Source organism: Thunnus maccoyii, chromosome 17 (assembly GCF_910596095.1).
Source record: "Thunnus maccoyii chromosome 17, fThuMac1.1, whole genome shotgun sequence".
NCBI lineage: Eukaryota > Metazoa > Chordata > Actinopteri > Scombriformes > Scombridae > Thunnus > Thunnus maccoyii.
Window position 1 is genome coordinate 8396500 of NC_056549.1, and position 122003 is coordinate 8518502.

At 40.0% G+C, this 122003-nt stretch overlaps 2 protein-coding genes across 12 annotated transcripts; one reads left to right on the forward strand and one right to left on the reverse strand.

Moving 5' to 3' along the window:
* Positions 1 to 20162: 20162 nt before the first annotated feature.
* LOC121882592 lies at positions 20163 to 83766 on the reverse strand. Of its 7 annotated transcripts, XR_006092124.1 has the most exons (9): positions 83601 to 83766; positions 81338 to 81384; positions 77910 to 81049; positions 76821 to 76970; positions 76005 to 76085; positions 75137 to 75275; positions 26716 to 26982; positions 24264 to 24342; positions 20163 to 20626 (listed from the first exon to the last, which is right to left on the reverse strand). XR_006092124.1 is itself a non-coding variant. In XM_042390938.1 (7 exons), exons 3-6 carry the CDS (start codon positions 81028 to 81030, stop codon positions 75157 to 75159), a joined length of 3471 nt encoding a protein of 1156 aa, XP_042246872.1. In that variant the 5' UTR covers positions 81031 to 81049; positions 81338 to 81384; positions 83601 to 83766; the 3' UTR covers positions 24831 to 26982; positions 75137 to 75156. The 7 variants fall into 7 exon arrangements, 6 of the variants coding, with proteins under 6 accessions (XP_042246872.1, XP_042246875.1, XP_042246873.1 ...); XM_042390938.1 differs by lacking the exons at positions 20163 to 20626; positions 24264 to 24342 and having other exon boundaries at positions 24831 to 26982; XM_042390941.1 differs by lacking the exons at positions 20163 to 20626; positions 24264 to 24342; positions 26716 to 26982 and adding an exon at positions 29092 to 29248.
* On the forward strand, positions 80548 to 121220 carry vsnl1a (visinin-like 1a). Of its 5 annotated transcripts, none has more exons than XM_042390944.1 (4): positions 80548 to 80628; positions 93291 to 93457; positions 118594 to 118809; positions 120726 to 121220. In XM_042390944.1, exons 2-4 carry the CDS (start codon positions 93296 to 93298, stop codon positions 120921 to 120923), a joined length of 576 nt encoding a protein of 191 aa, XP_042246878.1. In that variant the 5' UTR covers positions 80548 to 80628; positions 93291 to 93295; the 3' UTR covers positions 120924 to 121220. The 5 variants fall into 5 exon arrangements, with proteins under 5 accessions (XP_042246878.1, XP_042246879.1, XP_042246882.1 ...); XM_042390945.1 differs by lacking the exon at positions 80548 to 80628 and adding an exon at positions 84848 to 84926; XM_042390948.1 differs by lacking the exon at positions 80548 to 80628 and adding an exon at positions 85621 to 85641.
* The last annotated feature ends 783 nt before the right edge of the window (positions 121221 to 122003 follow it).

Consider the following 122003-nt stretch of genomic DNA (forward strand, 5'->3'; position numbering starts at 1 on the left):
TACATTGAATCAATCCAACAGCAGCCAATCGCCTTGCAATTTATTCCCTACTATAATGTATTTGCTATACAGTGCACAACATTCGCTGTCCGCCATTTTATTTGAGTGTCCAGAATCTAAAATAAACGTATTCGATTCATGTTACTTTCTGCTAACAATTAGCATTTTATAGATCCTAAAATGACCGTTGTGCGACTCTACATCCGTCAATGATGATAATTCATAAGTGTCCAAAATCTCAATTTACTGCTCACTGTAGAGTGAACTAGTGAGTCTTTATTATATAGAGAATAGTGAATGAGGGAATGAGGGGGGATTTTTCATGCAGCCAATGACTTTGTTTTACTTCTGCATGTAACCATAGCAACGATACTCATTCTTCATGCCAACCAAACTAGCGCAAAGCAAACTTTAAAAAATGGATGACAATCTTCTTTTTTCCTTTGTGGCCATGGACCAAGTACAATAATTCATTCCACAATCTAAAAGCAGGTTATCCTGACTGATAAATAATAACGCACTCTAAATGTGCTGATATACAAAAATAATAGACAAGAACAGCATTAATTTCTGAGCTTGGTTTGGAGAACACGCCAGCCTAAGCCCGTGAACAAAAATTACATGAAGTTTCATATTCATCCTGTCAGGTTAAAGATTTTGACAGCAGTGGTCAAAACAGGCCTTTAGCTAAGCATGATGGATGTATATCCGCCTTCTCTGTTTTTTTTAGAAACAGATGAAGGAATATCTGCTACAGTCCACACTGCAGTTTACCCTTGACTGATTATTGTTCTAGATTTTCCAAGCATGAATAACTGCTGGCTATCAAATGTCAACATCCATCTCTTTCTGCCCGTAAAATCTCATGTTGGTTCAAGTTATATTTTCACCTCTTCTGTGCTGCAGTTCTCTTGAAAGAATAAAGCTGCAGGTATTTGGGGCCACCCAGGTTTAAATATTATTCTCACAATGCCAAAGGAAATGAATTAAGCAAATTATTATTCTAGCCCCGCGCTGAACCTATGCTTTGCGTTCTGAGACCCAGTCCCCAGCCCCTCACATCAGACACACTCAGCTTCAATCAATGCGTCTTCCATTTTTAGAAGCAGTCAATACCGTTATCAAGACAAAGCAGAGAGCCTGTGCTGCACCACCTGACTGCCAGGCGTCTGCAGCTACCTGCCTCCCCCCCCCCCCCCCCCCCCCCCCTTTCCCCCTCCCTCTGCAGGGAAAGCCTGGGAAGGAGAATCCCTTTGTATGAACTGCAGAGCTGTAACCTGCTCGGCTGGGTGGGATGACAAGCTGACTGCAGAGGAGAAAACGAGAGGAGGCGAAGAGAGAGAGGGGGAGAGGCTCTTCTCTTTTTTCATCTCTCGCTCTTTCTCTCCCCGTGTTACAGCATCTCTCTCTCTCTCTCTCTCCGATTCTCACTGTCTGTCTCCTTCTCTCGCTCAGTCATGGTCTCTCTCTCTCTCTCTTTCTCTCTCTCTCTGACTGATTGGTATGCAGTGCCAGGCCCGCTCTGTTCTGCAGTGTGGGTTTGTGAACGCTGCTGCATGTCAGGGGAGAGAGGGGAATCGCACTGCAGTGGCGGGTGGGGTGGGCACACATACAAGAAACCCCTCCTGTGCTGCACCAGGAAACCCTTTTTCAAACCTGACTCTGTCATGCTTCTGTTGTCATTCAAATTAAAGATCTGCATCTCTATTTTTCGCACATATGGAAACAGAGCGTTTATCGATCACTGTATTTTTATGGTAAATGCTCTGCTATGCAATCTCTTTTCCAATACAATAGTATAGAATGTCACAAAGGAAAATGTCTCCTTTTACATTACTGCATACTATTTAGAGGAGGCCATTGTGTAGCCTAGCTGGCTGCTGTGGAGAGATATTGCTGTACAGTAATTGCATGAACTGTAGATATATTGCAATATACTGGGAAACCGAATAAGAAATTTTAAACAATAAGCCTCGACAATGGAGCTTATATTACAGCCCATAATCCAGAATCCACTCAAGTGGCATCAAACCACCATCAGAGACAAAGAGTAAATTGAGTAGGACGGTGAACTGAGCTGCTAAGTATCTAAAATTATGGGGTGTCTTTAAACCCCCCCCCCCTTCCCCTCCCCCTCTCCCTCTCCCCCTCTCCTCCCGCTATTATGCTATTTAGGTGTGTTCATTTCAGGTTGAGATGATTGGATGGCTTCATCTGTGCAGTAATGCCTCGCCCTGAGCCGGTGCTCTCTGCAGCAGCAGCAGCAGCAGCAGTAGCAGGGATGTGGGAGTCACAGCGGATCAACAACCTGCTCTCCACTGCACCGGAGAGGAGACTTCAATGGATTCTCTCTCCTGGCGCTGGTTGAACCCAATTACACTTGAAGCAATAAATCCTTAGCAATGCAATTTCCCCTCTAGACAAGATCTGCCGGGCTTCCCCCCTCGCGCTCTCTATTCCTCTCCAACACACACACACACACACACACACAAACGCAGTCTCTCTCCTCCTCCTCGGTCTCTCCCTTATTCACTCTACTGATTTCTCTATTTCTTTCTTTCCCTCTTTGTCTTTTTCTTCCCTCTCTCTTCTTTTATCTTTTTTATTCCAGCCATTTCACTCCCGTGTCTCACTCTTTCTTCTGTCTTTTTATTTTCTCCCTCTCTTGCTCTTTTGTTACCGCACTCTCCCCGTGACCTTCATCTCCCCCGCCTCTCTTTAACCCTGCATCTTTCCTTCTTCTCCTCCTATCACCTATCGAGACCTTTCTCCAACCATCATCTCATCATAGCCCGCTTGTTTTCTTCTGCGTCTCATAACACCCCTTTTCCTCTATTATACCTCATCATCTGTCTTTGTCTATCTCTCTCTCTCTCTCTCTCTCGCTCTCCTCCAGGCATGCATCTCTCTTCACTCGTGCTTCCCTCATCTCTCGCTCTCTCCCTCCCTCCTCTTAGTGCTAAAGCGTTTTTTTTTTTCTAGTTGATCAGAAAATGACAGAGAACACGTAGGACATTTTTACCTGCTGTGATGTTTTGTGGTGAGTCCATCAAACATCAAGGGCATGTCATGTTCCTGTGGCTGATGCAAGGACAGGCCCTATAATGAGATAATTCACTTATTCAAATACAATTTGTCCTACAGATGAATGCATTTGTTTCCAGTGCTATTTATTGAAGACTTATGACTGGTTGATTTATATTTTATGAGTTATTTTCTGTAATAATATACTGTAATTAGACTTGTGGTGATAGGAATAATAGTAATTGTTGCAGTAATAGAGGTATTAGTGTAAATAAGCCTCGTTTTTCTCTGCCACATTACAAGTACAGTACGAGGGAGTAACCAGTGAGTCACTGCATGTCATTAATGCAGGAAAAAAGAACTGTACATGAGTTTGTGGCGGTCCGCAATGGCTGAACGAAGTGGTCAGCCAAACTTAAAGGATCTTAAATCTTTAAAATCCACATTTTAGAGAAGCACCATGATGTTATATTTACACACCGTACATGGAGAAGTACAGAGGTTTTTATCCTGCAGCGTAATTCTGTCCAGCAGATTCAGCCTTGTTGTTACAGTTTCTATGTGACATGTCAGTGAAGCTGTAGGTGTTCTTACTTCAAAGACTATTTATTACTTTACAGGAGTTGTATTTGTGGTCTGGCTGCTTGTTTTTTATCTTGCTGGTTATTCTCTTCAAATACAAACAGATAATTGGATTTATTTTCTTCATACTGTGGCAAAATAAAAAACAGCACTGAGAGGCGGATACCCTCAAATGGAGCCATTATGAATTTGGTTGTTGAGACTCAATTGAGTGGTTAATGGTAAAAATGCCTCTTTCTGTGGCTACTGTGCTACTATGCACCTAATTACTGATCTGATCAGTAATGTCCATCCTGAGTTTGTGTTTACTGAGCCCCATATTAGTGTTTTTAAGACCCTATTAAAAGCACAATAAAGACTCCCACTATGGTTGGCTGCAGATCACAGCCATTTTCACCAGATGGTCTGATACTTCTGCAGAAGGGTATTGTATCCTATAAAAAAATAGCTCTCAGCAGTAATTCAGGCAAAAAAATCTGCATCCTTTATTTGAATTTAGCCTCAGAAAACGATAATGCTAGATTATAGCAGGCTTGCTTTCTGCGTGTTGGCAAGACAGATGCCACCGGCACTTTTCCCCCCACATTTTCTTTAGGGTCAGATCTGTCAACTGTAGGTCAGGTCCCAGTGTGAGGTTTCTAAAGGGACTAGACATTGATATAATTGATCTGACATTCCAAGACATCAGTCATTTTGTTCACGCTGATGTCATGCAAAGCAGGTAAAGTCATTATGGTTGATTGTTTAAATAAATAATTTGGTGAACGTCTCTGGTATTTAATAAATATCATGGATTATGAAGATGCTAGATTTGCTTTATACACAATCTTCTCATACGGTTGGAGTAAATCGTGGTTTCGGGCTACGTTACTCTATGTGTGAAACCTACTGTATGCAGTCTTAAGCCATTGCTACATAATCAGGTCAGATTTAAACCCTCCAGCAATGTGAACAACCCCGACTTCAGCTTGTGTTCAAGTAGAAAAGACAATATATTGACTTTGAACACATACTGTGCAGGATACACTGGATGAGCAGAGAACACAGCACCATCATTTACTCCTGGCTTTCAAGCACAACATAGTTTATAGTGATAAACATGTGTTAAACCCCAGGACTACAGATCCATCTAAAAGTTCTAAAATCTCAGAGAAAAGAAAATTGTTGCAGTTTTGACAAACTGCAGTCTGGTTTCCGTAAGAGACACCTCACAGAGACGGCTTGGTCCTCTGTTATTCATCTCAGTTATTTTCAACAGCTTGAACAAATCATATATTGTTTTATGTTGTTTTATCTCCTCATGTCTTGACTCTTGTTTAAGCCAAGAAGCTGCAGCAACATTTACAAGTAATGCAAAATTTTGCTACATGATTACTAAGTGTCCACAGCGTCCCCATGTTAACCCAACTTTCTGTCGACTTTAGTGTTGAATTCAAAATCGGATCCTTCTGCTGATTCTATATACAGTAAACCTGTTTGCTTGTCTTTGATTTAAATGTGTATTCAATTGCTTTTTATTGTCTTTTGTGTAACTGCGAAGATCTTTGTAAACTTGATTTGAAAACATGGCCGTACACAGAATTTGAGAAATTTCCAAAAAATTAAGCTGTCAGGTGGGTTTAGGGGTATGACCCCCTGAAAATATGTTGATTTTCCTGACATTTTGACATTTTTAGACATTAATAACATAAATTATTACCTTGTCCTTGGCTTGTGTAACAGATGCAGCATCTTGAGAGGACAAAAACTGTGATGGTTTATGCAGCGAATGCAGATAGACAGTTGTTCTGCCCCACTCATCTGCAAGGACTGTAAAAATAAAACTGTCTTATGTCCTTAACTATGTCCTCCTCAATCTCAGCTTCATTTTGAATCCTTTGCTGTCTCAAGATGATGTTTCCGTGTGGCATTGAATGAACTTTCTCCTGTCCAGTTACCACGCAGTGCAATGTTCCTCTCTGACAGATTAATTATAACATCTAAGGTCGGAGAGGAGAGCTGTGCGATTCTCACTAACTTTCTCAGCATATGCATCGCTTAGAACAGAGTTAATGCATTTCTGTTGCCGTTGTGCAATTTTCAGCAAGCTCAGAGGCCTTTAGGTGTCCTGGACTGCAGTTGTGGTTTGAAATGATTCCCAGATTCTCCCCAATGGCATTTTTCCCCATCTCAAAATCCTTTGTTTATGAAAATGGTGTTTGTTGTTTGCTAAATGACATACAAATAGCACAGTAGTTGCAATCTGAGCCAAGGATATTTCTCCTCCCACTTTACATTATAGTGTAATTGCTTTTCCCCAAACTTTGTTTTGGGGGTAATTATTATGTTTATCCCACGTATTCTTGAGAAAGCAGCACTTTTCCTCATCTGTCAGTGGTTTAGTTTTCAACTCAGGTGGATCCAGTTCACGTAGAAATGTGTCTGTTTGACTGACATCAGCTCTCTCACCTTTCATCTCTCTCTCCTCGCCTCTTGTCACCTTGTTTCCAACCTCGTCTCCCCCAGTATTGCTCTGCTTCTCTGGTGTGTCTCTCTTGTTTTCCTAACTGTCTCCTGTGGTCTTTTGGTCATCCTCCTTTTCTGTGTTTTTTGTTCTCTCCATAACCTGCTCTCCCTCCCTCATATCCTCTTGTCTGTTTGCATTCAACATGATATGCTCTGTGTACATTTCTCTGTCCATCGTCATCACTTTGTCCTTTCTTCTCTCCTCCTCTCTCACCCCGTGCTCACTACCTGTCCCTTTCTTTGTGACTCCTAACTTTTGTCTCCTGCCAGTGTGATAAAAATAATTTAGTAAAATTAGATACATGCTCTTCATTTCATTGTTTTGCTTGAGATTGCATTGTGTGCTGCATTTCCTGTCATCTCCATCACCTCCTCTCTTTCTCTTTCTCTCATTCACCTCTCGTCCCACGTCTCCTCCTGTCCCAAAGCTTTGTCTGTCTTAATTTTGTCTCAGTGAAGAAAGTAAACACAGGGTCAAATGCTGGTCTCAAAGAAAAACATTTTGCTTTAAGTTTATCCATCTGTCATCACAAGACTGGCTACATTAGCTAGCTAAATCACTCAGGTGAAACTAGCCGGCATAAAACGTAATGGATGGCCACTGTCTGTTTCACGACCGCACAGAAGCTAATTGTTAAATGATGTCTGGGGATGAAAGACACTGAACAGTCTACTAGTAAAATTAAGTAAAAAATCAGTAGTTTGTCTGGTTACCCAAAGTATGCTTCCATTCAGCGACTGCCTGTCAACACGTGTAATCAAAGAGCCGCCGTGTTGAGCAAAAATACTGTAGTAACGGCAACTATGACCCCCTTTACACCTTGCATTAAAATGCATTTTGAGTGGTACACAGGAGTAGACACACTGATGATGGATTGTGATCTGATGGGCCAAACCACCTCCGGAGGTGGTCAGAGACGCATTATGACCACATTGAGCACAAGTGTAAATGCAATTGCGTCCACATACAACAACAATGTGGGCAGAAATACGTGAATATGTGCAACTGTTCAAAACTAGCGAGGTAGCAACCATCAGCCAGTTAGCGAGCTAAGCTACTAGCAAGAAAGACACTCACGGATGGAGTCAAGACAAGACAAAGTGTGGGCTTCTTCCCCCACTTTTAAAAGCAAGCAAAAGTCAGTAAAATAGTGCAAATTCACGGATGTCTTCCATCTTTTATTTTGTGGTTGTTTTGGAGCCAAATGAGAGGAGGATGTTACATTTGGTTGTTTTAGCTGAACTGAGCGATTGGATCTCGATCGGATCTCAATGTGGAAACTGGAGACACATATTAATACCAGGTGTAAATCAGGTTAAATCATATCTATCATACAATCTGGATACGAGATGCATTCTAATACAAGGTGTAAAGAGAATGAATATCCACTTGCCCCGCACACACACAAGCATTCAGGCGAGGAAGTGAGTGATCTGTGTGTCTATATTTACCACTACAGAGCATGAAATTACATAATCTAGTACGTCTAAATAGAAATAATGTGATCTGTAAAAGTTTTAGTGCAAAGTACAATTTATCAGACAATAAATATGTATACCTCTAGAAAAACAAAACTTTTCTAACTCATATTCGTGTAGATGTACAGCAAATGTTACTGCAGAGAGTGTTGACATCAAAGCAAAAAAACATAATCAGAACCAACCAGGGGTTTTCTTTATTCATTTACATTTTTCATTTCATGCAGCCAACTTAAAACTTTTTGGTCAGTGGTGTGTAAGAGTATCCCATTTTAAGCAAAAACATTAACAAACATAATTTGTAATTCAAATCATATTCCTCCCGGGGGCGTTTCTCATTCAAGCCTCACAGCTCTGAAATCAGCGAGCAGAACGAAGCATTGACACAGCTCTCCACTATCAGCCATGGATTGCTTAAGATACGGCTCTGAATATTTAATCGGGCCTCTTTTGAACGCCTATTTTTATCAGCTTGGCTCAATAATTCAAAGCACACTTCTCCTGTTCCCATCTGTAGCACCGTGTGTGTGTGTGTGTGTGTGTGTGTGTGTGTGTGTGTGTTAGTATGTGTGTCATTGTACTCTACATGTATGTTTGCCTTGGCGTGTGCATGTTTGTACGTGTGACAGTGTGCCTTTGCCTTTGATGCACACGAACGCAGCGTGCATCCATAAAACAGAGAGACAGCAAGTTCGAGTGGCACGGAGAGGCAGATAGAGAGAGAGAGAAGAGGAACAGCTGAAAGGAAACGCTTTGTTTTGGTCCGTGTCAGTCACAGATTGAATGCGTCTGTCCCCACACTGAGCTATCAGAGACTCCCAGCTGAGGAAATAATTTCAAGTTTGCGTGGTCCTGACCGGTTTGTCATCCTATCAAACTCTGTGGGGAGAAAATCTGCTTTCTTCTTCGGATCTGTAATCTTCAGAATGTTTCCAAAAACAACCCGAGATGAGAGGAAGACATAGTTAAACTGCCAAATTCTCACCATAGCTTGTTAGTCCGACCCCGATTTCACACAAACTCAGTTCCCCCTTGAGCCTTAAATCTGTTCATTAAAAGGTCTGTTTTTAAATAATAAAACCCTAATCAAGCTCAGACACAGTCAGATGCCCAACACTTGATCTACAATCATACAGCCAAGCAAGCAATCAAAGAGTTTAGTCTTTTCAGTTTAAAAAAAAAAAAATCTGCGACCCAATCAAGACAAACAACAGGACAACTGGACAGGAGGTATAGTCTGAAAACACCTACTTCCCAATGTTGCCACAGAACAGATTTGATTTGATTTAATAAGCTGTATTTGTGCCAGCCCTGAGTCCACTAAAGAGAAATGATGTGAGGATGTTAGACATCCTAACTTGGCCTGTGGGCTTTGTCGTTTGGCATGATAACAACTTCAGTTATGAAAAATTGGAAGTATCCCTGCTTTTCTTGTTCCTCTGATTATTAAAGTCAGCATACAGTGGGAACTGGAAATGGGAACAGACTGGATTTAGGTCAAAAGAATCAGGTTATAAGTAAGCACATATGAACATAACATTAGATCAGGCTGGGCGCTGAAGTCATATTTCCATTAAAGGATAAGGCTGATGTTGGTGATCCCCTGACTTTTCCTCACTGCCACCGTGAAGTTGAAATTTGTGGTTTTTAGTGAAATATCTGAACAGCTATTGGATGGATCGCCATGGCAATGATCTTTTCCTCTAATGTCACCAACAGGTCAAACTTTCACTTATAATGTGAAATATTTCAACATTTACAACATGGATTGCTATGAAATTTGGTGCAGACATGCATCGAGCAGCATCAGCAGGTCTAATTTTGAATTTGTCCAATACTTTGGTTTATGACTAAATACTTGCAAAACTAATGATATTCCCATCAGCTTCAGTTGTACTTCGTTTATTGCTAATTACCAAATGTTAGCATGTTACCACATTAAACTAACATTATACCCTCTTAACATCAGCATGTTAGCATTAGCATGCTGATGTTAACATAAATTTAGCTTAAAGCAGTGCTCACAGAGCTGCTAGCATAGCAGACTCTTAGTTGGACAACAATGGAGGTGTTTGGTACACATGAATGCTAGTTAGTAGAATCAATTAATTGTTGCTTTTCATCTTTTAACGGGAAAAAATATAAACTTAACACTGACTGGCCTCTGACTTACTTCGTCTCCATAGCAACAGCAGCTGCGGCTCATGGGTAATGCAGTATTTAGAGCTGTCCTCCATGCCAAACTGACATACAACATGATTTCTCAAAAAACTAAGTTGAAATAATTAAAACTGGTGTTCAAAACATATAATGGTTAGTCCTATGTTTCTCTGTAATATTGAAGGTACTGTTTAAAGATCACTTTCAAACAGGAATACAGAATAAGGAATAACACTTATGGAACCAGTGGCCCTTCCTACTTTGCAGCTCTATTACACGCTCATGCCAACACTGCTGCCGAAGCTCACTCAACCACTCCAACCTCCTCCTAATGTGATGTATTTTTGGCATTGTTGATCCAACTAAAGATTTAATGTTAATGTAGGTGTATTAAGGGATTATTAAGGAAGTATTAGTTCCCCCTCAAAGAGCAGAGCCTTTTCCACCAAATCTAACTGCATAACCATTTTGTAGTAAATGGCCAGATCCTTGACAAGTGTTTGACTGAAGTGCATGCTTCTGCATGTGAGATGCACTATTGATGTGTACTACTAAAGCAATACATTATTGCATTTATAGTTCAGCATTTTATATGCTTTTGTGTTTTCGTGCATATATGCCTGCATTATTTTCATTGCACACACACAGTATATAGGTATATGTGCATTATTTGTTTCATGCATGAATCTGCATATATATGGACTCCTGCAATTGCATTAAACTGTATATGCGTGCACACAAATGTGTGTCTATGTAAAAGTGTGTGTTTGTGTGTGCAAGCAGGCATACTTTCAAACAGCCATGGAGACAGATGGCTCAGGTGCCCTCCACACCCATGTTTGAGCACTGCTCATGCCGGCGTATTGCGTCGCTCTCTGCGTGTGTGTTCTGTTACGGGTGTGTTCCTCCCTGCGTGTGTGTGCTGTGGCAGTGTGTTATTCTCCGCAGAGACCGGAATTGGTGCTGCGGCCCCTGATGGTATCAGAGAGAGGAGTGCCAGCAGACAGAGAGCCTCGACTCATGTGGGAACACCCCAGACAAAACACAAGAGAGGAGAGCACATTTTGTGTTTTATGGTATTTAGGTTTCTGCTGAACTCAAATTGATTCAGCGTGTGACTCACTACTGTTTTTACTGCCTGATCAAAGACACTTACATCTTCCTGAAGATAAACTACATTAAACCCTGTATATATGTTTTTTGCAAGGACAAGCCTGTGAATGTTACCCAATAAAAAATATACCTTTTGTTCACCTAATGATGTACATCTTTCTTCAGTTTATTTTTCTGTGTTTAAAGTGAAAGTGTTGCTTTCTCTTGTGACTTGTTCTATAGTCTGTAAAATCTGAGATACTCATAAGAAAGCAGAATGGGTTCATTGCCTGTGATTCATTTTACCGACTCACCGTGTACTCAGCAATCTTTGTGGTAATCTTCTCTTCACTCAGTTCTTCAGTGCACGTCAAGGATACTTACTTTTGGGTTTGTCTTCTTATGAAAGGCAAGTATTGGGTTCTTGTGATGAAATGAGATAAGTTCATTTTTTTTGTCTTGACCGCAGTCACTTGACAGCTAAAGTAATGTTAACATCACTCATGCTGTTTGCGTAACAACTAATGACTTTTTTAAAGCAGCCGTTTGACATTTTGGGAAATATGCATATTCGCGTCTTTGCAGAGAGTCATATGAGAAGATCGATACTGCTCTCTCTCTCTCGAGTGGTATTGATCTTCTCACCTAACTGGTGTCAATAAAATAAAGCAAATAAGCATATCTTCCAAAATTCATTTAAAGTAGTGTTTGAGTTAATTTAAGGATAGGTTGTTGGTCACCAGAGGCTACCTGCTCCCATATTTTTCTGGTAAAAGAGGAAAGGTTTGTTAGAGGATGCAGCAGAGAGAGGGAGAGTGGGTTTTGTTGACTAAAGTGCATAATTTATGTGATATTGTTTAAATTTAGAATCTGATTTTGTCATCATTTTCCATAAAGTGCCCGAGGCAGGTTTTAATGAAAGGGACAAGTGTGCTTGTTGTCATCCCATTGTTTAATAGATCCCTGTTTAAATAATAACCTGATTTCCAGGGAATCTTTTGTTTATGTCAGAGCTCCTGTATGTATAAATACAATCAGCACTGTAGCACATGGAAAGCTGGTTACATAACAACAGATTGGGGGGTTGGCAGAGCGAAGCAGACAGAGCATCTTATCAATGGGGGATGACAGTGAGGTTTTCAACTTTGGACACAGTAAACAACTCACTGAACAGACATGGGCTGAGCACAGCTTACTCATGTTGTCTCACTGGTATCTTTCTGTTATGCTCATAAAGCTTCATCTGTCTGTCAAAAAAGCAAAAAGAGACCGATAGACGTCGGTTGTGACTGCTGCTGCATCATCAGTGTGATTTTGATTGAAGTTATGGTGCATCTCAAGCATTTAAAGCCCCCACACACCCACAGTACACCCACAAAGGTGTTTTCAGTTGTTTTTACTTGATTATAGATCTTCTCTGGATTGTGTGGGTGTGAAAAAAACTGTGCTTGATTGACATTTCCTCCACTCTTATTTAGTTTTGTTGCACTTGTTAGGGCCCGATTTCACACTGAGCAGACGTCTAATTAGCCAGAATAACTGAAAACACCTGTGTGGGCATGCAGGGTCATTAAAAGTGATACTGACAAGCCTTTTTATGGCACAGATTCGGACGTGACAGAAAGAGAAGCACATGTGTCTCAAATAACATTGAAAATGACTGCATTGACTAGAGTGCCAGTTCCAGGGCCCTGATTTTACATGGCTTACTGGGTCTATTTAATGCAATGCTAGCCAGCATAAATTAGTTAAAACTCTGCTTTTAGTGTTAAGACAAGTCAAAATGTCTGCCGTGAAAAATGTCAATTGCCCTAATGGGGACTGAAGAAGGCTGAAATATTCTAAAGCCTTTAAGTGCCATCACCTGTCTATATTAGACATATTCGGGGAAGATGCATCTTGTCAGTAATTACCCAAAAAGTAGGAAAGAACATGTTTAAGTCTGGTCACACCAGCATTCAAAAGGGCAAAGTTTTGAGGCAACATTAATTGATTTCAATGCTTGTGGGGGTGATGCTTAAATCTTTCATACTGAGTTCAACTTTGGAGAACTTTGACAAACTAATTTGGGCCGTTGAACAAGAGCAAACAGGCAAACACTTACCTACGGTAGCTTGTTTACAGTGTTGCACTGTCCTCTTCTATGTAATAGACCTACTCTTGTGTCTTAATCGCACTGCTCCACAAAAGAGGGATGGTTTGCAAAGAGTTGTGAGAAAAGAGGTGCATGTATCAATAAACTGTGTGAACTCACTGTATGGTTAGCAACCAAGCTTGCCAACTGAGAGTAGGAAAGCTTGCTAGCTCAGAGCACTACTGTGACTGATAGTTATGAATGATATGAATAAAAGATGGCTTACTCGCCTTGTTGGCCAGATTGTTAATATCTCTACATAGTAGCCATTGTGGTATTGCCGTGCTTGTCTGTTGCAGTGTAACCTTGCCTTCTCTCTTCGATGAGTGGACTCAAAAACTTTTCTACTCTGCCTGAGTGTCTACATTTCTCTCTTGACTTCTGTTGCCAGCGTTACTGCACCGTGACAGATTGAATACCACTTTAAGAGGGTTTTCTGTAACAAACAGAATGCAAGTCCTGGTGTCTGGTTCAAACTTGTTTCAGCTTTGACAAGCTCTGTTTATCAAGTGGATGTCTGAATACTCCACTTGACTAGTCAGTAATTGACTATATGATTCACAGTGTGGAGGGCCTTCCTTGTGTGTCTGATGAAATAGGGTTCAGTTTGGCATGTTGTGCTTTATTCCCACTGCTGAGATCCTTGTGTGTTGGCAATGTATAAGTGTTAATGTGCATTCCAATAATGTGCATTGCTGTTTTAATGAGATATTGAGCCTCATACTGTCTAAAAATGGTATTTTAAAAAGGTTTGCAAGTTGTGTTGCATAACTGTTGTATCCCCAAACAGATTGCAGATGCAATTTTCTAGAAAACACTGAGTATTATCTAGAATTTATTTCTCCATTGTTGCTATGGAGAAGAAGCCATGGGTGTGAATCAGAGCGTAATGAATTCAAAATGCTCGGTTGCTCAAGTTGTAATCAATAGCCATAACCCTTGATTGTAAAATCAGTTTTCTCAACACTGTAATCTTTAGCTTCCACCCACCAACACCAACAACACCAAACAGCAGAGAGACAAAGTTTGCAAGTAGCTGGTGAACAAAGTGGAGCACTTAACTACTAAAGAGCCAGATATTGTTCTCAAGAGTTTGTGGAGACCAAAACAGAGCTAAAAGCAGAGTAAATATTGAAGAGTTGATGGGAGCAAGCTAACATTGCTCCGTGTCTGCTGGGTGTAATAAGCAATAATTTGCTAAACACATTAGCCATAAAAACTTTATCTTAACTTAATTTTGGGTAATAATATGTCAATGTTGTATTTGCAGCTTGTTTCTGAACTGTAACCAAAAAACAAACAAAATAGTTTATTGCAGCATTATGTGAACTTGAGTTTGGCAGTGTTGTTCTGCTAACAAGCTGGACACAGACTGTCCCCGACAAATCCCCGGGTACAGCCTGATATATGCAACATTTAAAGGACCAGTGTGTAAGATTTAGTGCCATCTAGCGGTGAGGTTGCAGATTGCAGCCAACTGAATACCCCTCCCCCTCCCCTTCCTAGCATGTAGGAGAACCTACAGTGGCAGTGAAACTCGAGAAAAATGTGAAAGGCCCTCTCTAGAGACAGTGTTTGGTTTGTCCGTTCTGGGCTACTGTAGAAACATGGCGGTGCAACATAGCAGGCTTCATGGAAGAAAATCCACTCCGTACGTAGATATAAAGGGCTCCTTCTAAGCTAATGAAAACACAACAATTCTTATTTTCAGGTGATTATCCACTAATTAAATCATGCTTTTGAATATTAAATTCGATTTCTGCCAAGTCCGTTCCGTTAGATGCCACTAAATTCTACATACTGCACCTTTAAATGGACATGGACATACATAGAGATGAACACTGTAAAAGATCTAAATGCTAATGCTGGAGTAGCCTGGGGAGATGGAAGGAATTAAATTAAAAAACAGCGTTTGCAACATGGGACTGTAAAATGAGTTCTGTACCTATAAACAATCTTCAAGCTCCATGCACACAAGCACATACAGTCACATACTCTCACATACAGCACGTTCCCACATTTTTTTCAGTCTTTCTTAATTATCCAGCAGTATAGATAGATATTTTTGTGCCTGTATGTACATGTGTGGGCATTTCTGTGAGCAATGAGCACAATAAAGTGCACACACATGTATTTCTGTTGCTGGTTGGAATGGATGGATCTGTAATGGTTCACTGAACGATTCCTCCTCCATCCTCCCTTTTCTTGCCATCCATCCATCCATTCATCATTCATCACTCCTCCTTTCATCCCTCCCTCCCTCTGTAAAAGCCGCATTTATGTAAGAGATACTGTAGTGCCCGAACACTAAAAGCCAAATGCAGTGAAGTGGATCTACATTATGGCCTCTGTTATGAGAGGACTCCAAATGGCAACACTGCTCACTTGGAATTAATGGAGTTTGTTACAAAGACAAGAGGGAGGATTTATGGTCAATGGAAAGACTGCAGTGTACTCACAGCCCTCATTTCCATCACCGGGCATCACCAATTTCTGGATGCATAATGTGCATTGCATTTAATTGCTTTATACATAATAGTTGGAAACTAGTCACAATGCTTTGAATTGTCTAAAGCAGAAATTGAGCAGACACCTAGCTGGTTTTAAGCACATGAAGGTGACATTTTCCTACTGAACCGGTGTGACTGTCACCCAGTGTTTTACAGTTACTCTGTGTGAGTTGGGTATGTTTAAATCTGCCGGCTCACTGAGCTGAAACTCAATACAGTGCGAATGTACTATCAACATGAAATTGAATGCAGCTCTGTGGATGATAATGTCGGTCCAGACTGAAATATCTCGTCTCTTCGATGGACTGCCATGAAACTTGGTGCCAGACGATCATGGTTCACAGACGATGAATCTTAATGACTTTGGTGATCCCTTGACTTTTCCTCTAGTGACCATTTTGTTGTTTAGTGAAATATCTCAACAACTATTGGATGGATAACAATAAAATTTTCATGTTCCCCTTAATTGTAATCACTCTGGATTTCATCTATCATCATCATCACAGCAAAATTGTAATATGGCCTCAGCTGTAATTTGTGTTTAGTGCTAATAAGCAAATGTTAGCATGCTAACACACAAAACTAGGATGGTAAACATTTATGGTATACATTAGCAAGTTAATGTTGTCATTGTGAACATGTTAGCAGGCTAATGTTAGCAATTAGCCCAAAACACCACTCTGAAGTGTGACCAGAACCATTATCTACACATTAATATTCCTAATACAATGTGCTGAGGGAGCCTGAGCACCTGCCCTTTGCCCCTTGATGTCCAAAGTGCCCTTTTGTCAAGGCATATTTTACGTTTGTTTTTTTGTGAAGGCCTGCCCTTGGCCCTTATTAAGAAGAACAGTCAACAATATTAATAATTAATAATTATTTAGCTATAAATAAAATGAAATGCCGCTGGTGAAATGATGACCTTTCACATACGGCAGGTGAACAGACGCTCAGCGGCAACATTTAGATGGTGAGTTTCATTTGTTGTTTTCTATTATTGCTTAGGGTGGGTTTATTATTGATTAGGTGCAAGAGTTGTTAATTATAGTTAATAAAAGAATATTTAATGCTGCAATAGTAAATGGTGCCTTGTACCCAGATGGAGAGCCAGTGGAAAGTGATGGGTCAGATGAAAAGATGGAGACACAGCAAGGAGAGAAAGAGGAAGACATTGAGTCACAACCAACAGAAAGTGTGCAGGCAACAGAAGCTCAGGAGAAGGAGACTGAAGCCAGAGAGGGGTCATTCTCGAACCTACTTGGACTACACCACCCAACTGATCCTGTGGATGCCCTACAATTCAACATAAAGTATGATGAGGTCTTCATCCAAATGTGTAATAATGTTGGACCCTACCAACCAGTACTGTCATTTCCAAAGAATGTAAAGGGACGGTCATTTCAGAAGAAGTGGTATCAGAATAACCCATGGCTAGAGTATTCTCCTAGTACTCATGCCATGTTTTGTTTCAGCTGCCGTCTTTTTTTAAATGATGAAAAATACATGAGTCACAGCACCTGGAAAACAGTTGGGTTAAATCAATGGAGAAGAAAATTAAAGAGCACAGTGCCTCAGAGTCTCATATGTGAGGTGAAACACATTTAAGAAAAGATCATTGGAGGCAGGGTTTTGAAGTGGTTGACCTTGAGTTACAAGCCACAAAAGAAAGAGAGAAGGAGAAGAACAGAGAAATTTTATTTTTTAATATCGTTTGATAGCCATTACTCTTTACCTGGCAAGACAGGGTATGTGTTTTAGGTTAGACGAAGAGACCTCGTCAAGCCAAAATCAAGGGAATTTCTTAGAGTTGGTGGAGTTGTTCAGCAAGTATGACAGTGTAATTAAATTACATCTTTAATATGGCATATAAAAGAGAAGCAGTGAGCTCAAAAAAGACCCCTTGTCTCGCTACCCTCGAACAGAACCCAGAACGATTTCAACAAAGCTTTGGCCTTATCAGTAAGACGTGTCATCCAAACAGAAATTGAAGAGAGCAAAATCTTTTCCATACTAATGGATGAAACCACAGATGTTTTATACACTGAACAGATTTCCATTGTTGTCAGATATGTACACAACATGAATATCAAGGAGCGCTTCATTCAGGTGCATAATGTGGCTTTACTGAAAGAAAATGGTCTCAGAATAGACGACATCTGTGGTCAAGGTTATGATGGGGCTGCAAACATGAATGGGTGCTATAAGAGACTTCAGTCAAGTCTTCTAAAACAAAATCCAAAAGCCTTGTATGTGCACTGTCAGGCACATTGCCTTAATCTGGTGTTGGTAGAAAGTGCACTGTTTTGTCAGTTTTTTCAATTGAGTTCAAATACTTTGCACTGTTATGACCAACCCATCAAAACAACAGTCTGAAGAAAATGCATCCTGATCAGCGTCCACAGGAGCAGCAGAAGCTGCCGGACACTCAGTGGGCCTGCAGAGAAACTGCCCTTAAGACTCTGAGGGAAGTCCTCCCAGCTGTCATGCAGCTCTTTGAGGAAATGACACAGCAAGATCCCCCAGACTCTTCAGCGGGTGATGCAATGATCCTTCTCAAGAGCTTCAACTGTGAATTCGTCTTGCGTCTGGAGACCACCTATCCAATCTTCCAGTTGACTGCAATTGCCTCGGATGCATTGCAGTAGAAAGACATGAACCTGGCTGCAGCATACAAAATTGTAATTTTTGAGGAGGCTGGCCCACAACAGAACAGAGAAAGAGAGTTTGAGGAATTTTATAAACAGGCTACAGAGAAGGCTGCATTAGTGGGCCTGGAGCCCCCATCTGAGGTCCCTGGAGGAGGAAAATACCAGCGAGGTTCAAGTCACAAGAGCTTCAGAGACACTTTAAAGGAGGCGATAATTCCACATGGGAAATCTTAAATGTCTTCCATTGCCTGACAGTCCCGGAGAACTGGAAAACAGCAAGAAATCCAACAGAAGCATTTCAAGCTGTGAAGAAGCTCTGCCGATTCTATAACATTGAAGGGGAAGACAATTGCAGACAGAACTTAAGGTCTTTCATACCTCATACTCCCCCCACCAGTCAATGAGACATCTATACCTTCAGTGGTCAAAGAAAACAATGCACATCTGGTTTTCCATAACATTTGGCACTCCTCCGATGTCCACAGCAACTGTGGTGAAAACCAAACTTTGCAAAGAGGAGATTTTGTCAGAACTTCTTTTATCGGGAATTGAGGAGGATGTTCCAATCAACCACAGTGACGTCATAGATATTTTTCGGGACATGGCCAACAGAAAGTTGCTGTTACGAACCAAGAGTAACCAAGAGTTCTACAACAACTCAATCCAATCCTGTCCACTTGTTAATAAGATTAATGCTACTCTGTGATGTTTAATAGATGCCCACAGCACAAACACACACACATGTACACACACACACACTCTGTTTCTGCACGGCCCTGATTCTGATCCACAGAACATCTAAATGCAATCAGTAGATAATAAATTGAATGAATCCAGCTGTGATAGACTAGTGTAGTATTAAAGGGGAACCACTATGAGAATCAGCAGCAGTAATTAAGTGAACCGGAGGAATAAGTGTCATTAAGTTAGAGTATTCCCTACTATGTTTCCAAAGGGTTGTAGCTCATTAAAATGCAATTTGACCTTATCAATAGTAGCTATTTAAAAACACACCACATACTTTTTCTTGTCTAGATATCCCAGGAGTCACTGATTATTAGATTTTTTGTTTAATATTAGCCAATAACCAAACAGTTTTCTTATTCACAGTGAGACCAAGCACCAAAATATCATAATAAAGTATATAGATCTAGGACAAAGACATGGCTACATTATATGCACGTATGTTCTTCATACATAAAGTGCAATGTAAGATAAAGTTGACAGTGCTTATGTGGTGTCAAGTAATATCTATGTACATTTAAAATGGATGTGTGATGATGCTGGAACATTGTCTCTTGTTCTTTTTCCAGTTACTATGATATACTGTACGTCCATATGTGTTTGATTTGATTGCTGTCACGAAAGACGGCTCTCCCTGCTCATGCCTTTTCACTGCATCCTCTGAAATTAACTGTTCCCTTTTTTCTCACCACAGTGGAGGCTTTTCTAGCTTTTCCATACGCTGCTTCATGTACAAAGACTAATAATCACATCCGGCATACAAAGAAAAAGATCTTATGTCTTATTTTGTATAGATTTTTTCATGCTGCAAAGTTAATTGCCTGCTCTGGGACGCAGAGACATGAGCCATTTCTTCCTTTTGGACAACTGCAGGATACTGTGAGGATAATTCGCAATCATCTCCTTTGTTTTATAGTCTCTTGACCGATAAATCAAAATTTCATTATGCAAATTAAATTAAGTGCAGTGTGTTATCATCCTCATCTGTCATAGCGGGAAGAATGCAGCACAAATGAAAGCTGTGACTTTAATATAGCCTTTGCAGAAACATTTTTCCCTGTTTTCTGCAGTTGTTTCATTAAAAATAGGCAAAATACATCCTTTTTGAAATACATTGTTCTGGACCCTTCAGTTACGCAACTATGCACGCGTAGCATTGACATTGGCTGGTCATGAATGATATATTTCCCTCTGTGATTGATCAAACCTTTTAAGTTAATTTGCCAATGCAGGAAAAAGGGTCTCAATCGTCATGAGTCAGGCAACCACAGCAGCAAATATCAATTTCAGTTGCTTTAATCTGCATTCAAAGTAATAACTCACTCTTGACAGGACAGGAAGTTACAGTGTTAAACTCATGTGAATGATGTGTAAGAGTGTGCGCACTGTATACTGATATTGTCACGGTGTAAATGTGTGTGGGGGAAACCGGCCGCCATGCGAGACAGCACAAGCCTGTAGCAGTAAGTAGATATTCTCCATTTACGCTATCACCCACACACACACACACACACACACATACACAGCATAATCCTCCAGGACAACCTGTTCCGGTGAATTTGCAGCTCTATTTGTTTCAGTGCAGCTGGCTGAGAGCCCGGCTTCCAAGGCCATCAGGGCCCGCATTTGGCCGCGAGAACCCCAGGGACTGGTGATGCCGGCTGGGCCGCAGAAAGAGACAAGAGCAGGTTGGTACGTCCATGCCAGCGCCCGACTTAGATCAAACACAGGCGCAGACACGCACATCCCTAAATAAAGACGTAAAATAAAAACAATAAAACACGTTAGAAATTACATAAAATCTGGTAAAATGATTTGCTGAAAGACTGAAATGAACCGTTTGTGTCATACATACAAGACTCATCCACTGTGACTATAGAGGAAGATTACTGAGTGTTTTGGTAGAAAACACTTGCACTGGGTCAGTGAGTAACATTTTTCTTGACTTGATTGAGTGGAGAGGCCTAGTATCAAAATTTAAAAGGTTTTTATTCCGCTTCATATTGATTTTTTTTTTTCTGGTAAATTCAGACCATCAGCGAGTCAACACCACAACACACTGATTTACACTCATTGTCCTGGTTCTTCAGCTGCTGATTGACTGCAGGTTGACAATAGAGTTGTGTCAGTGCAAAAATAGATAGAGTATTGATTTTACTGTTGGATCTTATTACACATGTCCTGTTTATCCCTGCTAATATCTTAGCATTTGCTTGGCAGTGTATTGGTCGTACTACTGTATCCTGGGTAAACAAATATCAAATATGTGTGCGTACATAAGAGAGAAAGAGGTTGAACAAGGCTCTTGGTGGCTGTGAGTGAATTATTTTTTCAATCAAGCAAGCCTTAACTTTTCAGCTACATTAGATGGAAAACAGAGAATTTGTGACATGCTCCAAACTGTAATTGCAGTTTGGCAGTGTGAGGGAACCTATCACAGTGGCATCGTCTCATTAGCGTTACACTGTGTTATGTTGCTGCTGTTTCATGTGTTGGACTTAAGAAGTAAATTGAAGCGGATTTACTTCTTAATTAGCTCTCTTTGAGGTTTTGGCAATGAAAACATTTCATCAGTTAATAGCAGTGGTGAGAAAACTTTATCTTGTAAAACAGCAATCAATAACAACACGGACTTTCTTTCATCTCAACTTATTAGAGCATTGAAGTTGAACTCTGCACACAGTGCGCAGCGATGTTAATGCATTATGGATCGAGTGTGATGGCAGAGGAAAAGCATAGAGGAGCTTATTGCAATAAGTGAGTGGGTGAGCAAGTGAGTGAGTGAGTGAGTAGGTGAGTGAGTGAGTGAGTGAGTAGGTGAGTGAGTGAGTGAGTGAGTGAGTGAGTGAGTAGGTGAGTGAGTGAGTGAGTGAGTAGGTGAGTGAGTGAGTGAGTGAGTAGGTGAGTGAATGAGTGAGTGAGTGGGTGAGTGAATGATAAAATGTTGACAAATGAAATGACTGAGTGATGCAATTAACGAATGAGTGCATGAGTGAATAAGAGAGGGATCATGAGGGAATGAGTGAAGTAATGAATGCAGTTAGGCCGCATTTACACTGCATGTCTTGACGCCCAGATGCCTATATCCTACATCTACTTCTACAATATCCGATACCTTTGTTCACACTTGCTTAAAACTTGAAACAACCTGCATGCGTAAACGAGGGTTTGGTTACCGAAATGGAGGTAAACAATTTGTTTTTGTTTTTTTCAGCGGACAAAAGTTGTGCCAGCTGTGCACATGATAATTAACCTTAAACGTCATTGAAATGCGAAAAAGTATAAGATGGTCGCATTTTCAATGCAAGTGTGAATTTCACTGACAGGGAATATCTGATCTGTCTGTTTAAATGACAGTCGCATCAGCAGATATCCGATTACTATCAGATTTATTTCCACATATGATTGAGGCCCGAAACAGATCTGAGAATATCTGATTTCCTGTTTACATGTTCATAATACATATATGATCTGTGCCACATGTGAGCAAAAATCAGCATTGGGTCACTTGTACCAAGCAGTGTAAATGCGGCTTTAGTGAGTGAGTGAGTGAGTGAGTGATAAAATGTTGACAGATGAAATGACTGAGTGGTGCAATTTGTGAGTGAGTGAGAGATAAAGTAATTAAGAGTGATTAAATTAGTGAGTTAGTGAAATTAGTAAGTGAGTGATGCAGTTAGTGAGTGAGTGAATGAGTGAGGAAGTAAGGAATGCAATTAGTGAGTGAGTGAATGTGATGGAATAAGTGAGTGAGAGTGAGTCAGTAAGTGATAAAATGTTGACAACCAGAAATAAGTGATTGAGAAAGTGATGCAATTAGCGAGTGAGTGAATGAGTGAATGGAAGTAAGGGTTGCAATTAGAGAGTGTGTGTGAGTGAGTGAAGTGAAGTGAAGGGAAATTACTGAAATTAAAATAAAAGCAGGTTTGAATAAATAAAGGCCAGTTGGAAATAAAGGTCGCTATAATTATTCACATGGTTGATTCAGCATAATGAACATTTCCACAGTTCTGATTCAGTACAACAACAGGTTCATGTCATCACACCATTTGATGGCTTTTTTTTCTTGATCAGTATGAATGGTACAAAAACTTTGTGGGGGTGGAATTACCAATTATTAAGTGCTGAAATGGTAAAACCCTTCGCTTATACTCTTACTCACTATGCTTACTAACTAATTACTTCCACTCTCTTAACTTGCAGTTGTTTGGATCTGTGTTAAGCCGCTGTCAGCGAAACCGAACACCCCTTGCAGATGCTTCACATTAAAAGCCCTCCAAGAAAGGGAGGAATTATGCCTTTTAAACCACTAAAAGGCTTTTAATGTGCAGCATATGTCAACTAAGTGTTGAGTTTATTTGATAGTAGCGAGTAAGAACATTTCTAGTATAATGAGAAATTCAGAGGAATGCAATAGTGAGTATGAAATTAGTCTATTGTTGTAGTGATTGAATTAGAGCTTTGGAAATGTGAATTATTCTCAAAGACAATGAGTGAGAGAGGAAATCAAGGGTGGCAACAACAGAGAAAGCACAGAGAGCGAGTGGGTGAGCGAGTGGGTGAGCGAGCAAGCGGCAGAGTAAATAAGTGAGCAAAGCAGCGAGTGAATCACGGGAGACCAACAAGCCATGGAAGTTGAACTCTAATGTCGACCTGTGCAGAATCTGTAAGTCATCACCTACTGAGTTCACTGTGGGCACATCCAGCTGTGTCATCCGAGCGCCAACCTCCGGGGCTGAAAAACGAAGCCAATGCGAAATTGCCAAAAACTGCATTTCCTTGACTGGCCCCTTGAGGCTCCAAAAGCGAGTCAATCCCCATAGACCACCATGTTAAAATGTCCAACTTTACAGCAGAAATAAACATGTTTGCAGCCTGGTACAAAAAATGGTTTTGGTCTCTATAGCTAATTTCATGACAACTGTATGGGGGTGAATTTTATATAACTCACCCGTTTGAATCTTAAGGCTTAAAGTTTTGCATAATTAAAGGCGTGGACGCTTTGAGTGACAGGTGGGTGCCGTCACAGGCAAGTTGCTACCACAGCAACAATGATGGTTAGGTTGCCTAAAAAAAGTCTTGTTCAATGTTTGGTTGTACTAAAAGACCCTCTAAGGAGTCCTATGTTTTTTTCCAGCAGATACATTTTGTTTTAATGGTTTTAAGCCTGTTTTCCGCTAGCAAAATTAGCATTAGCATTATCACAGTTAACCACAGACTGTAAATGCACCACAATAACCAAGCTAGCAGGGTCAGCGCCACCCTCTCGTCCAAATATGGTCGCTTCTGGCTCCAAAAATCCAAGATGGTGACAGTCAAAATACAAACCGGGAGTCCACAAACCAATGGGTGACGTCATGGTGGCTACATCCATTATTTTTTTACCGTCTATGGTGTCATCCAGCTGTCAACACAGCCCGCTTTGGTGAAGTTCCATGTTTGGATGGAAAAACCTGTCGTTTTCCTGCAGGTACACAGAAGGCATGAGATATCAACACACAGTGGCACTGATAGTGTTAAATATTTATCATTTTCTCCACAGGCACAAAAATATAATAAAAGTGTGTGTACAATTTGTGTACATGTGTGCATTTGTGTGTCTCTCTCCATTGAGTGAAATACGTCACTAACCTGTCTTGTCAAGGGCAATCTACCCTGTCTGTTTCCTCAACTGATGCAGAAAGAAAACCAGAAAGAAATAGAGAACGAAGGAAGGTAAAAGAGGAGAATAAAATGTAAAATAAAGAGATGATGAGGGAGAGTAATTGATAGATAGGAAATAGAGAATGAGATAGAGAGAGGGTAAGACAGAATAAAAGAAAGTCCATTAAAATTATTGAAAAAGATACAGACTGAGACTATAGATAGGCTACTTTTGATGTTTTTTAGGAGGAGAGCAGAGGTGGCTCTAGTTGACTGCACAGCAGAGAATAATACAGCACTAAAGTAGTTACAGCATCAGTGCAGGGTTATGTAAGACTCTGTCATAGATCTTTCTACTCTTCCATTCAGGCCAAAGCTTCAGAAAAAGCACATTCATATTTTTTTTTGCTGCCATTGAACAGTGAATTTAATTTAACTTTGTAATAGATGATCAAAAAGAAAGTTTCAGTTTAGAGCAGTGTTTTCACATTAATCATCTATAAGTAATATGACCGTAAGAAACAGGCAATGAAAAGAAACTGAACACAGGGACACAGTTTTGACTTTAACACATTTGACTGTCATTGCAACCTGTCCCAGCAGAGTAAAACTATCAATGAATGCACACTAATTTGTAATATATTTCCTGATCTCTCTAATTTTTTAGCTTGCTAAACATTTCTGTACAAGATCTGCTGTTTGTAGTTTTAATTGATCTATTATTGCATTCAGTGTTAGTAAAACTCTCGATAAATGTTCAGGAAAAACAAACAAACACCCAAACCACTTTAAAGCTGCATTAATTAATTTTTTAGTAACCAGCTGACAAAGTTGATATGGTGAATGTGTTAGCAAACTCTTACCTATTTACACATCGAACACACAAGCTGCAACATTAGCATTCCTTTGAAACTCCATCACTTATCTTCACCTTTAGCTCTGTTTTGGTCTCCACCAACCCATGAAAACAAATGAGTCATTTGGTGCTAGATGTTTGACTTTCATTTGCTTTTCACTAACTTTGCTTGTTGTTTGGTACCTGACAGGTAGCTTACAGTTGGTTTCTTCACTGCCTGCTGCTGCTTTAAAGCAGAGATACACTTGTTTTTGCCCACTGGGGACAATGGAGCAACCTGCATATTGAAATATTATCACCATCTAAAGATGTTATGGAGAATGTGTGGCAGAAGCCCAATACTTTCCCTTTAGCTCTAATTACTATTTCCTGAGGCAAATATCTGGCTCTCCAGCTGCTAAATGTTCCACTGTGTTCACCAGTTAGATGCTAACTTTGTCAATCTGCCATTTGGTTCTGGGCAGGTAGCGTGCAGTTAAAACACTAAAAAACTGCTGCCTGCTGGTGTTACAAATGACGTTAATGAGAGCATAAATTTTTTTTATTGCTTTGGAAAACCAGAGCAATGGATGAAACAAGGCTAAAAGGCTTGTGTCGGTTGATGATTATCTGTGGATTTGTCACTACAAGTGACACCTTTCACATTACTGTAGCCATTTGATCTATTTTAATATTTCAAAAAATATAGATTAGTGCAGTTTTAACTTTAGCTGAACAACTCTTTACACTAGAATAGGCGGAAAAAGACATGACTAAATGTATTTAAAGTAAGACAGGTCTTAAAGATGTTTTTGCTTTCTCTTCCTACAGTGCTCTTCCACCTATGAAACCTCCAGTAGTGTTGAACAACCCTCTGTGCACTACTGATACTGCATATGCTAAGCCAACAGAGCCCAAAAGGAGAAATATATTCTCTATATTTAGGTTTGTTTTTTTGTAAGGACACCAGAGGATTCTTCTAACTTGTAAATGAGCAACCTGCACCCAACATGCTCAGTGAAGCTGGAACTTTCAGCGGTAGCAGCTTTGCAGTCAGCCAGAGCACAGGAGGTCTATTGTGCTGTTGGCCCTCCCACACACACACACAGCTAAATGCTACAACATTAACATAATCAGGAAAAAAAAAAACCTGGCATATAGCAGCTGCAGAATGGATAATGGACACAGAGTCATTTCAAATTCCATTTCTGCAGAGCAGAAATACCAATTTCGCATTGTGGTGGGTATTATGCTAAACGTGCTTTGTATAGCATTAAGAAGAATGAGTGGATGTTGACATACAAGGTTAACAAAGGAATATGCACGGTTGTGAGGTGAACACTCAGGGTGGGAAATTACCAAGAAGAGTCACCACAGCCTGTTATGTGGGGTGGAACAGGTGAACCCAAGCGCAGACACTCAGGCTCAGAGGCAGATGACGTTTAACAGATTTATTGTAATGCGCTTCAGAAGGGGACGAGATGACCGGGGATGGCTGGAGACGGCAGGAGGAATGGAGATGTCAAGGCGGCGTTGTTGATGGAGTTTGTGAGGGAGAATGAATAAGCAGGCAGATGAGCAGACAGGCAGGCAGGCAAGCAGGCAGTCAGACAGGCTGGCAGGGATCTTGAAGCACATGGGACAAACAGGCGTTAATCAGTTGCAAACACGAGGAAACTAACTTGGAGAATATCAAAAAGAAAATAGCAAAGCGAGCCAGAGTATAGCACACTAACAGAAGCAACAATCTGGCGATGAGTGGGAGAAACGCCAGAGTATATTTAGCAGAGAGGTGATGAGACAGGTGTGTTGGCTGAGGAGGTGATGCACTGATTTCAGGCAGGTGTGTAGGATCCAGGTAAGCGGCAGGAACACACACACACACACACACACACACACAAACACACAAACTGGGGACACGGAGCACAGGAGGAATGGGGAACACATGAAAACATAAGCAGAGACAGGGACGCAGCCCAATTCTGTGCCTCCTACTACTGCCCTCTACCTTGACAAGGATTTCCAACTGAAACCCAGACCCGAGTAAAGCTTAGTAGCCTGAAACTCAAGTATCACAACCACCCTGAGTTTTAAAATGGACACAATGAGGGAACAACAAGGGAAACTGTAGAATAATCGTGCCACTTTCAGAATAACTTCAGCGTTATTTTCACAATGTTTGGGGAAGTACAGAAAAGAAAAGATTGATAACACCATGTATGTACGTTAAATACAAAACTAAAGCCAGGAGATGATTAGCTTAGCTAGCTAGCTTGAAGCAGAGGAAAACTGGCTGGCCAGGCAATTTTTTTTCTTTTCCCCAGAACATAAACCCCCGCAAATCTTAACTTTATACTTCTTAATTTTGTTACTGTTGGACAGAGCTAGGCTACTAATCTTTTTGCTAAACTAGCTATCTTTAACGGACATATATGAAGAGTGGCATCAATCTTCTCATCTAAATCTCACAAGAAAACACATATAATATAGCATATTTTACAAAAAAAAAAAACTCTTCCTTTATGCAAAATGTCACAGGAATTGTACTGCATTGGTTTCATTTTAGTTATCCAGGAATTAAAGTAGTGCTGCAGTCAGTGTTACACTGCATAGTTGTTGGAAAAATCCACCTAAACAACACTTTTAATCTGATAATATATTGTATTTTTATACCTTTTTGCTCTCTGCTGGTTGCTAACTTGCTAAACATAATCATATGCTTATAATCATATAATCAGTTTTCTTCTGGTAGCAGCAATTCACTTTGACAATATTTCAATATTTGTTCAGCATCTAAACCATCAATATGTCCCTCAGAATCCAAGAACAAAGGTTTCTTTCTACACCTGCAGTTTTCCTTTTAGCAGCAAGCATTCTGACATTCACATGCAGGGGAATCAGAGCTCCCCATTTCTTCACTGACAGAGGTTGAAACAGATATAAATGCAATGCAGCCACAGCGTTTGTTGCACATTTCAGCAAGGGCACGATTTGCTTTCTCAACGTGAGAAACTCACGCTCCGTTGCTGTTACTATGCTACTGCTATTGCTCCCTCCGCCTACACTTACAGCCAACAGCTATAATACTAAATAAGTCCTGCAATGAACATGAGCATCACAGACACAGAAACATAGCAGTTTTATTTTTCATTGAATATGTCACCGAAGAGGTGAAGCACCTGCTTTAAGGAGGCAGGGCATATGTGGAAACGTGTTGTCAAGGCCAGTTACGTCTACAGCATCACGTTGTTTCATCAGCTAGAACACGCTTGTCAAGTTTCATCCCATGAAAACACATTGTGTACTTTATCCCTTGAGTTTTTGTGTAGGCAGCCGTCATGTCCCTCCACTTTACCGCGACTGGAGTGACAAAGCTTTCCCTCTCTGGCATTTTACTTTGACGTTCAGCACCAAACAGGCTGCTGAGTGGAAGAACATGCTGGGTTTTTTTTTTGTTTTTTTGTTTTACTTTCATTGAGTGTGTGTGTGTGTGTGTGTGTGTGTGTGCGTGCCCTTCTGCTCCTGTGCTGAAAATAAACCATCACACAGCGAGGCACGCTCATGATTTTAATATGAGCAGCAAAGAGAAAGAAAGGAGGGAGGGAACAGAGAGGAAGATGCAAAACACTCAAGTTTGTTGCAGGATGTTAACACAACAGGACACATTCCTATTCAACTCTGTTCTATACATTATATATACGATCCTCCTGTACATAGAAAAAGGGAAAGGGTGAGTGTATTTGTACTGTGTCTTTATTGTGTGATGTAATGGAGGGAGGTCATGGACGCGAGCACCGCTGGAGCGATGGAGGTCAGGCAATCAAAATGTAGCGCTGGTGGGGGAAACTCTCTGCTGCTCTGCACTGTGCTCACTTGAGCCTGTCTTCCTTTACTGCATACACACACACACACACACACACACACACACACACACATACACATTCATAGGAGTAACAGATGCATGTGTACACACAAACACACACTCAGTGGCTGCGATGAAAATGAATGCTGCGCTGGCCTGAGGGGCTGAATTGTTACTGGAGAGCCTGAATAAGAGGGTAGGCTGTATTCTAGCATTATAATGTTGATCTATTAGAGCCATTAAAAAACACAATACAGCATTTGGCTCTCTATTGAGGGAGTTCAACATTTGCAAATTCTCATTTTCTAATGATAATAATAATAATAATTTCTTCTTCATGAGGCAGAGTGAAGGCAAAACAACTATATCAGCAAACATTTAGTTATGAGAGCAGATTTGCACTGTCGAATCTTTACAGCTGCAAATTTCAAAACCATATTCATGTCAACAAACTCTCAAACAAATTTTACTTTACAGTAAAAACAATCACAGCACGACAAGGCAATGATGTCATCTTCGGTTTAGCTGATTGGTATCAGCTGTTTCATACAGGCTTCACAATGACTGGCTCATTCACAGCTGCATGACAATCAGCTGACTAATAACATCCAATCATATTCATGCCGGTGTTACTGCTACTCTGCCAAAGACGTTTGCAGCAGAAGCTCCTTCCACCACCCCGAACTCTTTTGTATGCATTAATTAAATCAATAATGTCAAAAAAGTAAGATTGATGATTGCTTTCGATTATGTTTAGAGCTGCATCGGAAAATTCATTATAAATTCATTATAAAATGCTGTTTGACCTGCTGCTCCCTACATAACCGACTGCTCATGCTGTCAGTTTTGAAAACGGTTGTGCTGATTTTACTAAATATAAAATTTCTCTATGAATTTGATATACAAAGTGGAGATATCCACAAACAAAGCTGCAACTGAAGTCTGCAGCATGTTAATAGTATACTGGGATAGAAACATCTTATTGTACAACCACCATCAAAAAAGTGAATCAATACAAGATTTAATTTTTCCGTTTGAACTCGAGAAAGTAATTCAGACCGGTGTAAGACTTAGATTTAATGATATGAAGTTGATCAATTGTACAAATAAACCAAAGTACCTCTTTAATCCGAGAAAAGACTTTGTACAAGTGTGTTGTGTGGAAAGATATTCAAGCAAAAGTTTGCATACAAACTCCACTAAGGAAAGCTGGTCATGCATATGTAGAGCTGATTATGTTAATTCACCATGAAAACTTTTAAAACTTTGTTCTTGACGGGTCAGCTCCATTAAAAACCAGTGAGGCTCAACAGCAGACAGCTTGATAGATCAATAGTGAAATTTTAGAGAAGTTTTAAAGTTCAAAAGAACTTTCTACGCTCAGACTGTGAGGGGTTTATTAAGGTAGGAAATTAAGTGAAATGCAAAGTGGATACAGCAAAGTTTCTCTATTACTTAAGCATAAAAGATCATCAAAACTAATTAAAACCTGTGAACTTTTATGGGTTTCTGGATCCAGCTACATAAATTCATGTTTGGCTTTTGTTGTCGTGTCTTTCACTGAGTTGATGGTACTAAAAAAAAACCCTAAGCACGTTTTGTCTGATTCAAGTGATGGAGTGATAACGATGAACAGGTGGCTGCTCTGAAGGTCCCTGACGGATTTGTAAAGGACGGTGTGGGCTCATCTTTTGTTCATTTGTCCTATTGATTTCCCAGGTGTTTTAATAACTCCATCCATGAAATATTGCTGTTCAAGGCAAAAATGAATTTTTTATTTAAAGTTGATATAAATGTTAAACTAGTTTAATTCAATATGGAATGGCATTGATTCACTTGACATGCAGGGACTAAAAAACCTTGCAGATGACGTTGGTGACATGGGTCAACATTTGAGCTTGTCTAATAGTTGAGTTTATGAGCAGCTATTTGCAAAACTAATAACATTCCCAAAAGCTACTTTGTGTTAAGTACTAATTAGCAAATGTTAGAATGCTATCATACTAAATTAATATAGTTAACATGGCAAAGCATTCCAAATATCAGCATGTTGTGTATGGACACAAACTCATGTTGTTTTCTGCACTGACAGGTGCTGTAAGCTAAAAAAAAAAAAAAAAAAGGTTTTTTCAAAAAGTCTGTAATTAATTGTGAGCATGCTGAGATTAGCATTTAGCTCAAAGCACTGCTGTGCCTGAGTACAGCCTGACAGACCTGCTAATGCAACTCTTAGTGGGGCGTGTTGGTTAGATACATGTGAGACAATAAAATATGATCCAGTCAGACAGATTGAGTGTTTAAAGGCTTATCAGATGTGGTTTGTTATACTCATTGACAGGATTTTACATCTCTGCAAAGTTATCACAGCAGCAACTATGTTATCTTTCGTCACAATCACTGAAGTATAAATACAGTATTCATGTTACAAAGTAATCTACCAGGAATGTGCACACGCATGTATGTGGTTGGCCAAAGCAGTCACCATGCATTGCAACAAAAGTTGAGTCTTTTTCAACTTTTTTTGCTGCAGCCCTCCGTTTTAGCGCCCCTGCTGCATCGACGGGCTCCATTCAAATGACTGAGGGGGCTGCATTTTTTCCACGCAGAGCTAATGTCAGTCTGAATGCCGCCTTACAGCCAAAATGCACCAGGCACTAACACGGCGCGACACATCTGCCGTGGCATGGCTGCAGCACAGCACATCCATTATAATTAAGTGAAGCTACTACATTGACCACGCGTGCTTGTCCTGCTGCTCATCTCTATTTTTACCCTCCAACAGGCAAAAACTACATCGAACTGTGTAAAAATGATTACAATCTGTTACAAAATGATTAAAACAAATACTTCGTTGTAACAGAGGCAATGCAACACAGCAGTGCAAACTTTTTATTTTGTCATTGCACATTAAAATAAATCATGTGACCCATGATCCTGTAGTTAAAATGATCTAGTTAATAAATTCAGTACCAGTTAATATAGCCTACACTCCCAAACCCTGCATAACCAACTGCATTATCATCTGGCAACACAATGGCTGGCACAAACCCGGCTCCGCTCTGCCTACATGACTCGTCACGTCCTTGCCTGGTGTATTTCAGTCTTGTTATATATTTGATGCCATATGTGCTAGCTGAAGTAAATTTTAAACTTGTTTATTACAGCTATCATTGAAAAATTAATATAAGTGCTTACTTGAGCACAGCTGTTGGTATCAACAGAATTTGAAATATTTCAGATAGTTTAGTTTTTAATTTTATTTCTGTGTCATGCCAAACATTTGGCTCATTCGACATGAGATTACAAGACACCACTATTTAAAAAAAACACGCATCATTGGGTAGTGCATATACAAAGAATATACAGAAGCATGATGACAAAATATAGAGCAAAAATCCCTGAACTGTTCACAGAAAAGAAATTCAACATATCTACAGATCATCTCGATAAAGTTCTTTTTTCCTCTTCTCTCAGGCTTTCCACAGATAACTGGTTAATTTATATGTTTCATATGTGAACAACCAACTCAGTCTTTGCGCATCATTCATATTTACAAAATCACCATTTTCCTAAAAAAGCACTGCACAGTTCCTGATAAAAAGGACATTAGAAAACAAAATGGAAATCATTTTCTATATAATTTAGACGGCACATTAGACAAATCCGCTTTCCCTCCTTTAGATTAACACAACAGTCAGAGGTAAAATACCAGGCGGGCACACAGAGATCTTTGCTTTTTAGACAAATTATATACAAAATAATTCTCAGTACCACTTTTTATCATCGTAAAGATACGCAGTTTTAGTCTAGTCCATTTATCATCGGCCCACTGATCTTTGTTCTGAGCAAACACAGATTCTCTGAACAAATGTTGAGCTTTTCATTATTGGAAAAAAAAGCCTCAACAAACCCAGAGTTGCAGAACAATGCACACACATCTTTTAATCATCTGTTTATCCCAGATGAATATCTGTCTTGTCAACCTACTATCTTCCATATTAAGTAACCGATTCCATAACTGAGCTGTACATATCTTCCAATGCGCCTCACATGGTTCCCATCATGTGTCCCCACACTATAGCCAACTTTGGTGCATATTTGTGCAAAAACAGAAAAAATCTTATAGCTCTATTTTGCACTGATTCAACCCCAGCAGTATAATCAAGCACAGGGTACTTTTGAGAACTCATATCCTTCAGCTTTTTACTTTTACCAATGAAACTTGACACCTTTTTATGAGATTCTTGTGTTCATTAATATAGAAACAGAGATATGTCTATGAATCTGCATAATTCAGCTTATGTGATCCAACTTTAAACAGACAGTATTAAAAAAAGGTTATGTAGTGAACTGCTCTGAATCAAAAATTAAAATAAAATACATTTGTTCAACTGGAGATAATCTTTGTCAGGAGAGGCAGTTGCTCCAGGATTTGGATTGTCTTTGAGAACTTCAATAACCATCTACTTTCTCGAGTGAGCGGGATGGTAGTATAATGATGTGTACTAAAAGAGATTAATTAAAATTATGTTTTACAGATGTCTCTGGTGACTTTACAGAATTTTAGATTATTCTCAAATTTGTACCTAGTTTAAAAAATTTTAAATGGTTTGGCCCCTCCTGCACTACGTGACTTTGTGTACACTCGCTAAGTTCTGTTAGATCCTCCAGAATATCGTCTATACAAGATTTCACCAGACCATTTCATCGCACTACATTTGGACAGTCAGCTTTCTCTGTGAAAGCCACAACTCAGTGAAACGTCCTACCTGATGATATGAAGAGCTGCAGTTACATCAGTACGTTCAAAACCAAATTAAAAAAATCTGCTAAAAACCACTCAGCTCTGTGACTTCTGACTCTTAATTTACATCTCATGGTCTTCTCATGAACACAAATAATCTTGCTTTAATTTGAAAAGGCTTACGATATTAATTTCTAGTTGACATTGTGAGTGCATGTGATGTGCTATTGTGTGTAGCTTTGTATTATGTGTCCTGTGTGTTTTTTAGCTTTGTACTGTTTGTTATTGAGCAAAGATGAAAATTAGCTATAAGTTAACTCTGGTTCAGTACATTAAATGGTAACATGGTCCCAGTAAATACAATACAACAACAACAACAGTACAATTTCTGTTAACTTCCTTAAACATTAGACTATGATCCATAAACATCAAGACTTGTTTTAGCTTTACAACCAGTCTCCTGGTTTTGTTGTCAAGAAATAACCGCAAACCCTGCAAACCACACTTAAAATATCTCGCATGGATTTGACCACTTTAACAATATACACTGTTTATTCTGCAAAAGCCTACAGTAACAGACATTAAGGAAGCTGGCACCAGTGACAAACGAGCTCACCAGTGGGTGGCACCTTTATAGCTGATTTAACTTACTTAAATAGATGAGTCAGTGAGGAACACATTGTTATTGGTGGTTTGGGGTTTGTTTTTTAGATCCAAAGCTGCAGCACCCAAGGAGAAATACTGGATGTTGACATTTAACTGAAAAATCTATAAAGAGATGACTCAATTCTGCTGGGTTGTAGAAGTAGTTTTGTGTGTGATATGTAGTAGAATTTTTAGGCAGACCACAATTAGCTGTAATTTTTTTTCCAGTCTGCTGCAGCACTGTAAATAACAGCAAATAGGAGCTCACTACAACAAAGGCAATATTTTACTCAGTCATTCCTACTGTGCCACTTACTGTTTTGTTTATTGAGTATGTTTGTATTGTCTTTCCTCTAATTTCCCCGCTGATCCATTGTCCTGTTAGGTTGCTCATAAGTTACTGAAAGCCCTTTACTGAAGCAGTTTTTAAATTGTAATGGGAACAGGCTATGATATAAAAACGATACCTGCAAGGGCATTCATTACTGTGATTATGGGCACAACTGTGAGGCTGTCAGCAGCTCACAGTAAAGAGCGTCTGTGTGTGTCCTGATACGTTTCAGCCATGTTTCATAACCATGTGGAAACAGCCAGGGGCAGCTGTGCGCCACCGCCGCCGCCACCTCCACCCCCAACTTTCCTGCCAGTCTCCCTCCCTTTGTGTCTTTATTTCTCCGTTTGCCAGAGTACTTTTTCAAAATGTCACCGTCTCATTCTGATGAACCAAGGAAGGACTAAAGTACACAGCTCATTATGATGGAGGATGTGAAAAAATACAGATGATGGCTGGAAACAGCAACAATACCGTTGCTGTCTTCTGTTTTTTTACTCACTACATTACACAGTGCTTTACTTTTTCATCATTTGAGTTAATAATCCACGAACTGAAGCTGTGGCTCGGTCTACTGAAGTATGTGCAATGCAACTACAGCATCCTAAGTCATATCAGCCTTGGTGGCGTGTTCACACTGGCTGTTTTGCATGCTCAGATCAAGTCATGCTTAATTACATGAAGTCCACTGACAGCAATAATGTGGTACAATCAGCTGTATTGCAATATGCTGCTATGCAATGTTTTTGCTTTGTCAGTAATTGTCTCCCCGTAGAGCTGCAACGTGAGAGGATGTTTCCGAGGTCTGGGGTAACGGAGGAAGAAGCCCTGTTAGTTTCCTGCACAGACATGTTGAAGGAAAGGAAGAGTTTTCACATGGTAGATGACTGATGGAACATTTCCAAGACAGGAAATTCTCCACATTGAATAATTAGTGCATAAGATGAGCAAGGACACATACTTATGTAGATAACGACATTAGGGGGAGATACTAACTATGCCTTCCAAGGTGCATTTCTGTAACATCTTGTCACCAAGCTCAAAACTGTAGTGCGTGTGCTGCTAATGGAAACAGAAACTAAAGATTACTCTTCTTTAATCAGCAGCTAAAATATGTTCATTTTTCGAGTCTGTGTCACTTTTGGATGAATTCAGTTATTACAGCCGGTGTTGAAAAATGTAATAAGTGACCCTTATTTTTTTTTTACTTCTTCAAAAAGTAACCACATTACTAATTACTCACCAGTAAGAGTAAATACTTACATTACTTGTTATTTTACTTTAGTTACTCAACCAGGCTCCATCAAATGTGCCTTTTAAACAACTTCAAAACCTCCACATCTTATATCTTCTGTGTTCTTTTTGTGTAGAAAACAAAAATGAGACGTTGTGGTTTAAAGAGCAGTCAGCCTACAGTTTGGAGGTAGTTACTGACCATCAACAGCTAACGTGACGTTAGCCCCAGTGACTGCATATCCCATGAATCCTGAATGTAGCCTTATCAGTGGCTAACGTTAGCAAGTCAGCTAAGAAGACACAACATACAAATGCCACAACTTTGGAGTTACCCAGATTTATGTTTATCCTGTTTTTGTGGCGGCTAATTGTGTCCCCACACCCCCCGCCCCCGCACCAAGCTAACATTAACGCACAGAGACCAAACTGATATCAACCCTCCATCAAACTACTGGTAAGATGGTAAACTGTCCGTGTAACAGAGTGTTACCCGTTTTATTATCATTATATCTTTATATAAGAAGTATTCACATCACTGTAATGTGTTACATTATAATGAGTTATTGTGCAACACTGTTTATGGCACAGTTTGTTCCCAATTTCAAAGACTTATGTTGACTGAAAGCTTAATTTCTATTATCTAAAAAAACAGGAAGTTGTGTCAAATTCACAGCAATCGCATGCACAGTGAGAGTAGTGCGGACAGCAGTCAATGCTGGTTACCTTTAATCATGACGGCAATCTTTCCACAACCTTAACCACATCTCAACAGTGTTTTAAAAATACTTCCATAACCACTCATTCAGCCCACTTCACTACTCTAGTGCAGGTACTGATGCAAATGCTGAAGCATATCAATCTTTAGGACTTCTAAAAACACACGATTAATAATAGGTCTAAAATCAGCACGGTTATCTGTATCCAAGTTACACTTCAATGCCAGATGTAAACAGTGTTTTTGGTTGTCATCCTTCATTCTCTCTCTAAATATTTCCTGATTCTCCACTGTGAATAATTAAGAAAAAGGCCAAAACACATCTCCAAAAATAAATGTCCATTTTCATACTATGTTACTGATTAATGCTAAATAAACATGATTCATCCTAGTGTATCTTGGGTTCATTAAAGCTCTAACATTTGCTATTCTAAGCACCGAGATTCATAATCCTCCACAGTTTGTTTTGTGGCTGCAGCCGCTGGAGTTTCTCCAGAATACAATGAAGAAAACTGTGTTCCCAACATGAATGGGAATATTTGCTGTGTGACAAAGAGCGCCATTGGCAGAACCTCAAATTGATAATCAATGCAAAATGATGTGACAAATACCTTTGCAGACTCTGTATTACTGTAAATGTGCCCTCTATAAAAGTGCTGTTTCTCGCTCTAGCTTGCTGTTAACTGCTTTTTGTGAAACCTGCTAAATGCACCGTAAACTACTCAGATTTTTTAGTAATCTCTCACTCTCTTCATACAATACTCGTGCCAAATGTACATTGCAAGAGTTATTGGTCGCTGTAATCATTCTTCTTCTCCACATTCGCCATGAAATAATCCCTCCAGCATGTATGGAATAGGGGACAAAAGCCACAGTAGAGGTCTACTACTGGACCCAGGACATTCAGTTGCATAAAGCTTCGGTCTCAAATGTGATTTAGTAAGACATGTCTTCAGCTGAAGCTAATATGAGGCTCCAGCAGTCTGAGTCTGAGCCAAATCAAGTGATTTTTTTTGTGTCCTGACAGTAGCATGTAGGTTTATTGCCAGTGTTGTGTTCCAGCAACAAACCTACATCCAACTATCCCTGCACCACAGCTCAGCAAGGAAGCTCATCAGAGGAATTTAACACAAAAAATAATTTTAGAAGATGCCCATTGATTTGATTAACTCAGGGCATTTTCAGACCTATAGTTTGTTTGCTCTGATTTGAATCAGTGGATGAGTTGGCTAACTTGTTTAATTTTCCCCTTGATTTGATTTCTTTTCACACAAGCAAACCAAAAGGCATCACTACAAACTCACTCTGCTTCTTGGTTAGATGTTTTCTGGGGCGGGAACAAGAACGTAAACACAAGAAGAGGGTCCTATCTGCCAAATATCAAAAATGCTGTTTAATTCAAACAGAGTTTGCATTGTAGTTTGTTTGGATCGAGGTCGGATCACGTTCCCACTGCAAATGAACTGCTCTACAATTGGTTTGGGACGAGACCATGTCCACAAAGGGTCTTGGTACAGTTGTTTTGGTCCGTTACTGAGTACAATTGCTGTGTTCAGACTAACCTAAATGAATCACACCAATGGGGAAAATGAACCAGAGTCTGATTCAACCAGATTAAACAGAACAGGTCTGAAAACGCCCTTTTACTGCACCAGAAATGTGTTGCTTCTGGGCTAAAGGAGAGAATTACTACAGTGAACAAAAACTTTTTAAACTTACATTTGGCATGTGTCTGTTGTATTAAGATGGACTAAAAATCTGCGCCTATCTTTTAATAAAAGATGCGGCTCAATCAATATCCATAAATCTAGTCAAGACATAATCGTTTGAGTAAAAACTGAAGGATTTCCCGAGGTACTCGGCAGCACTGAGGCAGATTGTGTGGCCCTATTTTCTTTAAACATTATTATGATACATTACAGCTGTCAAGAGTTTGAACTTGGCCCCTTTACACATACTTTCTCAGATTATTAAAAGCCAAATATATATTCCCCCTGCAGCAACATCTAATAGACCTTTAGTCAAGGCAGGTAAAGACAACTCTATGATATTTATTTCCTCGATAAAAACACTGTAGGGGAAGGTCCTAACAGGTTTTTTAAATGCAGACAATACAACCCTAAAACAACAGAACCAGATCTTTCTTCAAACTCCAGAAATGCTGGTCAACAAGACGTCAGTGACATTTACAGCATCCTGCAAACAGCCCCGATCAAGATAAGAGGATCCCTTTTCTCCTGCATGGCCACTAAACCAGACCAGTGACCCAAACCACCTTTGACCCTTCTAGATCTCCAAGAGCCAGCAACATGGAAAGATCAATTCACCCCCTGCCCCCCCAATCTTCTGGGCAGGCAGACTAAACCTTTAAAATAATCTCTTACATGAGAAAGCGGGCGTTTTTTACCCTCTTGCTTTTATCTTTGTCTTTTTGCCATGCCGGTGGTATACTTGCTCAAAATGTAGAGTCATGAGTTAAGAATCACAACTAGAAGAGCTGAAACGAGAGGCTCTCTTCCGATGGGAACTTTTCAAATCCAGATTGGCTGATTTACTCATCATTACAAGATCCACATCGAACTCCACAAGAGGCCACCCCAAGGAGCAAGCAAGTATTTCTACAAAATCTTCATCAACTTGTTTAAACCCTAGTGCTTTCATAATTTGAAACCTCAATTGGCAATTCAGAACTAAGCTGTTCTACTATTGATTTGACTCGCTGCTTCTCAGGTAACAGTCATCTCATCTGTTTATCAGGTCTCTCATACCAGCTACACAATAGATAACTCTGCATCATTCTATTTGTATATGTGTATATGCTTAGTTATCCCATATTCATCCCTATCCCTCGATAGTTCAATAAACATTGTTGTTGTAAGTTATTGTATTTGTGTATTCCTATAAAAAAGAGATGAAGATCCCTGTATTCAGAATTCATGACTTTCAGATATAAGACTGATTAACTTAGTTTAATTATTTCTCCTGAAATTGAAGAGTGGTGCCCCCAATAATTTTAAGAGTGCAAAAGATTTAATTCCTACAAGTTTTTCTTGCATTTTTGATGGTCCGTCTTACAGGAGGTGGGCGATGCAATGCGCATTTTTGAAGAGGTGCACTGGCTCTGCAAAACATTGTTTGTTTATGTATCACCCCTCTGTTTTCTCCAAGATGCCCTTGTATGTAATTGGCAGGGCGCTCAGGTTTTTATTACTTGTAGGGCTGTAATGGGGGTGTGGGTGGGCAGTGGCGGAGAGGTGCCTGCGAGGGCTGCTGATGTTAGCAATGGGATGGAAATTACCTTTCATAACAGCAACAATCGCACCGAGATCTCCAGGAGATCATTAATATTCATGGAATGCAACACATCACGTACAAAACACAACACTGACTGGAGTGGTAAAAAAAAAAAAAAAAAAAATCATAAATTTACATGGAGAACATCAACATAGGTGGTGGGTGCAGATCCATACTGAGGTAACAGGCCGCTGTGTTTTTATTCTGGGAGAATTGCAGCTCACGAGTCGCAGCGAGGGCCAGGAGCAAGAGAGGACAACAGAGTACATGTTACTCTTCAGTGCTTAGATTTATATGTGAGTGTATCTAGCCGAGGGCCTTGTATCATGATTTCAGTGGCAGCGGTGCTCAGTACAACCTGATATGCTGGTCTGTCTGTAGGGTGAAGAAACGTGGGGAGAATTCAATAAGGCAAATACATAAAAAAATACATCATCTACTTGATATCATGTTGAACATTTTACATGTGGAGATTCCTGTCTCTCACTCACAGTTTTTTCTATCTCAGTCTTTCTGTCATTTTCTTCTTTGTTACTCTTTTTTTCTCTACTGTTTTGCAATTCTTGTCTTTCTAACCGTCCGTCTATCTCCGCAGAGGAAGACTCACTAGAGGCCTTTCTCAATCTCCATTCTTGTCTGTACTCATGTTCTTGTGGACTTGTGAAACATCATCAGTCATGGACAAAGTACTGTTCAGATTTCCCCCGACCACCCGTTTTTATTGAGGACGCTGTGGGAGCTGACTTCTGTAAAGTTCCAGCATTTATTTAGCATCATCATGATTCACAACTCACAACTGTTTTTATTTTTTTGTTCTGCATTGTGTCACCAAATTAGGTTTTGAGATTTCTATTAATGAAACTTTGCTCAGACATGTGTAGACCTGCTAGCTGGACAAGAACCCTTGTCATCTCGGGATCTAGCTGGTAAACTTTTGGTTAATTTAACGGTGGCATTGATGTCTCCATTTTGTTTTAAACACAAGATATGATTTATTTTGGAAGATATACAATAGATTTACAATAGCACTGCTTCTGTGTACTTTTGACTCTTTATATTCACAGATCTTGCCACAGTTCAATAAAAAGTTATAAATGAAATAAGAATAAACAGAGGCAGCATGGTGTGTGATATACATTTTGTTTTATATTGAATATACAGTTTATTACAGTGAAGATTACAGATATATCTGTTGACTGTATCTCTCTGAAAAAGCTAGTTAAAGGGTTGAGATTATTTTGTCACACAGCAGGTGTACAGTTATGATGAAGTATAATCACAGAGCCCAGCTGCTTGTGATATCAGCAGGAGCGCTGTTTTTGTTGTCGTTGCTGCAAATTTAGCTTATTGTGTCCTCCAGTTCCTGGTGTTCACTTCACTTAGGTGTCCCCTCATGAAGTGAAGTCTCTGTTTTGCTTTTTGACACAAAGAGATATAGCTTTATGGTGACAAAGAAGAAGAGCTCATAAGATAATTTTCAGCTAATGAAAATGGAACTAATAGGTTTTCACATGCTTGTGTATTTATCTGCAGTATGTGTGCTGATGTATGCAATGATGATAATGTGTAAACATAATTATTAATGCATTTTGAAGCCAAAATCAAATCTGTAATCTCTACTACTCTACTCTCTACCCTACTTACATGGCCACCATGGTCATCTGTGGCTCATTAAAAAAACAATTTGTAGCAATAGTTTATATCTTCAGACTATCTGCATTTCATATGACATCCCGTGACCTTTGTGCTCCGTCTAGCTAAGCCCTTCTTCGGTATTTTAATTGGAAATCCAAAGTCAATGTGTCAGGACCGCAACTCCCCCAACTCCAGCAATTAAAACTTCTAATGACAAATGATGTCCCATTGTACCTGAGAATCTCTCGTTTCAGAAGGTGTCGAGTCGTGATAATGTTATTTCACCTCACAGATCTCCAGAGTCATTTCACATGCGGATGTGAGGGCTTGAAGTTCTCTTTCATTACTTTTCAGTACACACTGCACTTAACTCAGCAAAACTCTTCACACCCAGCCTCATATTAGCATTTTGACCAGAGACAAAAGAGCAAGAATCACTGCTAGGTAATCATAACCAGTGTTGTGCAAGTTACTGAAAATTAGTAATTAGTTACAGTTACTAGTCTAAAAAGTAATTGAATTACTTTACCAATTACTGCATATAAAAGTATTTAGTTACTAGGAAGAGTAAGTTTTGCATTACTTTTAAATGTGTGCTTCAATTCTCCTATATTATTTTAGTGTTGCTGTGGCACAGTGTGGGACAAAACAACTGTCAAATTTTATTTATCGTTGTAGCCATTGTAACTATGATGGAAAGTGAGTAGTGGAACAATAAAACACAATAGATATGATTTGATAGGTCTATTTATTGTAGCCTTGACAGGCCTACAAACCATGCACTAGTATACAAGTCAGTTTTAATACTCTTTTAGCAGCGTAAAATGAAATAACAACTGTTCCTCAGACATTTGACAGTAATTTCTTATTGCAATAGGCCTGATAGGCCACCTGCACATAGACTAAAACTCACCAGTATATTTTTGTCCTTGATCTTGAGGAGGGAAAAATAATGTCCATATTTTCAGGACAGCAAGCTCACGTTGCCTTAAGTTAGTCTAATGCTGATTGATTGATTCACTTGCGCCACCATTAGATCATAAAATGGAAAATCTGAGGAATAGGCTGCATTCGTCTGCTATCTTCTGCAGTCGTCCACGATTTTTACGCAAGATAAAAGTAACGAATAATGAGCCCATTTAAATTTCAGTAATTTTAATTGCGTTATTTAATTTGAAAAAGTAAAGAGTTACATTTCTTCCAACACTGATGATAATGAAGGCATTTTAAGCATTAACACTGTATTTTGGCTAGCTCGACCGTCTCCAGGTCATTTTTGGTCCATCTCAGTGCAACTTTTGGGTCGTGATCTGCCTCCATTTGCAACACATGGCCCAGCCACCCTGTCGCTTCTGCCTAATTTCAGCAATGATGTTCTTCCTTTTGGTTTTTCTGTATAATTCTAAGGTTGAGATCTTGTTAGATGATGCAACATAACCTTCTTAACATCCATTGTGGAACACCTATATCTTTTTCATATCAGTTTTGGCCTCCCACCCGCATTCAGAACCGTACAGTAAGATGGATTTGATGTTGCTGGTATAGTAGACCTTTGTTTTTAGGTTTTTTAGGGAAAATACTCCTTCAGTTTTCTCCAATCGACTGCCTTGATGTCCCTTTGTGTTCGCAGTCATTGCTGGTAAAGCTGCCTTAATAAGTGAAATCCTCCACAAACTCACCAAAAAGTAGCTCATTTATTATATTGGGGTGGGGTTATGTATTATATGTATTATATGTGATTGTTTGTAATTCTGTCATGAGCACACTGAGGCAAATTCCTAACAGCTAAGTTGTATGGCAATAAAGTATTAAATCTTAAATCTTAATCTTAAATTAAAGCTGGTGCTGGAGGTGTTGTATTAATGTACATCATGTGAGATTTGGAGGTGTTGGTGTTGAGGCCTGTTTGCTTGTCAACATGTCATGTTTTGTCTTGTTTACTACATTAGTTCATGGCAAGGATGGTTAGATCATCTGCAAAGTCCAAATCTTTAAGCTGCCTATACAATGTCCACTGAATATCTTTTGAATTTATCTGTTGTGGTTTGGGACATGATCTAATTGATGAGGTGAGGAGGAAATGGACCACAGAGCAAATATAATCTAGTTTTATAGCACACTTATTAAGCCAAAAAACAAACCAAAAAACCCCCTGTTTCCTTTTTGCATTGCATTGAATGACAAAGTGTCCATCACAGCACACTAAAAAAACATATGAATTTATTATGCATACTGTCAGTCTACTAAATTTTGGCATTTTACCAGCGTGAACTCACGACATACTCAAAACGCGCATTAATTAGTATGTAATAGGGAACTTCACTGCGGAGCATCAGCAGTGTTTCTCTACTCCTTTCGGTTCAAACTGCAGTTACTGTGTTTAACTGAGCAGAGAGCGACTGTGTTGGTAGCCTGAGAGATTCTTCACTTCAAAGTCATGTCTGCTTAGTTCAGCACTCCAGCACCTGGTATACAGCTTTACTGCCTTATCACAGAAGAGAGATTTTCTCCTGAGTGTGTGTGTGTGTGATCCCATATCATAAAACATCCCAACTCCAGCCTGCTTCTCTGCAATGCTCTGAAGAGTGCTCCATTCACTGCAGTCAGAGGATACAAGTCCTATAATAATCTGTTATTTTACATATACACTTCTATTGATTATGCACGTTAATAGCTTCAACTTTGTTGTTTCACATTTGTGCTCTCACCTGCTGTGAGGTGATGAGTTAGAAGCAATGAAATCCTTCCAAAATCCATTTTGTTATTTGATAATTGGTGCATTTGGCACTAAGACCATTTTGTTAATCGTGGAAAATGTGCCTTAATTGAGATGCACTGTTTTCATCTATCACCATCATTTCATCTTATTGCTTTTTATGTATTACCCCATTGGTTTGTGTTCGCTGTCATGGGGCCAAATCTAAATTTTTAGTGTGAATACATGCTGCAAATCTTTTTCAAACTGAATTGTTTTTGGACTCTAACATGATTTCCCTTAAGAAGGAAAAGGTCCCCGCTGACTTTTATGCAGTAATTTTCAGCAAAGTGGCTCAGAATATAAATGACTACTGAATCCATGAAAAGGCATTATGCTAAGCCTGTTCAATACTGCTTGAGAAGAGGACACGAGAACAGGCTGAAATAGTGAACTCAAGGCTATTACCTGGTGTGTTCATGCTGCAGTGGCAAAAGAAAACAGAGGCTTCACGCTGCCAACTAGACAGCATGGACACTGACTGAGGTAGGAAGGTGTTATTTTTAAAATCTTCAATACATTTACTTTATTTTCACTGTACATATTAAAATAATGTAGTGATTCTCTATTGATTATATTTTTCTTTGCCCTTCAACTCTCCTGCAAAAAGGTCAGAAGTCATGATCAGATCAAAATGACTCTTCAAGTTTGATCACAAGTGGCATTTTACAGTACAATAATACAATGTTGTATGATGCTGACCAAAGCTATGCTATAAGAGCTGCCTGCTGCTGTCAGAAATGGGTTGATTAGAGCAGTGAGAGTGAACCAAAACAGTGAATTTACAGCCATAAAAAACCAGAACAATAAGCTGAAAGATGCTAAAATGCTCTGTAGAGATGTCAGGAACAGCAGGGTTGGCTTATTATTCTCTGTGTTTGTCACTACGAGTAACCCCTTTCACATTATGCATTTGATACATTGCTAATATAAAAATATTTATTTAGAATATTAATGCAGCTTTAAGGTCCAGATCAGTTCATTTGATATTGTGCATTAGTGATGCATATTCCCAAACACATTTTCAGTTAATCAAATTACCACAAACCAACTGACACACAGTGAATCTGGGACCTTTTGGGCCCCTGAAGGTCTGGGCCCCCAGAGGAGTTGCCTGCTTTAACACACAACAGTTTCATAAGGACTTTTTGCTCAATATAAAGTAGTTCCACATAAAAAAAAAAAAAAGATTACAGGGAGGTTTGTAGATCATCCAGAGTAACCAGAACATTGACATAGAAATATTTGGCAATTCATGCACTAATTAGTGCAATTAAAGGCCTCATCAGCACAACTGATTGTGTTTAATACATCATGGTGATTATGAGGAACATTAGGCAGCTCCAGTCCCCCTAGTTAATAAACACGACATGGCTCCAATGAACTGTAATGTGAGAAACACTTCATACTAGCTTGTAAGTTTAAATGTACTGAAAAAATTTTTGGCAATCAGTAACTGTAGGCTAAAAATATCTCAGCATCAGCCTTTAAAAATCCACACCGTTTGAACTGTGGTGCTGTTTAATTTTAGAAGCTGGTCCCAGCTCGGATCAAACACTGACGTGAGCTTTAGTTATCAGCATCCAACACGGTGTTTGTACGTTCTGACATTTGCTAGCATAGCCGGTATTTCCAACAACATCATTACTGATCATTAAAGACTCATCAGGCGAGGATGTGAATGTGTAACTAAAAGGAAATGTATGAGCGCAGCAGATAAGTTAATTCTTAATGAAGTTTGTCGTAAAGTATGCATACATTAGCCAGTGATGCAAATGGCATATGGGGTGCTTGCTGGAGGGCCTGAATGATTAATTGATTTTTTCGCACAAATTCCTTTGCTATTGATTACCATGAGTGCACTTTTAATTGAGTTGTCCCACGAGATATCCCTGCCTTAGTTTACATGTGTAATACGGGATCAGAGCAGTTTGCAATCTGCGCTCACATTTTTATCCAGATTAGTAACATCCCAGAAACACACATCAGATCAAATTTGCTCACTGTACATGTGTCAGGAAAAATTACTCATGCCAGGTATTTAAATCTTTTTAATGTGAAAATGGCAGAATGTCAGAATAAATCCACATAATGACAACGTATGAGATGAAGATGGGAGAAATCTATTTCCGTCCGGTTAGGAGAAGCCGTAACATTTAAATTCTGTTGACTTCCTTCAACTGATCTTTAATCTGAAGCTAAGACACTGATAAACACACACACACATCCCCTGGACTGCACTACAAATAAAGGAAGATGCTAAACCTAGCGGGCCTGCAGCAGACTGCCACCCACAGCACCAACTGATTCAGGGCGAGATGTGATGAAACGCTGGCCGGGGCAAACTCACCTGCTGCCAAAAGATGTGAACATGGACCAGAGGGATTTTATGCTTTGAGATGAAGGCAGGGAAGAAGTTTTCCTACTCTGCTGTCATAAATCTTCACTACCAGCGTGAACGCGGGCTGACTCATAATTTGCTTTGGGGTTCTCCCGGCTCTGCAACTAAATCTATACATACATGAGATGTATATGTGTGTGTGTGTGTGTCATCTGTGAAGCTATTTATCTCCACATTTTTGGAGTTGCTGGAAGAATCTGCTGCTTTTCTTATATGCTTCTACCCTTCAGGGCACTCTAATGTGGTCTGTTCCACTTAACACTGCAAATCTTATATGGGATTGCGGCACTGTTTCCAAAACACTGAGGTATCGTATCTCTATCATTGTATTGTCTGTGTATCCAAAGCCTGATCAGACTGTCAGACTTATCCCTCAACATATGAACCTGATACAGATGGACCTTTATTAGACGTTTGATGACACCACATTAAAATTCGTAAAAAGTTTAGGATGCTTAAAAAGGTGCAGCTAACCCATATGTTGGCATTTTGACATACATTCTGGCAATAGATTATATATTAAACCTAGTTTTACCTGGAAGATACACACACACAGGCTCTGTTAAAGTAAAGGACACTCTGGTTTCAAATAGCAATTTCTAACATTTAGCAATGTGTCATTATTCATACCTACATCTCCTCTAGCTGTTCAGATTCAGTATTGGTTTTTGAGTGATACTGTCCCCAAAGTGACGCTGTAAGAAGAAAACAGATTGCTTGGTCTTATAACTGAATAAAATAATAATATATAAGAAAGTTGTGCATGACCCAGAGGGTGAGGGGCGCAGATGGGAGAAGTTTGTAATTAGTTTTACACACATGCAAAGAGTAATGACTGTTAGCTACTCGGACATGCTGCAGGTCAGAAGGTGTAGTAGATTTATGCTGTCTCATTCCAAACTTTTTTCTCTTGAGAGAAGTGAGAAAAAAAATGCCTCAGAAAGACTGAACATTACACTTGGCGATAAGAAGAAGTATCATTATTTACACAGGCTGGATCGCTGCCTCTCTCCTCCCACCAAGGTGTTGTCCAGTTCATGGTGAGTCATCAGAATATCAAACCGACGGAGGCAGGAGAGAAAACGTGTATGACAGACGAAAATGCCACTTCACTGACGCCATGCTACGCCATCCAGCATTCGTCATCAAGAACACGCAGCCATAAATGTTGTGTTGGAAATATAACATACAGCACTTTAACCATCAGGTGTTTATAATCACTTTTTGGAAAATTATCCAAAGATAGTGATGGATTACTCCTCAATACCCTTCCAGGATTCATGTTGCGATGAAGTGTCAGCTTTTTCATATAAATAAATGTCTGTTTGCTACTCTCTTTCCCTGAGTGATAGCAGTGATTCAACTTTCAGCAACAGCCAGAACACGAAAATGAGCTGTCTGCGTGTTGTTCTTTACACCTTTAATAGAGGATCATCTTTCATCTGTTGCACAGAAAGTGATATGTTTTACAGAAATAATACAACTACTTCAACCTCCATTTTCATGCATCTTGTTTGGATTGCAGAGCTATCAGACATCAAAAAAGCAAAGTGTAAATGCATCCAAGAAGCACCCCAGGCAAACTGAAGTGTTTTAGCAATGGGATTACAATGTTAGCATGCTGATGTTCAGCAGTTAATGTATTTCAGTATAGGAAGTGAGTGTTTGCTAATTAGTACCAGACACAAAGTACAGAGGTGGATGGAAATGTCATTAGTACTGGATAAATTAACATTTTGATATTAGTGTCAGATTCAAATTTCATGGCAATCCATCCTATAGCTGCTGAGATGCTTCACTCTGAACCAAAAATGTCAACCTGCTGGTGGCGCAGCAGGAGATTTCCAGAATTATTAGGATTCATCGTCTGGGAATCATAAATGTCTGCACCAAGTTTGGTGCCAATCACTTGAGTAGATGTTGAGATATTTCACTTAATAAGTGAAAACTTTGATCTGGTGGTTGCACCAGAGGAAAATTCAAGGGATCACTAAATTAGGATTTGGCCTCTGGGCACCATGAATTTTGAAAAACATTTGTTGAGATATTTTTGGTTTGGACCTAAGGCCTAACCAGCATACGAGCACTGCCTTTCACAGCGGCAGAGTCATGTAGTCTTGATTATATATAAAACTCAAGTCAAATTTATTTATAGAGCACATTTAAAAACAACAAGAGGTGAGCAAACTGCTTTACAGAAAAAGATAAAAATACAGTAGAAGAATTTAAACAAAACAAAATAAATATATGCAAAATGTAACAGGCAAAATTAACAATTTTAATATGCTATAAAAAATGTTTTAAAAATTAGGGGGACTCAAGAGTGAGTCTATAAAGGTGGGTCCTTAGCTGGGATATAAAAGTTCTGATCGATGGGGTAGATCTGATGGTGAGGGGCAGACTGTTCCACAGTCTGGGAGCAGCGATGGAAAAAGCTCGGTCACCTTTTGATGTTGACTGGATCATTGGTGAAGGTGAAAAGTGAAACAGTGTAATACCTACGAAACCAGCTTCTTCTGCTCTGGGTATCTGCCCCTAAGTACTACAACAATTAGATCATGTAACTTCATTCTGTATTACAGACTGTTACTAATGTTACTTGATAAATGCAAAGAAATTATAGCGCAAGCCACCTAAATGGAGGCATGGCTGATTAATGACAAAAAAGCATAATATTTATTTGACTTAACATAACTTCTATCTTAAAATCCATATTTTTCAGCTTTCAACCAGCTTTCTCCGGTGAAGCATCCCAGTTGGCAGAAATGTATATACTGTTGTGTATTCACAACATCGTTATATCGAGTCCAATCCATGACTTCAGTCTAATTAGCCCACATCCATCTTTACTATCACTCCTCAGTGTATACTGCATAACGCAAACATAACAACCTTTAAGCACAAAAGCCCACACAGATACAGCCGCAGTACAAATTTGTAAATTGTTTGTGCCTCTACTGTGCATCCGTAACAGCTGCAGGAATAAATTAACTGTCAGCCATCCAAGATGAATGGCTGCTTTTTCCCAGATGGGGTGTGGGATCCATGGCAACAGCTTTACCACCTCTTAAAATGCTGTTGTGTTTTTGGGTATGATTTACTCATTTGGACTCTATCTTCCTGCCATTACAGTCTAATTAGGTTTTAACAAAATGTAACAAAATGTGCCCTATCCAACTGTACTGCTGCCAACATGCCTGTCATTTTCTCACCCGTGGATTAAAGTGTATTTGTTAGGTTGTTGGATCTGAATGTAACTGAGAGGGCTATTGTTTAAACCTTTTACAACAAAATGCTGAACGGGAGGAACTTCTTTTATTCCTACTATAACTTCCCATATTAAGGCTGTTTGTACTCACAGTGTAATGAGATGCTTTCAAAGGTAAAGCAGTCAAATGGCTTTATGTTATATATTCTAAGACATTGATTAATAAATCCCTGTAAAATGAGCTGCTCTTGTGTGTAAAAGGTAAAGACATTTGCTGATTTGTCTTGATTATATTGAGATGCTAAAATGCAAAACCTGGAGGGCATCCAAATGGACTGGGGACTTAAAAGGGTTTGGCCACAGACAGAAATGGGTGGAGTGAATGTTGAAGGACGGTAAAATATGTCTATACAGATAGGATGGAATGATAATGAGTTGACTATTCAAGGTAGGTGTTTTGAGATAAACAGATATTTTGATATTTTGGGAAACACAATTACTCACTTTTTTGGAGAAAGTTATATAAGAAGATTGATAGCACTCTTCTCCGCCTAGCACAATCCAATGTTTATGTGGCTTCACAGTGATGACAAAAATGCTGTTGCTCAGTGTAACTCCCCATAAATCCACACATTGTTGTTTTTACACTTCAGTTTGTGTGTTGACTATACAAATGAAATATGTTAATCAATGAGCTTTGAGGGGCTGACTAGGAGACAGATTTTTTTTAACTTTGGACAGCCGGATTAGCTGGTTTGCTAATGTTTCATGTTCTTCTCTTATTACATGTCTGAAATGAAACTGCCAGAGTGATAGCAGCAGTCATGTAAAGCCTATGAACTGTCAGTCGAAATCTTCCCACAGCAGTAAGTGTGCAAGGCAGAAAAAGCCCATTATCTCGAGTTTCCACTTCAGCTACTGCTGCTATAAAATATGTTCAGTGTTATCATGTCAGCTAAATTGACCCTCCAAACAGAGGTTAACTGGTGTTTTCTGATCTTATATTCTGGGTTTCAAGTGCTGTTGAATGCTCATAAAGTAAAAGTAATTTCATGCACTCCTCTGTGAGAACTTTCCAGTCTGCGGCTTGTGGAATAAACTTTGTAGAAATGCATGATACCGGGCAAATTGGCCATGAAATAAATCACGTCAAAAGCTGATTGTTTTACTATTTGTTTAAGAGTATTGAATTGACAAATGTGCTGCAAGGGCTTCATTCGGGGGATATTCTACGGTTTATAAACACAATTTGTGGACATATTGACATTTTTTTTCAGCATCCAAGTTGCATGCGGACTTCAAAATTACCCGTGCGATTTATAGACGAGTCAATCAGTCTGCAGAGCAAAATGCAGTACTTTATCCTCTTATTGCAGAGAAAGCTGAGAAAAGCTAGGGGATTTGGGTACGACCAAAAATTAATTAAATTATTCAACAAAATAGCAACAGGAGTCTCTAAACCCTCATCTCTACAGACAAAACCTTCACAAATGACTGATTTTCTCTGACCATCAGTGCCTTTCTTCCCCAACAAGTGCACCTCTGAGACTTTCTGTTAAGTGGAAAAGCTTATTTGCCTCGACTTCTGGCCAAAGATCAAAACCCAGAGATTCAAGGAGATTGTGTTTCCTTAGGATGGGCTGCAAGCTGACTGACGATCTTTTGCAGGCCCAGAGGGATTGATGGAAGAGAGCGATGAAGATAGAGGGAGCAGGAGGGGAACAGATCGATGGTTAGTCGACCCTAACAAACAGATCAAGAGGTGACCTCTTAGTACAAGCCAAGAATACCTCTGCAGCAAAGAAAGGAAAAAAAAAGAGAGAGAAAATAGAGCGAGAGAGAGGAAGAAAAGCCCACACAAAAGCCAGGATGTAATGAAGCAGGAAAGAGCTGACAAAGATCTTTAGACACTAAATCACTTCACATCTTTCCAAGGGTACCTTGAAATACTTTGATCAAGATTTTTCAGTGATCATTTCATGGCAACAATAACGTAAAGGTGGAGAGTTTTTAAACATCGGTGTGATACGAAGTTGAATTCTGAAAGAGTCCAAAAGACAAAATCCAAAAATTTCAACAAGTCCCCTGATCAAATCAACAAAATAAGGTCATTCGATTCCAAAATAACCCATATGAGCATTTTCTGATGAAGGTGTGTCCCTGCCTTCCAAAACCTTTTCAACTGAATGTTACTAAAATGATTCATATGTTTTCTGATCTGCCACTTGACTGATTAAGATGTGGTTCGCTTTAGGCAACTAAAATTACTTTTAAATAAAAATAAAATTTGGAAAAGATCATATTCATGGCTGAAAAGACCAATTTTGACCGTTGGTAGGTAATGGGATGCTAACAGTGATCTCCCTCTAAACTTGGTTAACTTACTATATTACGCTGGCTAGCTGGATTACTTGCCAACCAAACATTTAAGACAAGTATTTGTACCATCGACTTATAACTTGTCTGTAAACCGCACCTGTTTTGCGGAGCAGTTTAGAGCGTGGTTATATAAAAGTGAACAGTGCAAAGACTAGCTAGATAGCCTCCTCCGTTATCAACTCTGGCTACATTTAACATATAGTGGTCTATTTACCATTTGTCATTCTGAGTGTCTGAATGCTGTGTGTGTCAATGAATCCACTACTACCCTCAAAAATGTCACAGTGGGAAGATAAGTAGGGTCCATGGCGTGTACACTACTCTCTGCTAACAATTCCACAACGCTCCACATTACCGTTGCGCGTCTCTACAGCTGATTGTGAATGCACAAAATTAAGATGATTGTGAGTGATGAATGAGAGTTCAAAATCTCAATTTGCTGCTCACTACTGACTAAACTATTTAGTGCTTATTATACAGGAAGTAGTGAATGAGTAAATAAGGGAATGATGTCAGATACAGCTTCTGGCTCTCCGTTCCCTCAAAGGTAAAAAATGTCAAGACCGAATTTTGCTGTATTACACGCTGGTGTCTAAACAATGTTATATTACTTCTGACAGAAAATATTGACATGGCTGCAAGAGGTGGCTGTCAGGAAAGCTTAAACATCTACAGACATACTTTCCCAGTGTGTCCAAACCTTTGACTGGTACTGCAGGTGATTTCAACTGTTTGAACAAATGACTAATGTTGATGTTTTTTTGTGAAGACGTCATGAAATGTAGACAACAAAAATAAAATTTCCCCTTGTGGATCATCTAAATTCTGAATTACCTTCTTCTTTTCTCTCTCTGTCTGTTCTTCCATCTTCCTCAGAGCTCCAGGAGCTTTGCAGAAGACAGAGGTTAACAGCGTGCTGGCCTTCCTCTTCCACTAAATTATTTATCCAGCAACTGACAAGCTCATCAGTTAAATCAGGACAGGGACAAATCTGACATGACACTTTTACCTCATCTTCGGCCCCACCCAGAAACAAAACTTTGGCCTGAACAGGAAGTTTGTGGGCTGATACAGGCAACATGTTTACCTGTGTGACCAGGGCTCACTTCTTTGCTGTTTCTCCATGCTAGCTGAGTGACAGTTGAAATACGCACCTCTGGGCACGCTCCAGCCAATCCCTATTTCCCCAAGCCCCTGAGACTCTGCATTACCATGCGGCAGCAGCATAACTTCATTAAAGTTTTATTGTGTCTTGGAGCAAGCTTGACGGGAGCTCTAAGCTGCCTGCCTGCATGCCACTGCTGAGTGAAAGTACAAACGTTCTTCTCTCTGACTCACTCTTCTTCTCTTCCTGACTCTCTCCGTCTCTTTCTCTTCATCTCTTCCTCCTCTCTGGTCAAGCCGAGCGCTTGTTAAATAACATGCAGGCCCCCCTGAGATTTGCCTTTAAGTGTGTTGTTGAGCAGACGGACCAGAGGACTCACTTAGTCACTTATAGCTGTCTCTTCTGGTATTTGAGTCGCCATTAAGACGCAGGAGACAAATGTAAGGAACCATGAAGCAGGCAGTTGCCTCCATAGATCAAACTGAGATGGAATATGTGTTGTATTTGCCTTAAAATAAAGTCACCTGTGACGACATGTATATATGCAAAGCCATATTTTAGATTTAGATATTCATCTGATGCTTTTATCTCGTGTGACTTTCGCTGAGTACAACATTAGCACCACTGCAGCTTTTTCTGGAGCTTCCCAGCAGTGGGTGTGTATGCACCAAGTCAATCAGTCGATGGACTTGAAAGGATCCTTTTGTAAATGCAATCTTCAATCAATCGGGTTTGCTTGTGGCTGGATTTGTAGCACAGGATTTATATAGCTGCTCACACTCTGTGTACATTTGCTGCAAATGGGGTTTTGTTTCACCCACTGAATATCTTCTGAGTCAACAGCAGCTAGCGGGAGATTTTCGGGCAAAGCGTATTTCAGCAAACATTTTTATGAGATCAGATTTATTGTTTACAGTAATTTTGAACCAGATGTCAATATTTCTCTCCGCTGAAAGCGTTATTGTTGCACTCGCTCAGCTTTTGAAGCTGCAGTAAGTCAAGGATCAAGAGATTCACTGCTCTATTTTTAAGCGCTGATGAATCCATCACGGCATTCAATGTGAAGTTATTATTTTTTACTTGCTGCCAGTAAAGTTGGGAGTTGAAGTCTTTATTTTGTTATATTTTATTGATACCTGATGTGTTGATTTTACTGCTTTTCACAGCAATAAGCACTATTCTGCTAACAATTCTGCTACTTCTACCAGCACTGCAGTGATGACTGTGTTCAAAGTTCTGCTGGTTAACCTTGAATTAAATGACTAACATAGGGTAAACAATAAGGGCACAAGGCATTTCTTTTGATATTGCACTTCTGTCAGACATCTGCTCTCCCTCAGCGAAGATTACAGTGAAGTCCTGCAGAGGGTAAAGAAAGCCTTCAAAGAACGTTTTTGCTGAACAGGCCCCTCTGTTATCATGGCAGTGATATGCGACACCACTATCATTTCAGGCATTTTTGAAATACCTATAATAAAGGTGAAAACCGAAAAAATTGCTTATAACACATGGTTACTTTTGAAAAGGTTTTTTTTTTCAAAGTAGAATACATACGTAACAAAAATCCTTTTTTCATACCTGATCATTTTGAGCATCTCAAAACGTTTTGGAAATATTTTGACCTTTGAACTCCTCACACTATTAAATGTTCCTTACAGGAATATAAGCACATTCTACTGCTGCACTCATCTTCAAATTGGACGTTTAACAGTCTCAAAAGCTTTATAAAACATGTTTGGGATGCCTCTTTAAGTTATGACATTACTTTGTTGGAATAGTTTACAGCCATGCTAGGAGCGCTGTAAGTCTATACTTTGGCACAGTGGTGCATTGAGCTAAATGCTAATGTAAGCATGCTAACATGCATAATGATGGCATTAAATGAAAAATTAAGGGATCTCAGAAGTTATTAAAATTCATCCTGAGATTAACGCCCTCAAACAAATATCTCTATCAAATTTCGTTGCAATCCATCAACTTATTCAGACATTTCACTCAAAACCACCAACGTCATCGTCATGGTGGTGCTAGTGGAAAAGCCATAGGGATCATCAAACTCATTAGGATTCATCCACTGGGAACCATAAATGTCTGTACAGACATTTGTGTCAATCCATCCTGTACATGTTGAGATATGTCAGTGGATAAGTGAAAACTTTGACCTGCTGGTGGCGCTAGATGAAAGAGAAGGATATCAAAGTCAAGATTCATCGTCTGGGCGCTATGAATGAACATACTAAATTTTTTTCAGTCTGGATCAAAATGGTGGACCAACAGTGCCATTCTTCGAGCCACACTACAATAAAAATAATAAATATTTAAGTATCTGCATTATTTTTATATTTGTCTATTTAAAAAAAAAATCTGATTCTGTCTTTTCTTTCGGCTGTGGCACCAAGCTGTTTATTCCAGTCAAAGGGAGCAGTTTTGTCAAAGTATTGCCTGAAGGACACCAGATCAAAATGTCAGTGCCTTCAAAGGAACGTCCTCTTGAAGGTCCCATAGCTCACCAGATACTCAGTCCATAAAGTCAAGACTGTAATCACTAGAACACAGCTGTATTTCATGCCTGGTTTACACTGGTCACCAGGGAGAACATATGGAAATAATTAACATTACCAGTGATTACTCTGAGCCCACATTAACTGGTAAACAACATCCTATCAGAAACATCCTGTTGAAATTAGAAAGGCTCCCCTTGTAGGTTTTGTCCGTGTTTTAAAAGACAAACAGGCCAAAAAAAATCAACAAACCACACGGTGATCACTCTGAGCCCACATTAACTGGTAAACAACATCCTATCAAAACCATCCTGTTGAAATTAGAGGCGCTCCCTTTGCAGGTTTTGTCCACAGTTTCAGAGACAAACAGGCCAAAAAAAAAAAAAAAAAAAATCAACAAACCACACCGTGATCATTCAAATACTCAGTGGGGAAATAAAACATCCACTGCCAGGCTGTGGTTCAGCTCGGGCTCTTTTCCTCCCTGTGTCAACATGTAGTTTGATTTTGCTGAGAGAGAGTGAGAAAGAGAGAGAGATGCGGTGGCAGATAACGAGTGAAAGAGGGATAGAAAGTGAGACAAATACAGAGACAGAGGGACTGTTAATTAGAGGGTGTGACGTGTCCCCTGGATGTTGCGGTGGGGAAGGTTTGAGCCGAGTCTGTCACCTCGTTAATATTCAACATCCAAAGGGGCTAATTCTCAGACAGCAGCGGTGACAAGAGAGAATAAACCAGCGTCATCTTCCATAGATGAGTGATGGCTGTAGGAGGGGAGAGAGGAGGGAGGGAGGGTGGGAGGAGGTGCAGATGGGAGGTGGTGTGGCACATGGCCTGTTACCATGGCAATGAGTCTCATGTCGACCTGCAGAACATAAATTAATTCCAGTTTTTCTCATGGTTGGACATGAAAAATCCTCTCTCCTGCTCTCTCTCTGCGGCTCCTCTCAGTTGCTCAACTTTGTCGTCCCCAACCTTTCACCGGCTTTGTGAGGCGGACTTGATGCTGCCAAACAACAGAACAACGTTTTAAGATCTGCTGTTTACTGTACGCTGACAGTGTGATAACGCTTAGTCATAGCACTCATTTATATTCATACCGCTGTAACTTATGCTCATAGACACAAAGTAGGATCCTGTGCTGTTGGGAGAAACTAGTTTTGGCACTTGTTATAAACGTGCTGACATGATTTTCATTGCATAATACGCCCTGATTTGTCTGACAGGTTGGTGGCTGTGATTTACGGTGGTAAAAAAATGATGCCGATGTTGAGGAGATGAGAGATTTCTGCAGGTGACGAGCGAGAGAGAAGCGAGAGAAAGAGGGACAGAAAGACACACGATGTTGTAGACAGACAGTCCAGGATCCTTCAGTGTTCTCATCTTTGGTTGACAGAACTTCAGTTTCGCTGTAGTCTCACCACGTTTTATATGTTAATTTTGAACAAAACAAACACCTTTGCTAATTTCTCATTAGCAAATCTAATTAATGAATTTTAGTTGAGATACACATTAATTATGTCGCTAATGGTTTTACAAAAACAGCTGTTTCTACGTATACACTGACTTTGGGCCAGGTTGCTTGTTAAAAAAGCTCAAATTCTCAGCGTGAGGTGATGTAAAAGTGGGCTGAGTGGTATTGATCAGCAACACTGGTGAACCCCCAAGGTGCCTTAGCTGCTCAGTAGCATCATCTAACATTATGTCTGTCTCATTATCTCCATATGTTGTATCATTGTCATTGGGCTTTTGGACAAAGTTTAATAATGTTCTTTGGGGTGCTCTTTTCCTAAATGTAGCTGTGTGTCTGCACAATTAGCTAGCTGCTAGTGTTTAACTATACCAATCTAGAGCTTTGGTTTGCAGAACGACAGCATGGCAAGGGACTTTTGTTCTTCGAGTTTATGCTTTAGACAGTGTTTCTCTCCAGGCCTGATGCTACTTCAGGGGGGTACAAATTTAGACACAGCATGATTGCATATTAAGTAAATAGGAAGATGTTAGTGGGCTCAGACAGATGAAAATTCACTCATCGTGAACATAGCTGAAACTGTGCACATGTGAGTTGAGAATGTTTCAACTTGAGTGGAAAATTTGGGAGGAGAAACTGGGGAAAATAACAAGTTCCTTGTGAGTTCTGAGATCAGTCAGAGGCTGAGTGATCACACAAAAACAAAACCACTCCACACTTTACAATAGTTGGTTGCTGGATAGCTACAGTTCAGGTATGTCACACTCTGCCTGAACACCCCTAAAACAGCTATTATTGATATTTTTATAATACCAATGTATCAAATGACAATGTGTAATGATAGAGGCTGAGCTCATGGTGATGAACCTACAGAGAATTATCACCTTCACTGAGCTTTAGAGTGAGTTTCAGCTCATTCTTTAACTGTCTGGCCCAAAACTTTACTGTTTTAGTTTCTCTCCCAGTGCTCTCATAGCATCGTTTGTAGTCGCAGCAGGCAGCTGTTTTCAGAATTTAAAAAAAAGCTCTAAAAGCCCACTGTACACTGCCAGCTCAGCACCAAACTACAAACAGAAAGTCAGCGACTATCTGGTGGACAAAGCTAAAGGGCCAGATATTTCCCTCACAAGGTGATAGACGTAAAAAACAGAACTAAAGGAGGAGAGTGAATACTGGACTTAAATCACCAGGTGGACAGAAACATAACTTCAAAGGAATGATAATGTTGCTCTGTAGCTCCTGGAAGTGGAAATAAGCAACTGTTCACTAAAAGTTTGCAACATCAATTAAGACTTAAAGCTAAAGTTAGAAAACTAAAGTCCCCTGTTAGCAGTAAACTACAGATTACATGAAAGATTGTAACATGCAAGATGAACACTGATATTTATATCTGGCTATTTTCAGTTGGGTCTACAGTAAATCTCCCTGCCCAGAGGTGGTTATATGCTGCATAATTATGCACACTGTACACACTGCTACCCCTCTGGGTGTTTCTCTGTATTCCATCACTGTGTGGACTGCTACCACAGTGAGCGCTGAGTAGGGGGAGACACATATTGACTGTATCTGTGCACATGTAAGCACGGCAGCCTCTGCTGACTGGGGTCAAGGAGAGAGCAACTGATTTTTACATGCAGCCTGATTCTCGTGCCCTCCCAAGAGCTGGAAATGTCAGTCTAGTTTGGGAATAGGAGGCTGTTAGGAGCCATCAGCAAGCTCGAAGGTTTGTAGATTAAGGGCTGAGAAGATGAAACACATATCTAAATCTGTTTTATGCTGCTTACCATGATGTAACTCACGAGTTAGCCTGTGCATAAACCAAATTATGGTGTGTGCCGTCTATTTTCTTTACCTTCTTATATGGTATGTAAGAGCTTTCTTTGGCTGAGCATTGCATATAAGAGTTTTCACGTTTGTTGTGTAGGATCTGTATGCACAATATATTTGAAAACTGTGGTGCATCCTTGTGTGGTTGGACAACACCTGTGGAAGTGAACACTGTAGGTGGCAGATTTAAGAGGTGCTTTATCACACATGGACCTTGAAGGGAACAAAGGACAACCTTAAACTAGACCATGCCACAGCACAGACAGTATTTTACATTAGTGAAACAGTGCAGTGATTTGAAATGGTGTTCAGGTGAATTGTATCAGTCAATATTTGCCTTTTGGATATACTCTAATGTCACAGTCATTGCGTCGGTTCCCTATCTGCTAGAAGAGAGACTACAATATTATGAAAATGCATGATTTTGTGAAATGGGAAAATAGATAGTAGTTACCTGGATGTAACTCCAGTTCTATCAGTATGTGCGTAGCCCTCTAACGGGCTTCGCATTGGTTTACCCTCTGCAGCACCAACTCGGCACCCTGAGAAAAGATCTTTATACTCACCGCCCAACAGGCGGGAAGGAGGTATCCAGTGCCCTCCCCCTATAGCCTACAAGCCCCACGCATGCGCAGCTCATCTCCCTTTGGAAACTCTGCTGCAAAGGAACTGGGACCAGCTGGGCTTGTAGTTAGTGGGCTAGAACAGGAGTTACATCCTGGTAACTACTATTTCTATGTCCGACATGCTCCGCCCTCTAACGGGCTTCGCTATTGGTTAAAACCTGCAAAGGCCGCAGGGATAAGATGTACCCCAAGCTGGGACCGAACCAACACTAGTCCGAACCCACCCAAAAAACACCTTAGTCTGTTCCAGATGAGGTCCCAGACAGTGCACCAAGCACTGAATGAGACACTGAACCAACAGTCATGTCCCTGAGATATGACTGCACAAAGGTTGAGGTCGAGGACCAGGAGGCAGCCTGGCAGATGTCCTCCACGGAGACACCGTCATAACTCCTGCAGATAGCATCACAGATCCAGTGAGTGAGCTGCTGTACAGACAAACAGGCTCCCTGAGTCCGTCCGCCATGGCAAACGAATAGCTGGTTGGCCCTCCTGAAGGTCGCTGTGCGATCCATGTGCGTGCACAGGACACAAAGTGTGAAGACGCTCCTCCTCCCTGTCAGCATGAGGAGAGGGGAAGAAAGCGAATAACCTTTGACTTGAATGAGATGATGACCTTAGGCCTGAAGGCCGGATTTGGTCGAAGTTCCACCGACCCCCTATCATCATTGAAAGACAAGCAGGAAGGGTACACCGACAATGCACACAAGTCGCTCGCCCTCTTAGCCCATGCCAGGGCTAAGAGGAGCATCGTCTTGATTGACAGCCCCTCTAGGTCTGCCTGATCCACAGGTTCAAAAGGTGGACCCGCTAGGCCATCCAGCACTGTTTGGAGGTCCCACTGAGGAATCAAGCAATGAGTGGGAGGCCTCAGCCTATGGGCCCCTCGTAGGAAGGCGCCACAGAATCAGGCACAAGAGGATGGAGCCCCCTGCTTGACGCAGAGTCATGGGTAGGTCCAGTACCGGCCACTGGTCCAACACTGCTAGTTAAGGCAGGTCTGCGAACCACCTAGTGATTGGACTCTCCGGTGCCACGACTATCACTGACAGATGCTGCATCCAGTGAAGCAGTTGCATCATCAGTCACATCAGGACCGGCAGGCCAGAGGGCTACATTGGGTGGGCTACTTCGGGGGGGGGTGGGGGACTCAGTCATCCTCAGAGAAAAGACATTGATGTTCTGTTTTTTGCAAACAAGTTGGCCACAGGCCTCCCAAACCGTGAACCAAACCAGATCTGTGCAGCTAACTGCTTGTCCTGAGGAGGAAGCAGCTGGGTAGGCCTGGGATGGTCACTCATGGGCCGGAGGTCCGACCCGAACAGCGACTCAGAGGAGCGTTGAGGAGGGGGCATTGCTCGCGGTCCTTTGCATAGGCCAGAGGTGCCTCTGCCCGACCTGAGCGGTAGACATGGCGGTGGTGGCTTGGATGCCGAGGTGGTGCCTCCGACCAATGGCAAAGTCCATTAAAGGGCAGAGCACATACGACATAAAACTAGATTTTCTATCAAGTTTATGAAACAAACAGTTGCAATCTAGAAATCCCTCATTACCAAAATACACAAATATGTTGCTTTCATTTAATTTTCCAATCTTCTTATTTAGCATGTTCTTTATTTTAACGTCTGACCACAGAGAGCCAACCAGAGAGGCAGTAAAGTGAAAATGAGAAAGAAGAGATACAGGGGAGAGGCTACGTCCCACAATCACATTCACTTAACAGATTCTCGCGATTTGTTTTGCTGCATTGCAGCAGTGGTTCCCTCATGGCCCTTTCTCTGGAAAGGAGAGAGAGTAAGAAAAAAAAAGAAAAAGAAAACATGGCAGTCTAAATCTCAGTTCAACTCCTTGCTTTAAAGCACACACATTGCTCTCTAAGCGAGATTGATAGGGTGTTCGCATTCTGAAGAAATACAAATGTTGAGATAATCCTGGAGTTGTTTTTTTTTTTACTGTTTCTTTCTCTGACTGGGTTGCAAAAAAAGGCTGCTTTTTCAACTCATCTCTCCACTCTCATATCCTTTTATCTTCTCTGATCTTCTATCTCTCCAGTCCATAAAGCTTTCATTTATACATTCCTCATATTATTTCATCAGTAGCACTAATCCCTCTATTTTCTCTGGCATTGCATTACACTGGCCAGATCAAAGCAATTTATTAGTCTCTGTGCCAACACAGACATCAATTCCAAAAACATCAATATTATTCTGTGGAAGGTGTTGCCTGCTTCTTGATGGTTTAGATTTTTTTTTTTTTTTTTTTTCTGTGATAAATCAGCTAATCATTGTGAGGCGCCTAATTGAGGAGGCGTGATCCTGGGTCAGACTATTGACAATCCCTCCTGCAGAGGTCAAACCTTTTCACATCAGTACAGTCCTCATGACAGAAAACCCTACAGGGAAGTATGGGGAGAAAAAAAAAAAATGAAACTGAGGGGAATAGTTATTTTCTCCTGCATTCAGGGAAGAAACCTAGCCATCATGTTGATGAAAAGAAACAAATCACCACATTACGGGCCCTATTTTCACGTAGAGGCGCAGCTGAGGCTGTGTTTATGCAGATTAGGTGGCGCAGTGCAATTTTGGTGCTCATTTTGGCACGACATTGCGATTGTGATAAAACCTGCTCAGACCACTTCTTATCGCACACGCAGGTTTCGCAATTTTTGTGGCTTCAGTTTGCAGAGGTGCACACACACACACACAAACAAAACACCTTTCATTCATGTTAAGTTCGGCTCCTTTCAGTTTGCTACACGTTCTTTCATTTACTGCAGATTGACATTCAAAACACAATTTTATTTTTAAGGAAGATTCTTATCAATAATATCATCCACATGAGTGTAATACAGTGACTCAGAGTTCAGAAATATGTTGGAATACTGTTGGATGTCGTTTTCCACAACAACTCATAGAACATCAGATCTTTTACATGTTTATTAAACATCTGTAGTCGTCACACAGCATCATACGTGTATTTCATCTAGTCTCTGATTTGAGAGAGGGACTGTGCTTCAGCGTACACGTGGACGGCACAGCAGAGGAAACTTCATTAATTATTCAATCTTCCGACGTGATCAGGATCAACAGGATCGGTCAGGATCTACGGTAATTAATGTTCTGCATTTTCTAAACACCAGACTGGAAATCTGTTACTCACAGATTCCAAGTTTAGCAATAAAATAATTTGAAGTAATGCTGCTGTCTTCAGGATGCGTCCTGAGCTCCATCGAATCTGTCTGGACATTTTTATTACATAAAAGTTGGAACTCAGTTTAGATAATCAAAATATTTTATCTGTCATGTCACACGGATCATTACAATGAGTTTTCAGTTATGTCACTTACAGTCAAGTGTCAAATCTCATTTTGTATCTGTTCATTTCAGGATATTGTATGTATGTGAAAGCATAAATGACTTCAAATGTGCAGACGAGGAGTAGAACTGTGGAGTTTAAATGTATTAATCAAAATAAGCGGCGGCACCGGTTACCAGCATCTGCAGCACACGAGAACACATCAGTTTTATCTTCCTTTTACCATAGCCAGCATATTTGGATTGATGTATGTTAATATTTGGGGTGTCCTGAATGTATGTTTTGGAACATCAGGGGCCTCACAAAGCTGGACTCATTTCTCTCTCTCACTCAGTCTCTCTCCCCCATTTCACCTCTTGCTGCATTTAAAGGTCATGTGATTGGTCATTATTGAAGTCCGCCCCGTCTCCACCTGCCCATAATGGAATTAAGACTTGGATCTGCACCTACGCCCTATTTCCTATATCTCATTTATTTAATCCATACAAAAACTTTAGTGAAAAACGACACAGTGTGGTCTGGAGTCATGTTTGGCAATTGTCTATCATAGAAAATATAATTGCAACACTGTCTCCTAAAACATTTACATACTACTTGTATTTGCAACAGCAAACACGTTTTGACAGAAATGTAATGCTACCTTGATCATGTTTTTATCTGCAAAATGAGGAAACATTTGTAATGAACCCATGTGCAAAGTTGCAAAAAATGTTCATGATGGAGATGTGAATAACGTTTCTTATGGTTATGTTTCATCATGTCAAAGCACTTGAGAGGAAAATGGGTAATTGCTGCCTGGATTATGTCAGGGTCGAGGTGGATTTTGGGTGTTCAAAGCGTTTGGTGATGTAGGCTGGCAACGTAGAAGGAAAGTGTCTCCCATTGGGGTTGCCCAATCGTTAAAGAGTCAAATGAAAGGCTATTTTCTGCAGCAGTCAGAGGCAACACTTCAGTTATAAATTCTGATGTGCACATGTTAAATTATCCGCTCAAACCGTAGATTTATTCTTGGTGGTTAGATTTCCTAGACTGATGCAATAATACAGCACCAATGTTCCTATTCTCACATGCAATCAGTCATCTGCACCTCTCCACACTATCTCACTGTCTCCGCTTGCCACCACCAATCACCTGATGATTTATGTGAAACAGTACAATATATACTGTATCCATCACGTCTGTCTGTTATCGCGTGTATAAAGTGCAGGAGGCAGCTGCAGAAACAACCTTGCAGTTTCCAGAGCCGTTTCGTCACGACTGTTGTCGAACGGCACCCCGGAGATCAATGAGGGAATCGGCATCACGTGGTGAACTGGAGGGGGCTTGTGTGGAATGAGAATTAGTCTGGAGGATCAATGCGCTATAAACTATTTCACTGACAATTCCCCTCGGCTTCCCCTCTCTCCCACAGCTTAAATAAATACACCTAATTAAGTACCAGAGGGAATGCTGACTCCAAGACCCCCAGCCAGGCAAATTAAAACAGAGCAACAGATACTGAGGTGTAGGTCTAAAAAAAAAAAAAAAAAACAACAAAAAAACCCCAATCAATCATCATTGATCAAGACCAATAACGCTTCTTAATTGTGCCAGCTCAGCACCTTCTGGATCAGTACTGATGTTGCTGAAAATCAAAGGAAGGTTACTTTTCTTTGATGTGACTCATGCAGCAACACTGATAGCAGAGTGAAATCTAGTCTTCTTCTACTGTTCCTGAGCTGCATGTCCTGTCGGCCAATCAGCACAGGCCTCATCTAGACACATTATGACACCCTTTAAACACGTCAACCCCTCTGTCTGTCCCTAGAAGTTTATATTTTCTATTTATGAACAGTACTTGAAATTTAAAAATGCCTTTAAATATATACACCACAACTCTGAAAGTTGTACATTTTCTACTTTGTTTGTTTCCACCATCACGTAGACGACAAACCCAGGAATATAAGAGTAAGCTAAAATTTGTTCAAAAACATTATGATTTCTTTTGGTCCAACAGTCTGTCTGTGTACATGCAGGAGCACACACACACACACACACACATAGACCCAATGACCTCTGACATAAAGGCATGAAGGACGTCAGGAAAAGACATTGAACAGAAATAAAAACCCAACCTTTTCCAGCCACGAAGGGAAAACGGACCGCTGGAATTAACGAAAACTTTGTTTTTCTTGTCAGATACTAACAGACTGCCCCAACCTGGATGGACCATCCTCTCTCCTTCTGCTAGCTCACTTTCTCTAAAGTTTTTGGGTCCACATTCCTCTCTGGGAGTCGCTGTCTTACTATCCTCTTTTTATTCACAATGAATGTCTAATGAATGATCTGTCTAACCAATGTTGACTTTTATTGTGTTTCAAAACATTTTGATATTATGGAAATTCAAACTCTGCTTAAAAGTCTGGTAATTTACCAGATACCTGAGTGTATTTGATATTAACCAGTATAACCAGTGAGTGCAAGGATCATGTATTACTTTAGATGTGCTCCACTGTTATTTAGTTCTTAGCTACAGATGAGAAAATAAAGGTACTGATGTTATTGTGTTTATTTGATTAATTAATATCTAATATATATATCTATCTCTCTAATATCTATCTCTCTCTAAGTGTTTCCTGCTGGTTTTCATGATATGTCACATTGACAGAACGAGTGAGTATCCAATCTGCAAGCGCGTAGCTTTCAAATGTTCTACAGGAAAAATGATTCCCCTTTAAGTTGAAGGCCAGATTTCTCTTCACACAAAGAAATCAGGGCGTTCAGCAAAAAGAGCGCCAAGGATCCGATCTCTTCCAAAACGTGCCTCCTCGACTATAAGAGGTTTTTACAACTCTTTGTCGTGGCTTTTTGGCTTGTTCACTGGCTTGCTTCTTTTGCTTCTTCACCTCTCTGCTCCTCTCGACCCAGCCAGCCGTCAGTCACGGCCTGTTCGTTGTGTTCCCTTTTTTTCCATTTCTCTTGAAAGCTGAGTCTGACGCTGGGAAGCAGTGAAACAAAGTGCTTCATTGAACCTGCTGCAGCGATTCTCATCCGGCTATCACCCTGGTGACCCGAGGATCACAGAGTCTGCCCTCCTCATCAGCCCTTTATCACCACGGAAACAGTAGGAAAACCATCTATCAGGCTTCTGTCTCAGTTGATGCAAAGAGTTACCCAAAATTTAATTTTTATTGGCTTTAGTTGGAGTTAATTGCCCCTCATTGGGATCTTGACTCATTTTACATAACATTAATTCATTCATTCATTCTGTCAGCAATAACTTGTTCATTTAATTTACCCATTCATTTATGCATTCATTCATTCTAGTTGTATATATGTATATATGCTTAGTGTTTCCATTCATCCCTTGTTAGTTCAATAAGTATCTTGATTTATCATCAAGTCGTTGTATTTGTGTTCCTTTACAACAGAGACGAGGTTCCTTGTACTCAGAGTTCACCACTTTCACTGATTAATTTGATGTAATTAATTTTCCTCCTAATTAATTAATTAAATAATCAATGGAGGTGGTGCCCCTTTATAATTTAACGAGCGCATAACATTAATTTCCAAGTGTAGTAACCCCTGTAGTCATTTGGCTGGATGTTGTGTGTATTGTGTGGATTTTGGCTTCGCATTAAAGGTTCTGAAAATGTATTTTCTCAACAGGCTCCTGAGAAATGGTATCGTTCATGAACACACTGTTTTCTATCAACATTAGAGCAGCTCTGGTTATTTGAAATGAGAGATTTCTGTGTTTGTGTTTTCGTTCTGGGTTTTCTCGCTAGTTTGAAGTGTACGGGACTAAGCTGCAAATGCAGAGGTCACAAATTTTCTTGACTAATCAGAGTTTAGCAACATTTAAATCAAAACGTGATGACAGTTATTGGGTTGTTTCCTCAAGTTTCTCTGCTACTGTCAATCAAATGTGACCAAAACACACCCGAACTAAGTTAAAGGAACAGTGTGGAGGACTTAGTGGCATCTAGCTGTGAGGTTGAAACCAACTGAATACCCCTCCCCGTCCACCTCCACTATGGTGGCAGCGAAACTCGAAAAAAAACACGAACCAGAGGCAGTGTTTGGTTTGTCCGTTCTGGGCTACTGTAGAAACATGGCGGTGCAAAATGGCGGCCTCCATGGAAGAGGACCTGCTCCTTCTGTAGATATAAAGGGCTCATTTTAAGGTAACGAAAACACAACAATTGTTATTTTCAGGTGATTATACACTAATTAAAACATGCCAAGTCTGTTCCGCTAGATGCCACTAAATTTTACACACTGGTCCTTTAAGGACAGTAGCGTGTGCCTGGCGTTCTTGTAAAGAGCGCACCAAACCATTTCAAAAAGTCTCCAGTTTTAAGAATAATGCTTCACAGTGTCTGAGAAGAAATAAAAATCTAATTAAAAGCTGAAGGGAAATAACATGTCTTTTGTGTTTGCTAGCACCGCTAAGCTTCTAGACTGCAGCATTTACTGGCTGGTGAACCAGTCACACAACCACAATTAACAGATTAATTGTTTTCACTGTACAGTGAAATGGCAGCCATGAAATTCTCAATAATACTGTCTTGGAAACGTTCATTGCTACTGTTCCTGAGGTTTAGAGAGCTGCCATATCTGCTTAGAAAAGGCATCAATTTTCTGTTCAATCCAATTTTCTTAGCGTGTGCAGCACGTTCCAGCTTTATCCAGCAGTTTCCCCAGAAGAAGCAAAGCTCATCCCATTTAAAACATGATCAATTTCTATGACATTCAGTCCACGGGAGCTGCTCTAAAACAGATCGACTCTCCAGGACGTGACCTGCATATTTTATTTCTAAGTGACTTCTCTTTTAATATCATTTAATATTAGCAGCCCATTAAAGCAGTTGCTGTTTTAAAACAGATTAAGTGCAAAAACTACAGTCATCTAAGACGAAGGAACAAATTCCCTCAGCAAGTCCTCCGCAGCTTAATGCCCTCTCCCATCATGCCTGTGGGGTTAGCCGAGAGGCAGACGGCGATTAGTCCTTGGGTGCGGTGAATTTATGACAGCCCCTCATTTTCATGTCAGCTCAGTGGATGTGCTTTAGCAGGAACACACACTTTGAATATCGTCTTGTTTAATCAGCCAAAAGGGAATGTCTTCTAAAATCTGTGTTGAGTTTGCTCATTTATACGCCAATCAAAGGCTCGAATTTCCTTCTTCCTCATAAATTTTCATGTACAACAGCGTGTTTTTTTTCTTTTTACATTTTGCATATCTGAATAGCAACGTACAGTATTTAGCTTCAAAGCTGAACTCTGAAGACAGTTGGGATACAAAAGGCCAGTGTTTAGTGTGTGGGTGGATTAAAACGGTACCCGCAGCATGTACGTAATGAAGTACCATAATGGAATTATGAGAGATTTTGGCACTTGTTAATTCTGGCCATTACTAAATGGCCCCTCCTACGTTCTTTTAGCTGATAGGCCCTGGCCCTGATTCAGGCTCCACACACTCATCTGGACTTCGCCTCACTAAAATAACCATCCGCCTCACCGCTTAGCAGCAGATTTTCCTGATGCCCACAACAGCACTTGATGTTATAGACTCTAATGATGATTTATTGTATGGCAGAATCTGTCCTGTTCTGCCCTATAAAGTCAAAACACTAAAGAAACACTTGCAAAACCACATCTGAGGTACATCATATGACTTACAGCAGTTATAGCTGTAATTTGTGCTGTAAGGAAATCTTAACCCATCACAACCTTTGACATTTAAACCACTAAACAGTTTGTGGCCTAAAGAAACAGTGCAGGTGCTGCACAAAAGGAGGTTGGCAGGTGTGTGCAGATGAAAGTACACTATTGCAGGGTGATTGATTAGGCTTCAGTGAAACCATTCACCATCTGTACATGTAACTATCAACATAATTAACCCATACAAATGTAATTAACTGCAACAAATCACATTTATATGCTACTGTTTTGCAGTAGCAAAATATAAATGGGTAAATCAAAGGACAAACTGGTTTGATGAAATTATTAAACACTCAGACAATGTTTTCTTTTCATCTGTCATCCATCTGTATGTTTTGGGGTAAGTACTGTCACACAGATTGTCCAACTTGCACAAACACAATAATTCACCAATGATGAAAAACGGTGAAATACAAAAGAAAAACTAGTAAACACAGACGGACTCACAAAGCTGCTACCACCAACTACTGCAATGCTTCAGCAGGGCCTAAAACTGATTCCCTCATGTGATGTAATCTGACACGATGTCACACAACCAAAAAAGCTTTTTTTAACAATATTAATATGACTCTGCAAGTAAAGGAGTTAACCAAAACTAATGACTCTGTGCTCTCTGACCCGTAGTCGTCAATCATCATACATTAACTTTTCAAATGATAAACATAAATTCAGTAATAAATTAAACCTGCAAGTTGTTGTTTTTTACAGTAAATCTTACAGAGTGGATGTAGTTTTAATGTATGGAGGAGTGTAAACAAATTAAAGAACACAAAATCCAAATTAAGTCCACACAAGTTGGCAATGTTAGTATTATTGACCACTCCATGTGAAGACCTTTAATTAAACCTCAAGACAGCTGTCTCGGTCACCACCTTATCCCCCCTCTAACACCAGCGGCTCTCCAGTTCCCATACAGAGTCTATCACGAGTCAGCGAGGATCCTGTTTATCCAACCAACACCGCTGTTTGTCGCTCCGAGACACTCTCCCGTCCGGTCCACGCCAATTTAATTACAGCTTTTCAGGAGCGAAGCGAAGCAATAATGCAAAGTTGTGTCATACACTCGACTGTGAAATCCTCTTATTGTCCTTTCTCTCGGCCCGCTACCCTTCATCTTGCTCTGCACCACAGCAAGCAGCAGTGGGGTGTATTTCAAGTGTTCACAAATGGTTCACTTCGGAGGTTATTTAGATGTTTGGTGAGATAAATCAAGTGTTATTTAACAACTTCAAACTCATGAAACCCCCCCACTGAACACCGTTTTTGTCCTACAGGCTCTCTGCCACAGCTGCATCTCACAGTGATAGCCAATCATAATAAATATTAAGTGTCTAATGCGCTTTTGATAAAAGTATCCATTTCATGACATTTACATAATCAAAAATGTTTAGTTCTGGTTACTTTTGCTGCATTACAGTCCAGCATTAGTGTGCGGAGGCGATGGATATTCGGGTGTATTTTTAGAGTCCTAGTCGATCATCTGATTCTGCTATTGTGGCCCAGTGATTGCTATTGATCCGGCAAAGGCAGCAAATACATGCAGGCTAGGTTTGTGTATGTGTGTGTGTCAGTAAGAATAAATACACTGCTGTAATGTGTGTGAAAGGCAAACTCTTAGCTTAAGTGCTGTTTGTTTGCTTTTTAAAAAAGACGCTGTATAGGCTGCTGCAGATAGTTAAATACCAAAGCTCCTCCTTTGATAATAATGCAGAGATAAATCAGCTACTGTACTGAGAACGCTGCCCACAATATAAACAACCTTTTGATAACGACAGCCCCGGTGTGCACTTGATATAACAGCACAAAGAAAAAGGTAACACTGTGTTTACCTTGCACAGGAGAAACACGCCATTATCTTCATTTTTGGCTTTTTGCATCGTTCACATTTTCCCTTTATTCACAATCTGCATAAAGCCCGGACCAAAGAGGAAGTAGAAATTCAAAGCTGTATAATAACCGTTCTCGGTAGCCGTTGAAATATTGAAGCTATATCAGCTGATGCCCATTAATTATCCTCTGGCTTTCCAGTAATAAGCTTTCTAAGTATAGGACTCTTCATACATAGAGGAACCATGCAAATGATTCAAAAGGCTTAAAGGGAGGAGGAAGTGTGTGCGCTCCACATCTTCAAGGTCTCTCCACGAGCATAATAACGTTACTTGGACTCTCACGCTGGGATAATACCCGACTTCCATTCCGCCTAATGAAAATAAACAAATGCGTGCAACCTAATCCCCTTAATTTTGGTGGTGGGGAGGAAATTAAAAACATAGAAACGTAAATCACTGCCAGGTTTCATCTCGGATATTGTTTTACATCTCGGATCCCTCGGTTATACCGGGAACTCATAATTTGCAGTAAGTGAATTATACAGTGAAGTTTTTGTGAGAAGTTGGGGGAGGAGTAATTTTGTAAGAACTTGTAAGAAGAAAAAGAGAGATAACTTCTGGCTCCACTGGAGCCTTTGAAGTCTCCTTGCTGTTTCTAAAGCAGTAATGTCTCTTTCATGTTACACTCAGAAGCAGCAGACGCAAATTTATCTAATATCACATCTAGTGTATAAAAAGGAAAAGAAAATTGTCAACCTATTTTTTGGATGATTGCAGCCTTCTCATAATGTATCAATCAATCAAAATATTTTTATTTTATGGACAACACTGCAACCATTAGGCAAAAAAAAAAACTAATTATACATTTGAAAATATGTAGAACATCCATATGGTCCCTTTTTTCTTTATGTCATAACTCAAACACATTTTATGCACATCGGTCTTCCTTTCTTTGGTTTTTATTCTGTGTGGAACATCAACAAGTTGTTTTTTGGCCAAGAAAACAGAGATGAGCATCACATTTTCTGCATTCTGCCTTTTCATAAGAAATACTGTACAGCTACATGTTATTCTTTCCTTCCACCTGACGCTTCACAACATACTGTACATACTGTACTATCATAAATATGGCAAATATGGATCATTTTTGGTTTAAGAAATATCTAATTCTATCAGGACTATGTGGTTTATGTCTGTTGGCTCTAAACTAATGAAACCTACAGAACTGCCTCTCCAACTTGATTTTAGATCCATTCTGCCTGACTGTACGTTCCCTTAAGCAAAAATAAAATAAAATATGTCTTTAAACCATCAATTATGCTTTTTAAAGGTGATAAATAGTTATTTTTTCTTACCCTATTGTGGCATTGTGCCACATGTTCCCAAAAATGTGACATTATACCCACTTTTGATCCTCATTTGATTCATCAGATATTACAATGTAAAGAAATTGAAATATTTATAAATAAGAGGGTGTAAGAGTCTAAAAGGGGCCTATTTCCTGCAGTGCAGCAATATGCTATGAAAATCTAAACTTTCTAAATAGGTGATCTCACAATTTTTTCATCCGTCAGCAGAAGCAGCAGTTGGTGTATTTCCGAATTCCCATAGTCTACTTTAAGTTATACCTTCAGTATGTAGGCCAAATACATTTTTAGAACAGACCAGACTTTCCTCATACTAATAATATTAACAGTCTGGTTCATTATCTGTAAAAGTGTAATTAATTTGCCACCTTTATTACAAAGTGTGGGGCAACACCTTGCCATGAAATAACAATGAATGAAATACTGTTCCAATGAGTGGAACACTAAGTTGTTATAATAATAGAAAATTGATGTATGAATAATGTATTAAGAAGTTAGCAGTTTGTAGGAATGAGAATCTGTCATTACGAACAACTGAGTAGAATAAGTTTTCAGCTAAAGGGGTAAAAAACATCCATGTGAAGATTAAGCCCTGCAACAAATATCATTCAGACACAACTAGCACTGACAAAGTCATTATCAACTGAAAAAAGAAAGAAAAAATCTAATTCAGCTCCCCAGCCGTCACAGACTGTGCCTGATTAAAAAGGCAGATTGAATGTGTAGCGTCTGAATCCAATTATTTTTGGAAAGCCAAACCATGGCGTTGTTTCTTTTTGATTTGTACTTGCCTGTCTGCCAGCTGAGGCACCTCGCTCATTGAAAGAGAATGCTCCCAAAAAAACTCTTAGATTTACTGGACAAAACCCCACGGTTTTGATTCAAAGACATAATCGGGGTGACATGAATAAAGTCTTATTCCAAAAAACATCAGTGAATACAACATTGGTCAAATTGCTTTTATGAAATACACTAAGGGGACTCCCGCTAACACAAAGGGAACAATTTGAGCTAGCTTCAAAAGAAAAATACTGATCAATCTTGATGAAACAAAACGTGTCATGTAGTTTTTTATTTTCGCTCCTTTACAAAGAGGAGTTCAAGGCGACAAACCAAATTCAGTTTCATATTAAAACAGTTCAGTGGGCAGATTTAGCAGGAAAGCTACTGGCGACTGAATGCAAATTGTCCTTAATTTGATTTTAACTTCTGTTTTATCAATTTGAAACAAGTTGCATTATAGAGAACACAGTAAAAGCAAAGTAAGGACTGACAGTATGCAAACAGGTATGTTATTGAACCAAAAAAGCTGCAGTCAAGCTGTGTGTTTTCCTCGCTTCAACGTGTTAGATATATAGCATGTGTCAAACATGTCCTGCGAAATACAGACAGACTTAAGACTACCTGCAAATTTAAGAAGCTGTGAACGGCAACTAAACAAACCCAAACATCTTGTTATAACTTGAGCTGAGGTGTTACTTCCTACAGTGTCGACATCCAACACAACAGGTGTTATGACTCTATGTTAAAATCAGTTCAGTATCTCTTTACCTGTTGTATTTGGAAACCAGTGAAGCATTTATTGAGTTATATTATGATTTATGAGCTACAAATCAGCTTTTCAGACACCAGTTTAGTCTACCCAACGGTCTTATCAGAAGAGTTTTAAAAAAATGAATTTGTAATGAGTTCTTTAATATTAATTATTTTGTTACGCTCCAGTAGTGGTAGGATGTTATTAAAACTGTAATGTGTTTGTCTGTTATGATAACAAAGAGTACATTTAGCTGGTCAATTTGTTGAAAGGCTGAATGTAATTATGAGTTAAAAGGTACACCTTTAATAGAATAAACAAACAGGTTTCTGCTAAGGAAGCTTTTCAGTCATGCCAAATAGAAATTATCCACAGCTGACAATTAAATTAGACATGGGTTTACGCTGAATGTCTCTGGTTTTTATAAATGATGGAATAGTGAATAAATGTTTGTGATGCTGTTTCCCTGTTTCTAATAATAAAGAGTACTGATCTATGTTGTGTATACTATATGAAATACACATTTTATACACAATTATGTTATTTAATTAAACGGTGAAGAGTGCTCAACACTGGAATTCAACTCCAGCTAACCTCCCACAGAGCTGCTCAAGGATATGTTGTATACATGTGAACCCTTTTTTTACTGGTAAAAAACAGAACGCAGCAGTAACAGTAAGTAAGTCAGCTCATTTACTGAATACGCCCACACAAGACAGGAACAAGCTGCATATTGTATCAGTACACCTACAGTCAAACACATAACATCCAATTATATGTAGCAAACCTGGATAAAAAAGCGAATGTATTTCATTCAGTGCAAAATATGTAAAAACTGGTTCATATAAATATTAACTTATAAATATATAAATGCATGCAAGTGAGACCAACAGGAATGTATAAACATTACGATAATCAGGGTTGGAAAGGACGAATAAATAAACAGTTAAATATATAAATACTGGTAATTTTTAAAAAAAAAACAGAATATTTTTCCACTTGTGCAAATTTCTTCCATTAACAAAAAGGTGTTCTTGGGCATATCACTTATTCCCCCACTGCTGCAGCTGCAGCTCAGGGGGCAAAAGGCAACAGCCTGTTATTATATGAGAACATCTCATGAGAGGATGTGTGTAAATATAAAATATGAGAATGTGAAACAGGACACTTAAACAGTTTACAAAATGTTCAAGAACCAGAACAACTCCCAAAAACACAAGAATAACATTTCAGTTGTTGAACACGGCAACAAAGAAAACTATTAAGAGCTTCAAAACATTCATGCACGCATCACCTTAATTGCTTTTCGGGTGTTCATTTGTAGGGGTGAGGACGGTGTAGGTGTTTGGTCCTGGCTTTCTTTGAAAGTCCCACCCTGATTGGCCGTGTGCAGGTTCTCAGAGGCTCCAGTCTCCTCGCCTGACCTGCCTGTCCTGCACACAAAAACACTGTATGCATCAGTCCTGCATGCATCCTGTGTGCTGAGCAGTGGGTGTGGATTTGTTTATGCCCAAAGCCCCACTTAGCGTTCAGGCTTTTGTTTTATATTTAAGGTTATACAGAAACATCTAAAAAAACTGCACATACTGCCTTTCCTGATGTTTTCAGCATTTTTACCAAAGCTGACGAGATTAACATAACGCTTCTCAAAGTGCGGAGAGAGAGTAGCCGCGCTATTAGACTGATGTTTTTGCCCTGAACTGAAGTGACAAGGTGAAGACATTAAATTTCCAGGTAAGCAGGTTGTTAGACTCTCTTCTTAAATATTCAGAGGCCAGCCGGCTTTACTCCCAGCAGACACACTTGGGTTCATAATGCAGTGCAGACCAGCAGAATGAGGAAGAGGAAGGAGAGAGTGAGACTGGATGAAGTGTAACACTGTGCACTTTTATGCTTACTGTCTATTGTTTATCTGTCTGTTTTTGGGGGGTTTTTTCAGTTTGGGGGGTGGCTGGGTTATGTGGTAGCATATAAAGCCAAAATGAATAACTTTAAAACCAGACTGACTCATGACATTGCACACCAGTCATTACAATATGTTCAAATATTGAAATGTCCTTTCTTTTTTTAATGTTGAATGGGGGACTCTTACCCAAAGAGAACCCACCATTTTGTCAATAATAAAAAAGAGGATTTACATTATATTACAATTTAAAACTCACTGTGGCTCAGTTGTTCCAAGAATGGTGGACCCAGTGAGGACGGAGACCACATTGTTCTTCTCTGCTCCGTCTCCCGAGGCTCTGAAAGGAATGCAATGACAGTCAAGAGACAGACAGGAAGGAATCGGCTAATTTTGTCTATTTTGTTGCTCCGTTTACCATTAAACAACGTTTTTGCATTAATGACGGTGTTATCGTTCCACCGCAGATTATTTAGAAAGGGAAATGAATATGTAATCGTTCATGAGAGGAAGCTGTGGCAACGTGAAAAGACAAATCAATAAAAGTAATTGTATTTCCTCGCTGAATTAACCTAGCTGACCTTTTAAAGTCTATCACCCAGTGCTGTTTAAAAACAGCGGTAACCACGCAACACTGAAAAAAATGGAATAAAACAACAGTTAGCTCCGACTAAACTGCTTTCATGTGATGTTTTTCTGACTCTGATGCTTGTCGCTGAAGATAAAATACGCTTTTTCTGTTGGTTTCTTTCAGTTTTTGGACAGCGGCCAAAAACTCTGACTTAAAAAAGAAGTAAACTGGTTCAGTTGACAGAATGGACTTTGGGTTAAAACTGAGTGGAAGATCCTACCTCCTTCAAAAGTATTTCAGCTTTGTGTGAGTCAAAGTCATAAGAACCGCTACGACTTTAAAGGAGAATCATGAACACAAAAAACCATTTTCTTTTCATTTCCTGTCTTTTACATCATGTTAAGTATTTTTCTTTACCTATTATGACCCTGTCTGTTATCCTTTGGTCCGTTTGTTCTGTTTTGTCAAAAATAACAATAAAGTATAAAAAGAAGAACTATGAACCTCTGTGTTTCTCTGCAGTGTACACAGATGCTTCTTGGCACAAGTGGCTGCCAAAGGGCACCTCCTGCTCCCCGTCATGGCTGCCAGCGATACAAGAAACCACTGGATCACCTCCACACATTTCCAGGCTGTGGTCTTCATCAGCATCATCTGAACAACAGGCACACAACGATGTATTATCCCACAGTGCAGACAGAAGTTAGCAGGACACGTAGCAGCGTTTGCTTTGTTATCCATAAAGAAGAGCAATCAATAACCTGACAGCCTGTTCTAAAGCCTCATGGTCAATTCTTTTCTCTATGAAATATTTCATACTATACAGTCAAGTGTTTCCCCTTGATCCAATCATCTAACTTAAGCTGATCAATGCTTCTACACAATGTAGTATACTTGTTTTGTCAAAAATGTGAAGAGGAATTTTTAAAGACCGTGTTCTCTAAACTATTTCTGACAACTTCTCACGCCCAAATTGTTTTACAGAATTTGAAAATTTAAAGAAAAAAAACCTAAACTGACTGAACTGAAAGCCACTACGAGGTGTAAGGCTACAGCAGTTGGCTCAGATGCTCAAAGAGCTATCGCAGTTTGGACATGTACGCTAATTATATTGTATCTTGTATCCTCATAATATTATGATACTGTACTTATTAGTTTGTGAATAATAGGCTCAGATGACAAATCTTTGTCCTGCTATTGTAACATGATATGTGTCTCATGGTGACGGGCAACGTTACTGAAAAAACAGTAAAAATATCTCTCTATTGTGATTATTATTTGGATGGTGATACAACATCCAGCAACACCAAGAGAATAATGCCCTTAGGGGTATTATGGCCTTTATATAATCCTAATAATGTACAGAAAAGGTGCTTACAGTGTCCATACTGGGCATAAACAATAAATATTAAATCGGTAAATGAAACATGAATAGCCAATTAATCTGAATGGGACATGAATGTTTTTACTGTAACTGTGCCTAAAGGGCGCTATTAATACTACTGGAACTTGTTTTTTACTAATGAAATAAAGTGTCTGAATGTATTGATTGTGAACTGCAGGGTAAAAGTGAATCATATTGTTTATAGTTACTTGATGATGTGTCTCTATGGCGTCCCAGTTCTGGGCTGTTGAGGTGTTCTTTACAGGCGTCGCCCTCCGAGGCTTCGGTTATATCACCACACCGCTCGGGTGACAATTCTCTACCGTCACCTGCAAAATCACTCGTACTGATGTCAAAAAACAACTTCAGCTCTTTTAAGACCATGTCGAATTGTTTTTTCATCTCAAATTCGGGGGGTTCGTTCACGTCAGAGGCTGGACTGTCGCTCCCAGGGGGAACGGCGGAGGACATTGACGGTGGGTCTGAGTCACAGTTGGGTTGTTGCTCTGGCCATCCTACAGCCATGATATCTGCTGCGGAGATGAAATTTGCAAGTTCATTACAATTTGTATCACTGTTCAGATATCCATTTGCCATGTTCTCAGTGTGACACTCATATCCTTCCACCCCCTCCTCGCCTTCCTCCTCCTCCTCCTCCTCCTCCTCCTCCTCCTCCTCCTCCTCCTCCTCCTCTGGTATCTCCCCGTGCTCGTCACTCTCTGCCACTGGCATGGAGTGGTAAACTTGTCGCTGGGGTGTTTTCAACAGCTGTCCGGGCAAGCTGGTGAGGAGAGGGCTGTTGCCCAGGCCGGTATGATCGTCGTCGTCATCATCTGGTGAGAGCTGGATCTTTTCGAAAGTGTCAAACCCCCCCGGCACACAGTCGTAGAGGGCAGATGGCACCGGGGAAAATCTGTCATTATAGTTTAGAGCTGTGGGGTAGTTGTCAGTAATTTTTGAATGGCATCTCTGGCTTAAATCATGTGGACTTGGCACAACTGCATCACTTGTTGGAGGGAAACTGAAGCCAAAAATGTCATCTTTATGTTCAACAGTGAATGTCTCAGTTTTCAGTTGGTATTCAGATAAGTAACTGCGCTTGTTTCCTTCTTCATCTTCACTACCCGAGGTCAATTTGTTGCCCTCTGTCTCATCACTGATGCATTCATCAGGTGATATTTCAGTCACGTCTGCTTCATGTTCATTTTGATGCAGCAGATCGTCCTCAGATTTCACAGACACCTCTGAGTAATCGTCGGTTTTCATTTCTCCTTCAACACTTTCCTTTTCCTGAGTTGTCCCCTCCATCAAGGAAATATCAGCACTGTATGGGTGATCAGACAAGCACTCCAGCCTTTTCCCCAGTTCGTCCTCACTAAGTGTTAATTTGTTGCCACGTGTACTTATTTCGCCCTCTGTCCAATCAATGACAACAGCTGAGATTTTGATCGTGTCTTCTTTTACGTCATTTTGTTGAGACCGTTTTTCCTCTGGTTCAGTTTCATCTGCTGAGTTCCCGAGTTGATCGGTTATGACTTCTTCTTCTCCAAAACTTTCTTCTCTTTCTTTAAACACGGTTGTCTCATTCATTCTGACAATGCCAGTCTGTGAATATTCAACCTTCTGTGTCTTCAGGGGGTCAAGACTGACAGAAAAACAGCCTGATTGATCCTGCTCTTTCAACTGATGTCCCACAGTACCATAGCTTTCTTGTCTTTCATCCCCAGCAGGAAGGGGCTTTGCGGGCCTGTGTGGACTACTGCTGGGACTGGATTCCCAACGACAGCTGCCTTCATCGCCATGCATGCTGTGTGTCTCGTAGGTGGTGAAGGAATAAGACTGGGGTTCAGCGTATGACTGACGCAAGTTCTCTTTTTCATCTTTGCCCTGCTGTGTTCTGCTCTGGTTATAAAACTGCCCGGCCTGGTCAGAAGTTGAAATCTTCTGTAATGGCCTGACGTAAGAACAGAGTGGGAGAGGCGTTTCCGTCTCACAGACTCTTATTGATTGAGATAATTCTACACCTGCAGTGCTCTCTGAGTTGCAGCATTTCTCTGCAGCCTGCCTGTCAGTTTCACTCCATAGTGCAGGGTCAATTACACTGAGAAAGCCTGCATCATTATCTCCTTCAGCAGGCTCTTGAATGATCCTTGCAGGCATTGGAGTCTCTGTTGTGTGATCAGCTGTTTCACTCCAAGCTTTGGCTATCATCTCGCCCGCAGCATGCTCTTCATTTGCCCCACAGAAGTCATCGACTTCAAGACTTGCACTCTCAATTGCAATATTTCTGGCTAATGCCACATCATAAGAAACAACTGATCCCTCAATACTAGCAGCAGAAGAGATGAGGTTTTTACTCATGCTGTTCTCATTGACTTGTTCTTTTGTTTCCCCATCACAGACGGCACCATTTTCATTCTCTCGAATCTGCAATTCAGATTTTTTTAGGTAATTTTTTCCACCTTCTGTCAAGTTCCCAATGGGGTCCTCTTCAGGGTTACAGCAGAATGATTTAGAGTCTCCATAATCACTGGAAGACATGTGACTCTTACCCTCTTTCTCCTCCTTGCTGAAAAAGATATTCTCACTAAATCCTTGCTCATCCCCCTTCTGATTACTCCCTTCAACCTCAGCAGATTGGCTCCATGTATCACAACCAACGTCATGTCGCACATCTTCATAAGTGTAATCAGACTGACATCTGACCTCCTCATCACTTGAACTAAAGGCGACTGCTTGGATTTGATTGACACTATTTTGCACCTGTCTGCCATCTTCGTCATTTCCAAAGGGAAGGCTGCAACCACCAGGGGGCTCGTCTTCGAGTGATTTCCCCAGCTGCCGGCAATCAGGATGGCTGGACGTGTCAGCGCTGGAGTCTTTTGGAGAATGAGACTCTGCTAATACCGCACCTGCATCATCTGCTGGGTATGAGCTAAGCTTGTCAGTTTCAGTAACCGAAGGCTGTTCATCTTTCTCCAGATGCAGGAAGTGTCTCTCTGCAAATGATCCTGTGTGTCTATAGTTAGTGTGTGAAGAACTCACTTTAGTAATAGGGGTGACATTTAATTTAGTGTCTTGCTGTTGCTCATGAGGTTTCTCATCTTGCATATCCCCATATTCTGCTGTGCGTATTAAGCCTGAATTCTTTTGCGAGGTACTCGTTGATGATGGGGAGCCAACGGTTTTCCGAAATGTCAGAAACTCTGGAATGTCAAACCTGCTTTTCCCACTATTTGTGCAGTCTGTCCTTGGTCGTTTCGGGAAGAGTGGTGACAAAATTTCTCTCACAGATTGGGGACTGATATCTTCTTGTGTGATTTTATCCATTTTCTTCTATCATCTAAACCTAAAATAGAAACAGCTTGAGTGTGAAAACTGCATCTGAAAGCCACACTACTCAGAACAGTAAGTGTTATTCTATCAGACGTATGCACTCATGTCAAGAATGTCTTCATTGTATAGTTTCTGATTTGATAGATAACACGTTTGTAGAAAAAAAACCCAAAAAACCAAAACTATTCCACATTAAAGCAAGACTTTCCAAATAGGCTGATGGATGAAAACTTCAGCCTGTACTACACAGTCCACATTTTCAACTATTTAGCCCACATGTGTAAAAGCTACACTAACTCATCGTACAGCAAACTTGCAGCTCAAAGCAAATGTAATCTCACAGCAAACCTTTGAAGAAAATATAGGACACAACAACATAATGTTCAGACAGTATACCAGAACAGCTTGTTACACAGCATGGTGCTAATTCACTGCACAGTATACAGAAATGGCTCTATAGCACTATCGCTCTTCTGTTGCTTTCTTACTTTAATGCCACAATGTGGAATTGCAGTGCATCAGTTTCTGACAATGCTAGCTTTGTTTAGACTGAACACAATGTCTCGTCCATGTGCTTCCTATACTCATGTTAGCTGGAATACACTAATTACAAGCCCATCCTGTCACTCATACCGACATGTTTTTGACTGTTTAAATAATTAGTATTCTTTATTTAAAATGAGCATTTCAGATTTATTTTTGAAGTATCAAACAATCTACAGTATGTTGGTAACATAATTAAAAATATTTTTCAAATAAAGATGTTACTGCTGTCACATCTATTCGTCAGTGCTTTGTAGTGGGTGGACTTTAAATTAGCAGACGAAATAATTATAAAAATAATAATGTTGCATTTAATTTGTACTGCTCTTTAAAGTGCTACAGCATTAAAAACATATAACATAAAGAAAATAACTAGTTAAGATGAAAAAGCCTTCGTGAATAAAAAGGTTTTAAGCATGTTTTAAAAGAGTCTAGGGTCTGTGCTGCCCTCAGATGGTTAGGTAATATTAACAGAATAATAATAGAATAATGGAATATTGATATTAGATAAAATTTCTACTAACACTCAAGTTATCCCTCTATATTTTGTGTAATATTCATCATGTCAATTTCTTCACATTATTAAAAAAAAATATCTTCATTAGAATAGATTTGGATTGTTGGAGGACTGGTTTAAATGTACGAACAGACACTTATGTCATGTATATGCCGTGTTAACAAGAACAGCGTATAACTCCTTCAGTTAGGCAATGGTTCCAACTGTGGTATTAAAGTAACACTGATTGACGACGCTGAAGTTAAGGGATACATAAATATTAATATTTTGTGGCTGATTCTCCGTTTTTTCACCACTTATACTTGTGACAGTGTTAGACATCATTACAAAAAGCCTTAATGCTGTTTAAACCCACTTTCAGATTCGTGAAACCTTTAATTTGCTTATAAGAGCACAAAAAAAGAGTGATTTCACTGATATTTCTCCATTTATACCACATTGTACCAGGTCTAGATCAAAAACCACTATACTTAGACCTGTCAAATCTGGACTAGATTACAAAGGACACTCCAGAGACTCATTCAAACACAGTTTTATATTTGACAAGTCTAAGTATAGTGGTTTTTTCATCTGGATCTGGTACAATGTGGTGTAAATAGAGAAATATCAGTGAAATCGCCCTTTTTCCATTTTCACAAATAGAATAAAGGTTTTAAAAATCTGAAACTGTGTTTTAACGAGTCTCCGGAGTCTCTAGTTAATCTAGTCAAGATTTGACAAGTCTAAATTTAGTGCTCTTTGATCTGGACCTGGTCTAATGTGGTCTGGATGGGTAAAAAAGCAGTGACATTGCTCTTTTTTGTGCTCTCATAAGCAAAATAAAGGTTTCACAAATTTGAAAGTGGGTTTAAACTGCGTTAAGGCTTTTGCTATGATGTCTAACACTCTTACACAAGTGTAACTGGTGCAAAAACGGAGAATCTGCCACTAAATATCATTATTTATGTTTCCCTTAAGCTAACTTCAGCTTCGTGGCAGACTGTATGTGTGTGGGTGACGTTATGTATAGAAATGTATACAAATATAAATACTGTATGTATGTGAGAGCATGTACATTTTATATGACCTAATCGTCTCTGTTGTTGATGACAGACCGATATAAATTATTAAATTATCAATTTCAATTTTAAAAAAGTCTTCTCAAGTTAGCTGCGAAGGTTACATTTTGTTGGTACTTGATGCTAGCATAGCTTGATTGATTACATGCTAGCTTTAGCCAGTTAGCTAGCGAGAACAACAAAAGTACAATATTTTTCTTTTCCAGACAAACATGAATTTACTCTTTGTATCTCCTAGATATTCAGTTCACAGCAGTGTAACTGTAGTTATCTGCAGTGTTAATATGATGAATTTATATTATTAACTTATGTGGCATAAAACAGTACTATTAGCCAGCAAAGTTAGCTGTCGTCAAACTCTCCATTAAGACTAGCTTTACTATGACATTTAGCCAACACCTCAATAGTACTGTTTGACCTTTTTTCAGCTATAATTATTTACTCACCTTGTAAAGTTAGTCAGTTAGTTTAGTATGGAGCCTGACAAGCAACCAAACCAGCCAGAATATTTAACACGTCAAGCGCCACCGGACTGACTGACCAGCAAGTGGCGCCAAACTTTTGCGGCATTTGAACGCAGCTCAATGCTTCTTTTTGCATTGGCAGGACGCGATTTTTTTTCCCCCAGGAGAGCGAAGTCATGACCCGCCCTACTCTGCCTCTGATTGGCTTATCCTGATATTCTAACCCGAATTCTAACCAATCTCACTCCTCATGCTTAAACCTAACCAATCCCAACCAACGAAGGCAACCAGTACTAGCCAATCAGAGGCAGAGTAGGGCGGGTCTAACTTCCTTCCTATGAAAAGTCGCAATGTTGCCAAAGCATAGAAACAGTGTTAAAATAAAATAATACAAAAATAACATGTCATTCACAGTAGTAATCAATGGCTTAGATAACTATACGTATAATAGGCTACGTAAAGGTAATTATTTGTCACATTTGGTGATGTTTTAATTACAGTATGCGTCCCTTAGTTTGTGACATGCAGTCACATATTGTGCAGCTGAGTGTGCTTTATGTCCCTCTGCTAGTAGAATCTGTTGCTTTTCATTGTCCTAGCTTTGTGAAGTTTGGGATTAACAAATCGAATGTCTTAAAGTATTCCACTCTGGTATTATTATATTTGTCACATTTTAAATTCAAATTCAGATAAGCTCTATTGGCATGACAGATCAGAAACCTATACCGCCAAAGCAGTAGGCTACAGAAAATTATTAACATTGACAGATGATTAGCAATAAATGTACAATAATATACAAATATCAACAATCATATCAAATACAATATTATAAAGGGTACTTTATTCAGAAACATTTACTACAGATGTTATTTCTCTTAATGTATATTTAATATACTCTCTCTCTCTCTCTCTCTCTCTCTCTCTCTCTCTCTCTCTCTCTCTCTCTCTCTCTCTCTCTCTCTGTCCCTCGCTCTCTCTCTCAGTATCCTCCTCCTCCTCCTCCTCTCTGTACACCAGCAGCAGTGTGTGTTGAGCAGCATCATCCGACGGACCTGCACCGCTCACTTTCTGTCGAGGCTGACTTTTCTCCTGCAGAAAATAATATAAAAATTGTGCAAAAATTTAAAAAAAAAAAAAAAAAAAAAAAAGCTCAGTAGTAATCTCCAGCTACTAGTGGCTCGACAGAGGAGCAGCGTTTGAATCGCTTCTTTTTTGTCCGTCCTCGCAGTTGTTGTGGTTTTTTTTTTTTTTTTTTTTTGGACCACTCCAGACATCGGACCGGACTTCTCCCGTTGACTCTCTCTTCAGGTAGGATGGATGCTCTGTGTAACAATATGTTGAATGATGCATGGAGCAAATCTTGTTTTATGCATAGTGACATCTCAGTTTTTGATATATATCTGCATGATGCAACCTGGTGCGTCATCCTTTTGGTTTTATAAGACTAATTTATGGGTTTATTAGTGGGTTGAATTCCATAATAATACATAAATTACAATAACGACACAATATAATTTAACAACATAGCTAACGGTAGCTGTTTGATCAGTTTCTGATTCCATTTGCACGTTTTGCACGCAAAACCGCGATTTATCAGCATTAGACTTGGTTGTGTCTTGCTGGGGTTTACTCTCACTGCCAACTCTCTCTCTCGTTCTCTCTCTCTCTCTCTCTCTCTCTCTCTCTCACACACACACACACACACACACACACACACACATACACACACATGCCCGCACGCACGCACACGCACACACACACACACACACACACACACACATCCTTGTTAGGACATTGCATTGGCTTCCATTCATTGTGGGCAGCCTAACCCAAACCCTAGCCTTAACCATAACTAATTTATGCCTAATCCTAACCTTAACCTAATCCCAATTCACACATTACCACTAACTTTAACCAGGACCTCAGATATGACATTTTGCCTCATTAGGACCGGGCTTTGGTCCCTATGAGGACCACTGGTCCCGACAAGGTCGGTGTTTATACTGGAAAGGGTCCCCAAGAGGTAACAAAAACACACACACACGCACACACACAGTACACCAGATTTTGATTCAACAACAAAAGTGAAGAGAAACGAGAAAATCAGCATCGGTGACGGCTGCTTTATGCAATCTTCCTTATCAATGCAGAATGTCTGATTTTAGTCGATAAGGGTTGTGGCAGCGCGTGGGATGGCTGCGCTTGACATGGCACGATGTTGGGTGATGTATCCTGGTGTAGTTTGGCACTGGTGCTGATGTTGCAAGGGTGTGTGTATGTGTGTGAGTGTGGAACGTGGGGGTGTGGTGTGTCTCCTTAACCATCATTATCCTCAGATACTTTTTTTTTTTTTTTTTGCTAATCAATGCAGGGATGACCACATCTCATCCACCAGCCCTTCTATGATTGTTGTACCCCCACCTCTCCTGCACACTGACACACACACACATACACACACACACACACACACACACACACACATATTTCCAGACAATAAGGAGAGCAGGATTACACAGAAAGCTACCAGATTTGCCTGAATCGAACCCTCAAACCGCATTATTGTCTGATGTTGCCTCTCTGGGCCGGGGCTCTGCCTTCCTCTCAAGGTCATCCCCTGTTGGCAAATGATGGTAAAGGGACACAGTGTTATGTAATAGCCTCCCGCCTGACTGAGGGGCAGGTCTGCTGGTTCTTCACAGGGCTTTTAAATTTCTTATTCAATAATATATCTTCATATCTCTGTACCTGTTTGCTCATGTATAACTGTATGATTTTTTTTTGCCTTGGTGACGCTCCAGTGGACTCTACTACAGTTGACAAAGAGCTATGACTCAGGTTTGGTGTCACTATGGTTCTCTGCTCTGCATTGCACTGCAGACTGACCCAGAGTGTCTTGTCCCAGTCTCGGCCCCTCATTTCTCATGCTAAAATAAAGCACTGACATTTGCTGATCATGCACCAGCTGTCCGTTTTGTTTTTTCTTCTTTCTGTAGGCCTAGATGTGAGTAACTGGTGCAAAACATTAACACGCATAAAATTAACCGCTAACAGGGGGTGTGTTCAGTGTTTTGTGCTAACAAGAGTGTCACGCGTCTCAGCTTTCCTCGCATTTACCCTTTTTTGTATTGAATTTTAGGTCTTTTTCCCTGTTCATCTTTTATTAAGGGTGCACTTTCTTCTCTGTTTATCCAATGTAGCAAGATGGTGTATCGAGAAGGAATTTCATCATTCTCACATCTGTACGCTGTTGACTGTTGAGACATTGCTGAGCGGAGAGATTTTCTTCAGTTATCTTACATTTAAAGACAGTTTTCACTCCCTTTCTGGGGTTTTTTAGAAGTATAAGGTCGATGTTGAACAGTGACCGGACAGATGGGGGGGTGAAAAATGTTGCCATGGATATGAAAAGTATGGAGGATGAATATGATCATAAATTTGAGCTATTTGAAGAACAATTTGTGATTTTGTATAGCCAAACAAAAAAAGTAAACGTGTAGGAGGATGATGTTTTGAATTTGCTCCACCTCACCATGTTTCCACTTGCGTCACTTTGAAGGTTGTGCAGTTGCCGGTTTTATAATGCCAGCTGAGGGGGCGGCATTAAAAAAGCGTGTGATGTACTTAAATGGTGCCTTTTGGCTTTAATTAATGTGGCCCAAGTACATTATGATAAGGAAAAATAGCTCGTATTGTGACGTAAAGCTGGGCCACCAGCAGCACTCTGACACAATACAGATGCAGATTCAGCTCTGCTGCTTGTTGCATGAATGAAGGAAGACAGAGTAATGAGTAACACTCACATTATTATGCGGTGTGAGCTATTGTAAGCACATTGTGAATGTATTCGAAGTGAATGAACGTTTAGTGCCGCATCGGAAGTCAGTATCTTTATTTAAAATGTATCCACCCCCAGAGGTTTTGCATGTTGTGTGCTGCAGCATCATATATGCCGACAATATGCTCATAAAGTGCTTGTGATGCCTTCAAATGCAGCACCTAAGCTTAATTCTTAATGATGTCTGCAGTCCTGGGATGTACATATATTCATTCTATATGCAAAAATATGTAACAGACATGCAGTCTGAAACATATGGTGTGCACACTTGCATTCCTCACAGGTGGGAAATACATTATATACTGTATACATGAAAACATGCACTAATTCACATGCTGTCCATACATTCTGTTTAAATACATGTGTATTTGCTCTGTCTTTCTATTACACAAACACACACTTGCCAGCACACACGCCCACACAGTGACATAATGGCAAGGCTGTCATGTGTCTTGCTCACATCTCTCCTGGGACACATCTGTCTCCTGCTGCAGCTGCCGTCTTGCGGCTCAGCCCATCTTGTCTGACAGCCTATATTGTAACAGAAAAGTGTTTGCAGCATGTGGTCAGAGTGCACTGCCTCCTCAGTTTCATTGCCGCACTGAGAAATCCTTCTTATAACGGGGGATATAACCGGTAGCTTAACATGTAGATGAAGACGAGGTTAGGTTTTAGTTGTCATATTTAGACAAAATTATTTAACCCCTAACTGCATGTTCATAATGATTGCTGCAGACATCACCTGCTAATATATATATTGTGCATTATCGTCCTTCTATTCTGCAAGCGTTGACTTTGTGGGGGTCAGTAGCATTTTATTGAATCCGAACAGAGCATCAGATCCATGAATCCTTTATCAAATCTATTTAGGTAGTTTATTTTAAGGGGAGACAATTTCTGTTTAAAAAATGTACTGGTTTTTCTTTTTTTTTTGCACTAAGTACAGTACAAAATAGCTTTCATTGAAGTTCTTAAACAGAAAGATTGGCACACCAATTTTCTAGCTGAATGAATGTTTTGAAAAGAGAGGACATAAATGATTTGGAAAGACATTGTCAGAATCTAAATTTAAAGGGGACCTATTATGCTTTTCCTTTTTTTCAGTCATATATATAATGTTACAATGTCAGATGTTCATATTAAATGTGGCCAAAGTGTCACATAATGAGGTAAACATTTGAAGAAGTAATCCCCGTGAGCAAAAAGCACCGGCTTCAGACTGCTCTGAATGCTCGATGTCCAACAGTTTTTTCTACTTTCAGCCTGAGCCGATGTCGGCTCGTGACAGATTTGTTTATATGGTCATCTGCTCCACGCACAGCGCGCCAGTTTACTGCTCCGCTCTGCTAACATTATGGCATTTTTCCATTGTTTTGGTGGGAAGTCACGCCAAGCGATGACTCCAGTCGAGCTGGCACGCTGTGAGTGTTTTTCCGTTACACAGCAGGGCAAAGTAAAATAAGTTGTTTACTTTTCAGCATAAACATGATATCCAAAATCAAAATTAAGCAAAACAGGAACACCAGAGACCAAAGAGAAAATGCTTTGAGCTAAATGCTAACATCAGCATGCTAATGTGCTCACAATGACAATGCTAACATGCTCATGTTAAGCAGATACAATTACTACGATGTTCACCATCTTATTTTAGGATGTTAGCATGCTAACATTTGCTGATTAGTACAAAAGACCAAGTTGGAAGATGGAAAGTTAAGGAGCTGTCAAGTCATTACAATTCATGCTGAAGAGGGGCATGAATCCTACCAAATTTCATGCTAACCATCTAATAGTTGTGGAGACATTTCACTAAAAAACAAAAAAGCAGCAAGCAGTAAGTTGTCAGTCTGGCAGTAAATGTACAGTGCAGACTACAGTGTGTCAGTTAATAAATGCTGCAGCTTCTCAAGACCAAGAAAAGTCTCATCTGTTGTTTCCCCAACTGATGGAGAAGTGAAGGGGGTTAGCCCCAAAGTTAGCAACATTGGATTAGCCTAACCTGACCACGCTTACTTCAAGTGGACTGATCTTTAAGGCTCACCTCCTCTTTTTCCCCTAGTTTACCTAGGGGAAACACTACAAGGCATTTCTTCTATGCTCGTGAAAATGTTTTTTATCTAAACACTTTTGTGTGCTCATCGCAAAGTCTGTGTCATAACTACATAACTACTTTGTCCTCACACACAGGTTATAGTAGTAGTTGGCCAACTGATCTAGGGCTACTACAAATGTAGTAATTCAATTTAATGATTCAAAGCACACCATCCAGACTGGGTCCAGTCCAACCAGTCTAGGTTAATGGGCGTTTATTGTGTGGCTTTATCCACCAAACTGTTTCACCTCAATAAATAATCCATCATTTTTAGCGTAGCTACTATGTCATCCACAGTATCTGATGTGTCTGTTTTGTAATCAAGGCTTTCTAACCTGAGACATTTCCTGTGTCTAGAAGTCACAAAGCCAAAAAGATAAGGGTCTTGATTTGTACAAATGCAAGGACACACACTGTTTATCCCTAATTAATTCATCAAAGATCTGCATGAAATAACATTTTCGCCACTCTGTGAGCATCAGTCATGTCAGGGCTTCCATCCAGCCGGGGGGGTGACACTCTTTGGTAGCACAGGTCATCATCACTTCTGAACTGCAGTTCATACGTCAGACAGAGTAAAATCAAGCTCTGTTGTGAAGTGTAGAACAGCCAGAGGCCAGTAAGCTGCTGTCATTCTTTCTGAATGGCTTTGAATTGATTGTTTTTGGTTACTGGATGCATTCCTGTGACAGTCTTCTATCTACATATAGCTACCTCTGTGTCTCTCTGTGTCTCTGCCCCTGATATCTTTCTGTCTTTTTTTGGTTGTGTAAGTGTGAATTTTCATTTTCACCCCCTAAGCTACATTTAATTGGATTGTGTCTTTTATAATGATGTTGTTGTATTGTTCCGTTGATTTAATTTTATCATTACATAACTTACCAACTTCCATATGGACAATATAGTGTTTATCATACCTGCAGTGATTTGATTTTTAATAAGTTAATTAATTTGTTGCATTTAGTTTACAGGCAGTGTGGAGGCATGATTAATCGCTACATAACTTGAATTTCAGTTTTGTACATTATTCCTTGGTGAACGTGGGTCATGTGGAGCCTGGCTGAAAGACGGTTTGAAATTTGATTTCAGGGCAAAGTAAATCTGTCTTCTTCAGACAAATGGTTTCCAAATTGTGATCCTGGGGCTGTGTGAGTTGCTTGGGAGGGCTCTAAAGGTCATCACAAAATGAAGAATTATTTAATTTCTTTTTTTTTTCTCCCTTGTTCACTAATGACTTCTTTGATCTGATGTGTCACTCTCTCCAGTGCTCTCACTCACTGTCAACAATGTAGACAACCAAATTAGATCAACCAATGGAGCCACTGTCTACACACACACACACACACACACACAGACCCTCGCCTTCACCCCCATCTCACATTTAAAATGATGTGACTCCTGTGGATTGGGGCCTATATGAAAAAAGACTTGCAAAGCTCTCTGTCATAGTGAAAAAAATACCAACCCTATTCCCAGCTCAATTCCATCCAGATAGAGATTGAGAGGCTGGAATAGTTTCATCATTTCTGTAAGCTAAATATGAAGCTAGAGCCAGCAGCCATTAGCTTAGCTTAGCATAAAGACTGAAAAGAGGGGTGAACAGCTAGCCTGACTCTGTCTGAAGGGGCAATAATCCAATTACAAAATCCTGAAGTATTGTTGTCACCGTAAGATTGTCACACAATTAGCAGAGACAGGAAGTCACTGCACCCAGCCAAGAAATAGTGCGCCAAAATAACCCCCGTAAAAACACAAATAGTTGTTTTTACATGTTGTTTTTTGTACAGATTAAACAAACAATGTTAATTAGTGAGCTTTAAAGGCCCAGGTAGGCTGATTTAGTTACATCTGGAGAGAACCAGGCTAGCTTTTTCCCCCTTTTTTCCAGCCTGTATGCTAAGCTAAGCTAAGCTAAGCTAATCAACTGCTGGCTGTAGTTTAGTGTACAGACATGAGAGTGGTAGTGATATTCTCATCTAACTCTTACAATAACACAAATAAGTGTATTTTCCAAAATGTCAAACTATTTCATAGTACCATACTAGAGGTTTTACATGTTTCAGCTCATTAATGACAAATCACATACTGTATATCCAACATTACTCATCAACTTGCAAAGTTTACTATAAATTCTATTTTGATTTCCTATTTTCTATTGAGACATTGGTTTCCATTAATTTCACTGCAGCATGAATATAAACTTTCTTGAGATAATCTATCACTTATATTTTATCAACTTGTAATGTGGTTTTCAACAAGTAACGTTTTGGGCACTTGCCATGCTCATGTGTTCAAGACAATGTGACATCCAGGTTGGCTGTCGAACGCGTTTCACCTGTTTTGTGACAAAATCAAACCCTGAAGATAATAAGAAAACTAAGATTCTGAAAAGTAAACTGTCAATTTGGTCCTTTCTTGCAGTAAAAAAGTTGCTTTTTGGCAACCAGTTCTGAAAGCACTGGCATTAAAATTGCCTATTCCAAGTGAATTTCATGTCTCCGCTTTGTTGATTTTCACAGCATTTTGAAATAAATGGGAACCGGTTGCGACCCGGAAGGCACAAAATCAATCATAAAAAATTACATACTATTGGAAAATGGTCACTTTAGAGAAACATCCTCAAATGGAGCTCAGCAAAAAAACCAATGCAGCATGGCAGGCCTCAAGAAAATGACTGCAGCACGTCTTGGATGCTTGCCTCGGTCTCTTTTCCTCACCCCTGTGCATGCAGAGACAGATTGGCACCACACACACAAATACCGCCTTGTATCTCGCTTCAAGCTAAAACAGTCTCATAAAAAATCTCAGCAGAGAGTAAGTACAAATGTTCTAAAAGTCTAATCATCTTTTGCAAATTATGATAATCACGGGTTGGTTAATTAACTAATCAAGGCCATAAAGCTGCAGCGTCAGCACTTTGTAGATAGATCACCTAGACACAAAGGCAGCTGCCCTGGAGAAATTAAGAGACATTAGACACACTTGAGTTTCTCTAAAAAGTCACAGCAGGCCAACTACTTTAGGTGTCATTATTAGACTTTCCAAGATGAAAGAGTTTCTTTTCATAGTGAGGTACTCACCATTTGGAAAGCAAAAGGCTAAAGGCTAAAGGCTAAGGCTAGAACAAGAAACAGCTAAAAGTTTGATTGGAAAAAGTACCATTTTAACATGCTGGGAGTTTAAAATAACTGTTAAAAACAAATTGGTAGCATTGAAATTGTTGGGATGTACATTGCACAGCCTGCAGTCCATTTTGGCATTGAGATATTGTTTAGTTGGTGTTTTTTAAGGGAAAATAATGAAAAAATTAACTAAAAAAGACTCCAAGTCCCTCTAAAAATGAAACAACAACAAACAAATCAAAGTAGGACAAGCAGCTGCTCAAAGAAGACAAAAAAGGAAAGTTACATGTCTTACAAACTGACCTTATTACCCAAGAAGAAACAACAGCACAGCACTCATTTCCAACATGTGACACTATTCTGGTGCTTCGTATTACACTATATTTGTTTAAAGCTTATTTTTAGGAGCTTCAGTTTGCACTTCCACAGCTCTCTAGAAATCTTAGTTGTCGGCTTTGATGAATCACTCTTCCAAACGTCCTCCAGACTTTTAGGTTCACAACAAGTAGAGACACTTCTGTATTAATTGAAAGATGCTTAACATCATTAATTTTGTATTTGTGTGTGTGTGTGTGTGTGTGTGTGTGTGTGTGTGTGTGCATGCCCTGTACTGTCTCTTTTGGCAGGCAAAATGGGGAAACAGAACAGCAAGCTGACCCCTGAGGTGATGGAGGATCTGGTGAAGAACACAGAATTTAATGAACATGAGCTGAAGCAGTGGTACAAGGGTTTCCTGAAGGACTGTCCCACCGGCCGACTCAACCTGGAGGAGTTCCAGCAGCTCTATGTCAAGGTGAGACTCCACTGTCTCACTTTCAGTTGATGGATTACACACATATGCTTCAATACTCACACTCATTTGTACATGCCGGCCACACGCGCGCTCAAACACAGCACGCAGAGCATATAGATCTCAGAATAGATCTGACTACAAATCAGTAAAACAGTAGAGGCTTTGCCACTAATAATAGGGTTACATTGATTAACGCAGACTAAAACTGGCACAGTGTGAATAGAAAGCAGAGAGGAGTTAAGCAGAACTGTCACGTTAATTTGGATTCAGCAAAGGAGAATACTATGGTCCAAAAATAGAAAAACTTAATTGCATAGAACAATCCTGAACTGATAGTAGCAGTAGTCTGTGTATCCTGAAGGTTGTTGATTCAATATCTTATAAAAGGCTTGTATGAAGTAGAACAAAAAATACAAGTATACTACAGAATTACACCAAATTATAGTATAGTAGGAAATTGCTATAAAGCTAATTGGTTAAATTATTGGTCAGTCTGTTTGGTTTAAATTTACGTAAATATGTTTAAAGCAGCAATAACAGATTTTTTTTGGCTACTCAGTGGTGGTGGGACAAGCTGTAAACGCAACCTCTACATATTATCACTTTATGCAACTATAAAGGAAAGAGTCTCTGTCTGTTGTTCGCTTTTCTCTTGGTCAACTTTTTAAACGTGCAAACAATAAAACGATTACATAAAGATGTAATGTAATAAGAAATCAAATTAGATTTTGATTTTCTCAGGAAGAAGACACTCATATTGTAGTTACTGCACTTTGCCGTTGCACTACCTATATATCTGTTTAAGGTAATACAAAGGCAGGGTGCAGTATCAGCACTTTTGGGGTCATAGGTCAAATAATTGGTCATGATTTTTAAGCCATGAAAATTACTTAAAAAATACATATTTAATAAGCACATAACCGCTTTTCTACCTATAACACATTTGGCTGGACAGTGAAAAAACTTTGAAGCCATTATTATTGTAGCTGTAACAATAATAGCACAAGAAGCAACAGTAGCATCATAAGTAGTAATGTATCATTATTAGCGGAGGCATCAGTGTCACTTATTAGCAATTTATTCATTTGAAATAATGTAAACAGACTAGCTAAATGCATTCTAGGTGGGTTGCCCACAATTAGTATAATAGGGTTGGTTGGTGGCACTTGAATACATCCTGAATCACCACAAAAACCATTAAGGAGAGTTGCCGTTCCATTATAAACCCCCGTTAGATTTTAGCAGGCATCCTGCCATGTTCCCATTCAGTCCTCCTGTATCTGGGCAGAAAACCAACAGAGAGGCAGATATCAGAGGCGCTCAGATGATTATCTTCTCATGCTAATATGTAGCCTACTGTATCTCATTACCTCTGACAGAGCAGTGTGAATATATTCAATGATTTATTCATTTAGTCATAACTGGGGAGGAACACACTCAAGATGAGGAACAATCATAAAGAATTAACGAGAAATTGTGAAAAAATAGTGGCTATAAACTAATACTTTCAATATTGACTACTAGGAGTGCCTCTACTACTATTGCTAATACTACTGTTGGCTGCCAGTGATAGAAAACATGGATAAAGAGTTTTTTATTGGCTCTAAATGAGGCAAAGTTGATAGCTACTTAACTTACTTAACCTTAATTTAAAAAGAACTCAAAACAAAGAACTTAAAGTACAATATTACAAGTATTATATTATAATACAGTCTGATTAATTAACTCATGTCAAACCCAATCAAACCCATGCGGTACAGGTGCTTTTTCATTGCTCATCAACTATGATTTAATGATTTTTGTTCCTCACAGTGGATGATAAAAAAATTCTGTATATCCCTATCTTGCCGTTACATCATATTTATCTCAGCCTCGTTTTCTCGTGTACTGTGTGCTTTAACTTTTTAAGAGTTCACATCCAAGCAAGCGCTCTGAGTAGTGTAAGAATAGGCATTAATCTTTTATCACTGCTGCCAGGAAATGCCTCATAACCAGAGGGTGCTGCCATTACATCAGACACGCCTGGGCACTGAGGTCAGGGGGGCACTTCCTCTAAATGCCAGTCGGAGCTCACGCATCCGCTGAGACCAGAAGAGAAACGGGGGGAAAAATCTTTAAAGCATTTGAAATAAGTGATGGTATTGCTGTTGTAAAACAAAACAAAAAATCAGAGCAAAACACATCTGTCACCATCGGGAATGACATTTTCTATTTGGACCAATTTGTCCTGCTAAAACCTCCTGAAAAGCATCAAAATCCTTTTAAAATTGAACTACAAAAATAACCTGGACTCCTGAGAAATAGGAGAGAGTTGGCAGCTCTGATAAAGGGATACAGACATAAAAAGAAGTCTGAATATTCCCTAAAATCTCTTTACAGCACAATACAGACAGCGCACAAGCAACAGTGGCAGGAAAATCTGATGGCACACAAAGGGGGCAACACGGCTCAGATCTAAAGGGGTCTTGAAGGCTTCAGAGTAAATCCTATTATTGATGCATCCTATTGTGTTTCTAGGCAACAGTGTATCAGTGATAGGGCTTTATTTAAATCCAGAGGGCTGATAAGTGGAAAAACGGTCTGCTGCGACCTCACATTAACGGGACAGATTGTTCCTGTGAAGAGTGACTCTGTGTGTGTGTGTTTGTGTGTGTCTGAGTGTGTGTGTGTTTGTGTGGTGGGGGGGTCATATGTTTAGTGGGAGGGAGAGGGGAGCCAGAACAGCGTGTTAGCGTCGGTTGAAAGCGAGAAACAGAGCGGGGCAGAGATGGGAAAAGTAAAGTGGAAGAAAGTGTGCGTACATTTTTTATTAGTCATTGGCTCCGATGGAGTCATGCAACGCTGTGATGAGAAAGATGTGTTTGAATGTGTGTGCGTGAGTCTGTGTGCTCGCTGTGCATGCATGCATGAGATAAGCAAGGTTCAACTTACACCTGTGCACCCCGAGATCTTTATTTTCTGCACTCCTCCACGCTCGTCTCTGCGCGGATCCGCACCTGTGACATCCGTCCAGAAGCCCGCCCTGTCAGGGTGCTAAATGCAGTGTTACCTCCACTCGGCTGCCTGCCTGGAGTTAATTTGCTGTTTTGGTCGGACATAGACATGCTGTTCTCTCACTTTGTTCTTTTTTGGTTCCTTCTGCGGTCTGTCTTTCACTCCGTAAAATTCTCACTGCTTTTGTGAAGGTACTCAGTGAGAGAGAGAGGAAGAGTCATCAAAGATCAGGAGCAAGGTAGAGAAAGCAGTTGTAGCATGTAGGCTGGAAATAATAGGTGTGCGTATCTGTGATATTCATATTTGATACTGTGGTGTTGCACATAATTTACAGTATTTCTTTGTTTACTGTTTCCAGTATGATTGTTTCTCACAGTCTCATTTTACCAGAGCTGGAGGGTGATGAATTACTTGGTATATCATGAATCATATATATATTTATATCAATGACTTACAGTTCCTTTAAACACAGTCGGATTGCTTTTATATATATTTAAAAATGGACAGACAGTTAAATGGACAGAGGATTGTGAAATTAGAAGCAGCTGAGATGGTTTCCAGGTTCCAGTATTTCAAAATGATCTCATAGGATTATGTTGGTTGGATTGGATTAAATTCTGATCTGATCTGACAACTGGGTATTTCAAAGCAGATCCAAAGATTTATGATCCTGAAGGTTTGGATTCAGATTTGATAATCCAGTCCTACCTTTAATCTGGACAAAATGCTGCATTTGGGTATTTCAAAATTTAAGGCAGAGATCTGGATCAATTTGATGCCAAAATTCTGGATCATTTGGATCCCGCCTCAGAGGTGGATTTGACGTAAATAGCCGAGGCTTCACTTCTCCCAGATGTTGTTACCCAAGATGTTCATTACATTGAAATGAATGAAAATTGAATATGCACTTCAAATGTGAAAGTGTTTTAGCTCTAATAGAAACATGTAATTGAAGAAATGTAAAGCATTGCAAAATATGGTTAATCCACACTTCTTCCTGAAAACACTTGGAAAAACTGCTGTAAATACAAGTGTACCAAATACAGACAACACATTTCTCAAGTCTAGTTTCGCTTAAACATTGCAACTTGTTTGTACCAAAACATCCGACATGTGTTTCTGTTTGTGGTCACACAGTAGGCTAGCAGAGACAAAAGGAATGCAGGGTCCAAACAAGGTTTTAATTGTGCTTTAGGCAACAACGCCAACAAAGAAGTACTGTACATAGCTGACCAACAACAAAACAATGACAATTTAAACAATTTGGCCACTAACAAAACTAACAATTTCAACAGAAATGAACAGAACCCAGCTCACAGGCCTGAATCTGAAGCAAGCTTCTTCTCCAACAGCTGTATTCTCAGCCGTGTCTCTTGCTGCTGAAGCACGATCAGCTTCAGCTGCTTCTCAGCGAGGAGGATTTGTATCACTGCCCTCTTAATCTCTATTTTCAGCAGCTTTTCATAGGAGTCCTCATTGTCAGCACACCGCTTCCATCTCTGTTGCACCATCTCTGGCCCTCGCACCTCTTCCCAAAGTGGGGCAGTGCTGATGCTTGCATGTGGTTCAGCCTCTGAAGGATCAACCTCTACAGGTGTTAGGAGCACATATTTGCCGCCAGAGGAGAGGTTGAGTCGCTGGGACAATTGGTTCTCCAACACAGGCAGGAAAAATCCCATGGTATGCCTGGGAATTCTCCACTCCAATGATATCGAGGACTGTGTCTGAGTTTGGGGGTTCCTCGCTTCCCCATGCTCCCTTGTAGCCTCCTGCTTCAGGTTCTTCCACCGAAGTTGAACCTGTTCAGTAGTTCTAAATTGCTGTGTTATGTCAGCCCAATTTTCACTTTTGACCTTGGCTGACAGGTTGCTCTGATCAGGGCCACTGAAAGTTCCAAACAAGCGTTGATAATTAAGATGCAAATCCTCCAGTAATGTATGCATCTCTGCACTACTGAAGTTTGTCCCCTTGCTCTTTTGGGCCTCCATGATCACCCTTTTATACCATGCCAGCACAATTGAATTCAGGTGTGACAGTAGCCCTAACTGGCTAACCTGTAAGTATGTACCCAACCTGTAACCATAGCAACATTAAAGAGCACAGCTGTCAAAGCTTACTCATTATGAAGTTTTGAAGAATGAGACGCAGCAGAGGAAAAAGAAAAGGAGAAGAAAAGACAGAAACCAAGCAAAAAACGGCACAAGGAACTGACACCTGAAGAGCGTAACATGATAGAAGAAGAGAAAGATTAGATTAATACAAAAAAGGCAACAAAATGGGCAGTTAATATACTGAGAGACTTTCTCTACCAAAAACAAAAGAACACCGATTGGGAGACATACTCTGCTTAATGCTTAATGAAAACTTATGTGAATTTTATGCCCAAAACAGTGTGGTAAGTTGTCATGACAACAGTAAGCTCTTGCCTCATAACCCTTCGATTTTGAGTGCAAAACTTTCACCAAAAATTTGCAAAAGCTTTTATTTTATATTGTTGGCAAATGACCATCAACAAGGTGTGCGATAAACAGTTTTAAGGCATGACGTGGAGGTGAAGAACCACCCGACGTGAAGTGGAGGTCGGTTATCCGCGTTGATTATCCCTTACTTAATTCCCTTTTAAAAGTTGAACCATAGACCATCACATACATCACAAAAGCCAGCTAGCTTACTAGCTACTTAACACAGAAGTCAAGTTAGCTCCTGTTAACGTGACCTAAGCTTAATTAATGATCGTTATGCCCTCATTTTAAGTAGGTGACAATTCAAGTAGCTGGCTGGCATGACATGTTGGTTGCCATAGTTACCATAGTCTTACAAATGCTACATATAAGACAAAAGTATACTTACATTTGGATGCGAAAGTTCTGAAATACTCAGACAAAGTCAGTTAGATAAATTTGATCTTTGACTGAGAAAAGGGAGATTTCATTATCTGGATCATTCAAGTTTTGAAATATCGGCCCCCAGATGATAATAACCCAATTTAAATGTCTATTAGTATATTAGATTAAAATAGCTTATGTGTGTTAAAGAAACCCATGCTGATCTTTCACTGTCAGGACGAATCTAAATAGATGAATAGATGGATGGATTCTCCATGTTTAGTGAGATGAAGCCTTGTCTGTCTTGTTTTTAGTCCTCCAAGACAAGTGTCAGTATTCATAAATCCTGAGCAAACTATCTAAGATCATTAAACTGACCTGCCGCAGGTTTTTGTGTCCTAGTATATTTTCACTTTTAGTGGCATTGCCAATGCCAGACAGTGATATAAAAATGGAAGAGAGGCTTCCGTGGCAATTCACACTCAAGCGCTTGCATGCCACAGCGTGTGAAATTTCTCATCCCTGACACGCCAGCCGCTCTGGGAGCCATTTGTAACAGGATAACGACACTCCCTGAAACGTTGAGGTGATAGATTTTGTCACTAGATTTTTTTCACGGGTTTGATGCATGCAGAGACAGCAGCCACGCTGACAGATAGCCATCAACACACACACACACACACATTTAACAGTGATCCATACACATACACAACATGTCATCTATTCTCTTGTTTAAAACAGGGAAATGCTTATGAACCAATACACATCACTCAGTGTTATTGATAGTCCTGTTGGATATGCTGTGTGTCTGTTTATATGTTGGCTGACTGTACCATGAAATGAGCATCAATACTGTTGGTCCTCTGCCACTTGGTGTTCTGTTGTTGCTGTCGTGATGAGGTAGCATTTTAACGTCGGTATAATGGACTTAGTAATGGTTTCTGCTACACACAGCAACTCTTCCTCCCCTGTACTCATATTACTCTGTAATTGGTCCTTTAGAGAACACATGCATGGATACATTTTTATATTTAAACTTTACATGTCTGCAAGTCTGTTAAGGCTCAAAATGTATCAAACATGTATTTTATTAAGCCTTGGAATCCAGTTGTCACAGTTTAGTGTCATCATACATAAGGTTGGGAAAATATATGACATTTTGAAATGAAAGAGTGTGACTATTTAATCCCTGGTTCATTGCTTTAGATGAGTAGTGATGCTGTAGATTGGAAGCGTTGTTGTGACACTGCCCCACGCAGACACGGACACACAAACACACGCGCAAACACAGACACACACATAGAGTCACAGATGCTGACCTGAATATAGATGTATGGATGGATTCCGCTCTGTTGCATCTCGCTTGCGTAGCCTCAAGGCTTTTTGCTGTTGACGGGTGTGGAGCGTGTGCGTTTGTGTGTGTGTGTGCGTGTGCGTGTGTGCACCACTGACCATTCAGCAGGGCTGCGAGGCTGTGAGACTCCCTATCGCCTCACTAGACAGACAGACAGATCACCGGGCAGAATGATAGGAAGGTAAATGGAGCGACAGAGGGACACTGACATCATCTGGCCAGCAGCCTGTTTCTGTGAGGAAACATATGTTGCCTGATCACAGGAGACAAAAGACAGGCAGAAAAGATGGAGATGGCGCATTAGATTGACATGGAAAATTAGCTATAGAAGGCAGCTGCGTTATTTGGAAAATCCATTTGTAATAATTAAGAAAGATGTGACACTCGTGGAACTGGGGCTCTGAATCGGCTGCCTGAGTGTTTAATAAACAGATCACTTTTGTTTCTTATCTGCTCATATTCAGTGATGCTAATGTTACACATTCACACCCGGCTGAGAGAAGGGCGATGTGGAAAAATCACAACCTTAATAGTGACTATTTTCACAAATGAATCAAAACTCATTATATTCTTGAGGCTGACACCAATACTTGATATTTCAAAGCATAAAAAATTTATAAGAATATGTCAGCTATTGTTCCTTTTTAACATACATAAACATTTTTAATGAGGATCCCTTAAATTTGATTATGATTTAAAAAATGTCTTTAAGATATGTACTGAGGGGGACATTTTACAGTGGAGAAATAAACATTTCTAGCTTTCTAGGGGACAAATTACATAAAGATGATTTTATTTTTTTCTGTATCGGAAATTTCTGTTCCTTATTCAGCAACATATATACCAGCTGAAAATTTTGGCCTATATTGGTATATCTGTTCGCTCCACCTGAAATATGTAAAACAAATACTTAATTTACTAATTATGTACATTTTTTTATCACAGGATGCTTGGAATCACTAATTTGGACAACAGAATTTTGTTCTTGTGAGTGACATCAGTGCGCTCACAAGAAAAAACGCCGAATTATGTTTTTATTTGAAGATTGCAATCACAATATCACAGCAGGTGATTCCCATCTGAGCACTACATTTCAGACAGGTGTTGATGCTCCATTCCCATTAAAGGTAAAATGTGTAAGAATTGGCCACCTGATCCAAACAAATAGGGTGCAGCATATGACCAACCAACACCTAATTTATTGATATGATATTTCAATATCGATCCAGTTTACTACGATGTGCTACGATGCCAAATGGCTCATGCCAGCTTTCAAATAGCTGGTGCAACTCATTGCAGTTCCCTTGGATCAGCTGAAATGAAAAGCTGATGTCTCCCCAGCCGGCTCTGCAGCAGCAGCCAGCTGCTCCAACATCAGTGCAATTCTCTAAATAGTCGTTATTTGGATAAACTGACCGCATATTGGGAGTCTACATGGTTACTCTCTCGCCTGAAAAAATATTAAAACTTAATAAAGTGACATTAAGAGTCCCACGGCGAAAATTTCAACAGCATTTAGCCTGGCTCTCCGCCATTCCTGACGGTGGCTCGGGGCAGTGCTACTTGTTCTTCCTCTCATGTTGGACTGAGGGGAGACTGGATGCTACGGTGACTCACTATCGCCCCTGTGGTACAAAGTGGTATTACGAGACAGTACGGGCCACAGCTAGCTGGTTAGCATGCTAACTTCAGTCGATATCTCTGCTACACAATACATATAGGTCTTTGACATAACGTCAAAACTCTTATTTCTTCACATTCTGTTGATAATTTTAGTTAATTTGGGAATGTTTTAAACTAAAATTCTGGCCAATTCTTACATATTATACCTTTAATAGCATAGCATTACACGATATAAAGCGGTCAAAAGCTAGAAATTGGTGGTGTCATAATGTTTCAATCCATTATTTTCCCTTTTTTGGCACACATTCAGGGCAGCTGATGGTGTAGGTGTATGTACGCACGCTGTCTTGCTATATGTCTCTGTCTTTCCTTTTTTACATCTCTCACTGCCTTTTCTCCATTTCTCTCTTTTTACCCAACTCCTCTCTCGCCTCCCTTCTTTTCTGTCCAAGTGGGCTTGTGGCTGCCATGCACTAAAAATAGCTTTTGTCATTTCAGAAGCTCTCTTGCCATTCTCCATCGTTGTCACAAAACAGGCACACACACGCAAACGCAGACATACATGCACATGATGGCTCCTGAAAGGCAAGAAATTCTGCTTATGTGGTTTAGCAACATGAAACACTTTGTTGTTTCAAATATAGAAACAATCTCCGACTTTTTCAGATTATCAGATGAGCTCAGAGAACATGAGTCAAACTGATGATAATGATAAACTCTGGACAAAATGAGCCACTCATTATGGTAGTGAGTAGTTTTCAGTGTTTAGAAAGCACAGAGGGAGGGGAATCTGACATTGAATTAGCAGACTGTAATTTTCACAAAGACAAACAGTGTTTTTTCCATCATGAATTTTCTCCAGTCCTTCGAAACACAAAATTGGTGTTAATTGCTTAGTGTCTGTGTCAGCGTTTGCAGACGAGATTCATCTGACATGAGCTGTGATGGCAGAATGACACAGAGAGAGACAAGATGGACAGATGGTTGTGTTGCTTTTGACCTATCAGGTGCTCCCTGCTTTCTTTGCAATGTCTCACTTTGGACGCTGCAGTTCTGATTGAATTGTTCAGCAACTTTCAAGGAGTCTTGCCTCTGCTGCTGCTGCAGTGTGAAAGGATGAGAGAGGAAGTTAGTGAGTGCATTTAGTTGCAAAATGTAAGATGATAGAACATTTCCTGTAGGGAAAATCATATTCAGATTGAGCTGCGCATAACTTTTATTACATCCTCTGCAAGAATCTCTCCATGGACAGTCATTATCATGGTCAAATGGTGAAGACGACGGGCCATAAAGCTATTAGTGGTGGTGGGGAGAATGGCCTCTAACTGGTTAACAAGGGTTCAAGCCACTGTGTCAGCAAACATCCACCCACGAGAAAGATACTGAATCCCCATCAGCCTGGCCTCTGACCTTTCTGTGGGTTGAGACAAGTGAGGAGAGAATAGCCCTTACAGGAATCTGTTGACTACTCGTATCCAATTTCCATTTCTGTTATGCTTGAATAGATAGATTATGATAAATGATTAGAAACAGCATAATGTGTATATTAATGTCTCTCTGTGTTGGGAAATACTGCATTAGTGCATAAACAAATTATGCCAAGATATTGTTGTGTGTTTAAATATGGACTCGAGGTCAAGTCAGGTCATTTTGCATTTGTCGAAGTACTCTTTAAATAAAATGGGCCATGTTAATCAATGGAGTGGCCATCTCCTTTCCAGCTTGCAGTGTTTTGGAGTAGGACATTATTAGGTTAAGAGCCTGGCATTCGCTTTCTTTCTCTGCTGCTCTCCTTATCTTGTGTCTCCTTTTTACTCTCTTGTTCTCTCATACGTGCCTTGCTATTTGTAATCTGTCGTGGCTGTCAGCCTTTGTTTTGTCTGTTAACTCTTGCTGTCTCTGTCTTCCTCTCTATCCAATACGCTGGTGTATTTTTGATCAAAAGTACAGTTAGAAAGTATCAAAAGTAAGTGGTATATCAAAATGTTGACAGTTAGAGGAATAGTTTGACATTTTGGGATATGCAGCTATTCACTTACATGCCAAGAGTTAAATGAGATCGATACCACTGCCCGTTAAATATGAAGCTGGAGCCAGCAGGCCATTAGCTAACAGGAAACAGTCAGCCTTGCTCTGTCCAGAGTTTTAAAAATCTGCCTCCTAGAGTCTCTTTACTAATTAACACGTCATATCTGTTTAATCTAAACATGGACAGACATGTAAAAACAACAAGTTTTGATTTTACGGGGAGTTATTTGCCAGAACTGCCTGCGCACAGTGACTTCCTGGAGACTTCATTTAAGATTACACAAACATGCTATATATACTATAAACTATATATCAGACATAACTTGTTAATTTGCAAGATTCAGATGTCCTGATAGGCAGATTTTTAAACTTTGGACAGAGGCAGGCTAGCTGTTTCCAGTCTTATTGCTAAGCTAAGCTAACCACCTGCTGGCTTTAGCTTCATATTTAGCATGTATGCTAAATACACTCATGGTGTCTCTTTCATTCACTCATTCCTCTATTGACGAGTCAGGGAGTCAGTTCATTGATGTTTCGTTGTCAGGCCTGTTCATCCAAAGCCAAGTACTGTTCATGACAGATAAGAAGACAGATAGACAGCTGTGACAGCCGGATGGAAGTTAAGACCCTGAACAACAAACATCTCGCTTCAAATGGTTACGTCCAGTATGATCACACTGACCTCCTAATGTAAGGGGAACACTTTTTTTTTTAAACACATTTTTCTGGGTGGAAACACTGGAAATTAAAAAAAAAAAAGTCAAAATATTGCAAAAAAATTTAGTGCTTGGTTGAGGTGGAAAGGTTGGTGTATCGATCAAAACAAAATGTGACTAAGTGCAATGGAAACAGACTTAGGAAATAAATCATAACATACATGAAGCATGTGACTTAAATGTTCTAACCTTCAAGCTTTTGCTCCACTAATTGAAGCGATGCCTGCGAGCTAGCTCCACTCACATGCCATATTGCCCTCACTGTAACATATATCCAACGCACCCTTATAATCATGGCAGCGTATTTAAGCCGTCAGTGCTCTGCTCACACTTTGCTGCATGCGTGCTGCCACACAGCTCACATGCTGCTTCGTGCATTTGCTGATGTTGCTGTCATTCATATAGCATTTCAAAAACCCCACCTCCAACCCAGCATCCACCTGTAGGCTCTGAGTCTCTCTTCCTTTAGGGTGGAAGTTAGTATCATCGCTCCCCACTGTTTGAGATCAATGTTTCTTCGTGGGGAGCGACAAGGTCAGAGCCTGGACACAAAACATTAATGCTGTACATATTCTACATTTAAATAATAATCTACTCTACGTGAGTTGGCTGACTGTAATTACAGTAGTGGATGCGAATGCACATTAATTCGCTTTTTTTTCCAGATTTTCTGGAAATTCAGTTAAGTTTTGCTCTGTGTTTGGATAGAAACTTGACTACTGACACCATTATATTAACAATACTGCAAGTATGACAGCAGATTCCTTCCCGAAATAATCGTCTCGCTCTGAAAGTCCACAGACTCAGTGCTGATTTAGTACAGATTTCATCCACTAGCAGACATTTTGTTCCTTGCAGTCATTTGTCCTCACTGACCCAGCTGTCCAACCAGCAGAACTTAACATGACCATTAAACTACTTGACAGAATGAAACTAGTCTCAAAACTGAAGGACAGGAAAACAGGATTAAAATGATCAGAGTGCTAAAAGCCAACGGCTTTGTTCTGCCACAATATGATACTAACAACGTTACAGCACTTCAGATGGTGTCATAATTACATTCATATGATTTGAACAGTTAGATAAACACATTAGTAAAGTTGTTTAAATCAATTTTGTGGTTATGTAGAGTGTGTCTCTTAATCGGTAACATCTTAATTTATCCCCCATGGGAGCGTTGCGTCATATAATATGGCTGCCAGATTCCCAAAATGAAGTTATACAGGACGCTTGCTTTTTCAGATAAAGTTGATCAAGAGCATTTAATTATGGAGGACAATTTGAATACGAGCACAAGAACTGAATAAAAACCAGAAGCTTGTTAGTATTTTGCACTGCATCAGCATTTGATAAAGCGTGACTGGATTTCACTGTGGTGATCATGAATATTTCAGGAAGTCATTTTGTTGTACTTTGTGTCTGCTGTGATAACTGGGGTCCTTTAAAATGTATAAATACCCACAGAGACATTACACCATTCAAGCATTTACATAGAGCTTTGTCAATAAATAAATCAACACGTACATTTAGCTCAATTTATTGTGGATGAACGGAGAAAAGACTGGATTTTTAGTTTGTTAGTTTGTTCAGGTTCTGGCCATTAAACTCATCACCAACATTGTATTTCAGATGTTTAGCGAGAAGGGACTAAACAGTACTTCCTTCATGTAAAATCAAGAGGCCTGAAATTTTAGCAATTTTTAGGCCTCAAATTCCTAAAATTGAGCAAATAGATTGGTATTAGATCAGTGCATTCTGTTGCAAATCTTGTATAATCATAGCAAATATTAGAGAAATAAATAAATCACAAGACATTTATAATTATTTAGCTAAATACTTTCTTGACAAATGAATTGTTAGTTTTCAGTGCCAGTCAGAGCTGTACTGTTACCGTCAGAGGATTCACTGTTAGTGATAAGTGAAAGTGATAATAGCCATAAACTTTTATAGCCTGGAAAGTATGAGACTGACGATATTATGACATATTTTGCTGTGTCAACAACTCAGTTGACTTTATGTCAACGACCAATATAATCCATTCAGTATCAGTACTGCTCTCCAGGGTCTCCTGGGCATATATATTAAAAACAGGTATAGATTTATAGTGTTATGTTGTAAAAAAGGTGAATAACTTCTGGGCTGGATGCAGTTTTGATCCTTTTCAGAGCAGACATTTTGACTTGTCAAAGCAGGAAAAGCAATTAATTAATTATTACTAACATTAATGATGGGTGCATTTCATTTAGGTGAGCCAGTTCCAGTTACTCCGTGGTTAATATTATTACTTACAGTTGCTGTAAAAAGGGTCTATTCATAGGATGCTGTGATGAAAAGAAAAGCAAAGAATATCACCATACTTATCCTTTAACGTCAGAGATGCTGTCATTAGTAAGGTGTCTGGACCCCCAAAAGGAGTAAACCTGAAGAAAGAGAGAGAGGAGCATTTTGTGTCAAGAGTCGTGCTAATTATTTACACCTGCCAGCTGGTGTTTGTAGTGCAGGTGATTTTAAAAATGGGTCACAGAGCTGTCTGTTCGATCGGGCCCCCGTGTCATAAGAACACAGCTATTCTATATTTGTGTGCAGCTCTAAGTTCGAATATATGCACATTTAACTTACATCTTTAATAAATGGACTCAGATATGACGGAGATGACATCTTATCATCTTATGGCTCACCAGATGGGGAAAACACTGAGGCAGTAGGGACTGCACACACACTCACATACATACACACACACACACAAATGTTCGCATGCACATTCAGAAGGTTTTCCATGCGTGCACACACGCAAAGACGACTCAGACATGATCAAGTGATGAATTTCTGCTGGAGGAGCAACAGCCAGGGAGGTCTGATGAGTCATGTAAAATGGAGGCAGAGTGTAAATAATGAAGTCATACTGTAGACATCCAGAGAATATAGAGAGGAGGTTGCGTGCTGCTTTCTGTCATGTGGTATTTTTGCACCGCGTCCCTCTCTCACACATACATCCCAGTCTTCCCTTCCTCTCTGCCGCTGTCTTTTAGCCTTCCGCAGACCGATTATGAGCTTTTAAGACAGCACAAGCTACTGTAGATTTACCTCACCAAGCAACTCAGACTCTTCCCGTCCTAGACACGCCACTGGCGAGCAAAGATCCTTCGTTTCTTCTGTTGTTTCTCCTCACTTTGAATTGCGTCACAAGGAGCGGAGGGTAACCCTCAGGTCTACCTGCCAGACCTGGAAGCCAGCAGTGAGTCACACTCTGCTTCCTGCCTTGCTTGGCTGCCTTCTCTGTATCTGATTTAGATCAGAGTCGGTACTGAAAAGGACGAAAAATGGCACTGATGGAATGCGCCAGACGTGACTTTTTTTTTTTTTTTTTGTGCTGATAATGTTGATGAATATTTTTTTTCATTACCGGAAGGGATAGTTACAGATCTGGGTTATTGATAGCAGCCTTTCCGACTCTCTCTCTCTCTCTCTCTTTCTGTCTTTCCTCTTCTTATTCTTTCCTCAGTGCCAATAACTATTCTCCTCACTGTCCCCTGAGGCATGAAATATGTTTCCACGCTCAATAGTGCCATCTGCTGTTGTCATTTACACCCCTCATGCAGAGTCAGTGCTGCCAGATGGGTGTTTTGTAACTACAGATAAACCAGGGTCAGGTACAGGTCTGCGCCAGATTCCTTTTAAATCAGAAAATGAATGATGTGTGCAGTCCAGGAATCAGCCGTCTCGGCTGATTCCTGGACTGCACACATCATTCATAATGGACAGCAGGGATATCTAGTCAGCCATGCAAGCAGGTTAAATGTCCTTTTTGGTCAATCTATGGTTCGTAGGAGAAGGAATGAATATTATCAGTACTTGCTACACGTATCAGCCATGATTTCTATCAAGCAGCCCCTCTTCTGGAAAGCCCATTGTCTCGCCGAATCAAAGGCTCATCCCTCAAGACTGGATCAATCTTACAGACCTTGACCATAAACAAAGGTCACACATGTATTAATGCAGCCGGATTACAGCAGCAGCAGCAGCAGAAGAGGAGGAGAGACAGATGCCTGCCACACTCGTCTCGTTGTAGCGTCTTTGATCGAGTACGCAGGCGGACGAGGAAGCTGCTGTTTTCCTCATGTGAGGATGTTGTTTAGAGAATTTAAACTCATCTCTGCGTATAAGCACACTGTGTGTAAAATGTGTATCAGCATGATACAAGTAGCCACAGAGGTTTTTTCATAATGTTTAATTAGATTAGAATAAAGTGAAGCACTTATTTTAGAGATGAATTACTGCTAACTAGGGCTTCAACTAATGATATTTTCGATTATTTTTATCTTTCTGAATGACTGATTATTCGTTATTTTATAAAAAAAAGTTATAAAATGGTAAAAAAATGAAAGTTGACATATCAAATTGCCTTTTTTGTCTGAGCAACTTCCCAAAAATATTGCGTTGAATATTGTAGAGGAAAAAAAAAAACATCAAATATTCATATTTGAGAAGCTGGCAGCTAAAAGAAAAATTACTTAAGCAATCTATTTATTGATTGATCAATTAATCGAGTAATTGTTTCAGATCTGCTTCTAACTTGTTTAGCTTTGGCGACACTGATATCGCAGCAGACGCCCATTTGATGGTAACAAGAGGATGATTAAAAATGCATTTTACAGCGCAGAGTGGATTGAAAATGTGTGTGTGTGTCTTGCATCTGTGCAGACCCTGGAGGCTTGGAAGCAGTAGCATCTACAGCAGCGCGCTGGCTGGGTTTCTGTATACGCCTGGCATGTCACTGAGGGTTTATGTAAGAGCACACAAAGGCTCCATCTCTCTCTCACGCAGACACACACACACACACACACACACACAGACAAACACACAAATACTCCAGCAATGGATTACGCATGTATTCCCTTTCTCTGTCTCCCCTCTCTGGCCGTTGCTTTCTGCTCGGTGAAGTAGCATCTAATCGACGCTTTGACGAAGCAATGTAAACAGCCATATGCGGAGACAGCCAGCGCTGTCAAGCCAAGCTCTGCTAGTGTGTGTCTCCAAATGGGCTTGACTGCATCTGACAATGTTAGCAAGGGGATGCATGAAACATAAGGCTTTATTTACACAGCCCTCTGGTGCCACAGAAGAATGACAGAAACCGTAAGAAACAAGTCAGAGCTAAAGCTTCATTTTTGAGTGTATCACTTATGGGAAAATACAGACCTCAAGTGCTTTGAAGGGCAAGAAACAGTCTCGGACTGACCTCTAAAACATGTGCTTGTGTGCTGGGGAGTTGAATAGCCAATGGCAAACCTGTTACCTATTGGTAACAGTAGAGAGAGAGAGCAGAGTCCTGCAGGACCTTTAAGAGAAGAGATATGACCTTGTAGGCACCATGAAAGCTGAGTGGAAATATTATTTAATCTAATTAGATGTACAGTTCAGATCTATTCTAATGTATTCAATTTTACTGTGTACTCTTCTCTATTCTCTGACGCTCCAGTTGAGTCTGTTTGATGGTTACTGAGCTGTTAAAATGAGGGATTCATTATTCTTTTGGCACTCGTCCTACAGGTAATGATAACATTTAGTAATGGAGTAAAATTATATTGAACCATCCATATTGTTTAGGGAGAGTGAACCCGGAGACGAATGAGCTCTGAGGCTCCCAGAAGTGTGCACATGTGAGTATGTGTGTGTGTGTGTGTGTGTGTGTGTGTTGGTCATGTTTTAAGCGTGCGTCTCTGGACTGTGGGAGCAGCGCAGAGAACACAGAGATATGGAGGGGGGATGGATCTGGATTCAGAATCTGACAGTCACGTATCAGTGGAAAATAGAGGGTTGCATCATCGTGGCAGCGGTCCAGGGCAGGCGTTATGGTACATTGAGTGCATGAATGATCACTCGTAGGGAGATGGTGTGTGTATGTGTGTTTGTGTGTGTGTGTGCAAACATGTAAGGAGTTTTTTATGTCTTCATGATCACAAAAGTGCCAATTAAAAGGGAAAAGAGATAAAAACCCTTTTAAAATGTGAATTTTATGCTCTGAAACCCAATGAACAAAGATTGAAAAATAAAATAAATAATACAGAACACACAATTTTTGATAGTTTTTATGGCTGGATTTTTTTTTTTTAGCAATACTCATTTGATGTATTCACATTTATAGTGGTGAGCCGACAGTCCAGTAGCTTCTGTAATGCAGTGCAATCTCTTATGCAGCATTTCTTTCATCAGTCTTTCTGAAAAAATAAGCGTGTTTCTGGGGTTTACTGTCCATATTCTAAGACATCGACTACAGCACTTACTGCAACAATTACTTTGTGAGTATAAAAAAAAGCTATAGCTCACAGGAAAATTAACCAGCAAGACGGCACAGGTACTTGGTCATCGTAACACGGTTTCGTCCATATGCAGAAGATTTATATACTCACTGCTTTCATTGAGCTGCAGCGTTTAGCCCACGGAGGTCTGTGGATTGTAGGAACTTGTGTTTGTTAAAGGCCGTTATGAACAGAAATACTATACAAACAACAATATTAGATTAGTTTTTAACAAGACATACGGAGTGAAACACACAATATAGCGTTGAGTAAGTTTATGTTCTGAGGCTGGATTTTAACTAATTAGTGTTATTTCAAGTGTGAATGGGATTTTAAATGAGGTTTTCTTCCTTCGGGAACAGAACCCAGAAGTTCCAGTTTCACTTCAGCTCTCTATTGCAAACATGAGCACAAGGCATTCACGGGTAATGATGCATACACAAACAATACCGTAATTCAGCTGACAACATCATAAATTCTGTATTATTGTTTCAGGTTTTTATATAACTTTGTACGAACCAAATAAAACCCTTTTTTTTGTTGAGAAAACTAAAAAGCAGCCTTTTCTTTCTTCAGGCAGAGATTATAGCATGGCAGTACTTACTTACATTGTAAATTCTGCCTCTTTAGCTGCTAAATGCTCCACTATGTTCACCAGCTAGTCGCTAACTAGTCTTTTTTACTGTCTACTGCAGCTTGAAATGAGGCAGTTAAACCGAACTAATCAAGACGGTGTAATTTGGGGCAATAAACCAAAACAATGAGCTGAAACTCTCCGTAGAGCTAAAGGATCATCTGACATGTTTTTACAGCTTTAAGAATGCTAGAAGACAAGTTTACTTATACTTGTTTTGTATGATTATGAAATGTAGACTTTTTGGCTGCTGAACCAAATAATAAATCTCTACATAAAATCTTTGGCTCTGGTTACTAGTGGTAGGAATTTCTGTTATATAAACTAAATGATGAATCAATTAATTGATAAAACAATCAATAGATCAAGTCATAGTGACTGTAATCATTATGTAATGATCATTAGAGTGAATCAACAAACTGATCCATATTGCTTTATGACAGCAGGATGTCATACTGAGTGAGGAGTGACACTCAAAACTACATCTATGTGATGCTGCAGAGCCAGAAAGACTCAGAAATGACTTACTGCTGCTTCAGATCAGTTTCACTTATAAAAGCTTACATTTACATTTTTTTTTTTTTCATTTTTTTGGTACTCAGATAACAATAATCCTGTTACATGCAATCTGCAGCTCGCCGAACTGCAACAGAATGTGCATATAGTAAATAAATCTTCATCGCGTTTAAATCCTGACCCTCGCGAGCTCATCACTGGAAGCTTTTAAGCTGCAAGATGTCTGTCCAGCTTAGCTGTTATCTGTCGAGCTGGCGACTAATAAAAAAAAAACACAAATCTGGATCGCACGGCTGAACATCTCTTGTTACCTAACTCGGAAGTTATTTTCAAACCAAACACTTTGTCATTTATTACTGATGAGCTTCTCGTTTGATGATTTCTGTCTTTGTGCCGTCTCATCAGCAGTGTTTCGAGCTGCAATATTCATCTGTTCTATGATCTTGCAGCCAGCCGCTGTTTTGTTTTTGTGTGAAAGGGCCTTCATTTAAGTGTGTCTCTTTCTCGCTGTCTATTTCCCTCCTTCTTTCCCTCTTTTCTTTTTTTTTTCTCCACCTCTCTGGCTATCCCTCTCCTAGTTTTTGGATCAGCACCAGTGCCAGCTTGCAGGCTGATTACGGAGGCTTTAATGTTCCACTTAACAGCAGCGTGTTTTGGGTGTGTGTGTATGTGTGTGCGCGTTGGGGTTGGGGTATCTGTTCGACAGAACAGGCCTCGCACACACGAACATGGTGACATTAGCCTTTATTAAGCCAGCTGTGCCTGTCCGCCTGGCTCTTTCCTGAGTGGACAGAAATGGTCTGGCATTCAGCCTGTCCTTTGATGGCCGACTCCAAACAGCCATATCAAACAGCCGTAACGGCAAACGGGAGCCAAATCAAGATCGGAATAAGACTTAATGGAAATGTTAACAGCCTAATATCCATAGCTGTAAAGGCGAGGAAACAGTCCTGACCGGCTCGTTCTGGTTGTTAAATGGCAATCGTGTGCCATCTAGTGAAGGTTTTGTTGTCTTTCCTGTCTGTTGCTGTGTTCTTCTCTGACGTCTCAATGCTTTGAGCAGAAACAGGAAAGATGAACCAAAAAAAACACAGTCTCACTCCCCCTGTCCCACTTTCTGTCTCTTTCTTCCTCCTCTCTGTTTTTACATAAAGTGTTTCATAACTTGCCAGATTGTCAAGGGGCCACAGCGGCTTTCTTTTCCCTCCTTATACCTTCCCTCCCCCTTCAACATTTCTCCCCACATCACTTCTGTGACACCTTTCCTCCTCGATCCTCTCTCGTCAACTCTCCCACGTCGTCCCGTCCACATGCCTCCTTCTTGTCCTGCTCCTCCAGAGCCGGGGCGCCTGAGCCGAGGCAGGGCCATACAGGGTCAGGAGGCAGCGCTCGTGGGAGGGAGCCACGTCGCATTTGTTCAGAAAAGCATCAGGCATTGTGTCCTGTGCATTCCTGGCAGCTTTGCACTTGCCCTGCATCCCGAGGGGTTTTCCCTCCTCAGATTAGTTTGGCTTCTTCGGAGCAGGAGGGCAGATAGAGACCTGGATTCACAGGCGGGTGGGGGATGAGCTCTATCTCTGTCGCACTCATTTTAGTTCCCTCCTCCATCTTTTCTGTTTTCATACTTCTGTCTCTCCTCATCTCTTTGCTCGTCCTGTCTGAGCACTGCAGTCTGATCGGTTTGTTGCTGCAGCAGGATTTACACAGGTGGGACCTTATTACAGAAGGGTGGTTTTTGCAATCCAAACTGACTTTCACTGTCTAACCCTGTCTCCTTTATCCTCCTCCTCGTTCTCTCTGCGTCACTCTTCTACCTCTCCCCTTCATTATCCCCATTCTATTGCATCCATCTCGTTTCCCATTAGGATTCATGGCCTCAACTTGCCCCCCCCCCCCCCCCGTCGTGACTCCAGACAGTTTGTGTGCCGCAGTTTGTGTTACTCTTAGGAGAGGCTGGGGCAGCGTCCTCACCTTTTTCTGCATGTGATGAGACTGTCTGCTACACACATGGGCAAGGACACAGTGTAGAACAGGCTTGTACCGCCTGAAACGAAAGTACACGTGCTTCCAACTGATTGCTGCGTGAAGCTGCAGCACATTTTTTCCAACTCCTCTGAAAGTTCTGGCTTCTTTTTTTTTTGAGTTGAAAACTGCTACAATTTATATTATTAGAGTAGCAATAGATCAAATGATTACATGTAATGTGATGTGCTCGACTTGTAGTGATGAACCCACAGAGAATCATCACCTGACAGCGGCTCCCCTCTGCTCTACAGAGTGTTTAATTGATGCCATTGTTTTAGTTTTACGGCCTTTTGCTTTTTTGATTCACTCTCATCAGTGTTGTTTTTGGCCGCTACAGGCAGTTTCAGTGAAAAAGCCCAAAAACACAACTACAATGCTTGCCTAGCATCAAAAGGCAAACAAAGTTAGCGACTAGCTGGTGATAAAAGTTTAGCATTTAGCAGCTAAAGAGCCAGATATTTGCGTTCGTTGTTGCTTGAGAACAAAACAGAACTAAAAAGAGAATAAAACCATTAATCAGATGGCCAGAAACACGACTTGAAATGAATGCTAATGATGTTCTGTGTCTGCTGGATGTGTAAATAGGCAACTGTTTGCTAACATGCTCACTGTATTAACTTAAAAGGTGATAATACAGTATGTCAATGTCGTGTTTACAGCTTGCTTCTGCTGCCCTCAAATGGCCAAAAAGTCAATTAATGCAGCTTTGAGATATTTAACGGTAGAAACCTTTCTCACTTATTAAATTTGTCTTGAAAAGGTTTGGTTCCCCAGCTCCTTCTCGTTATTTAGACCTGCAAATGTCAGTACAAGCAGATCTGTTGATATTTACTTTGATTCGCCTTGACTTAACAAATTCATGCTTTCAGCGTTCACTAAGTTTGAGCAAACAAGAGCTAAAGGGGCAACACAAGGTTCAAAAGCATCTGATTCTCCTTTTATCTTTGAGTCCTTTGCTTCAATCTTCCATCAAGATGTTGAATTTACAGTTTATATATATCCAACCATGACTGGACTGTTTTTTAAAGAATTATTTCCTCACATAATAAAACTGAATTTAATATTTTAGAGCACAACGACATTCAGTCCAGTTTGTTTGGTTTGCCATCAGCTCTCTTTTGTTTACACGAGTCCTCGGAGAGCAGCCTCGCTCAGCTTACATTACCCATCGGCTCTTAGAACTTTTACTGGAGAGGTCAAGTGGAAGGTTATGTCTAATGAATCGTTCGGCTTCTCGCAACCACCCACAGGGCTCACGGGCTACAGTGGATGATGAGCCGAGCAGGGGCTCAGCGGTCATCCACAGAGTTGCTGCATTAACCTCTGACCTTGTGTACATGTTAAGCAGGGCTAGTGATCACATGGATGACTTGAACCTCCAACATGCAGGGAGGTTTAAGTTTTAGCCAATTCTGAGAACAAAGTTGATCCATAGCGTTTACTAAATTATTTACAGTAGAGTTGGGCTTCATCGGACAAAAACAGATCAAGGTCAAGTAAATTCCATCTTTGCTACGTCCTTCCCTACAAAGGGAATGGAAAAATTAAATTGTTTGTCTTTAACCTATTTAACTTTCACCCTGTGACCGTTTTTACATGGTTTTAGTTTGATTTTAATTCAGAAATTCTCCAGTACTGTTGTCCCATTTAATCCCGGTATTGGTCTGCACAGTCACATCAAATTGAAAATGCATTTTATTATACATATTTATATATTTGGAGATCTTGAAGGCTTCAGAGGATCAACCCATCAACGAGTCACAGTCATCTAGAGCTGAAACAATCAGCTGATTCATCAATTTGTCAATCAACAGAAAAATAACAATGCAATTATTTTGATCATCGATAAATCGTCATATTTCAGTTCAATATCTCCTAGTTCCAACTTCTCAATTATTAAGTATTTTGTTTTTGTTAGCTTTTTTTTTATCACAGTCTGGCATTTAATAGACAAAACAATCGATTAATCGAGTTTAATCCATGGTAATTGATAACTGTTGTTGCAGCCCATTTGGAAATTGGAGTAAAACAGACAGGTAATTTAAATCCTGTGCCAAGTTTAAATTTGATAGTAACGCAGTGAGAATATCGATTCGACAGCCCCACAGGAGCCATCAAAGCTGAGTTTCTTTAGCCTCAAGGTGACGACCTGTATTTTACAGATTTCATGGGCTGTAAAATCATAACATGTCAAATCTGCATACAGACGCAGCAGGAGATTGCTTCAAGGTGAAGTTGTGAGTAGGGAGGCGTCCTCTTACTGGAGGACTCATATTCAAGCCCAATATGTCAGGAAGGAGACTCTGAGACCCTGACCTTCCTGTGTAGGGCCTAAGAGAAAAGATTACTTACCTTCACGGATCAATAAAACTACATAGCTACTAGAATTTCATACATACACACATATACGTATGAATTCACAGAGCAATGATAATATTTGATCAAATCAGAAGCCCTGGATGAACAGAGAAGTTCGCCTTCAGGTCTGGAGACTTACAGCTCAGCCAGGGCCAACCTGAGGAGGAGAACCTCACAGGCTAAACACTGTTATAAACAGCAGATTGAAGAGCACTTCAACTCCTCTGACCCCTGGTGCAAGTGGCATGATATACAGTCAATCACAGACATCAACGCTGCTACGGACCTGAATGACTTCCATCCTGTCGCACTCACCCCATCATTGCCAAATGCTTCTAGAGACTGAAATCCTGTCTGCCTACTACACTGGGCTCACACCAGTTTGCCCACTGCTACAAAAGGTCAACAGATAATGCCATCACCACGGCACTCAACTCTGCCCTGACCCACTTGGACAGTCATAAACACAGAATGGTGTTCATTGACTCCAGTGCATCATTTAACACTGTGATCCCCTCCAAGCTTAGCCAGATTGGTATCATCAGGTCCCTCTGCAACTGGATGCCAGTCTGTTAAGTGAGACAACCAGGGTGCCACAAGGCTGCGTGCTGAGCCCTCCTCTGTACTCCCTGATGTTTCTCACCCTCCCCAGGCGGCACACCACGCAGCCAGGTGCTGAACCTCATCCCTGTCGGCCATCTCATCGTCACCTCTGATCAGACATACCACCGTGGTGTCATCTGCAAACTTGACTATGGTGTTTGAGCTATAGACAGGAACTCAGTCATGGGTGACATGACCGAGTTTGCAGATGACACCACGGTGGTATGTCTGATCAGAGGTGACAATGAGATGGCCTACAGGGATGAGGTTCAGCACCTGGCTGCGTGGTGTGCCGCCTGGGGAGGGCGAGAAACATCATCAAGGATGTCTCTCAACCTAACCATGGACTTTTCATCCTCCTCCCATCCAGTAGTCATTACAGGAGCCTCCGCTTCCGCACCAGTAGGCTCAGAAAGAGCTTCTTTCCTGATCCCTGAGGCTGTGACCCTGCTGAACTCTGCACCACCAGTCTAATAGCATCATTACACTCATTACCGCACTATTTACAGTACTTTAATGAGCATATAATTTGCACTGTTCATATTTTGCACATCTGTTCAAATAATGTTACTGTACATACAACCAACTATACACATGTTGTTTATACTCTGCATACTTAACCAAAGGTGCATATGCTGTTCATACTGTACATTCTTATTCTCTAACACTGTCCACTACGTATCTAAAATATTTACATATATAATATTTGTATATTGTAACTCTCCACTGTCCATCACTGTACATATTGGAAGATATAGCATCACTTATGCTGTAGCACTTACTTTCCTGCACTCATCTGTAAAAGAATACTGTATCTGTGCTCTGCACAATGACAATAAAACTGAATCTAATCTAATTGAATCTAATTTGCAACAGTGGCGCTTTAAAGCATTGGATGAGAACAGGAAATCAAAGGTCACCTAATTACTGAGGGTAATGAATGTGCATTGATTTAAATGCAAATTATTCTTTGTCATTATGTCCCCAAATGACCTCCTCTGTTTTTATTAATGTGCCACTTCAAGGCAAAAACTGGCAAAATCTGATATTGACCCCATTTATTTCTACTGAAGTTTTATATATGAAACATGATCTGCGTCACTCTGCCTCATGAGGAACTGGAGGAACTACACCTTACACCCTCTGTCTTCTTCTTTCTAGTTCTTCCCTTACGGTGACGCGTCCAAGTTTGCCCAGCACGCCTTCAGGACCTTCGACAAGAATGGTGATGGCACCATCGACTTCAGAGAGTTCATCTGCGCGTTGTCCATCACGTCACGAGGCAGCTTCGAGCAGAAACTCAACTGGGCCTTCAACATGTACGACCTGGACGGAGACGGCAAGATCACACGGGTGGAGATGCTGGAGATCATCGAGGTATGACAGCAAAGAATAATCTTAAAATCATCTTTCAGACGTTAGTTAAAGGGATTCGATTTGTTATTTTCTCAGTCAAACTGTAATCAGGTCCATATACTAAATTTAAAAGAATTAGTTATCTTAAATTTTTTTTTTATATATCTTAAACTGGTGGCGTTTAAGACGTTACTTGCCAGTTAGATAAGAAGATTGATAGCTCTCTAATGTCTGTAAGGTAATGCTGCATTCACGTGCTCCTCAGATGGTCCCATTTCCCGAGTTGGGAAGCCGCTCTTCCGACTTTGGTGTGTTCATGAGCTTTTAAGTCATAATGTGGAAACAACATGGACGCTACAAAAAAGATGTGTTGTATTTTGTCCCAGACTTGTTGCTGCACCAGTACTTTCCCTACAACCACTAAAACATTGCTTTACTTGACTTGTTATCAGGTTAATGCTAATAATTAACTTTTCTAACTAATCTAGGTCACTCTACGTGGACAGAAACTAACAGTTACAACCTAATACCATATTACAAATTACATGTGAACAAAAAATCAATATGCAATACGTGAAATAGTAAAAAGTTTCTGCATATATGATGTCAACTTTCAGGAAGTCGTGTACCAAAATTGTCATCAACTTTCCAATTATTCCGACACTGCATGAATGCCACATTAAACTAAATCCAGCAGCCAGTAAACCTAGTTTAGCACAAAGAAGTACTGGAAACAAGGGGAAACAGCTAGTCTGGCTCAGTTTTTTGTATGGATTAAACAAGATATAACATGTTAATCAGTGAGCAGAGGTGCTGGTAGGCAGATATCGCCACCTTTGGACAGAACCAGGCTAACTGTTCCCCCCTGTTTCCAGTCTTTGTGCTAAGCTAAACTAACCAGCTGTTAGCTGTAGCTTCACATTTAACAGACAAACAAGAGAGTTGTGTCTATCTTCTCATCTAACTCTCAGCAAGAACGTGAATAAGCTGATTTCCCAAAATGTCAAACTATGTCTTTAAGGCTCTCCTTCATTGCAACATGCCTTGTATGATGTTTTAACCTGCTGAGTCACATGAATGTAGCACTTTTGATTTTTTTTTATTTATTTTTTTGCAGTTAGTTAAAGGTTATACAGTACAGGGCTCAGTTTTGAGCCTGCAGCGCCTTGACAAGATACAAATTATTCATAAACACAAATATGATGAAACAAACATAAGCAAGACAAGGCAATTGGGGTACTTCCTCTCTGTATTATGGTTTATAATATAATCAGGAAGAGGAGGAGAGTTTTTTGCATTCATTGCAGTCATTTGCATTTACTTACTTTAATTTAATGTGAGATATATGTACATGAGATCATTTCCATTTCGCTAAAAAGTTTAAGCTACTAAATTATTTCTACAAATTATATAACATTGTACTCATAACTTTAATAAATAATGATTAAATTATGTAATTAAACAAATTAAATATTGATTTTACAATATGTATAAATGCAGACAGACATAATTCATAAATTAAAAAACAGCTGCTGCCAGTAGAAAAGGTTCATGTGCTTTCAACATCGGAGCAATGAGTCCACTCAAAAACTGTGGCTTGACTGATCTGTGCAGGTTTTAATGGATGTGTGGATGCTTGTCAAGAGGCGAAATGCAATGCAAATGTCTGTTTTGTCATGTGGGAGGACATCAATAAAAAGAATTCATCGCGTAGGCGCAGTTAGTGTGCATCCATCATATTATTCGTGCAAATAACTATAATATAATAACTGAACAGTTGAAGCTGGCTGTGCTCCTGCTGCGAGAAACTGACGTCCCTTCAGATAATGGTTTAGAGAAAAAGATGTCTCATTTCACTAAAAGTGTTTTTCCTTGTGAAGGAAACGCGGACGCCGTTAATGGAACTGGGATTTAATCTGCTCTCTCTCTGCCTGCAGGCGATCTACAAGATGGTGGGCACGGTGATCATGATGAAAATGAACGAGGACGGCCTGACGCCCGAGCAGAGGGTGGACAAGATCTTCTCCAAGATGGATAAGAATAACGACGACCAGATCTCGCTGGAGGAGTTCAAAGAGGCGGCCAAGAGCGACCCGTCCATCGTATTACTCCTGCAGTGTGACCTCCAGAAATAAGCCGGAGGGCGAGCGGAGCGCTCCACCAGCCGCCACGGACTGCACAGAAAGAATTTCATCTTCCATTCAGTTTGCAGCTATTTCCACTGAAAAAAAAAAATTAATATGCTTGGACTACCTTTCAATGGATCTGCTTCTTGTGTTTGAAACACTCGTGTGCATGAGAATGTTATTTGCTATAAAAAGATCTACACACAACATACAAACAGTGAGCGAGTGCAAGAGTTGCAGGTGCACACTCGCACTACACAAACACACACACACACACACACACACACACACACACACACAATCTCTCACTACAACACCACGCACAAATAATATATATATAGATATATAAATATGAATATATATTTAAATTATTTAAAGATCAACTGCCAAAATGTGAAGTGTGCAAAGTATTTTCCATACAGTTTCGTTCTACTGGAGCTTGCGCATCAGTGATGTGCTACGTTGAATTTGCCGCTACTCTATTTATTGTTCCAAGTTTACTGACGCTAGCTGTATGTGTTTCATAATACTGAGTAATGTCAACCGAACCAAATTCCTATGATAATGTATCTGCCTCCAAATAAGACACTCTTATCCATCGTCTCAAATATTAGCTCTAGATATACAAAGAGATGGATTTGTCCAACTTTTCCTTCCGAAACATGCTTGTACTGTCGGGTAAAATAAATAAATAAATAAAAAAGTAAATGTAGTTAATTTGCATGCCTTTAGGTTCTGCCTTAAAAAATCTCCTCATTTTGCATCCTGTAATGGAAGACAGAAAGCCTTATCAAAGCAGCGCGCTGACACTTGTGAGAAAAGATTTTTACTGAATAGGGGGATTTAAAAAAAAAAAAATCACATTGCAGTAGGTCCTTCTGCAAGTATTGTCATATGGGATGTAATTTTTGTGATCTGTCGAGACATTTTCTTTTGACTGCTTTAACTGTGGGAGCATGTTTCCTCGTAGACTAGCTGTAGTATATGTTGCTAAGAACTTAAACCCCATGCCCCTGTGCATCTAGACACTCTATCTCATTACAAATTAGTTGAATGTGGAGGAATCTATCATTTTCGAGCCAGCAGCAG

What these genes read in the sequence shown, in the direction of transcription:
- LOC121882592 (XM_042390938.1), bottom strand. Translation starts at nt 81,030, where the DNA reads ATGGATAAAATCACACAAGAAGATATCAGTCCCCAATCTGTGAGAGAA. An exon ending in CCATAGAGACACATCATCAA is followed by an intron (nt 76,971 to 77,909) that starts GTAACTATAAAC and finishes CCTGTTGTTCAG; the next exon opens with ATGATGCTGATGAAGACCAC. An exon ending in CTTGGAACAACTGAGCCACA is followed by an intron (nt 75,276 to 76,004) that starts GTGAGTTTTAAA and finishes TTTTGTGTGCAG; the next exon opens with GACAGGCAGGTCAGGCGAGG.
- vsnl1a (XM_042390943.1), top strand. Translation starts at nt 88,808, where the DNA reads ATGGCATTTTTCCATTGTTTTGGTGGGAAGTCACGCCAAGCGATGACT. An exon ending in TCCAGTCGAGCTGGCACGCT is followed by an intron (nt 88,875 to 93,290) that starts GTGAGTGTTTTT and finishes CTCTTTTGGCAG; the next exon opens with GCAAAATGGGGAAACAGAAC. An exon ending in AGATGCTGGAGATCATCGAG is followed by an intron (nt 118,810 to 120,725) that starts GTATGACAGCAA and finishes CTCTGCCTGCAG; the next exon opens with GCGATCTACAAGATGGTGGG.